Consider the following 144,179-nt stretch of genomic DNA (forward strand, 5'->3'; position numbering starts at 1 on the left):
TTCAAGTTTTTGTAATTTAAAAAATTATGTATTAAAAATAAGTTTATTGGTTTGATGGGAAATATTTTCACCATCTCAAAATTTGTCTAACATACTTGCATCGTCAAGCCCTCTCAGGACATTCAGAAGCAATTGGCTCATTAGGTAGCAAAGACTTGTCAGGTCCCCCATGTGTTAGACGACCTCTAAGGTGACCTAACCAATGCCTACCTTCATATGCCATGATGGACAAGTGCCCTGTGACTGACGATGGATTGCACTTGGCCTCAAAAACCATCTTGTGTATTCTCTATTCAAGTACCTCCATATAGAAAGACTTGCCCACCATGCCCAAAGATCATTATGCATAGTTGTATCCTCCAAATATGGGAAGTTAAGCCTAAATATCTCGGAGCATTAACTCCATAATTCCCCTGTAAGGAAAGAGCCTACACTCACAAGATCTTGGTCAACTCTACATCACTATATAAGCCAAGCCCTCTCTACTCCAAAGTACGTAATCTTTAGCTCTCAGACACTTGGAGTTATTGAGAATTATTCTACTACTGATTTAACCTTCGAAGGGTTTTTAGCCAGCACCACACCAGTGCTCTCTATAGATTCTTCACTTTTCATTCTTTAGGTACCCCTATCATTGCACGTCTAAACAATTGATTCACCGATGATTTTGTGTATCATCCAGATTGAATAGTAAATAGTATCCAATTAACACGAAATTTGACGTGAGTATTAAGGAAGTAAAAACATGTAATTAAATGGTTAGATTTTCAAAATATATAATTATATGAATTATTTTCAAAATATGTAGCCATATAAATTTTTTTTAATTTTTTTTTGAGAATCTAGTGAAAGTTATAGGTACTTGCTATAACCAAATCAAATTAAATCGCTTGATTAGGGACTGTTTGGATCATCAATTTCCATAACTCATAACTCTGTTTCCATAACTCATAACTCAAAAATGGTAGGACCCATAGCGAGAAGTCCATTTGGGAGCACCATAACTCTGTTTCCATAACTCTGTTTTCATCACTCAATTCTCTAATTTTTGAGTTATGAGTTATGGAAACTAAAAACACATTTTGACTGTTTTCAGTTTCCATAACTCATAACTCAATAGCATTTTTGTAATTAAACACACATGGGACCCACTAGTCATAACTCAGCCGCACTTTTTGACCAATTGAGTTTTTTTTTTTTTCCTTCTTCTTTCATTAGGTTCGGTCTTCACTTTAGTTCTTCTTTCTTTTTTTCTTTTTTTTCGTTCTTCTTTCACTGGGTTCGGTCTTCACTTCAGTTCTTCCTTTTTCTTTTTCTTTTTTACTTCTTCTTTCCCTGGGTTCGGTCTTCACTTCAGTTCTTCTTCTTTTGGGTTCGGGTTTCTGGGTTTTTTTTTTTTTTTCACTAGGTTCGATCTTCACTTCAGTTCTTCCTTTTTCTTTTTCTTTTTCTTTTTCCTTCTTCTTTCACTAGGTTCGGTCTTCACTTCAGTTCTTCCTTCTTTTTTCTTTCCCTTCTTCTTTCACTGGGTTTGGGTTTCAGGGTTTCTTTTTTTTCTTTTTTTTTTTCTTCTTTCACTGGGTTCGAGTGATCTAGGTATTGGGGAAAAAAAAGTTGCACCGAGTGACAGGTCTGGGCCTACAAATAGTGTGAAAAATATTGAGTAATGGCAAGTGAGTGATGGTGCCAAACAAGTAATGTATATTAAAGTGACGAGGGGTGAGTGACGAAAATTGAGTGATGAAAAAAAAAGCATCCAAACGTGGCCTTAGTCTCTATTAAAAGCTCAGTTAACTCACACCCATTATTCTTTCCAAACGCTTTCATAAAAATAAAAAATAAAAAAGCAAAAAGAAAAAAAAAGAAGAGTTTATTCTTTCCAAACTCTAGGTAATAAAAAGCAAGAGAAAACGAGCTACGATCGAGACAGTGAGTGCTGGGGTTGAGAAAGAAAGAGGAAAATAGAATGGCGAGCGAGGAAGAAAGCGCAGTGAAGGAGCCTTTGGATCTCATCAGACTCAGCCTGGATGAGCGCATCTACGTCAAGCTCCGTTCCGACCGTGAACTCCGCGGCAAACTCCATGTACTTCTCTCTCTCTCTCACTGCTTTTCTTCTTCTTCTTCTTCTTCTTTTTTCGGTCTTGGTCTTATGCTTGTGCTGTGTCTGTATTATACGCCTCCTAGCCTAGGGGTTTTTTTCGCTTGCTTTACGGACTTGGGTTTATTTAAATTTCCACAACAACAGTATTTGTCTAGCACTACCAGGCTCTTCTTCATGAATTTATTGTATAATAAAGAACCAATTTGAGCTTTTTATTTTCCACTTTGTGAGGGCAATGTTGAGCTCCTGGACATGAGCATAAACCCCTTTTCCCGCTGTGGTTGAATGCCCCCTACCTTACCCGGAAACTGGTTCTGGCGACTCCAAAGGGCTCTTCTTTAGAAAGATTATTATTATTTTTGATGCGGAACCTCACCAAGTAAGGCCCTTTGGAACCACCCATGGGGAGTAAACCACGGATACACAACCCCACCCACCAGAACCCTGTATCATGTAGCCAAGGGAACTCCTAGTGGGGATCAAACTCAAGATGTCTGGGTCTATAGCTCATCCCAAGCTTTCAATCACTAGGCTACACGATGACGGGTTAGAAATATTCTGTATGTTATCAAAAACAACAACAACAACAAAAAGGACAGATAGCACCTTGTGTACTGTCATTAATTTTAGCCATGTGATTTGGTTGGTTTTGTGGTTGTAAATTCTGTCTTTGCATTGCAGGCTTATGATCAGCACTTGAATATGATTCTTGGTGATGTTGAAGAAATTGTTACCACTGTAGAAATTGATGATGAAACTTATGAAGAGATAGTTCGGGTATGTTCTCATCTCATATTGTTTCTTTTGTGTTCTTCTTTTTTGTATTTTTGAAATCTAATCTTATCTCTATTGTTAAACCTTCGATCTTGAGAGTTGCAGTTTCATATTTTTCATGTCTACAAAGTTTTTAATCTAAACCTAATAAAATTTATTCAAGGAAGAATTGAAGTCAATAAGATTCTTCATCAATTTATATTCTGAAATCTACTCTCATTAAAGAAAATATAAAAAAATGGCAAGTCATGTAGAAATCTCATATAATTAGAACTTGATTGTAGGAACCTCCACAGCAAAGAGTTCTAGAGATTTTAGCACAGATGAAATTTACCCCCTAATAGGAGCTGAGGGATGTAATTTACTCCTAATTAGGGATTAAACTTTAATAGGGGCATGTTTATCAGCTCTTTTTATACTTGTCAAAAAGCCTGTCAGCTCTTTTTATGAAATGTTATTGTTTACATTCAATATATAAGAATAGCCATTTGGAATGATTTATTAGCTTTTAAACTTTTGTAAGCTGATGGATAGGGAATAGTGTTATTGTGCGGTGGTGATAAAAGAATGCAATGTTTTTTTTGCCACAGTAAGGTGAGGGATGTTTCCCTGGGCAGCCTTTGAACCTAAGCTCACTCCCAAGTGCCCCAAAAATAAAATGGCACTGAGCCAAGAGGCTCTTGGCTATAAGAATTAAAGAATGCATATTGATATACTAAAAGGGAAATTGAATAGAAGTAGGAACAAAAATATTAGTTCCAATAATGATTTAAGTTTTCCTAATCTTTTTTTTTTTTTTTTTTAAAGTCATAACAGTGAGAGATAACTAAATTAACAATTATCCAATCATCTTTTTTTAATTCATTAGTAAGTTAAACACACACCCAATGGGTCGTGAACCCATGACCTCATCCTCCATCCCATTGTTATGGGAAGAGAAAGTGCTAGTTGAGTTATAGCACATTGGTCCCATTATCCATTCATCTAGTACACTGAATTGGCCTGCTGTAGCAAATGATGGATTTTTTTTATATATACATTTAAGTAGAGAATGAAGGATTTTTAATCCTTTGAAGTCGTCTATTATGAAATTGTTTATATGGGAAATAACTAATAAGAAAAATAGAATGACAGAAGATTAAGGAGTGAGAGTGGAGAGGAAATGTGAGAGGTGATGACAAGATTGAGAAGGGGGTGGCATAGGCGATTTGAGAGTAGTCAAAAAAGGTGGGGAAGGAATCAGTGGTGGACCCAAGCAGAGAGGAGCAGAGGTTGCAATGGAGGGATTGGATCATATTGAGGGAGAGAGAGGTGGTGGGTGGCATTGACAATGGAGATTGGCTCTAGCCATTAAGGTGGGACGTGCTCAGTGAGAAAGAGAGTGAGGAAGAACAAGAAAAGAATATTAGGACACTACTGGTGGGTGGCATTGACAATGGAGATTGGCTCTAGCCATTGGGGCGAGACATTATCAGTGAGAAAGAGAGAGGGTGGAAGAAAAAGAAAAGAATTAGGACACCACCAACTAATGCTTTGGAGCTGTTAGGGTTGGTTCTATACCATCATTCGGCCATGACATACTTTGAGGCTAGGATTGTAAATAAACCAAGCTGATCATGAAGAACTCGGGCTCAACTCGATAAAAAGCTTGTTCATGTTTGTTTATTTATAAATAAGTCAAGCTTATGATAAGCCTTAGTTTTAGGCTCATTTAATAAACAAGCCTAGCCCAAGCAAAAAAAATTGTTCACAAACAAGCTCATGAGCTATTAGGCTTGATACACAACAATTCAAGTATAGAGTCTATAGACTCATTTATAAGTTTATATGTGTTAGCTAAATATACTCATTACACATATCTTAATAATGACATGGCCAACATGAGACTACTACCTATATTACCTTAATTTTTCCCTTCCCTTTAGACTGATCAAGAACCACTTTAGACTATAGTTACATTTAAAAATAAATAAATAATTAAGTAGGCCACATATAATTATTCCCTATCAATTGTCTAAAGTAAAGTTATAAAAAATGTTAGTATTTTCTCATTCATAATAGTTACAAACAAGTACTTTTCTAATCTTTCACCGTTTAATGTGAATGTAAAATTTGTATTTCTAACAGTTGTTGAAGCTTTAGATAAAGAATGATGAATGAATGAATGAATTTAATTATGTAAATTATTAATTTGAATAATAGCTAATCATAAGCAAGACTAGATGCATGATATAAAATGAGTGTACTATTTTCTTTTTCTTTTTTCTTAATTTTATAGATTTAAGCATTTAATAATGTAATTTTTTTGAATCTCAAACTCAAAAACTTGACCTAAGCTCGAGTTTGAGCTTGATATTAAGCTTGAATTTGGCTTGACTAATTAATCAAGCTAAGCCAAGCCAAGATAAAGCGTTTTGGCTTTCTCACGGGCTCAAGCTCAAACATTATTTTTAGGCTTGTCACAAGCTCAAGTCAAGCTCAAGTTTTTTATTTTTCCTGACGAGCCAAGCTTGAACATGCATTACTTGACAAAGCTCGGCTCGTTTACAACCCTATCTGAGGTCATGGAATTATGCTTCTCCCACTGCCTTTAAAACCAAAAAAAAAAAAATCAAGTCATTACCTAGCTCACAATATGGCTATTCCCTTCCTTTTGAGGAGGAATACGTGTTCCTTAGATATGAGGAAAAGATATTCCTTGTAATCAAAACCACAACCAAGCCACCCTTTTCAAGGGGAATAGTTTTTCTGCAGATATGAGGAAAAGCTATTCCTTGGAATCAAAACCACCGCCAAATGTCAGAGTGAATAAATCTATATATTACCTTTTCCGTTATAGGACCTATTTAGCATCTTAAAATTTTCCTCAATGTATGTAGACTTACTAAGTTTGGTTGAAAATAATATAATCTGTTTGTCCTACAATCGATGAAAGTTTGCAAAATACTAAGTATTTAATGAAACAAAATAAACATAACAATATTCTGGAAATGTTGTTGGGTGAATCATGTGTGTTTGGAATTAACTCCAAACCCCTCCCCCCTCTCAAAAAAAAAAAACTCATGTCCATTACTTAATCTTGGACATTTTACGCGATTATTATTATTATTTTGTTTCATTTAAGTTCATGTCATTTTATTAACGTGTATGTTTGTTTTTAACTTTTTTCTTTCATTACAGACTACAAGGCGCACAATGCCATTCCTTTTTGTTAGAGGAGATGGTGTGATATTGGTTTCCCCGCCACTAAGGACAGCTTGATTTTCGAGTAGAAGAGTAGGATACCTACTATGACATATTTAATGTTACTGTATTCTTAACCTTATCAAAGCTTATTTTGCATTGCAGTGTTGAATATGTTTGAATTATATATTATTCAGGGTTTATCTTACTGATTTAGAAAACACTTGATTACTTTCTGTATTACACTCTTTGTTGTTGGTCCCCTTTTCATTTTTGCATAAGAGTAAAGCACATTTTTTTGGTAATCTTTCAAAATCCCTGGATTTGCAAGGTTGAATCATTGTGCACAACACCAGGATCATGATAATACTTTGGGATGATTGAAAGAGATATTTCAACACCTTCCCTCATGGGAGATAGCATCTTGTGTAACGCTTGTGTGCAACCAAGCTCTAAAAAATGTGGGGTCCATCGGTTTGTGGTCTCCATCAACTATGAGACATTGATTGCATGCAACCGATGCAATTGTATGGTGACTATGGTCCACAAATTTGTGAGAAGAGGATGCATATGTCGAATGAGTAAAGAAGATAATTAGTGCCTTGCCCTGCAAGGGCTTTGAAGTCTAGAGCGAACTATTTTACTATCCTAGCAAGCAAGTCATAATGGGTACCCCACCTCCAATAATGCTGCACCGCTCTTAATAGACACTCTGTACTACTCTCACTGGAGGGTGCAGAAGCCGAAACTGAAGTGACTTAAAAAAGATGCAACGTTTATTTTGATTTTAACTCAACTTGAAAATTTATAGCCACCCAATTCATTGTGGTTCTCAATTCTGACGCTAAACCTTGTGATTTGTGAGGAGAGTTGGATTACATAAATTGAATTGGGGACCTGATTGATAATGATGTCAGAGAATGGAATAGAGGCAAAGTTTCTTCAATCTTCACCTCAGAATCGGCAAACAAGATTTTCTCCGTCCATATATATATATATATATATAAAATAGTGGATTTGTCAAAATTTGCATTCAATTAAAAAATATTGAGGGGTGTAACGTTGCTTAAAGTTACACCTAGTGTAACGTTGCTTAAAGTTACACCTAGTGTAACTCTAAGCAATGTTACATCATCTAATAACTTATTATTAAATTCATGCAATGAAAATCTAACCGTTAAATTACATATTCTATATGTTCTTAATATGCATGCCAATTTTCATGACGATCAGATGTAATTTACCATTCAATCTATAAACTCTACTTTTATGCATGATTTCAAACTACAAAAACTTAAATTTAAACAATTGATTGATGACATGTTTATTGATATTCGATCACCTTGAAATTTTGCAAGCATAGAGAATAAATGAAAATAATGTAATTTAACAGTGGATTTGTCAAAATTTGCATTCACTTAAAAAATATTGAGTGGTGTAACTCTAAGTAATGTTACACCACCCAATAACTTATTATTGAATTCATGTAATGAAAATCTAACCGTTGAATTACATATTCTATATGTTCTTAATATGCATGCCAATTTTCATGACAATCAGATGTAATTTACCATTTAATCTATAAACTCAACTTTTATGCATTATTTCAAACTACAAAAACTTAAATTTCAAACTACAAAAACTTAAATTTCAAACAATTGATTGATGACATGTTTATTGATCTTCGATCACCTTAAAATTTTGTAAGCATAGAGAATATACAAAGATAATGTAATCTAACGGTAGATTTGTCAAAATTTGCATTCAATTAAAAAATATTGAGTGGTGTAACATTGTTTAAAGTTATACCAAATATAACTTAAACTCAACTCTATATATATAATCCAAACTCCCTGTCAAAGGCGATTTGGGCTCCCCAACTTGGGGCTGGTTTAATGTCAAATCCACCTATGTCAGCAATCAAGCTAAACGTTTCTCCGACTCTGGGCCCTTGGGACTCATGAATGTGAAACTATTAGGAAGTCAAAGATGCACAATAGATTGTAATTGATGCCATGGACAGAAGTATTGGTTTTCCCTGCGATATGTAGTAGTTCTCAACCTATGAAGCACGGGTGCGTTTCGGGATTCGGGTGCGGGTGCGGGTGCGGGTGCGGGACTCGGCAATTTCTGAAAAAGTAGGGTGCGGGTGCAGCGATTAAAAAATTATTAAAAATATTTTTATTTTTATTTTTAATATATTGCTAAACATACTTTTTTCACATTATATAAACATATACCAAATTTAAGAACAATAGTAAATAATAATTAGAATACAACTCCATTATATAAACATTCCATGATGTTCGAAAATTAAAATACAACTCACAAGTTTGAAACTAAAACAAAATAAAAGATACATCAACAAGACAATCAAACACCAACTTCATCATCATCAAGATCAATAGCTTCACTTTGAACTTCACTTTCACTAATAGTAACACTAGTGCTAACATTCCCAATAACCATGGCCTCCAACTCTGGCTCATCAAGTGTAAGAGCTGCATTCTCAAGATTTCCAGCTCCTCCATGTATGTCGCTCTCATTCCAAGAGTCTCCTGCAATATCCCACATCTTTGTATCTCTATTTATGTACTCCGCATTGCGCTTTGACAAGAGTCGAAGATTAGAATGCACATATACCAAATCCTCAGCGCGTGCAGGAGCCATTTTGTTTCTTTTTAAGGAATGAATAAATTTGTATGTGCTCCAATTCCTCTCAGCACATGAGGATGAACAAGGTTGTCCAAGAAGTTTAAGGGTAAGGGTTTGAAGAGTTGGAAATGCGGAGCCATGGTATTGCCACCAAACCAAAGGTTGTAAGACCCACCTATCTGTCAAGACAGCTGGTGCAGGAAACCTCCCTCCTGAAAATGCAACAAACTCAGACTTCACCACATTCAATTCATTCACATCTTCAAAGAATCGATCCAAACACTTGCTCAATTCCATAGAAATTTCATGATCTCGATGTGGAGGGATGCGTTTTGAATTCTCCAAAAGCCACTCAGTGGAGTAATACCTAGAGTTAAAGATTAAAAAACAAATATAAATGAAACGTGTGTTTTACTAGAACAGGGAACTAAAGAAAATAGAAAATAAATGTACTTACCTAGGATTTAAGGAATGAGCCAAGCAGTGTAGTGGAGTACAATTTTTAGTCCAACGATCAATAAGTATATCATACACCACACTCCAAAATGAGCTATACTCATCATCTTCCAAGCCTTCATGCCGATATATTGCTACCTTCACCTTCTCTGTCATTGAATCCCACATCTCATACACAAGATGAAGACAAGGCTTATCTGTGTCAGCTACTTGTATCATATCATAAATAGGTGCTGTGAATGCAAGGATATAATCAACCTTATCCCACCAAAGATCACTTAGAATCATCTCCTTCACCTTTTGAGCTTTTCCAACATCATCCTCCCTATAAGAAGCCCATTGCTCACTAATAGCCATGGCTTGAAGGCATCTTTTTATCAACTTCAACCTTTTTAGCATTATAACAACCGAAGCAAATCTAGTATCAGCAACTTGGAGCAATTTTAATGGACAAAATTCATTAAACATTGCCAACCTCATTGAATGGTTCATGATAAAAACACGTATGAAGGATGCATCATCAGCAATACATGTAATCCAACTACATTCCTCATATGTAACTTCATTTTTTTCAATGTTTTTTACTGCACAAATATTCTTCAAAGCTAGATTGAGAGTGTGGACAACATAGGGTGTCCAAAATATTTTAGGATACTCACCCTCAATAAGAGCTCCAGCAGACTTCATCACATTAGCATTATCAGTGATGACTTGGACAACTTTCTCATGTCCAATCTCTTTTATAGCATCCCTCAACACCCCAACAATATAATGTTTGTCTTTGAACTCACCTGACCCATCCATTGCCTTAATAAACACTGGACCCCCATCTGATATAGCCATAATATTAATAAGAGGCATCCTTTGTGGATCTGACCATCCATCAGAAACTATACTTACACCATTTTCAACCCAAAAGTCCTTAATTGGTTTCAAAAGTCTATCAACATGAGTTCTTTCTCTTTGCAAAAGTGTTGTTCTCAAGGCATTGTATCCAGGAGGAACATAACCTGGACTGCTATGAGTAGCAGCATATGAATAGGAACTACGATAATATGGGTTCCTTGCAAAGTTAAACGAAATCTCACCGGTGTAAAACATCCTAGCAATTTGACTATCCAATTCATGTCTAGCATTATTCTGGAATAATTTCTCCACCGTAGGATTCACAACCTTCCTCCTCTTATTACCATCAAAGGGATTTGTACTATCACTCTCTTCTTGTGTCCGAAATGAGGAATTACTCCCAATAGGCCCACGGCTTGGGGGAGGTGGGGGTAAGGGAATTTGTCTTCTCCGTTCTCTTTCTAACTTATCATTCTCAACCTAATCATGCATTCGCTGCATTTCCAACCTATGGCTCGGTGTCACACTAGGGCATACTTTAATACCTTCATTAACAATTCTTAATAAATGAGCCTTAACCCTAGAATAGGATCCCAAATAAATATTACCACAATAGTTGCACTTAAAGTGTGTGTTTCCACCTGATTTAATAGTAAAACCAGATGGCTTTTCTATTTTAGTCACATACTGCCAAAGAGGAGCTTCATCATTTGGCACTCCTTCATTAGATGAAGGTGAACTTTTTGTGCTAGTAGCTTCATCCATTGCAAATTCAACAGATTCAATTTAACCTACAAATAATTTCCAAATATATAATAACTATTAACTAAATAAAAAATCAAACCCCAATGTCACAAGACTCACAAAAAAATAAAATAAAAAAATTAGATCATCACAGAATTCACAACACAATCACAAATCTGAGTAATAATAACTATTAACTAAATAAAAAATTAAACCATTGTGTCACAAGACTCACAAAAAATAAAATAAAAAAATCAGCTCATCACAGATTTACAACACAATCACAAATCATAATAACTATTAACTAAATAAAAAATCATCTATTAACAATTAACTAAGAGTGTGAGTGTGAGTGTGAGAGCTATGATACCTGACGGTGAGGGGAGACGGAGAGCAAGGGAGACGAAGTGGAGCGCTGAAAAATGAGATGTGCTAAAGAGTGAAGGCAGAGAATGGGAGAGAGAGTGAAGGCAGAGAGTGGGAGAGAGGCGTGAAGATTGAAGAGGCAGGGCTGGGTCGACTGAGACTTGAGAGCAGAACTGAACTTGAAAAAAAATTGAAGAGAGTTTTGGCTGAGAGTGATCTGTGAGAGCTATAACTATAAAGGTTTCTGATTTTTTTTTCCAAAACGCACCGTTTGCGTTTTTTTTTTTTTTTTCGGCCAAGTAAAACGGTGTGTTGTGCACCTGTTTTTTTTTTTTTTTTTGAATTTCGGCCGTATCGGCCGATTTCGCTGGTATCGATGTTGCGACCGATTCTGGCCGAATCGGCGCGCGTCGGTGCCGTATCGGCACCGAATCGTGCCGAAAATATTATTATTTTAATGCCCGACGCGGCACGGACGCACAGGCAGTGGCGTCGCCTGCGCGTCCCCGCGTCGGACGCGGGTGCGGCGGCCCAAACGCCGCACCTGTGCTTCCCAATTCTCAACAGCATATTTCCCATTGATAACACCCTTCGCCCACTCTGCAAGTGAGAGAAGGGAGCCCATTAAAGATTTATTTATTCTCTCTCAGGTGTTTTGGTCTCTTGGTGGATGGATATATGTCAATCCCAAAATTTGTTGGGTTTGTGACCAAAGTGTTGGGACATTTATACTACCTCCAATGTCTACTTTTAGTAACTTAAGCTGCTTGAGTTTTGCCCGCAATTCCATCACTCAATTTCCAGGAGGAAAACCAAAATCTCCCTTGAGAACAAAAGCCAGACACTTTTTTTTTTTTTTTTTTTATCTGAGATAAAATCCTATTCGGGACTAAAATAGCTTGTTAGACACTTGAAGCCCTTATTAGTGGTATTAATTTAATCTTGATAGTATATACTATATACTAGTAGTTGAAGTGAAAAATAACCCTCCTTTTGGGCATTGAGCTTACTTTTGCAAGCGAGAATATCATGACTTTTTCATCTTTCAGACCCCATACACCAGCAATGGATGCTCTTTGTAGTTTAGTAGTTTACAGCGGCGAAAAAGGGCAATTAACATGAATTTTCAAACAATATAATTAGTAGGCACTGTTACAAAACTATATTTTTTACTAACATCTCGAGTTACTTAGACTCGATTTTGGGCCTAAAAATCGAGTCTTTGAGGGTCGATTTTCATGATCTGATCCGTCTGATGTGACATTTTTTCCACGTGGCATCTACTTGGAAATCGAGTCTTAGAGACTCGATTTATATCTAGACAATAAAAAACTCAATTTATCCTACAAGCCACATACACACTTATACAACGAAAAAAAAAACAAAAACAAAAAAAACCAGAAGCCACACAAACAGAGGATACGAAGAAAAAAAAAAAAGGAAACCCAATTGAGTTCTTGTACTGTCACACGCACAAACTCAAAACACCTCTCTCTCTCTCTCTCTCTCTCTCTCTCTAAATGGGCGAATCTAGCTTTCGAAGATGAAGATCACCGGCAAGCCATAACTGCCGGCGACATTCGCGACAAGTTTTTCTCTAAACCCTTCTCCGAACTCAGATCTTCAGTTCCACAAGCCTAGTACCAGCACTTGCAGGTCCACTCCGCGTCAAGCAACCTAGAACCCGATCCAGCCAAACCACGCCACTACCGCACCACCGCGCCAGACCCACATAGCGCATTGGGTTTGAAAATGCGCCAAACAGTTGTCTAGGAATTTTCGAGCTTTTCCTCACCATCGCTGGTGCTAGTTCCTCACTAAAGGCTCCGATCGGGTGCTACGAACGCTAGCTTTGGTGCTCCACAGCCATGGAAGAGAGAGTTTTCTTAGTAATGAGGGAACGAGACCCACGACCTCTGCAACTACCACAAGTAACTAATCACACCGGAAACACCACCAATCGTTCTCCCCCTCCTTCAGGTCTTGGTTGGTTTAGGGATTGGTTTTTTTTGGGTGACAAAGATTTGGTGATTTTTTATTTTTGATTTGGGTTTGAAAGCTGGGGTTTGGGTCATCTGTGGGTATTTTTTTTATTTGGATTTTGTCCTCTGTTTGTGGCTTCTGGGTTTTTTTTTCTTCGTATAAGTGTGTATGTGGCTTGTAGGATAAATCAAGTTTCTTGCTGTCTAGATATAAATTGAGTCTCTAAGACTCGATTTTCAGGTGGACGCCACGTGGAAAAAGTGTCAACTCAGACCTGATCAAAACATGAAAATTGACCCTCAAATACTCGATTTTTAGGCCCAAAATCGACTCTTTTAGACTCGAGATGTTAGTAAAAAATATAGTTTCCTAACAGTGACTACTAACTATATAGTTGGGCAATTATGATTAATTTTCTATTTTCGCCGTTTATAGCTCCCCTTAAAGAGTTCGTAGAAATAATATAAGGGTTTTATACCGCAGGATCCATATTAAAATTGTCTACACTTTAACATAAAATAAAGGATACTTTTAAAAATATTATTTTATTTTAATTTCTTTATTAATAATCATGCTCTTTTCTTCTAAAAACTAATCTATATATCTTTATAAAACCAAAGCCTCTAAAACTCTCACAATTTTTCACGTCAGCACAATATTTAAATAAAAATTATCATTTTATTTAAATAAAATTATTTTTATTTAGTCCAAATTCAACAAAGAATAAAACTATCTCTTTAACAAATTCAACTTAAACTCAAATTCATCATTATCATTATTTTTGTTTAATCCAAACTTAACAAATGAGTGAAACTATATCTCTCTAATAAGTCCGACTTAAACTCAAACTCAAACATTGATAATATATATATATATAACCGAAGCAAAAAACAGAGACTAACGTAAAAAAAATGCAAGCAATTTAATTCAACTTTCTTCTTTAATTAATGAATTTTATGTCGAATTTTTTTATATTGTTATTGTTAGTAAAATTTCAATTCAACGTATGTGGATATTTGTTTATATCTAAGATTTTCTTTCTGTCTTATTCTTTTGTTATGTTTAGAATTGATTTTCTTTTGAGTATTTGGTTTAATCTCCATATTTATATTGACATTGTTTTTGTAGGTTTGGTTTTTAGGTCGAAATTTTTACTAATTATTTTTTTATATTGTACATGGCAGATAAATTATCTCTATTTTTTTGGAGAAAAATCAAAGCTACAATCTATGTCTTTCAGCCTAGGGAACGATAAATTTTTATTTTGTATGTTATATATAAATTTGTTGAATTTGGTTTGGTTTTGAAGTAGAATTTAGGAATTCTATAAATTTTGAAGTTTTAAGTCTTGGGGTTGATCTTAATTCTTCACCTTAAATACTTTTTATTTAGGTTCCTGTGATTTTTTGTTTTTCTATTAAAAGCTATGATTTTTGATTGACTAATTATTTATTTGGATTAATTTCAATTAATTGTTTGTTTGGATTCAACATAAAAGATAATGGAATTAGGTATTATAATTTTGATATTGTTCCATATTCTGAATTGTCTATATTGTTATTACTACGAAGAAGTCATATTGTTACTCAAATTTGAAACTTGGTGTGTTTTCCTCGTATCATGGTCTTTGTTTATATCTTTGTAGTTTATATTAGCTTTGAGTGTGTGTGTGTGTATATATATAACTATTGAGAGTTTTGCTTTATTAATTTAAGAATTGTAAATTACTTTGTAAGTTTCGGTAACCATGCACTTGCAACTCAATAATGTTTAATGTTAGACAACACTTCTAAACTATAAAAAAGTATAAAAGTTAAATTGTTTCTTCATTTAAAAAAAAAAAAAAAAACTATTGCAAAATGCCTATTTACTCATTTTTGGATTTTCTATGCATCGCACGGATTAGTGACTAGTAATAATAATAATCATGCTCTTTAAACTCAGAGAAAGAGACATAAATTAGGATGTAGAGTGTTAGATTTTAGGTATTCAAATCAATTATTGGATTTTTTTTGTCAATTTTAAATAAGTTGGACAAAACATCCTTTATTTCAGTGCACATAAATAATGCTTCTCGCAAATATTAGAACAGCCTCCATATCGATTTTGCCTTCTCGAAGAGCCTAGGGATCCATTCTATATTCGGACTAACAAGCATTATGTAATTGGGTAGATTCAAACTCCAGATTTAAGCCTCACAGAAGGGGGCAAATGCTACTATGCCACATGGTCATTGTTATCATCGAACTTTGTGCATTTGGAGGTGCTAAGTATATTAACTTGACCTTATTTATCCATCAATAGAATGTATCATCTCATTACAAAGAAACCTCAAAAAGAGTATCTTATGGATGGAAGATTAAATTGGCCTAGACCCTGATTTTGCATTGAAGACCCCAAAGATTTTGGAGTAACTGCATAAATTGCTAAGGCTATGTGGGTGGTAATAATAAAATAAAACTTATGAATTTATTTCTTATCTTCAGCAGCATAAAGAGCTTTGACTTCCTCAACATCCTCATAGCTGCCAAGAAATATTGGAGATCGCTCATGTATGTCCTTTGGAACCAAGTCAAGCGCCTGCAAAGATAACAAGTCTCAATCAGCTTCTAGTAAAAGAGGTATATGCACGTCATTGGATTTTAGCCCCAACGGTTCCTTGAAAGTTAAGAGAAGGATTTTCTAAAAGGTGGATTATTTTAAGGGGTGTAATATAAGGACTTAGTCAGTCTGGTACAACGGATCAACCCAACTTCTCACTAATTAGGATATACATGCAGTCTGTCTAGACTAGATACTGATTGGTTTGAGCACAAATAAAAAATATTTTTCTTAAAAAACTTGGTTTGAAAATTAAGTACTAGTTTTATAAGGACTTGGCTCAAATTTTGGATTCAAAGACATCAAATTACGTACTAGTTTTCTGTGTTGAAAATGAAATAAAAAATTAAATATATACTTTGCAATTCATGATTGGTCCAACTTTCTGCCTTTTCAAACTCAAAATTACTGGTCTTCCAAACTTAGTTGACTTACTTACCGCCCAAGCATAACATAGGCAGTGTACGTTCTTTGAACATTTTTCAGAGTTAGGTAATCCATAATAATTAGTAATTTGCTGACAAGTCAATACCCGTTGCTTGCCGGTAATCTATAATAAGTATTAATTTGTTGACGAGTCAGGTCAGGTTCAATAAAGAAAGTTTATCAAGTCAATACCCGTTGCTTGCCGGTGAAAGCCTGGCCTCCTGCTTGTTCCATTAAGAATGACATTGGAAAGACTTCATAGAGAACACTGTTCACATAAATCAAATTAATCCTTACCACAGATTCATGAGTTGAAGCTATAGGATCTAACAGAAAGGTCCAATGACTTTATAATGAAAACCACTACTCTAACCATATCTCACATACCGCAGTTTCCCATTTGGGCTCTTCTTGTCAGCTGGATACAAAAAGATACCCCCATAGAGTAATGTGCGATGGACATCAGCTACCATGCTGTCATCATCATAATATATTATCAGAAACTACAAAATACTTTATGAAAGAGATGAAAGTGACCAGGATGTAAACCAAACAAATTCTTTTTTGGTCCATCTATATCTATATTGCATCAGTTGCAGACAAAATTCAGATACAAGTATATGCAGATGATCATTATTTCAGACTGAATTCAGAGTCATAAGAGTGGTCATAAATGTGTAATTAATAAAGCCTAAAAGCCTCCAAGAAACCCTGTATAAAGTTGCTTGGATTTTTAGGGGCCGTTTAAAAACGTTGTTCTAGTAACGTTGTTTGTATTTTTTGGAAATACATGTGGATGAAAAAGTGTGTGGAAATGCGTGTAATGTTGTTTAAAAACTGAAAACGTGTGTTTAAACTCTAATACCAAACGGCCCCTTAATTTGAGAAAATGCTTTAGCTTTAATAACTATTGTGGTGTTCTCTAATCAACCAATTGCCACAAAAAAAAAAAAAAAAGGCATGTCCCACATTATTCTTTGAAATTTTTGAAAATTTGTCTTGTTTTCAAGGGTGGAAGAAAAAGATATTGGGGTTGGTGTGAGCATTGTATGTACCCAACCTGAACCTGCTGTGATGGTATTCAATTCAAGACCAAGTTACACTACCTTTTATTGCAAGGTGATTTACTAAAGAAACTTCAGACTGTGCACCAGAAGAGGGTGGATTAGTTGTTTGTTACACATTAAATGGCCAAAAATTGATAGCCCTATCTTCGCTGAAGAGGCTATACATTTTGATATTTATGACAAGAGAATGTGATCAAATAAAATATAACTGTGAGGAGTAAAAAAGAGGGAAAATTATCTTAAATGGATGTTTCCAACTTTAAAAGTTAATGATGAACTCTAAGAAGTACATGTATCTGTAATAGCTAAGCATGGCAAGAAATCTTTAACGAAGCCACCTATGAATTTTATTTCTTTTCTTTTCTTTTCTTTTTTTGGTCAGCAGAAACACTAGTTCAGTGTCTGTACGCAAAAATATTACTAATTATCCTATATAACCACTGCCTACATAGAATATACTCCATTATCCATAAATGATTAGAAACTGCTAGATGGCAATACCTACCATTAAATTAATTGCTGCAAGCCAAGAACCTAATATCAGAAAACATTCAACACCTGGAAATATTTAGTTGCTAGCTTTATAACCATGATACCTTCCAATGTATCTTAGACACTTTGGTGAAGAACCATCTTTTGGAAACTTGCACCTTTCCACATACCTAAGTCCCCCAAAAAAAACAAAAATCAAAGAAAAATAAGAGAAAAAGAGGAGAGGTCACAAAATCACTAACGAACCAAATAAAGAAACAAGGCATATTATTGAATTCAACATACTTAGCTGTTGGACCATCCCAGTTCTTAGCATTTCCTTCGTTTACTGAATAAATCTTTCCTTTCTTTGGAATCTGTGGAGAAGGGCATATGACATACAAGTTCTAGATACTCCAAAATAAACCAGAGATGCTATATACAAAGCCAATACGTTTCCCTTGTAACATATAAGTGAATTAAAATATTGAGCCCTCTTCCATTTAAGAAAGAACACATGCATGATCATCCTGAAGCCAATTCTGTCAGAATACTAAGTACAGACATTTAGGATCAGCATATTGTAAACAATAAAGAGACAAAAGAAAGCAAATTTACTCTTGATATGGGAACATCCAGATTCCAAGGTAGCATTTATACAGAACAGAATGCTTTATGTGATATATCTGATAATTCCAATAACATATATATACCTTGATGTCTGGGTGGGTTAGAATGAACTCCCCAAGAGATGGATCAAGGGTGAAGCCATTAACGCCAGCTCCAGTGCTTAACACAAACTGAGAAATAAATTATGTTCCCAAGTTAATAGAATGACATAACAAACTTAAAGTCTAGATGCAAATAAAGAAAGTTACATTATTTGATACATCCATCATTAAAAAAGATTCAATGAAAAGTTTTTAGTTCATTCTAATATACATCAATACAGTAATGAAAGAGCCAATTGTTCCAATTGGAATGGTGATGCAGCACAAGTTCAAAAGAAAACTGGGAGAGGAAAATAGAATAGAAATAAATAAATAAAGGAAAAAAGAAAAAAGAAAAAAAAGGCTTACAGGAAAATCAATAAGGAATTAAACCATAAGCATAATCCCACATGATCCTCAATCATCATAAAATTACATCAATGGCAATTCAAATTTAAGCTAGCATTTATTTTGGTGTCCAAGCCAAATGGTCTTCCATTGTGTCACCAAAAGTAAAATTTGAGGGTAAAAGTTAGAAAAGTAAAGGTTCAACAGATTTGTACCGTGCAAGAGCTCCCATACATGCAATAGCCTGCTGCCACCATATTCTTCCCAGGTTGCAAAACCTCATCTAGAGTTGGTTCAATACTATCTTTCACCATATAAATCCCAAAGATCTAGATGAAAGAGAAGGCATTCAATAAGTTACTGCAATTTCAAGTTATTGATTGTGGATCAATAATCACTTCAAGTAAAAATCAGCTGATGAATTCATCATAATAAGCATTAAACATATCTCGGGATGAGGAGTCATACAGTTCCAATTGAAACTCCGCAATCAATGTTGGAGGATCCATCCAGTGGATCAAAAACGACAGCATACCTGTATTATTAAAAAGTATTTTAAGATAAATTTACATAAAGTCTTAAATCTGAATCCCAAACAATTTAAAGAAATATAAACTCCTGAACAGGTGTATAACAGAGAGCAACAGCAAACACCTTCCGCGCTTAGATGGCTCCACAAATGTTGCTTGTTCATCCTCTTCTGATACAAGGATGCACTGGAAGAAGAACCAAACTCTCAGAAATCATTATCAGTTCAGTTAAAAAGCATCAACGATCTTCCAGTGACTTACTGTTCGGCCACTGCTTATCAGAGCCTTGACGAAAACGTCATTTGAAAGTACATCTAGTTTCTTTTGCTCTTCGCCCTAGTGTTATTAAGGAACAAAAACCTCATATAAATATGATAATAAGGAACATATAACAATGACAAAACCAGGCATATGAAAATCAAAAATTGAAAATGAAAACGGTCATAGAAAAATGACAAGATGATTTCTAAATAGATATTTCTGTTTGTTTCGATGGAAAACATTATTTAAAGACAGTTTTCCTTGTGTTCCAGTGTTTGGTAGTATCCGAAAAAATGAGTCAAAAGGAAAAATATCTTTAGTCAATTCAAAAAGTATGGTTTATTTTTAGAGATTGATTTTCACTAAATTTTTTTGGAAAATAACTCTATTTGGGATCCGCTTATTTTGCTTAAATTGAAAACTTTTTACTGAAAGTACTATAGATAAAAGTAAAAATTAGCTGAAATAGTACAGTAGAACCCATAAATAGTACCAAAAAATGCAGTAGACCTCAACAAAAATAAGCTGGATAGTAAAATAAGTTGGCAAAAACAATTTTTGCCAAACGAACACTAAATGAAGGAAGTTAAGAAATTGTTTTTCAACAACAAACATGGGAAAATAAGATACTTTTATAAAAAAATACTTTTTGGAAAACAACTCATTTTCTGAAAAACATTATCGCCCCAAACAGAGCATATATATTACTTGCCTGAACATTGGTCTCTCCAGCAAGTCCAATGAGTTTGGCAAGACCTGCCTGCACAAAACAACGTTTACTGTCAATAATCACAAGTAGAACCAATGTAAACTTCAACACCCCACCTCCCGCTCTCTTATCGTCGCAAATTTTGGTCCGAGATAGAAGATGAATAGGTTGAGAATTTTATAAAAATAAATGTAAAAATGAACAAATATAAAAGGAAGTCATTATCTAGTAACACCAAGGGCTGGTATAGTGGAGGTGGTATTATGTATAATCATTATATGCAACAACCCTCTTATACAAGGGGGGGAGTGAGTTAGGTTTGCAACATGTTTCACAAAATAATAAATCATTTTTTTAGTGTTTCCTAAGGCCCTGTGAAATCCACCATTTTCTAGATTCAAAACTGCCACATGAATTAAGAATAAGTTTAACCACGTGTTTATAAGCTTTTGGCCACCCTCTCCTTCCAAGCTAATTGAACCATGAGCTTGTATCATCTGGTATTGAGTAATTGGAAGTAGCTCTTCGTGGTCAAATCTTGGAGGAGCTACCTAGAGGCTAGATTAAAATAATTTATGGGTATTGAAGGGTGAGTTCTACCCTGGGTTTTATCAAAAACTTCTAATCATCTTAGACAGAGTCATAAGAAAATACATAGTCAAGCGGTCGAAGAGCTTTGGACAACATAGGAAAAACAAAATTATGTCCGTAATGGCATTATTGGCAATGGATAGGTTGAGAAATCCATGCAGGTATGAAGACTCCGCGTCTTATATGTCATCTAGCAAAAGAATTAAAAAGAGAAAGATGAATAAGGAGAGAGAGAGACCTTGTTGACAGCAGTGCAGACGAACTTGCAGCCGAGAACAATGTTACTAAGCAAGATGGTGAAATCGCCGCGTGACTCTGGGTGCCTCGACTGCTCATTCAGCACGAACCTTGTTATTGTCATCAAGTCCGTCCTGTTTGCCTCCGCCGCGTGATCCATTTTCCCCCAACCTTTTCCTTTCTCTTCTCTCTTCTCTAAACACCTTGGTGCTCGGTTCGAGGTCAAACTCAGCGTCTATATATATATATATATATATATATATATATATATATTTTAAGTGTGGGCAGAGAAAGAGGTACGCAAGAAAAGGAATCTGAGTGTAGATGAGATGATGGGGCTATCTCACATCTGCTGTCAACGGAAGTTTCGGAAGACACGTGGCGGGCCTGGAGTGAAGGGAGTGAGCGAGTGGTCGTCACTGCTGTGTGCAGATAACGTCTTTCGTCGTTTTCTTTTCCTGATCCTCTCTCTCTTTTTGTCCTTCCTTTTCCATCATGTATATCTTGGATACGCACCTTGTGACCCGTCCCTCACTTGGAAGAGGACAACTTTGTGCACTTCGGGGAAATTTATATCACACCAGATCACACGCGTACTTTTCGTACCAAATAAAGTTTCTTTTTAGACTAGTTCAAATAGAAATTTTATATTTTTTTTGTTAAATATTATATTTTTTATATTCTTAATATGTATATCAAATTTAATATATGTATCAAATTTTGTTCAAATTAGATATTATTTACTATTTGATCAATTAACTTATTTTTTATATATAACTTTAGATCACAAAAACTTAAAATTATAATATGTATTTGATAACATAGCAATTGATCTTTGATCTTCTTGAAATTTTGTAAGCATTGAGGATGTAATAAAAACATGTAATCTAATGGTTAGATTTTCAAAATTCACAATCAATATAAAGATATATGATGAGTTTGTAAGATTTCTCTCCAAACTAGTTTGGAGAGAAACTTTGTTTTTTCATACGAGGTCGCTCTAAATTTTTAGGATTTTCTTATCTAAACACATCTAATTTCACAACATGTTACTTATTAATCCAAACAATAATAAATGAAAAATGGTAATGTAGGGATAAATGACCCAAAAAAGGATATTGGGCCATGTCCGAGGACATTAAGTCGTCCAAGGACAGGTCCATTAGCGAGGATGTACAAATTAGCAAGCTATGAAGGAAGTCTGGTAGTAAAAGAGTGAGAATGAAGTCTAAGGAGAAATATCTCCTCGGCTAAGCAGAGTAGAGGTCAATGATCCAACCTTTCATTAAGGACAAGACACCAGATGATTATGTTGGCAATGATAAGAATCAGAAGGGAATAAGACAAAGGAACGATGAGAAATATCTAAGAGAAAAGCTGCTACTAATGCATTGAATGTCTTGCAACTAACTCTCCGGTCGTATTAATGTGAAGGTGATACCTGAACAGTAATCTCTAGCCTTATAGCTATCCATGAAGACTTCAAGAAGGTGCTGATGGGACAAGTATCAAAGCCAGCAATCTAGTCTATACGTGGAAGGTTGAGATGAAGTGAAGAGTGAATATAAAGAAGGAAATCCTCATTATAAGGGGATCATCAAATAATCTAAAAAGAGAGAAATCACTGTACACTCAATAATTGTAATTGTATTTAAGTTTGAGAGAAATATATAAGAACAACCATCCTCGGACTTTGCTGAGGAGGATTTTCTTTGCATTGAACTGCTTATTCTTGCTTTCAAGTATCATTTATCCTACTATCACTACAAGCAACTTGGCTATTTTCAACGGTTGAAACCTTCGAAAAAAGTATTAAAAACCGTCGAAAAAAATATTTTCATCGGTTGGAATGACCGTAGAGAACTGTTACTAAAAACCATGTTAAAAACATTTTTCTACGACCTATGCAACCGTTGAAAAAAGTATTACACATTTATCAACGGTCAATAACCGTTGAAATATATAAACATAAATGTAGATTAAAGTTTGCTTATTACTTTTATCCACAGGCACCCAACCGTTGAAATAAGTATTTTCTTGTTAAAAAAAAAAATTTAGATGCACTCTTTCACATTAATCAAAATTTAATAACCTGAAACAAACTATAAAATGCAATACAACTCAACTACTCTGCCTACTGCCCTTTACACTCTTAAATTTACATTGTTCATCTACCTTTCAAAATAAAAGATTCTTATAACCTTTACACTTCAAGACCAATTCATTGGAAATTTTAAAAACTTAGTGACTCACATCTACAATCCAGACATCTATAGCCGGGTCCTCTTCAACGCGCATGAGATCCCATTAATCACTAAGTTCTTTTGAGGCTTGCAAAAAGTGCGAAGTTTACTGCATATGTTAACTCCAACTAGCTTAGAACTCACTTCCTTCTCCAATTTTTTTACATCATCCTTCGGGGCATGTGAATATAATTTCTTTGCCGTATCCATTGCCTGTAAAACCAACAAACAATCTGCTTAGGCACAATAAACATTAAAAACACTGGACCATTTCACAACAATGCATAGAATCAATCATTATCCCTGTCTATAATGGCACTCCTAGTCTTGTTGCCGCACAATGCTACTAACAGTGTTTTTCACTTTAATACTTACCACAGTACATTTTATTATGAGCTCACCATGCTAGACACCTAAGAAGCTAGACATTGTCTACTAAAATTTTTTAGATCATCCACTAAAACTAAGGTGCCAGATAAATAAATGTGAATCATCTAGACCTCAATTGTAATAATTTTTCACAAACCAGTGGAACAGCAAAATCACACTTGAGACCAATTGAGCTGTCAAGTATGATATAGTTCTTATATCAGAAAATAAAGAGTTAAGGTCAACCAATTCTTCACTTCCTCCACCAAACCAACTTTTGGCTAGCTAGTGCTTGATGATTCTAGGATGAAAGACAGTAAGGGAGTGAAGAATTGATATTTTTGAAATGAGATAGGCTATTTAACAAGATATAAACCTGCCACCGAAGCACACAGTGATATAGACATGATGCTCAAATGACCATAACAACCTCATTCCTCATTCTTTTTTATGTTTGAACAGCAGGGGGAGCAAGTATAAACATTGTTTAATAATACTCTTGAAATCTAAACATAAAGAAGAATAAAATTACTGCCATACCTTCTGGCGGGCCATTCTTATACTTTGTCTGGCATCTTCACAAGAATTGGTTACACACAGCTTGGTAGATACAATATAGTGATCATAATAGTGCAAAGATGAAAAAGCAAAAGAAAAAGAAACAACTAAAAAAATCGAATTTTGATATTCATTTTTTTAAAAAGAAGGATAAGAAGAAACAGAATTTGAGTGCAAAAAATCAATTATATTGGTAAGAAGAAACAACAAGTGGAAGTTATCGGATAGAGTTGTAGCAGTAAGAATAAAAGACTCTACTTTTGAAACTTTGATATCCCTATATTATATATGTTATTCAGTCAGAAACAAGCAAAGAGGATATACGAAATTGAAAGGGAAAATGAAAAAGAGACGGACCTCAGCTTGGTACTCAAATTTCTCACCGGAAGTGTCGGCTGCCTCTTTCTCGGCCATAGCGGCAACCTCGCACTGCAACGCAAACCGGTGGTTTCTTCTCTCATACTTCCACTTCAACCCAGAAGAAGAAAAGCGCTTTTTGAGACCATTTTGTGGCACAAAGGCAGTTGTGAGATTTAAAACCCTGTTCCTGTTGTTGTTTCTCAATAAAAATGAGGAGGATGAAGGAAGTGAAGCAAGAGAAGCAGTAGTTAGGCCTCTACTTAGCACTAGAGCCATTGAAAACCCCTTTCTTCTAAATTCTAATTCTAAGTGATCAACAAATTTAACCTAGTGATCAACCAATGATTTTATTTTTCTTGTCATTTCTACATACATAGAAAGTAATAAAGTGCTAAATGGCAAACTGACAGAGAACTGTTAAGGCTTTTCTCCTTGTTCTTCTTTTCTTATCCAAATTCTTTGGTTTTGGTATTGGTAAGACCATTTATAGAACTACCTATGCTAGAGTTGTTGATTGTGTTTAAATATATTGACAGCTACAACGCACATTCAAGAAATGAAAACTAAAACAAGCTAATACCCACTTAGATGCAATCACAACATCAAAACCCACTTCATGTGAATATGGCAAAGAGACATAACACAAATTAAAAGGCAAATGAACTTACTAAGCACTTGTAATTTGAACTCACACACGTTCTAGCTTTCAATCTCACAAATAGTGAAAAAACTGCTGGAACAATTACATTAATAAATTCAATCTCACCTGCTAAAAACAATCAAAGTAGCATCATTACCTCCATCATTCATGGCATTAGTTCTTGAGTCAGATCTATCCTTTGAACGGGGTTTCTGTAAATTTATCAAACATAACTAATCAAGACAAAATCTGAATTGTTTAGAAGAACTAAAAGCTTGATAAGATGAATTAGAGTTTATAGGAAAATTACTATGGGCTTAGGGAATGAATAACAGGGTCCCTATAATAATAATAAAAAAGAACAAGTCAACCATCCATTGATTGTACAATAACAACTCAAAATAGATAGTCAGTCATCAATAACCTGCTATTCATAATGCGTTTTCGGATTCTTGCATAGGCAATGAAGCTTCCAAGGATTAATAAAGTGTCTAAAAAGGATTTAGCTTTCAAGGGAAGTATCACACCTGTGTTTTCTAAACAAAAACCTATCATAAATCTCTCACAGTTTGAACCATCATCTAACTCAAGATACAAAGTTTACATTCTACAACCATCATTACCATTGGAAACATGAATTCGTTATTCAGCCAACAAAAAACAGAGTATCTAATATAAAAAATGCAAGTTAGTATAAAAAAAAATGCATGTTAGTTTCATTCTCAATGCTTAGTACCATATATTGCACTTATGCTGATAATTAAATGGTAAGAATATCCTTCTACATATTCAATCTCAAGAATTATTTCATAAAAATTAACAAAATTCATTATTAAAGCACATTTGATGGGAACAAAAACAAGCCATAAAGCACACTGCAATATCAACCAATCACTATAAATTAACAACAACAAAAAAACTATTATGATCACTAATTTGGCAGAAAATAAGTGAACACTATAGAATTCCAATTAATAATAATAATAAGAATAATTGAAACTTAGGATTAATTATAGATCAAAGAACAAAAATTAGAAGAAACTTACTTTATTAGCTTGACCATCCTTTGTAGTAGACTCTGAAACAAAACACAAAGCCATCTAAGAAAGATACAAAAACCTATATATAGGCATATACATAGGAAGAGGGAGAGAGAGAGGGAACCTTGGGGGTTTGGGGAAAGAGAGGAAGTGAGGGAGAATTTAAATATTCACCCTAAAATTTTCCCAGGAACCAAACATTACAATTTATAAACAAAACATGAAAACGCACCGAATTTTCCTCCATTGAAGAATCAAGACAAATCAGGCAAAATGATCTTCGTGTCACAGTGGCGATTGAGCTTGAAACCCTAGAAAATTGGGGGAGATTAGATGAGGTAGGCGAAGAGTAGAGGAGTTGACAGAAGACTTCGACTTCGATTTTGTGAGTGACGATGAGACAGAGCCACCGCATTAAGAGACCAATAGCTATGCAATTGCCATGACCTAGAGCTTTGAAATTTCCATGATTGAGAGCTATGAAATTGGCTTTGAAATTTCTAAGTTTTGTGTGAGAGAGATTTGAGCTACTAGAGAGAAATGAGAAACTGTGAGAGCTATCTATAAAACTTTGATTTGTTCTGTAGCTTTATATAAGTTCTGTGTTTCTAATTTTCAACACTGACAACCGTAGATAAAAGATGTAGTTTATCTTCCTACATTCATCAAGCCTGTGGATAAAACTTTTATTTAATTTTTTTTTGACACTTGTTTCAACAGTTGTGCCAATTGCGGAAATAAGTATGGTTAATTTCCTTATTTTTATCAACAGTTGAGTACAACTGTAGAAATTTAGGGGTTTTATTAACATTTTTTAGTAACAGTAGATAAAAAAATGTTGAAAAAACTCAAGTTTGTTGTAGTGTATGATTGCTATCCAATACCTTGAAGTTCAGTTTTTAGCCCACTCTCTATAAATTCATTATTTTGTGTTCTTTGGGCCTAAGTCCTTTTCACCTTTTGGGCTTTCCAAGTAAAATGTGTCCTAACAATTGGCATCATCTGTGGGAAATTGAACATTCTTGTGTTCATCATGTAACCATGGTGGGTTTAGGGCCAAATCGTGAAGAGTCTGTGGGGGTCTCAACGTCAAGATCATTTCCTTAGTCTTGAGTGGAGGAGAGACCGTGAAGTTAGTGTACACACCACTCAGACAAGTATGAGTCATTCTAGAAGTGGGAGTCATGTGTCCCAGGGGGAAAGCATCAGGAACATGCAGTTGGAGATTGACCACTTATGGAGAAAATTATGTCGTAAGCGACAAAGAAGTACTCCTTCAAGCTCAGAACCTTCCTTCGATGATGATAATGATGTTAGCTATATGCCCAGATCAAGGACTCCCTTTAGTGAATTTTTCATGTGTGATGATAAGCATCGTTATAGGCAGAGAAGCAGAAGTCCATCTCACGGAGGCCTGGGTAATAATGCTATGAGCCGCGTCTTGCACCAGTTTTCTAAGTCACCATTTACGTGAAGGATTGAGGGAGGGAAACTTCCTCGGCGATTTACTCAGCCCACGTTTACCAATAATGGTAGGACAGACCTTATGGAACATGTCAGTCATTTCAATCAAAGAATGGTTGTTTACTCAAGGAATGAAGCATTAATGTGTAGGGTGTTCCCATCTAGCCTAGGACCAATGGCGATGAGATGGTTTTATAATCTGAAGGAAAGTTCAATCAACTCCTTTCAGGAGCTTACCAGGGTTTTTGGGGCCCGTTTTATTACTTATTGCAAGGCTCCTCGTCCCTTAGATTTTCTGTTGTCCATGGCCATGCAAAAGGGATAGACCTTGAGAACGTACTCATATAGGTACTAGGAGATGTTCAATAAGATAGACGGAAATTATGATGATGTGGCAATAAAGACTTTCAAGGTAGATTTGACTGTTGAGCATGATTTGAGGAAGTCTTTAACTAGAAAGCCTACTAGGAGTGTATGCCAGCTTATGGATTGTATTGATAAGTATAAGCAGGTCGAGGAGGACCAACATCAAGGAAAGGGTAAGGCCAAAGTAGTTCTCCAAGGCTGAGGGGATTTCAGGTTGGAAAGGTACAATAACAGTCGGCCCAAAAGAGATTTCACTGGGCATACGGGATCTGCAACTACCCAAGTGGTTAGCACTGTGTTCAGGGAGCCTTTGCATCAAATTCTGAAGAAAAAAAATAAAGAATGAGTCATACTTCAAATGGCCAAATAAGATGGGTGAAAACCCCACGAAGCACAACCAAAGTCTTCATTGGCAGTACCATTAGGACCAATGACATACTACAGAGGAATGTAGGACCTTGCGGGACCATCTGGATGAGTTGGTTAAAATTGGGAAGTTAAAACAGTTCATGTATCAGCCCAATGGGCAGGGGAGCCAGGTAGGATTGGGATATTAAAGAAATGCTTTTTTAAGACCGCCTTTGGGGACAATTAGTGTTATTTTCACTGCTCCAAGAAGGAATGGTTCCCATCCATCTAGGGTAATGTCCATAGCCCGACCATTTACGGAAGACCTAGCGCATGACCCCAAAAGGAGTAAAATCGAGTGCCGACTAGCTTTGTGCTTTTCTGATGAAGATAAGGTTGGGACCTTGCAGCCATATGATGATGCTCTGGTGGTTACACTCAGGATTGGAGGGTATGATGTGAAGAGAGTGTTGGTAGACCAAGGCAACGGGACAGAAATCATGTACCCTAATCTGTATAAGGGGCTCAAGTTAAGACCTGAGGACTTGGCTTGTTATGATTCTCCTTTGGTAGGATTTGATGGAAAAACAGTCATCCTGAAAGCTCAAATTAGATTTCCTGTTCAGGCAGGGTCAGAAGTCGTGGAAGTGGATTTCATTGTAGTGGATGTGTATTCCCCCTACACTACTATTATGGCAAGACTTTGGTTTCATGCCATGGGGATTGTTTCTTCCACCTTGTATTTGAAGGTGAAGTATCCATCAAGAGATCAAGTTAAGGAGCTGATCGGGAGTCAATCTATGGCCAGGCAGTGTTTAGTGGCCGCAATTAGGCATCAGACTGGAAGTGAGTCATCAACCCCTACTGAGGAGAGTTTGTAGCCATCAAAGGGAACAGTGTTGTCCACAGATGTGGTGGCAAAAGGGGGCATAGTGTGAAGGTTTGGAAAAAAATTGTTATTGGTGATGATGAGGAGAAGTTCTTCCAGGTAGGGGTATAGCTACCTTCTCGGTAGAAGAAAGAGTTGATTGTTTTTCCTCAGAAAAAAATGTTGATGTGTTTGCATGGAGTGCTTATAAAGCTCCTAGGGTGGATCTAGATTTTATTTGCCATCATCTGAATGTTAATCCATCTGTTACTCCTAAGAAGCAACCACCTCGGCGCTCTTCTAAAAAACATTCTGATGCTGTCAATGAGGAGGTGATCAAACTTAAGCAGGCAAGGGCAATAAAAAAAAGTGTTTTATCCTGAATGATTGGCCAATACTGTGGTGGTAAAGAAGAAGAATGGGAAGTGGCGAGTATGTGTGGACTTCACGGACCTAAACAAAGCTTGCCCAAAAGACCCCTTCCTAATATCTCGGATAGACCAATTGGTGGATGCAACAGTCGAACATCCTCGGATGAGCTTCTTGGATGCCTTTCAGGGATACCTTCAAATACCTTTGGCTTTGGATGATCAAGAAAAGACAGCTTTTGTTACACCTATTGAAAATTACAACTACAAAGTGATGCCCTTTGGATTAAAGAATGCGGGATCAACTTATTAGAGGATGATGACTAGGATGTTTGAGCCTCAACTTGGCAAAAATATTAAGGTCTACAAAGATGATATGGTGGTGAAGAATAAGGTAGAGTCCGAGCATGTAAATGACCTCGGAAATATTTTTGAAATACTGAGAAAGTATAAACTATGTCTTAATGCTTCTAAGTATTCTTTTGGCATGGGTTTGGGCAAATTTCTTGGTTATATAGTCACTCATCATGGAATTGAAGTCAACCCTAATCAGATTAAGGCAATTATTGTTAGGAATATGAAATAATTGTTGTAATCCCTTTAGATAGGTAGTTAGCTAGTTGGTTGAGATTAGAATTAGGATGAGTAAGTTAAGATTTGAGCACATGCATCTCATTTAACACATGACTTAATTCATAGAGCACATGTTGAATTAACTAGCCAATTATCTTAAGCCATGTAGGCCAATAACATTAGAGCTAGTCCTCTATAAATACACGATTGTAATTCAACATTAGATATGAATTGAAGAATAAATCAATTTCTTAGTGCATTAGTGCATTTCTCTCTCTCTCTCTCTCTCTCTCTTTAATCTCTTTATTTGTCTATGGAGGGTGACTACCTCAAATTAAGTCAATTTCCCTACAATTCCTATCAATCCCCTTACAATTCATACCCAACCCCATTAGGAATCTTTAGGTTCTTAACAATTAACAATCTACAGCCTCCTCAAAATCCCAAAGAGGTCCAGAAGTTGACAGGAATGACTACTGATTTGAACTGATTCATTTCTCGGTCAGTAGACAAAAGCCTTTCTTCTAGTTGTTACACAAGTGGAAGGGATTTGAGTGGACTAAAGAAGGGATTTGAGTGAACTGAAGAATGTGTCTTGGTCTTTCAGCAGTTAAAGGAATATCTTTCTTGGCCACCCATTATGTCTAGGCCCGAAGAGGAAGAGGTTCTTTTTGCCTATATTGTTGTGGCCTCTCATACAGTGAGCTTAGTATTGATAAGGGTGGACAATGGCGTATAACGGCCAATTTATTACGTGTGCAACTTATTACATGAGATAGAGGTTTGTTACCTGCCATTGGAGAGGCTATCTTGGCAGTGGTACATGTTACAGGAAAACTTTCTCATTACTTCCAAGCTCATACAGCTGTGGTTTAACCCAATTTCCTATTCAATCGTTACTTCGAAAAGCTAATTACATAGGAAAGATTGCCAAGTGGGGAACTATTTTAGGAGCTTTTTATATCAAGTATATGCCTCAAACCTCTATTAAGGGTCAGGTTCTTGCAGATTTGGTGGCAGAATTTACTAAGTCTTCAACAAAAGGAAGGCAAGAAGCAAAACTTGGGAAGAAAACCAGTCGAGTCAATCTTTCTACAAGGACCTTTACCTTGGAAATTGTACATGGATAGTGCAGCTAACTTGAGAGAATCTAGGGTGGGACTAATTGTGGTGTCCCTAGAAAAGATTACTATTGAGAATCTTTAAGGTTAGGTTTCGTGGCCACAAACAATGAGGCCTAGTATGAAGTTTTGTTGGTAAGGATGGCTATGGTCCAAAAAATGGGAGAAAAGGCAGTAGATATATTTTCAGATTTGAGGTTGGTGGTCGGCCAAGTAAAAGGAGAGTTGGAAGCTAGAGATTTGAGAATGCAAGAATATTTAAGCCAAGCTAGGCACTTGCAATCAGGTTTTGAATCTTTCACTTTACAGCAAATCCCAAGGAGTAGAAATACACATGCTGACTCTCTTGCCACTTTGGCAACTTCCTTAGAACAAGGTTTACCCTAGGTTATCTTGGTTGAAGATTTATATAAACCTGTTGAAGCGAAGAAGGAGAAGATCCAAACTCATCAGATTAGAGTAGGGCCTAGTTGGATGGATTCCATAGTTCTGTTCCTCAAGGAAGGTACCTTGCCTGAAGAGAAAAGAGAGGCAGACAGGATGCGAAGGAAAGCTTCTCGTTTTTTGTTGTCCAAGGATCAAAAGTTGTACAAACGTGGGTCATACTTGCTATATGTCCATCCTGAAGCAGTAAAGTCATTCTTGGAGGAGTTACATGAAGGAATTTGTGGAAGTCCTACAGAGGGCAAGAAACTGTCTCATAGGGCCTTTACCTAGGGGTATTGGTGGTGAATAAATGTGATCAATGTCAGAGATTTGCTCTAAATATTCACCAGTTAGGGGGTGTCCTTAATCCTCTGTCTAACCCATGGCCTTTTGCTCTATGGAGCTTGGATGTTGTAGAGCCATTCCCTAAGGCAGCAGGGAACATAAGATGTCTTCTGGTTGGCACTGATTACTTTATCAAGTGAGTTGAAACTGAACCATTAGCTAACATTAGAGATGTGGATGCAAAGAGGTTTGTTTGGAAAAACATTGTTACTCGATTTGGGATTCCTCACACCTTCATCTCGAAAAAGGGCTTCAGTTTAATAGTAAAGTTTTCAGAAGGTACTGTTGTGATTTGGGTATTAGGAATAGGTATTCAACTCCGGCCTATCCACAGGGGAATGGGCAAGCCAAGGCTGTTAATAAGGTTATAGTGAATGGGCTTAAGAAGAGGTTGGATGATGCAAAGGGTAAATGGGTGGAAAAATTACCACATGTCCTTTGGACATATTGGACTACCCCTCGTCGGTTAACAGGGGAAACACCCTTTTTGATGGATTATGGGTCTGAGGTTGTGATCCCCCTAGAGACTGGATTTCCAATGCTGAGGACAAGCTTGTTCACTCCAGACAACAATGATAACCTATTAGAAGAAAGCTTGGATTTGATTGAGGAGGGAAGAGAAACTGACATGGTTCAACTGGTATATTATCAACAGAAGCTCAAACAGGAGTATGACACAAATGTGAGGCTAAGGCCATTAGCACTTGGAGACTTGGTACTTAGAAAAGTTGTGGGCACTACGAAGAATCCTTTTTGAGGAAAGTTAGGACCCAATTGGGAAGGACCATATCGCATCACTACAGTAGCTGGTATAGGGGCTTATTTTCTAGAAGATCTAGATGAAAATGTTGTACCACGCCCATGGAATATAAATAATCTATGAAGGTATTACTATTAATGAAAGGCAATTCTCTCACATTTGTGTTTAAAATATTATGTTTTGTGCTCAACATTTGTTTAAGTATTAAATAGAACATTGGTCATGCTTGGCTCCTCGGACCACATACCTTGGATAAATTAATACTCTTCATTATTTATTTAAGTGTTAAACAGAATCTTGGTTATGCCTGGTTCCTCGGACCACATGTCTTGGGTAAATTAGCACTGCTCAGCATTTGTTTAAGTATTAAACAGAACCTTGGTCATGCTCGGCTCCTCGGACTACATATCTTGGGTAAATTAATACTCTTCATTATTTGTTTGAGTGTTAAACAAAACCTTAGTTATGCCTGATTCCTCGGACCCATGCCTTGGGTAAATTAGCATTGCTCAATATTTGTTTAAGTATTAAACATAACCTTGGTCATGCTTGGCTCCTCGGACCACATACATTGGGTAAATTAATACTCCTTAATATGTACCTAAATATTAAACAGAACCTTGGTCATGCTTGGCTCTTTAGATCACATACCTTGGGTAAATTAATACTCTTCATTATTTGTTTAAGTGTTAAACATAACCATGGTTATGTCTGGTTCCTCGGACCACCTGCCTTGGGTAAATTAACATTTCTTTGGTTATATGAATACTAAACAGAACATCGGCCATGGTTGGTTCCTTGAATCATATGCCTTGGGTAAATTAGTAGCCAACCTAGCTATGGTGGATAGCCAAGACTCTCATGATAATAACTTAATTGAAAGGACACCCCTGAGCATCACTTAAAATATATGCAAGTATATCCATGATCCATTTGTGATTAGATTGACACCTACAACCACTTAGATCTACTGTTAAGTGGAAGGTTATGTGGAGCCCTGAATAGATAGATGCTTCACCATTATTTGAAGTTAAAAGGAGAATCTAGCAGCATACATGGTCCTTTGAGTTACTTATTTCAGATACTTAAGGTATGTCTTGAAGTTAAATTACAATTTGTTGAACATTACGGCTAAGAAAGATTAGCCCGATGTATTGCCATTTGCAAGAAATGTAACAGCTAGGTAACCATTTGCATAAGTGATTGTTAGAGTTAAGAGGGTAAATATATTTCGAAGTAGATTATGCTTATGTCGGTTAAGCATTGAAGGGAAGAGACATCATATTTAACTTTACACAAACACATTGAAATATAAAAGAGTTTAATATTTTTCATTAAATTGAGCCTTGAAAAAGGCAAGGCGAATACATTTTAAGAAAGATAAATAACACACTGAATAGAAAGAATAGTACACTTGTAAAAAAAAAAGCCTATTTTAAGAGCTACTTAATCTTGAGAATGAGGTTGTCTTTTGTTGTGGCCTTGGTGGATTTGGCAGGTGCTGATGCTGAAGATGCTAAACCTTTACCCTTGGAATCCTTTTTGGCAAGAATGGGGAATGTTGCCAGAACAAGTTATTGGCTTTGGGAGACCACCATTTCCTCAGAGGAATCCTTGGGGGCAGCTGGAGGCTTTGTGGTTTTAGGGGCTGCCTTTTTGGCTACTTCCTTCTCCTTTTCAGCTGCATCTGCTTGTTCTGCCCTTTTAGGGAGACTATTGGGAGAAGGAAGATCCTCGACGGGTATTTCCAGGCTAAGGCTTGGAACTTTGGGGGCAGTATTGACCTCGGAGCTTGAAGAGCCTGAAGCTTGGATGGCTGGAGGGTAGTAGACATTCTCTGCTCTCCTTAGGAAAAATGAGACTTCCACTCCAGCTTGATTAAGGGCCTTATTCCATACTTAAAGGCAGTAAGTCCTACAAACCCCAGCAACCTCAGCCCTAAGGGCCTCCTCGGTCTCCATCACCCCGATATCATACCCTTCCTACTTGGCTTTTTCTGCAGCCTTCTTTGCCTCCTCTAGCTTCTTCTTCAAAATCCTCATTTGCTCCCTAGCTGTAGTTAACTGATCTTCAATTTGACAAAGCTGCTTACGCTGACTCTTCGCCTGCCTTTTGGCCCCTTGTAGAGTAGCTTCAGCGCTCTTCTTTTCCTTGTCAACCTCGGTCAATTTTGTGTTCAGATCCTAGATCCTTTTCTTGGCTAGGGTAAAGGCATCCACAGCTGCAATGCGCCTTGCCTCTTCATCTTTCATCTGCTTGTGGGAATTGGTCACCAATTCCTTGGCCATGTACGCAGCTTGAATAGCCTTTAAAAAAAAAACAACAATGAAATGATGAGAGAAAGCAGTAGGAATACTAAAACAAACAAAAAAAAAAGAAAGGGGGAGGGGAACACTTACCATCGCAAGGTCTCTCTTTAAGGTAAGAAACACCTTGTGTTTCTTCATGGTCCTTAGGTCGGCCATGTCATCAGGCAGTAGCAAGAGCTGCTCCAAAGCGTCTGTTACGTACCCAGGTTTTCCTTGTTGGAAAACCCTGATGGAAGAATCCATAGGGAGAGGAGATCCGTTAAACACTAGAGGGGGTTCTAGGCTGGAACCTTAGTGCAACGATCACACCCCCTCTCCGTAATGGGCCCTTCGTTCGAGGACCTCTTCTGAGCAGTCCTATCCAGTTTGGCCCCTTTCTAGAGCTTAGCTTCTTTGGAAGAAACGCCCCTTCCTTCCTCCACCACATCTTTGCCTTTTGGATCCCATTTTCTCTTTTTGTCTTCAGAATCAGGTTGGGAAGTGTGGGTAGAAAGAAGGGTAAGAGGTTTAGTTTGGGCGGCCACCTCGGGCCTAGTGCCCTCTGTAGTGGACTCTATGAGTTGAAAAAGGCTTGTCTTAAGTTTGCGTTGGAGTACCATTGCATCAGGTACACTTGGAGCTTCTTGGGTGCAGCTTACTTGGGCTAGAGGAAGGTGGCTAATGTCACCAATTGGGGCTAGAGGAAGGTGGCTAATGTCACCAGTGAGGCTGGTTAAAAACCTCAAAGGAGTTACTCAGAGTCTAACACTTCAACTATTCTTACTGCTTCCTCGGGGGCTAGTTGAGAAGAAGTTACTCCTTCTTCAGTGGTACATTTGGGAAGGCAATTCCACTTGTAGAACACTTCCTAGAGCAGGGTCAACAATGAAGCCGGGTACTGCGATGTTAATTTGATGTAGGGTCTTTCGCCTTTATCACGCACTTGGGCGCCTAGAAGCTGGACGAGATGGGGTCGTAGCCTAGGATGAGGTGGGCCTCTCTTAGTTGTCCGTCAGTATGGACGAAAATCTTGGATTGAAATATTTTTGTTAGGTTGGGCTCATTGACAAGGTTCAAGTTCGGGATGGCAGAGTACTTATATGCAAATTGGCCAAAATTAAAAACACAGTTAGAAAAAAATGTTAGTAAGATAGGAGTAAATTTATAAGCAAAAATAGAGGAGGTGAATGCAGAAAATGTTAGTAAGAGAAGAGGGCATTATTAAGTTAATAACCCTAGATCTAAGCACCCCACCTGGTGTCTCATCTCGTGTTGGGCAACGAAGTCCATCATGCCACTTTCTTGAGATGATTAAGAACTCTTTGTCCATACCTTTAATGGACTTAGGTAGACATGATATGAGTCTGACCGCGGGGACTCTAGTCTTTAGGTAGTACCCTTGACCTATTAGCTTGTGACGATTGTAAACCCAGTTAACATCGTGGTGGGTAAGGTTTACACTCATCCTTTCATTGAGGGCATCTACACTACCTAGAATCCTAAACATGTAAGGGGCGCACTAGGTAGGAGAAAGCCTATGGGCAATGAGGTAGTCCCTAGTCACTCTACTCATGGGGATTCTCATCCTTCCCTCTATGAAGGCAGTCATAGGGATTACCACTTCTCCCTCTTGCCTCAACGTGTGCCAATCCCCCTAGCGGCAATACTTAATGGAAACCCTAGGAGGAATACGATAGCGAGCCTTAAAGCTCTTTATACCCTCAGAGGTGTCTACTAGATGAGTAAATCTACCCATTTGAAAGAAGGTTCAAGGTATTAGGAAGATGAGATGAAATTAGAAAGGCCAAGGAGAAAAATGTTCTAAATTTAAAGAAAGAAAGGCTAAAGGTAACTTACGGAAAAGAAGAAGAGGTCCTCGGACTAGTTCTGGAGAGTTGAAGATGCAAAAAGTAAAACGACTATAGGATTCCCATCACACCGTAGAACGTGGGGAACATGGTGCCGTAAGAAATAAATGCGTACGCGCCCTGGATGCTGAAGCATCAAGAGTGTGCTTTTAGGGAGTTGAAAAGACACCTGCACAGAACGAGATGACGTAAGGGTAGAGTAGAATAATTGCTGAAATATCGAAATCCCCCTTTTTTCTCGAATAGCAAAAGAGTGAAATTTCGAGGGGCTATTGTAGCGATAAAGGGCCTAGAATAGGGGTGTCCAAGGATATTAAGTCGTCCGAGGATAGGTGGACATTAGCGAGGACGTACAAATTAGTAAGTTATAGAGGAAGTCTAGTCGTAAAGGAGTGAGAATGAAGTCTGAGGAGAAATATATCCTCAGCTAAGCAGGTTAGGGGTCAATGATCTGACCTTTCATCAAGGACAAGACACCAGATGATTAGGTTGGCAAGGATAAGCATCAGAGGGGAATAAGACAAAGGAACGATGAGAAATATCTAAGAGGAAAGCTACTACCACTGCATTGAATGCCCTACAGCTAACTCTTTGGCCGCATTAATGTGGAGGTGATACCTGAACAGTAATCTCCAGCCTTACAGCTATTCATGAAGATTTCAGGAATGTGCTAATGGGATAAGTATCAAAGCCAGCAATCAGGTCTACACGTGGAAGGTTAAGATGAAGTGGAGGGTGAATATAAAGAAGAAAATCCTCATTGCAAGGGGATCATTAGATAATCTAGAAAGAGAGAAATCAACGTACACTCAATAACTGTAATTGTACCTAAGTCTGAGAGAAATATATATAAGAACAACCATCCTTGGACTTTGCCGATGAAGATTTTCTTTGCATTAAACTACTTATTATTGTTTTCAAGTATCATTTAGCCTACTGTGATTGCTGTCCAACACCTTGAAGTTCAGTTTCTAACCCATTCTCTATAAATTCATTGTTTTGGGCTTTCCAAGTAAAACATGCCCTTACAGGTAACAACATAAAATGACACAATTTGTATTATAACTGTCTACATGGTAGACTGTGAATGATAGAGAAAAAGTAATAGGTCTATGTGAAAGTGACAAATCGTTAGCCAAAGTTTGACAAGTAAGATAGTTGTGGCAAAAATTATGACAATTTATATGGTACTAGTACTACATAATACTAGTTCAACATGTCGTTAGATTTATAAGTTCGGTTAATGTTTAATATGTGTCCTTAAAGCATTTGTTAATAGACCAATTTAGAAAAAAATTTATACCACTTTTATAAAAAATTCATTACTTTTTTTTCCATAAAAATATTTCATAAATCAATGTGGATATATTCAACTATTTTTTATTCAACATTAATGTTTTTTGAAAAATGGTTCATCTTCCAGAGAGCATTTTATGGAAAAATATCTCATTTTCCAATATTTCGTAACAATCTTCAAAATGAGCTAGAAAATGTTTTTTGTTGTTTTGTATGCACAAATTTTTATAATATTTCTTTTATAATTTAAAACATGTATAACATGTATATTGTGTAAACCCACCTAATGTAATATATATATATCAACTATACATCTCATAATTTGAAATAACCATAAGCTCCATTTTAAATAGTTCAAAATGCCCACATAGGCTAAATAGTTTAACTAGAAAAATAATATAGTACAAATAGTTTGATTAATCCAAAAACACCAAATTGTTATATAACTATGGTCTGTGAGGGGAAAAATATAAAAACCTTATCAGAGAATGGTGTTACAGAGGAGAAGAGAAAAGGGAGAAAAAAAGAGAAGAGAGACGAATAAAGAGAGAAATCTATAGGAAGAGAAGAGACTAGAGGGGGTGACATAAAGGGTGTGAGAAGGGAGAAAAATAAAAGGAAAGAGAAGAAGTACAAGTGCTTACTATGAGAAAGACTAAAGGCGCGAAAGAAAATATTATTTCCCAAGCCAAAATAATGTCAATAAGAGTTATGCGTTGCGTGAGAGAGAGTGTTTTCCTTTTTTTTTTTTTTTTGGAAAACAACCTATAGAAATTAAAAGTGATTTTTATTAGGATTTTTCGTTAACTAAAGATAGTTTTTCTGTTAACCAATTTTTTTTAATGCTACTTGATGATGTTTGAAAAACCAGTAGGCCGAATGCTTCGGGCTTCAATGGCGATTAAAAGACCTGAAAAGAAAGAAGTGAATTGTCAAAGGTGACTGGGGTGAACCGACCAAGGACCCTCCGGCGATTAAGTCAGTTCTCTCTCTTGAACTCAAGTATTCTAAGTGTATGAATAGTGAAAATGTACCTTGGGCTGATGGGATTAGGTCCCTTTTTATATTGAGTTCTTGAGTGGGTCTACTTGTTGGGCTTCATTACCATCGTGGGAGATGTATGGGCTTAGTGGGGGGAGTTAGAGTGGATTTCGGGAAACTAACCCCCATGTCTTGGAATAGTAGAACATGATTCGATTACTTTGTATTTGTAGGAAATTCTCTAAAATTTTGCTAAGTGTTGAGCGGTCGTCCATATATTCTTATAATATGGACGACCAAATTACCTTGGACGACCACTAAGCCTTTGGATGTAGCCTATTCATTTCTTGTGACATTTTCCACTTGATTTCCTTTCTCATGAATTGACTTGGACGTGGTCTAGTCATGGACGACCACATGGACGAAATAAGCTTGATACAACTCATCATCACTACCAAACACTGGAAAATGTGGAAAACTTCATTACAAAAGGTTTTCCAGCAAAACAAACTGGTTTATTTTATCTAAATATTTTAATTGATTGGAAAGTTAAATGTTTTAGTAAGATTATGTATCATGAAAAAGAAAGTTTAATGATATAATTTGGGAGACCATAAATTCCAAATACTAAAGTATCTTCACACATACACATAAAGCTTCGCCACTGGATATGCCAATGCCACATGTCAACCCTAGTAATTGCCGCACCAACCCTAGGTGCCACATCCCCCATGCTATGTCAACATCAAATCTAACCGGACCTTGACTTAATTCCGACCTTGACTTGGCCCAACCTAATCTAACATGTTTTAACTTGACTCGAAAACACGATCCAAATTGCAGCCCAAACTGAGATTCTGGAAAGCACTCTAACTTGATTGATTCATTGACTGGGATTTGACTTTGACCGAAGTGTTAAGTTTCACTGTCCGTGTTAGGGCTGTCTAGTGACTCGTGATATCTGACCCGCCCGACCATACCTGCCTAACCCAATCCACGGGTGAATCCGAGTGCATCTATGGGTCGGTCACGAATGCTGCTTTAAAAGGAACCGATTATTCGGTTCGGGTTTTGGGTTACACACTAAAAAATCCGAATAACCCGACCCGACTGAATATTTGGTAAAATAAACTCAAACCACCAGTCTCCACTCAGCCTTAAGTACTCACATCATGTAAGTAAAGTCACATCATGAGCTTTAGTTAATGGGTAACGTGTAGTGGAGAGGAAACCTGATCAACTTTTTGGGCACAAGTTCCCAATTTTAAATTCGGCCGTTTAAATCAATTTAGGTTTCAAATCAACGGTTATGATTAAACTCTACAGCCCTAGCACAACACAGACAGAAACATCATATCACCTTAACTTTACAGCCTTAACAATTACAAATCAACGGTTAAAATTAAACTAATATTACAATCTAACGGTCACAATTAAAAGTAAAATATTTGATTAGATATCTCAATGACTCTCAATCTTAATCTTATATCCCAACGGCTTCAAGTCTCACATGGAATCTCTCTTTCACTCTTCATCGAATCAGGTTGATCAACGACCTAAAATCTCTCTTCAGTCTTCACCTAATTAGGATCACCAAATCCACGACCTCAGCTCAAACCTCACTCTCTCTATCTCAATCTCATTCCCATATCTCTTAGACTCTCACTCTAAGATAGACTCAAACGTTCTCTCTCTCTCTCTCTCTCTCTCTCTCAAATCCTCAAATCTCTTACCAAATCCTCAAGTCTCACATAGACGCTCTCTATCTCTCTAATCTCTGCAGTCTTCACCAATTTCATACGAAATCTCAAATCTTCATCCCTCTTCAATCTTCAATTCTTCACTCTTTAAAAGCTTTGATCTTCACCAATGGACAGACCACACTCTCAAACTCTCAGTTCTCACTTTGCCACCTAGCTGCCGCTGCCGCTGCCGCCAGCCACTTCTCTCTCTAATCTCTCTCAAACTCGTAGTTCTCACTTTGCCTCTCTCTTTGAAGTCACTAGTTGCAAGGTACCCAAAAAGCAATCTGCTTTTTCAATTTTCATTTGATTTTATCATCTAGCTTTTCTTTGGTTTTTGTTGTTGCTAAGTTTTTTGTTCAATCTGGGTCTCGTTTAATTTTCATTTTTTTGGGGTTTAATTATTATTTATTTATGTCTAGCATACTTAAGAATTTTCCAGAAACTAAATTTTTACCAAGCCGTGTATTATTTTTATTTTTTGTGGGTAAAAGTCATGTATTATTTATCAGTATATCTATGTGTGAAACCTTCAGGCACAAATTATAACAACTCTATTGAAGAGAATCTTAACTGATTCATAAGTGCTTTGCTTTGTTAATGATGGGTAATGCTAAATATGAATGAAAGATCTCTAAATTAATAAACAGATAGTGATTTTTGTTTCTCTTTGTTTTTTGTGTTCAAAGTTGGGATTTTGTTCTTTTTTTGTTAGAGACTTAGATTTGATGCATGTAACTTAAGCTATTGTGGATATGTTCAATGTTTCTGCTTTCATTATTTTGTAAAATTTATACTGTTAAAAATCAAATAAACTCCCAAGTTTTATAATTTGAAACACTAACTAAAAAAAAATTGAAACCCTAACCATTTTACTTTTTTTGTTATTTGTTTGATTAATTTTGTTCATATTTTAATTTTACTCAGGAATTGAAAGTTGTCCAAGTGGGGTTTTCAGTCTTCAAATTCAAAACTCCAGCACCCCTGGTTTCTTTAAGGTATGATTTTTGTTTCCCTTTGTGTTTTGTGTTAAAAGTTGGAATTTTGTTCTTTTTTTGTTAGAGTTGATAAATAACTTATGCTATTGTGGTGGTGGTAGTTGTTGTTTTGCTGTCTTTGTTTAATAAATTTGAGCACCAATGTTTCTGCTTTTATTATTTATTGAAATTTCAAGCATCATTTTGAGCACCGATCTGGGTTCTGTTTAGTTTTATGTAGGATACTGTTTTATGTTTAATGTTAGAGTTTTATGTTTTATGTAGAATATTGTTATTTGGATTCAAGCATCATAGATTTTCCTTTTTGGTTTGTTTGCTTATTATTATTAATTGTTGTTGTTCTAGTTTGCTAATTTCTATATTTGATTTTTTTAGGTCATGGATTCCTCCACTACACAAGCTGGTGATTCTACCGCTACACAAGTTGATGGTTCTACCACTACACAAGTTAATGGTTCTACTGTCACCCAAGCTAATGGTGCTATTGCCACTCAAGAGGTTGCTGTTGCAACCCAAGCTGAAGTTACTGATGGTGAGTTGCCCCCAGTTCCACCTAGCGTAGTGAGTAAGACTGGTACTGGTAATGGTAGGAAAAAGTCTTTAACTTGGAATCATTTTGAAAAGTAATGGTAGATGAGAGTGTCACTATGGTTGTATGTAATTATTATAAAAAATCATATCATGCTGATAGTAAGAGTTGTGGTACTAGTAATTTGTTAGTTCATGTCACAATCTGTCCCAAGAACCTTAATAGAGAAGATAAAGGGCAGAAAACCTTAGCTTTTGAACCCAAAAATGATAGAGATGAAGGGTTCAAACTTGTGTCAATAACTTTTTTTGTTGAGGCTTCTAGAAAGGCACTAGCTGAAATGATTGTAATTGATGAGTTGCCTTTTAGGTGTGTTGCGGGGTATGGGTTCAAGAAATATGTAACTACCTTACAACCTAAGCTCCGTCTAAAGGATATTCTATCTCATCAAACTGTGGCTAAAGCTGTGATTGGAATTTATAATAGTGAGAGAGAGAAGCTAAGGAAATCCTTAAAGGGCTGTAGGGTGTGTCTTACTACGGACACATGGACTTTTATACAAAATTTGAATTATATATGTCTCACATGTCCCTTTATTGATGATGCTTGGAAGTTGCATAAGAGAATTTTAAATTTTTGTCAAGTTGAAGATCATAAGGGGGAGACTATAGGTAGAAAGATTGAGATGTCTTTATGTAAGTGGGGTATTGATGGCATATTCACTTTAACAGTGGATAATGCTAACTCCAATTTAACCACAATTAAATTTTTGCAAAGGGTAACAAAAGATTGGAATGAGACAATTTTAAAAAATGAGTTCATGCACATGAGATGTGCCCATATCCTAAATCTCATTGTTGGGGAAGGTTTGAAAGAAATTGATGCATCTGTTGCTAGGGTGCGTGAAGCTGTGAGGTATGTGAAGTCCTCGCTTAATAGAAATCAAACGTTTAGGAATTTTATAGAGAGGTTAGGTATGGAGTCCAAGAGTCTTATTTGTCTAGATGTACCTACTAGGTGGAACTCAATTTACCTTATATTAGAAACTGCTAAAAAATTCGAGAAAGTATTCCTTAGGATGGACTTTGAAGATGATGGTTATTCATCATACTTTAGGAAAAATGAAGATAGTGGTGGTTTGGGATCTCTTTGTATGAGTGATTTCCAAAATTGTAGGGCATTTATGACTTTCTTGAGGCTTTTTTACAATGCAACAAAAAAGTTCTCCGGCTCTTTGTATGCTACCACAAATACCTTTTTTGATAAGATCTTTGTTATTCAGGAAAATATTTCTCATTTTGTTAAATCCCAAAACACCCTCTTGAAAAACACAGCCACAAACATGCAAACTAAATTTGAGAAGTATTGGGGCGAAGGTGATAAAAGTAATCCTCTTTTGTATGTGGTTGTGGTTCTTGATCCACGAAAAAAATTGAGATTTTTGAAGTTTTCTTTTTCTGAAATTTATGGGAATGACGTGGGGAAAGAGAAGGTTGATAAGGTGAAAGATCTTTTGATGAAGTTGTATACTTTTTACTGTTCTGTTAATTCCTCAAATGTGCAAGAACCAAGTGAGAATGAGAGGACACAAATGGTAGGTGATGCTAGTTATCCATTTGTGATGGTTCACTCTCGATATGAGCTTTTCTTAGAAGCTGAGCAATCTGTAGGTTGTAGTAATGAGGTTGGAAAGTATTTGGTTGAAAATTGTGATAGTAGAAGAGATGTGAATTTTGAGGTATTGTGGTGGTGGAAGGATAATTCTAGTAGGTACCCAATGTTGTCTAAAGTGGCTAAGGATGAGCTAGCTGTACTAGTTTCGACTGTTGCATCTGAGTCAGCATTTAGCACCAGAGGCCGCATTGTTGATCCATTTCGAAATTCTCTCTCTCCTTTCATGGTTCAAAACCTTGTATGTGTACAAAATTGGCTTCAAGCCACAGTACCAAATTCTAGCTCAGGCAAACGACCCTTAATTAGTGTTGAAAATTGATAACTGACTTGATATGTTACTGCCTTTGGCCTCTTACTGTTATAAACTTGCTGCCCTTTATATTGGTCTTGTATTTGGTAGTAATGTATTATTTGTTAAATATTTTTTTGTCTTTTGTAGGCGGAATCATTTATTTTGTAAAGGAGGCAGCCTTTTGGGAACATTTTGAAAACTTTTTTGTAAATTGCTTTTCTAACAATACTAGTCTTAATGCTTATAGAAAAGAAATCCTATGAATCATATAGGTTTTCTTTTCTATTAGTTATAAGCTTGAGTATTTGTCATTTAATTCTTGGGAAAAGCTTTTTTTTTTTTGGAAATACTTGTGGTATTTTATAATTGTAATTAATTATATTGTTGGAAACATTGTATAGCCAGCAAGGTTACTGCCTTCTTGTGATTTACTGCCTTATAAACTTCCAATAATCTAATTTCCTTCTCAACCTATATGACTTACCTATTATATATCCATTTATATATATATAGATGGAAGTATTGCAATATAAATTTATAGCTTATGCTTGCTGTGGTTGGCTTATTTGTTGTTGGAAATACTACTTCTTGTGTGGTTATTGGAAATACACATGTTTTGTGTATTGTTTTGCTATTTTGTCTAGGTTATTTGTTGTGTTAATTTTTGAGTAGTCAATGTGGTTGTTTAACAAGTCACAGGGGATGAAAATAGGAAGTTTTCTAGATAGTCAATGTGGCTTTTTGAGGTATTTTTTCAAGGAAGTTTTTGTTCTGAAGGGCCAATATATTTATAAGTGAAGTAGCTTAATTTAAGTTTACTTGAAGGCCCATTTAAAAAAAAAAAAAAAAGAGGAAAACGGAGGCCCAATCTGTTTTATATGGAAAGTTCAAAAAATATGACACCCAAATAATTTTTAAAACTGCCAAACTCCTTAATTTGGGCTAAAAGGGCTAAAAGAATTGAACCAAAAAAAAAATTCATAGAAGTCCAAAAACTAGGCCCATTAATGGCCCAAACTTGCCTAACCAACAACTCTGACCCACCCATCTGGTGGCCCGAAGCACTGGATCCGACCAGACTAGTCGGTCGAATACGGGTCTAAGATCCAACCACTCGACACAAACGAGTCGAGTTCGGTTCAGGCCCAAACTCGAACCGGCCCGACTCGTGGACAGACCTAGTCCGTGTGCATTTTAACTGTTTTCTCCCATGCTAAGTTCATATTTTCAATTTATTTTTGCATTTGAGATTCAATTATGGTTCAAATCCCATCTATGTGACCCTTTATGGGAACAATTATTTTCATTGAGCTCAAGCTATGTGCAGTTTCCTCAAAGGTTCCAAATTGTGGCTTTTATATCACTAGATCAAAGGTTGCAAACTGTGGCTTTTATATCACTAGAGAACGCAGGCCTAGCTAGAAAGAAGAAAAGTCCAATGATGCCTATGATCTTCCCAAGGGCGGCTTGATGCATTTGGGGGTCTAAAGCGAAAACTGAAATTGAGACATTTTATATATATTTAAATATGACTTAAACAAATTAAATATCACTTAAACTCTATTATCTTATTTTAAATGCAAAATTATGACTAATTAACATAAACTATGTAGAATTTTTTTTTTTAGAAAGTCTATAGACACAAAAAATTTTACAAGACTTTTCACACATGTTGATGTGGTAAATTGATAGTGGTAAGTAAAAAAGTGATGTTAATGGTGGACCAAGGTGAGAACTGGTAAAAGTTTGCCAACTCAACTATTGTGAAAAATGTTGTGAATTTTTTTTTGTGTATTGCACTTTTCTTTTCTTTTTTTTTTCTTTTGAGAAATGCTACATTCATAATATTTTCTCAATAAATCCTAGATGTTAAGTTGTAATTAGTTCTAATTTGAACCCACCATTAAAATTATTTTTTGCCATCAACAACAGTCTGTAACAACCTACTATTTAGGATTTGTTGTAAAAATATTGTGGACGTAGCATTTCTTTATCTTTTTTTTTTTCTTGTTTTTCATTTGATAAAAAAATTATTTTATTTATTGGCTAATGTGGGGAGATGAATGAAAGCTCGGCCGAGGACCAAAGCCCAAGAAACTAACTTGAGGGATGGGCTCGGCCCAAAGTATGGTGATAAGTAAAATAGCTTGCTAAGCAGAGATAAGCCATCTGGGCCTACCACTGTGGAGATCCATAGTGACTTCCTTTCCTAAGGCCCATAACCGAGGTAATAGATAGAGCCTTCTCCTCGAGATAGTGAAGGGATCTTGGATAACACCTCCCTTCTCCGATTGAGATCCTCCACCTTCCAAGCTTACCTCGAGAGACACGACATATAAAATGCAGAACCCAATGAAGCAATCTCCTCCACATTAAGTAATGAGAGCCCTCACCTAATGTCAGCCACATTAAATGCTGCATGACTAGCCTAAACAGTGGAAGCACCCTCAATAGTCCTCCCTCATGATCAAAAGATGGCATTACAGAGGATTGATGGGACAAGTATCCCCCAAATCTAGCTGGGGGCAAGCCAGCTGGAGGAGGAGGGGATGCGGGAAAAGGGCTATAAAAGGAGGAGAGGGACAACAGAGAAGGTGGTTCAGAAAATCAGAGAGAGAAAATTTAGACAAGAACAAGAGAGAGAAAATAAACTAGTGAGATTGTTATCTTATGTTTTTAACCTTTAAATCCCTTCCATGTACCTTGGGAACCTTGTTCCAACATATATGAAAGCTTGATTTAGTTCTTTTTTTGTTTTAACTTATCGCTTAAACCTTCCATTGTGGATTTTTTTTTTCAATCTTTTAGAAATTAATTGTGTAGATCAATTATCATCATCATTGTTCTTATGTTAGTTGCTTTTGACATCCACAACTAATATTTGGGTTTATTTAATACTATTAATCTATTACAATGAAATAAATAACACTATTGATTAAAATTTTAGGGTCTTTTTTATACTTGGGGACTTAGGCGACTGTATTTGCTTACAGTGTAAAGCCGACACTAGATCTTCCTCTAGAAGATTAGGATAGAGGCAACCATCAAGTCATCACTTAGCTTTGCAACACCTCCACTCATTTGGCGTTCGTTTGAGAGTTCATAAAGGAATAGAATAAAATGAAATGTATTTAAGTAAGAGAAATGAATGGAATAGAAAATAATCTTGTTTGTTTGTTTTAAAATAAATAAATGGAAAAGTAAGGAACCATGGAAAGTAATTTTGTTTAAGATTAATATAGAGAGAAATGAATGAAATCATATTATAACAATATAAGGGTATTTTGAGAGTTTTAGTAAAAACTAATTAAAAATTAAACTTAGATAAAAGAAAAAAAATGTATGCTAACTAATTAAAACATATTTTACTAATATCATAGACAATATCTTCATATTTAGTGAGCATCTTATAAAGATAGTTTTCCACATTTTCCAGTGTTTGGTAGCATAAAAAAAAAAAAAACTGGTCAACAGAAAACAATTTTTTTTGATATAAGATATAATTTCTACTCTAGCCTAATCTAAGTGTATATATGTGTAAAACTCCTTCCTGGAGACTTGAACTCCGGCCCTTGCCCCTCACAGTCCACAAGCATTATACCTGTGGAATGACCATCGCACCAAGGGTGTGCGGTGGTACAGAAAACAATTTTTAGTCAACGGAAAACCTTAATAAAAATAAGACTTATTTTCTATAGGTTATTTTCCAAAAATTTTGTTTGGAAAACAATCTCTCTTTCACTCGTTACATTTCCTATAAATATTATATTTTTCTGTAGTCACGGGAAACATAATATGTTGGCGCATTCTCTCTCTCACAATAAGCTCTCTCACTTTCTCTCTCTTCTCTTTGCTTTTTCTCTAATCATATATTCTTTACATTGAATTTCAAGCTTGATTTTTTTTTCTCTAAGAAATTTTCGGTTTGATGGATTCTAGGCAAAAGTTACTTCTTTTCGCACATAAAAGTGCAAATATATATATATATAAAATAAGGATGAAACCCATTGCTTTTTATACGCTATGTATGCAAGGGCGGCTTAATGTATGCAGGGGCCTAAGACGAAAACTGAAATTGAGGCCTCTTATATATTTAAATATGATTTAAAAAAAGAATTAAATATTACTTAAACTTTATTGTCTTGTTTTGGATGCAAAGTTACTACTAAGTAATATGAACTACATATATATTTTTTTACAAAGTCTATACACAAAAAATTTAACAAAACTTTTCACACTTGTTGATGTGGCAGATTGATAGAGGTAAATAAAAAAGTGATGTTAGTGATGGACTTAGATAAGAACTAGTAAAAGTTTTCTAATTCAACTTATGAAAAATGTTGTGAATTTTTTTGGGTATTGGTTTTTTTTTTTTTTTTTTTGAGAAGTGCTACATTCACAATATTTTCACAACAAATTTTAAGTGTTAAGTTATTACTAGTGCTAATATGAATTCATTATTGAAGTTAATTTTTTGTCATTAATAATAGCCTTCAACAACCTATCACTTAGGATTTATTGTGAAAGTGTTGTAAATATAGCATTTATCTCTTCTTTTTTTTTTCATTTGATAAAAAATATTATTTTATTTATTTGCTAATATTTGGGCTTAATTAATACTATTATAATAGTAATAATAAAATAACACTATTGGTTAAAATTTGGGAGCTTTTTTTCTCGGGGCTTTAGGGAATCCAAACATTTGGTTCTAGTATAGAGCCGACTCTATATGTATGTACGGTTCATATGTGTGTGTGTGTGTGTGTGCGCATGCGCGTGTATACATTACTATCCATATATATATATGAGCAAGGTGAGTGGTAGAGATTATGAAAATTTGACAACTAATTTTTTTGATACGTTTGACAACTAATTTTGATTGTTTCTATTGTCAAAGTTTTAGTATGAAAACCAAATTAATTCTTGGTTTTTTATTTATATTAATGACATTAGTTAGTTTACATAATACACATGTTTTAAATTATACAAGATATATTTTTTTAAAAAATTCGCATACCAAACACTAGAAAACATTTTCAAGCTCATTTTCAAGGTCATTACCAAATAACAAAAAATAAAATAGTTTTCCAGAAAATCCTCTTTGGAAAATAAACAATTTTTTAGAAAACATTAATTCTAAAACAAACAGAGCACTAGAATAAAATAACTATTTAAATAATTAATGAGCTACATGCCAAAAACACATTAAATTTACAAGGTATGGTATATAGATATATACATACATATATATATATATATATATATATATATATATATAGAGAGAGAGAGAGAGAGAGAGAGAGAGAGAGATCATCAAGGGTAACTTAATTATTGTAATTAATAATGAATATTTCACGTGACAAAACACATTAATTTTATGCATAATACATACATACATATACAAATCAATTGGCGTGAGCACAATATGTAAGTTTTATGCTATATATATATAAAATAAAAATATATATAGGTATAGAATTTTTAGTTCAAGTAGAGTTTAATTTTTTTGAAACATAGATAATAGAGTAAAAATTAAACTAAACTATCATTACATTTTTTTTTTTGTTTTGTTATTTATTTATTTTTTGTTTCTGATAGTTACAATGGAGAGAGAAAATTTAAATCATAGATATTTCCATTGAAAGCTACTAGGAGGTGATAACTAGTTAAATTATAAGGCTCTTGATACCGTAACAATTAATTAATACACTCAAAGGACATGAATTAACTAAAATGGAGTGAACTAGTTTAGACTTCCACCATATACGACTGAGTTCAACTTCGAATGAATGTGGTTTTGTTCGCACTTTTAATACTTCCTCGACATCGGTTCTTGTTATCATATACCTAGATTACAATCATTACATATCCTAGTCATTTCCAAGCAAAAGTTCATCCCTCAATAAAACAATGGACCATGCTAAAAAGTTGCTCTTCCCTTCTTATTCCTTCTTGTGTGCTTTTGGTTTACTCTGTGTTAGATCAATGGGAATAAAGAGATCCGCATATATTCTTCATATGGGTGAAGCCCACATGCCCAAAGTTTTTACTAGTCGTCATAATTGGCAATTATCCACCATTGATTCCCTCAAATTTGCAAACCCTGCCTTATTAGATAACCATCAATCCCCACCATCTTGTACGCCTACGATAATGTTCTTCATGGCTTTAGTGTTGTTTTAGCTCCAAATGAATTAGAGGCTATAAAAAAATTCCCAGGGTTAATCTTAGCTTATAATGACAAGATTGTCACATTTGAAACCACCGATACATCGAAATTCCTCTCCCTTCATGCCTTTGTTGGCCTATGGAAAACCTCAAATTTTGGCCAACATATTATCATTGGTGTCATAGATAGAGGAGTGTGGCTGTCAATGTTACTAAACTTGTTTTTAAGTGAGTTGAGAAGTAGGACTAGGGGTATACAGCCAATCCGCCAACTTGCCAAAATCGACCTAACCCAATCTAGCTCACCAGTTTGGGTCGGTTTTTAGGGCTTGGTGGGTTGGGTTGGGTTACAAATTTTTTTTTTTTATAGCGGGTTAGATTAGGTTCGGGTCATAAAATTTTAAACCTGCCTAACCCGACCCGACCCACCCATATATTTAATATATATTTAAAATAGATTATATAATTGATAAATTTTTTAAAATAACTAGCCCTTCCTATCCTATGTAAAAGCCAATTAGTTCACACAAACTCTAGTAAATTATTCTTATTGTTTAGTCATTAGTGTTGTTTGCCTTTAATGAGTTACATTGATACTTATCTTTGAGTTTTTTTAATATATTTATATTTTTTTTTGCTTAATTTAATAATAATTGTAATAAAAAAATTGTCTAACCCATGGGTTCAACCCAATCCATTGGGTTGGACTTATGTGATAGGTTAGGTTGGGTTGGGTTGGGTTGAATTTTTTTTTTAAAATCACCATGGTGGGTTGGGTCAAAGAATTTCCTTAATCTGACTCAACCCGACCCATGCGCACTCTAGTGTAGGACATTGAGTAATTTAAGACTTATTAGGTGCAATTGAGACATGAATATGAATTTCATGATGTCTTTCACGGGCGAAAATGGGCTTTTGCCCATTTCGTGCAAAAAAATTAGCGTGCTGCCCCATTTCATAAACTAATTAGGGAAATGCTCTCTTTTGAAACTCGATTTTTTCAAAATCAAGTTAAGCCCTATAGTGGCGTTATAAGGAGTCTATAGTGACGTTTTAAAGAGCCTATAGTAGCGTTTTGGAACTTGAGCTCCATGAACTCGAGTTATAGGTAAAAAAATAAAGAAAAAATTGCATGGAACTTGAGTTCCAAAATGCCACTATAGGTCCTGAAAACGTCACTATAGGCTCCTTAAAACGTCACTATAGGGCTTCATAATTTTTTTTGAAACTCGATTTTGAGAAAATCGAGTTTCAAAAGAGGGGTATTTCCCTAATTAGTATGGGAAAGAGGGCAAATTGCTAATTTTTTTGTATGAAATGGGCAAAAGCCCATTTTTGCCGCTTTTCACGTACCTTGAACAAGGAAGTCAATACCGTACTGGAGGCTGTACCGGTTTGGCCACCGGTACGATATATTTTGGATACCGGTCAATACCGGTGTACCGTTTCGGGTTTACCGCTATTTTATATATATATTATAGACACACACCAAAATCTCTAGAACCATGTTTATAAGCATATAATATTTCACTTATATTATAGTAAATATAAAAGTTTATCATAAAACATTACCTCAATTTAGAACAAATTATTCGTAGTTTTAGTCTTTAGTATCAATTAAAAGGAAAAAAAAAAACACAATATAAAAAATAGAAAGCTTAGTTGTTCATTGCATACTAAGAAAACAAATAATACTAATAAGTTAATGTAAATAAGTTACCATTATGCCCTTACAAAAATTCAAAAATTACAAAATTCAAAAAAAAAAAAAAAGCTTTTTTCTATACCGGCCGGTAATGCTCGAAATTGGCCGGTATGGCCGGTACGCGGCCGGTATTTTTTTGGTACAAAATAGAAGTGTACCGGTATTGGTGCACTGGTCGGTACGGTATGTACTGGCCGATACGGCCGGTACTGGTACGGTATCGATCACCTTGAACTTGAACATTCGTAGCATATTGACATTATTGTTTACGTCCATGGTGTCCATTGAACTTGGTAGATTGCACTTGATGCTAATATTTGTGCTTATGTTTGCATGCAATTGCAGTCTCTGACACATCTTGATATGTGTTCATAAGCAAATATCGATCCCTATTATCATTGTGAATGATTGATGATATTTAACCTTGATGAATAACAAAATCAAACAAAGTTGATGTCGCTATCATTGATATCTATAAAGCAAAAATTGAAAAAAAAAACCCATAACTTAGATACAAAGTGGCTTTAGACACAATTTGACACAAAAAAAAACCTCCACCAGACTTCCTATTTAAATTGGGTTTATTGGCTTCAATATAACAAAAAAAGGGAAAAAAATGTAAAAATAATGAAATTTTCTTAAATTTTTTTTAAGAATCATGAAATCTTCTTAAAATTATATCTTAGAAACAGGAAAAATTTCAAGATTACATACCAAAAGGGTTAAAATAACCAAATAAAAGAGTTCGTTAGTGAAATGGAAACTTACAAAAAAAAAAAAACCATAAAATAATAGAATCACTAAAGAAGATTCGAAATCGAAACTCCTTTTCAAGCAATACTTTTTCAATTGCTGAAATATATTGTGATACCAATTCTCATTTGTACCTTCCTTCAAATCAAGACTTCCACAAAAACCTCTTAATTTAATTTATAATTTTTTTTAAGAAACCAAGCTCTCCTTTTCTTTGCATGCGAATTTATAAACAAAATATATATTTTGGAAACAAATTACTTGCTTTCTGTATATTTAAGACCACAAAATGGTTCTTGGGGAAGAGTGTACGAATGGTGTTGTCCGTTCTTCATACTAGGGAACAAATGAGTTATTATTATTCTTAATTTCTTTTATATAAATATGCTAGAAATACCTGTTTTATAATAATTACTCTTGAAATTCAATAAAAATATTATATAAATTGATTTTGATAGAGACAAATTTGACCCATAAATCGCTTATTCCAAGCCGCGAAATTTTATGCAAAATGTTTTGTATTAAATTTTTTTTTTGGGTACTTTATTAAAAAAAAAAAAAACATTGCTCCAAGAATTATGATTTATGACTATAACAATGTTTGGCAAATGATATTATCAAAACTCAAAAAAAGCAAAGCCCAAACAGTAAACACAATTCCAATCGTACGGCAACCAAAGACACCCACCATATCTAAGCCCACTTTCCAACAACGTCAGACTTTCACTAGCATAGATTCTCTCTCTCTCTTTCTCTGACTATCAAGCGGAAACTCTTCTTTACTCTCCGTAAAAGGAAAGTATCGCCGCTCATTCAAGTACACGCTGTTAATTCCCCAAAATACCCTTACCTTTTTCCCTATTCATCTATTTTACTTTTTAACTCAGAGGGGTCACAACAGTCATTCCAGCACCAATCATCTTGTTTCTTTTTAATTACCAATCAGATAATCCACTAATCCCTCCACAAAAAGCATTGGGGGTGTCCCCAATACGACCCCGTTTTAGAATAAAACCCCCAAATCTCATTTAATTTTCTTTCATTTTTCTTCTTCTTCTTCTTCTTCAAATTAAATACAATTTCTACTATATATATATATATATATATATATATATATAATTCTCACAATTCGCTCGGGTCTGTATTGATCTGCGATTCAATTATGGACTTATAAGTATGCAATAATATTGAATTTATCGGATATCGGAGCCCTAATTTGTACGACTCGTTGATTTCGCATTGAAGATTCTTTGAATTCGGATCTTAGGGTTTCAATGGCGGATCAGGAAGAAGAGGACCTGAGGATCGCTCTGAGGATGAGTATGCAGCACTCTCCACCTGAGCCCAAGCGGAGCAAGCCAAGGGATACACCTGCCGGAGTTCCGGCTGTCTCGCCGGACGAGTCTCCCCGGCGTTTACAGCGGGAGCTCATGGCGGCTGCTGCCGAGAAGCGAATGCTGGCGGCGAGGACGGGCTCTGCTTCGGGCTTGGCCGGCTCGGGTTTGGGTTTGGGTTCGGTGTCGAAGGTTGAGAAGAAAGAGAAGAATTTGGGAGTGGAGAGTGTGAATTTGGGGAAGGAGCTGTCGCAGGAGGAAGCGAAGCAGTTGTTTTCGATGGTGTTTGGTACTGAGGTCTCCAAAGACATTCTTGCACAGTGGACTAATCAGGGAATAAGGTAGTGTTTTGATTTTAATTCTGTTGCTTAGTTGTGTTAGGCAATTGTGGGTTTTATTGAATGAGTTATTGAGTTTGAGAAATTCGCGATTTTTGTAGGTATTTGGCAAGATGGAATGTAATCTAAGTATACTATATGGATATTGGATAGGTAATAGATTGTGGGTTATTATGCACTAGTCTCAAAATATGGTTGTTTTAGGGGATATTGTAGTAATGCATAGCTCATTATGTTTACACGGCTAAATTTGGGTTAGTGTTAATATTTGGTTTATGCAGTCACATTACTTTTGAGTGCAGTTGATATTGGCGATAACCTATCTCATAAAGTGCAACTATGTTATTTGACATACTTGACAGTCTTTAGAATGGGACAAAATTCACTTATTTGTGTTACTACTCTGAACGCATGTTGCTCTTAACACGTAATACTTTGTACCTTTTACCAACTTGGTTAAGTTTTGGATTATGATCATTAGGAAAGTTTTCTTCCTCTTTTTGGTATTGTGAAAAATCCATACTTCCAATATTTCCTTTTGTTCAAATGATAGCCTAGTGGTAATGACATCTTTTGTAGTGTTTCATGTTTGTGGATTGAATCCCACCTTCTTCTCCACTATATCTACCTATCAAGAAAAAAAGAGAGGAAGTTTTGGTGCTTTGGGCATGAAGTTACACGCTTGCGGCATCTGGTTATAGCTTCTAACTATAGGAAGGAAGGGGGTGGATGGAGTACAAAAGCAAGTAGAGGGCTGCATAGGTGTAGACTTGGCGGAGTATCAGAGTAGGTTGGGATAGTTTCTTCCAGTATGTGTCCTTTGAGGTAGGTGACTGTAGTAAGGTGTTGGCATGACCAATGGAGTGGACATCTTCATTTGAAGGATTTGTATCCTAACCTGTTTGCGTGCTTTGCTGATAGAGATGCCTCAGCCTTTGCTTGTTTGCATTGCCAAATGGATGGGTGGTTAGGACTTGGAACATGTGTTTTCAAAAGGATTTTATGATTGGGAGTTAGAGTTGGTGAATTCCTTTCTAGAGTTATTTACTCACAGGTGCGCAAGGGGATGGGGTGTGATAGGATGGGATGGCGTTTGACTCCTATTATAAGGATTATTCATGGAACCAGTGCTAATTTATTCCCTTGGAAGAGTATATGGTGTGTCAAGGCCCCAAAGAGGGTGCCCTTTTTTGTTCGGACAAGAACTTGGAGTAAGATTCTTACCCATGACAATCTTATCAAGAAGGGTTTTTCTTTAGTTGGCTAGTGCTGTATGTGTCAGTGCAGTGGGAAACAGTGAATTAGTGAATAAATGCTCCACTATGATTTTGCTCATGTTATTTGGAGTGTAGTTTTTAAGATGTTTGGGGGGCTCAGTGGGTGGTGGTGTCAACAGTAGCAGACCTATCATTTGGATGGTAGAAATTGGTTTGGAAAGCACTTTTCAGATGTATGGAATCTTACTCCATTATGTTTGATGTGGATGGTGTGGAAGGAACATAATAACCGTATATTGGAGGATGATGAGAGACCTCTTGATCAATTGAAATCCTTGTTGATTTGTACCTTGTTTGATTGGTTTTGTGCATGTCGTCTTACACATTGTAATTCTGTTTTTGGGTTTCAAGATTCACTTTGATTCTCTGTATAATTCTTTGTAATTCTTTAAGATACTTTATGTTCATCGTTGTGAACACGAAGTAATCTCCTCTTTTAATAAATATTGTTACTTATAAAAAAAAAAAGTTCAAACTATGCATATGTTATATTCAGAACACCAAGGCACTACTTCCCACTCATATGGTGATACTGTGATGGAAGATTGTGTTGTTGTGCATGGAGCAGAAGGATGTTTGAAAAAATTAAATTAAATCTTTTGAAGAATTAATTTTAAATAATAAATATGTTATAGAGAGTCTGAATTGTCATTAGAAATATCCATAGAAGTTCAATCTAAAAGAATATTGTTAGACCTTTGCTTTGGTAGTCTAGTGTGTGGCCTTTCAGTGCATTTGGTCAGATATGGAGTTACATTGACAAGTTTACAAGTACTCACATGTTAAATATTTAATGTATTATAGTAAATTATCTTTTAGTGACAAAAAAATACAATTAAAAAACCAAGCCTCTTAGCTTGAGTGGTATCTCTGGCCCTCTTCTTAGGGGAGTGTTTGAGTTCAAATCCCCAGGGATGCATATCCCGCTACTTACCATAGCGAAAAATAAAATACCATTAAAAATGAATGTTTGAAACATATTATCATTACATTTAAAAAGCTGGGAATGCTTTACTTGCTTGCTTAGAAACTTGGTTTGTTGAAACTATGGCTGTACCAATATGTGATTGGCATCATACCTGATACATTGTAAAGGAAAAAAGAAAAAAGAGAGCAGAAAGATTACATGACCTTTGTTGTAAGGTTATTATGTTTCACAAGCTAGAGAGCAACAACTTATGTTTTAGCCTTTTTTTGTGATGCCAGATACAAAACTCAAGCCCCCCAATACCTTTCCTTTTCAAGTCCACCATTCATTTTTAATATCTTTGTACTGTTTTGAAATTAACATTTTAATTATATATATGTTTAATTGCTTAATCTTATTATATTGTTATAGTTTTTATTTTAGCTTAGGCTCAGTATTTATGTAAGCTAATGATGAAATGATATATCTGTCTGTGTGTGCTTAAATCTGCTGCTTATGTATGTATCTGTCCAAATTATTTTAATAGACCTATTTTTTTTTCTTACCTTAAATGCACATTCCTTTATCTTTAATATCTCTGAACATCTTATTTTTTTTGGTATGTTTTCTATTCCTTTTATTAATTAAACAATAAATCTTTATGGTAGTGTCATTTCTTGCTCTTATTAGCTAATATTGCAAAAAACTGTCATATAGGTTTAGTTCTGATCCAGAAACATCTATGGGCTTAGTGCAGCATGAAGGTGGGCCCTGTGGCGTCTTAGCAGCCATACAAGTAATGCCCTGATTACTTAACATTAATATGTATTTTTTGTCTCATGCTGTGCGTGACCTAGAATTTTGTGATGTGTTGCGTGTTATTTCACATATGCTCGTAATTAGTATTTTTTTATTGTTTCCAACAGGCTAAATTTATGATATAATACCGACTACTTTGGCTAACATTGAGTCGCCAAGTTAGATGAACTGTTGTAAATTATTATTATTATTTTTTTCAAGTCAACTTAAAATTGTTGATGTACAGTTTTTTAAGGTTTATTTAACTACTAGATTGGTAGAACTTTATGGGAGATTTGAGAGCATGAGGTGCAATTGCAGAAGACTTGGAATCCATTTAGGTTGGAAGCTGGAATATTTTAAATTTTAATGGCAGTATTTTTCCTCTTGATGATTTAAATGATAGTTCACCTCATTGAAAATACACATATCAAATTTATAGAGATCCTTTCTAACAAGTGTAAGAGATTACAGGTTTTCCTAATTCTTTACTTGTTTTGAGCTTAGTAAATGACATGACCTTCCTTTGAATACTTTCAGCTTTAAAATCCATCCTTTTGTTTTGTTGTTTTCCAAGATCTTTGTAGCTCAACTAGCACCTCCAGGTGTTTGTCCACCGGAGACATTCAGGGTTCAAATTCTCCCACCTCCAACTATCGAATTATTAAAAAAAAAAAACCATATTTTTGTTGTTTAAACTAAATACTTTTGGTTCTCCTTTCCTCCATCTTGTTTTTAGATGAGGGAAGGTTGTACCTCCAAAGGTAGAGTCTGGTTGGAAAATTTCAATTAGCGCTCTAGTTGGAATTATTAAAAATAAATAATGTATGGATTTATATAAGGGTATAATTATTCATTTCCATTTTGTTTTTGGCCTCAAGGGTGAACATACATATCAACCAATCATGAAAATTGAAAGTTGATTGAGAAGTCTAGAAATAAAAAGCTGAAGGCTTGTTATTTTTGTATTCTATGTCCAAGAATGAGAAACTAATATCAGCTTTATTTATTTTACTTTGGTTCTCATTATTAATTCACTCTATTATGAGTGACATTAAGGAAAAGAAAAGAAAGAGGAAAAAAAACAATAGAAGGAATTCTTTTGGTCCCAAATAGAGCGTGGGACTTTCCGTTTATGACTTTAACAAATTGAGTGTTAAGTTGTAAAAGTTGAAGCAAAGCATGTAAATTTCATCCTCTCGTATTACCCTTTAAAATAAACTAAATGCATAAACCAAAGCAATTCAAACTTATTCGGCACCAACTTCAAGAGAGTTTTGTCATTCATAATTACAGGTAGTTTCGTAAACTGATATAAAATATTTAATAGTTTCAATTAATTAGCCAGGCCTTATTAAACTTAATTCTTTGTTAAACAAGACACAATTTGGAATCAAAGGAGTGTAACTTTAGTCTTGTGATCTCAATTATGTGATTTCTTTGTCTTATTAGGGTCAATTAATTTATTAGCTTGTGGTGGATTAGGGGGCAATGATTGCCATCTGTTCATATCTTTCACAATGGTAATTCTCTCTGGATGCAACTCTGACCTGATGTAGATATCGGCTATTGATTTATGAATCCTGACCCAGCAGAATGAAGTTGTCTCTAGGATTTTTCCCTATCCCGCATATGTAACCATTTTGACATTCTTTGTTTTGATTAGAATGTTTAAAAATAAAAAGAGGGGTTCAAGCTAATAGCCCAATGGTATTGGCGCCCTTTGTGATGCCTGGATTTTGGGGTTTGGACCCCCCACCTTCTGCCCTTTTTAACTAGCAAAAAAAAAAAAAAAATGGAGACGAAAAAATGAACCTGTCCTTTGGAGGAAACAAGTAATTATGATCTGTTTGTACATTACAAAATAAGCAGTAATATTTACCATTAAATTTGCAGTTTCTTAATAGAATCTGCCGTGTTCATTGGTACATTCATACATGATCTCAACAATAATAATTTATAATTGAAACACACACACACACATGGGTGATTATTAAGTGTAAGGCTGGTTGTAGATTCTAAATGAGTAATATGCTTGGTCTTGACCTGTATGAGGCCTGGCGGCATGTTGAACATGCTGGCATGATGCTGGTTTAGCTTGTTCTCATGACTAGAGTTTAATAGTGTCAGCCTGGACTATAAAAGAGTTTTTGATATGTGACAGGCCATTGAAATGTGAAGATATAAACATGATAAATTCATCAAAAATCATGTTTAGCCTATCATACATTAGTTAAAAAACAATCACTAACTTTTACAGTATTAAAATGGATATAATTTTCAAATATATTACATTTATGAAATGTCTACCAGTTATGCAGCTTGATCTTAAATTTTTAGGGCCTAGATATCAGTCCTAGAAATCCTGCCAACATTTTGTTCCATCCTTCCCAAAGAATTTGTTAGGTGAACTCTAGTGATTAGAAGTTCGTTATACGGGACATGTTTTAATAACAACCCGTTGGTTCATTCTGAATTAGGTAATGGAGTGATTTGAAGGCAGTCTGAAATTTTCATTTAGCTAATTGGCCTTATATCATTTAATTTTGATTAATGAGTTATATGAATATCAAAGTTCTTTTGCTGGGAAGTTCTCTAGGTTTTCCCCCCATTGAAACTAATAAATTATATTTTGGTCTTACCCTTTCATGGTAGTTTTCGTCTGTATTTTATTTTCTTGTGTGGGTATGTCAGAGTGTTCACCATCGTGAGCATGATGTCCATTTTCATGCAATAAATCTTTGATTACCTATTAAAAAATAAAAATGCATGAAGTCCTTTACACTGGAAAACCTTTTTGGTCTTGGCTTTTCTTTCTGTTTTTTGTACATGTTGCCTGTGAAGGGTGAATCTTGTGATGTTATGTAATTTGACAGGTAATTATATATCATGGATCTTCCTCCAATGCAATAAATCTGGTGATACAATGAGTATAATCAACTATGTCACTAACAGAGTTTGTTCCCTTATGTTTTTGTGTTAGTGATTTAAATTTCTTCAAGTAGAGTTGTCTTCTTGTTTATGTTTATTTTTAATTAAGTTTCTTGGTTCCATTACTTCTAGAAACATGTTTTTGTACTTATATGGGTTGCAATACTTTCTGTTGGGTTTTGCAGGCATTTGTTCTCAAATATATTCTTTTCTCTCCGGATGAATTGTCTAAAAGTCAATTTGTTGCAGCGAATAATGTTGCTTCTCTAACTGAAGATGCAAAAGCAAGGTGATTAATTATTGCATTGGGAAGTGTATACATCATATCTTAATCAAAGTACAGATTGCTTTAAACTATAACTGTGACTCTTGGAAAGGTAGCGTTTGGCCCTTGCTGAACTGGCACTCTGCACACACTATGTCCAACAAAAAATCCAGCTTTTGGAAGTCTGCTAACAATGTAAATTTTGGACATCTCAAACAGCTTCTTGTAACTAGCACATGTCCTATTTCAGTGTGCCATAGTTCAGGTGTTAAGCTACAGATTTGAAGTTTAATTGCTTCATCTTCATGCAGGGAAAAACCTTAGACTCTTAAAAAAATGTTATAATCCATAAATTCATTGTCTTTGGTGTCTCTGGCACTGTGTTTGATTGCATGCTCATTGTCATTGTGCATGCTTTTTGAGCTCTCTTATAACCATAATTAAATCACATTGCCCATTTTCTCTTGGCAATGCATCAACTTTCCTGTAGTCTCGGACCTTGGTTCATTTTTCTTTTCAAATGACTTGAATCTCTTACCTATGGCTTCCTCTCTTTTTCGTGCTACTTTGTGATTTATGAAATTTTAAGAGAGCATCATTTATATTCTATGATACTTTTGATATAGGAAAAATGCAGAGCTTTTTTTCCTTCAATTTTCAGTCGAGAAACTTATACGTTCTAAATACTTTTGCATTGCTGTACTATTTATTGTTCTTACTTTAGCAGAGAAAATGCTCAAAATAGAGATACATATGTTCTATTTTTAAGCTATCAAAGCAGTAATATAGTTGTGTTCTCATGTGTAGACTTTTGTTAGTTGTCTTGTTTCAAACTAATCACTCATTTCCCGGTCCAGAAGTACAGGACATTCCAAATGTCCTGTATATTTTGTGCTTTGGTTTTCATCTCTCTACTTGAAGTTGCTTGATAGTATAAATTCAAAATTTTAATTTTTTTTTTCAAGTTGTTTACTCTTCAACCTTTTAAATTTTTTTTTGGTTGTATGATTGTGGGCTGTCTGATCTAAATATGCACTAAATTGTATCGGTGGCACTTGTTAGTTATAGAATATGTATTTGATATATGTTAGAGAGATCATATACTATGAGTAGTACGACAGCATTGTACCCTTTTGGAAGAATTGATGTACTCTTCCTGAAGGGTCTACAATATCCTAAGTGGTGAGGTGTCCCCACCAGCCGTGTCAAGAATATTCTCTATTCCCTGTAACAAACTCTCCTATATATGTGGAATAGAGTGACTTAGGACGGCATTAGAAAATACAGCTCCTCATTTTTGTATCTTCTATCCCTTTCTGTATATTCTCTTTTATTTCTCTATTACCTAACATGGTATCAGAGTAGGAAATTGTAATTCTTTCCTTGCCTCTATTTCATTCCATTTCAGCCTTCTTCTTTCTTTTTTTCCTTCATTTCCTTCCCTGATTCAACTACTTTGTTGATTGCTTTTTGGTGTATTGGGTTGAACAATCTGTTGTCTTGATGATGTTGGAAGGTGATTGACGACATCAGGAAAATGTTGACTTCATCACCGTTGTTGCTGTTGATGTCTTTGGGTGTATGACTGATTTGTTGATCTGTTGGACTCATTGGTTTGGTTGGCCTTGGTTGGTGCTTTTTTCTGGTGGATTACCAAAGCTTTTTGGTCGTTCCAATCATTTTTACTTATCAAAAAAAAAAAAGGTCGTTCCAATCATTTTTGACAATTCTGACATTGTTACAGTGGTTTATGGTAATTCCCAAGGAAAAGGGTTGCATTTTTTATTATATCTCAGCCGTCGTTGAGCTATGTTGGTGCTGATGTTGTAGTCGTCAAAAGATTCTGAGCATTGTCGGTGAAGCAGTAGGACAGAGTTGACAGTGAAGACCCCTGTTTGGTTCACGTTGCTGGCTATTCCGTGTCCTGGACTAGTAGATAATCTAGTGTTTGGATGTTTGGCTCTCGGTGGTTAGCTGTCCCTTATCATGGATAAGGATAGCTGAATCTGGGTTGGTGTTTGGCTGAGTTGACAATCTAGTGTTTGGTAGTGTAGGATTGTTTTGACCTGTTCTATCATTTTTCGGCTGGTACAGACCATGTTTCAACAGAATCAGTAGTGTTTTGGTCAGTTCAGATCATTTTTCAGTTGGCTCGCCTCACTTTTCAGCCAGTTTAGAGGTATTTTGGCTGGTTCAGCAAGATTTCGGTTGGTATAGTTTGAACATCAGCTGGTAAAAGTCATATTTAGGTTGATTTTTTGTATTTCTTCATCGTTGTCACATTATTCAGCCCATTCTGAGGTATTTAGAGATCATTTCTTCATGAGATCATTTCTTCATCTTTTATCCACTTTTGTTGCTTGAATTTCTTCATTTCCTACTTGGTTGATTAGCATAATGAATACTAGACTTGAACTTTGTTCCTTATAACTACATTAAACACTCCGATGATATTTATTAAGTTCAATGTTAAGAACTTTAATTAATTGGTCTCGATTAGTAGAACTATTTTTTGGGAGGGAAGGACTTTTATTATTATTATCACCTCTTGTATGTCAAGCAATCACTCTTTGCATTTGCGAGTATACAACCAGCTCAGGGGGCTCATCTATCTGCACTTCCTCTGTTTCCTCTGCAAGTCTTTGGTACTAGGGGGATAACCTGATCATGTCTAATGCTTTATGGTATAGAACTAGGATAGAATCAAACATTGGGGTTACAACATATTTATTCTGCGTCTAAGAATGTTGCTTGTATGACACTTGAAAGCAATATTTTAAACCTCGACCAGGGTTAATCAGAGTTTAGACTGTTCTCAAGTCATGGGTGTCCTCAAGGAGAGGAACATGTATCAACCCTCATGATTGACTTCTGACATATGAAGAAATAATGTCAGGATATGGAAGTGGTTCATTTTCTTAGTGGTTTGAAGGTTAGAGTATGAGCCTGTTCATGCACAGATTTTATGTAGTTTTGATCTTCCATCTATTCTTGAGATTTATTCTTGAATCATTGATTCTAGCAAGCACTTTGCACCAATTGCCACTTGTGGTGGTTATGGTGGACCACAAGGTCATACTGGTTGAGGTGGTTGGAGTACACGTGGCTGTAACTCCAGGGGAGGTAGACGTTTGGCAATTAAGAATTGAAGTACACATTGTGGGGCATAATGACGACAGTAATTAGCAACTGGGAACTGAAGTACGTATTGTGGGCGTAATAATGACATAGGTAATTACTGTTGGGACCTCCACGGAAAACTCTTTGGGTCTGCCAATCTGGCTTTCTCACAGGATGAGTCCACTCTAGCATCAAGACCATCCACTATCGTCCAAGACACAAAATTGATCTCCATATTAACATAAGAGCATGCCCGGTGTTTCTTGTTTATCAACAGCGAGTAACCTCTTCCTCCATAATCACTTTACCTGGTCAGGTATTGCGTCCACTTGTCTTTCTGATTATCACATTGTTACATCATCTTAGAGTGTTACCTTTGCCAAAGTTAAAGGCTCTAGAACCACTCACTTAGTCTTGACCTTGTGTTGTTATCTGATTTACACATCTATGGTTTTCCCTTTAATTTGTAGTCCATTATAGACTAACCAAAGACCTTTAGTGCTGCGTTGGTTTACCCTTCTATTGTATCTTTCAGGATTCCAGACAACTTAAATGATTGTTATGGGGCATGAAGTCTGTGGTTTCTACTTTTTAGGCTTTGTACCCACTTCTCCTCCACGAGCCCTTCAGCCTTCCCTATCTTCTTTGCATTGGTATTATCATCTTGGTCATCCGTCCCTGTCTACATTGAAGCGTCAGGTTATGAGTCTTAGCCACATTTCATCTCTATCTAGTGAAGATGTCAATTTAGTAAACACCATTGTGATTTATCTCATCTAATTTAGTTGGTCAGGTTTCTAACTCATTTGAGTTAGTACATTCAAATATATGGGGTCCTTTCCGTATTGCATCAAATTGGTTTCACTATTTTGTTACTTGGTTGAAGACTACTCCTGAACAACATGGCTTTTTAAATTTTTTTTTTTTTAATGAAAAATCGTTGATTTAATGTCAAATTTTCAACTCTTTTCCAAAGAAATCAAAATCCAATTTGCCCAGAAAATCTGAATATTGTGGTCTGACAATGAATATGTCTTAAAGACATCCTTTGCTATTTGCCAAAGGCATTATACAATAGACCTTTCTCCAAGCCTTTAACCCCATAGGCTCTAGCACCAAAGACTCCAGTTCTTTTACAAGTCTATGTCAATGGTTCATGGTTTCCAGCTCAATCTGCTGATCTTCTGTGTACTCCTACCTCAAACTCACTTTCTATTGCTATCCAGAAAGGTACAAGCTCGTGTTACTAAGCCTCCCATTAGTAATGTTGTTTTGTACCCGTCGTTGTCTTCTTTTTCCTGTTTTATTTTCGTACTTTCAGGTGTTTTAGTTTTGAAAACCATTCTTGATGCATTATTTGACCTAGGTTGGCAACATGACATGGAATTGAAAATGGCTACTATACATTAGATGGGACTTGGTACCTACTCAGCCAAAAAAAAAAGGACTTGGTATTTTGTTCCTCTCACTGGAAATGTACTGTTGGATGTAAATGGGTGCACAGTTTCATCCAAATGGGTCTGTTGAATGTCTCAAAAACTCTTACTTTCCAAGAATTATACCTAGACGTATGTGTGGTCTTGATTATGATGAGACATTCTCTGTTGTGGCCAAGATCTATCTGTAAGCGTATTGATGCCCCTTGCCACCAACCTTCATTGGCCTGTGCATTTATTGATGTAATATGCTTTGAGTAGTACCATTGTATTGTACCCTTCTAGAAGAATGTATCACACTCTTCCCAAGGAGTTTAGAATTTCCTAAATGATGAGGTGTCCCTTCCGTCTCTCATTTTCAAAAACATTCTTTATTCCTTATAACAAACTCATATATGTGGATTATAGTGACCGAGGATTCCATCAGAAGATATAGCACTTCATTTTGCTATCTTCTCTCCCTTTCCATATTTTCTCTATTACGTGACAAATTTCTTTTTTTTTTTTGGATGAATTTGTAACAGTTTTTCGCAATGGCATGCAGGGTTTTTTTTTTTTTTTTTTTTTTTTTTGTGGGAAGTAATACTACATACGTTAATGGAACAGTCATATAACGGGTGCTTCCATCATCAATTTCTTTACTTTTTAAAAAGCCTTGCTTCCTGCCACCTTTTAAGAAAATTGTCCTTTTTTTCATGCAGTTTATTCCTGGAGTTTTAATTGTGCTGAACTGTCTGATAAACCTATAGAAAGTTGCCAAGCCATATGGAAAATGTTAAATTACTGATTGTTCTAAAAGCTTTAACATTTTAAATGGTCGGTATAGTATTGTTAGTGATTGAACTTAAGATTTCTTGCTTTGATAACATAGGAAATGGTGAATTTTATCATTTAACCGTAATTCTAATAGAAACTTCAAGCTTCTTGTAATTTAGTAGGCTTAGGTCAAAAACAGCCAAATGAAGTTTCACACACCTTATATGAGTCTATAAAATCAATACCACTGCACAAGAAGTCACGAAAGAGTGCCTTTTCATGTTAATATAGAACTTCTCTTGTAGCAGAACCCTCATTGCTTGTTGTAATGTGAGATATACTCCTCTGTGGTCTTGCTCTGTATAACTGTATGTGGTGTGATGGGGTGGTGTGAAGTGGATGAAGTCCTTCACCTGTAGCTTTTGGCATAATTGCACCAGTCCTGCTGTTGTAAAAGTTGATTGTGGAAATGGTCATATGACTTTGCCTAATGGCTAATGGCTACATACGTTTGTTGAGGCTAATGGTCGCATGACTTTGTCAATGTCTATAGACTAATGGCAAATGGCTATATGCCTTTGTCAATGGCTAAAGGTTAATGGTGAAATGACTTTGTCAATGTCTCTAAGGTAATGGCCACATAACTTTATCAATGTCTAGAGGCAAGGGCTATATATTCCTTTGTTGATGGCTAAAGGCTAATGGCCATGTTGCCGTGGAGTATGATGGCAACTATGCAAAAGACCAAGTATGTGTAGTAAGACCAAATAAACCATGTAGGCCATGCAAGTCATGAAGGGTCCCACCAAATGTGCACTCCCCATTAACCCCTTGAATTATGTATGAGTTAACTCGGTGAGTTGAAGCAAGTTTTGGCTTTCTCTACTTTCTTTCTCCTGTTTTATTATTCTTTTATATTATTTTGGGCATGTGGCTTTGATGGTTTGGTCCATTTCTTGCTAGCAGACATCACCATGTACAATAGTTACATCATCAAAATAAAAAACTAGGAACTTGCCAATGAAGGGTTGAACATCATGTCATCACTCTCATAAAGGTTTCATAAAGTTTCTAGGTGCATTTGAAGGCCTAAATGATATAACCAACCATTTATAGAGACCATTCTTTGTCTTAAAGGCTGTCTTCCACTCATGACCAGACCTTATTTGAATTTGGTGGTAGTCCCTCTGCAAATCTATTCTTGAAAGATCATTGGGCTTTAACTCTTGTGTGTGTGTGTATATATATATATATATTTCATTTGCTATGTGCTCATAGGTTTTAACATAATTTTTTCTTTATTGAACATAAATTGATATGTATTATTCTTTCCACTATGATACACCCCATTAAGATATGTCATAGTCATAGGAATAACAATGTACAATATAGAAAATTATATTGCCCACAAGAAATAAAAACTAAGCATCATTTTGTTACCAGAATAGAGGTGCTATTATTCATTCTACCTTGTATGGTTGAGGATGTGGTTCCTTTGGTAGCTTCAACCCCTCAACAATAGCCTTATTGTGATAGCAAGTGCCTTCCACCAAAAAAAGTAGGTCGTGGTTTTGAATCCGTGAATCAGCATCTCCAAAAAACAAAGGGATAAGGTTGCCTAACAAACCTCTCGAGGCCATGCAAAAGTGGGAGTTTTGTGCACTAGATACAACCTACTATCCTATCAATTTCGTTCCATAACGTACTATAATCTGAAAAAATTGAAGTATGTTTCCAATTGGTATTTCCAAGGCTGTATGGTATTGCCATTGATAAGGAGGTTTCTGTTGAAGCTTCTTTGCCTAAGCAGGAGGCGGAGGATAGAAGATTTTGGAATATTCGTTTTAGTAGATTTTTTAATGATTGGGAGATGGATGAAGGTCTGCAGTTTTTTCGTATTCTAGGTGCCATCACCCCTCCTATGGATGTTGGAGACCGGATAAGATGGAAATTGAAGCCTAATGGGGCTTTTGACATCCGGTCGTATTATAACAAATTAAGGAATTCTCCTTCAACTGTCTTTCCTTGGAAAGCTATTTGGAGAGTAAAGGCCCCTAGGCGAGTTTCTTTTTTTGTTTGGTGTGTAACTTGGAATAAGATCTTAACGGGAGATAATTTGAGATTGAGGAGATTGGATTTTGTGGATTGGTGCATTATGTGCCGTCATTGTGGTGAGACGGTAGACCACTTACTTCTTCATTGTGAGATGACTTATCGGTTATGGAGCTTTGTTTTTATAACTTTTGGCTTGTCTTGGGTTATTCCTAGATCGATCCCAGACTTGCTTTTTGGATGGTGGAATTGGCTGGGGAAGCATTCGTCTCAAATCTAGAATTTAGTCCCGTTGTGCATCCTATGGTGTATCTGGAAGGAATGGAATCGGAGGACTTTTGAGGATTTGGATAGCTCTAGTGATCAGTTGTTTGCTTCCTTTAGTGGAACTCTTTTTGATTGGTCTCGGGTGTGGGGACTCACGTCTAGTGATTCCCTCCCTTTTCTTTTTTGTTCCCTTTTTCTCTTGTAATTTCTTTGTTGTTTGGTTCTCTCTTTTGTTTTTCTCCGTTTTCTTCTTCTTGTATTTTCTGGTTGCTCTATGTTTTTCATGCATAGAGTAGCCTTTCGTCTATATATCATTCTTACTTATCAAAAAAAAAAAATCCTCTCTTTGCTTTGGTGCAGTAGGAATGTGCCCAATAACTGATAGGATGGAAGTAGCTTCCTCTACTCCTTGAAGATGATCAACATTCAAGGGCTTAATCTCGCTCCTAGAATCATCACTCATTTTCTACCCACATTTGTGTTTCCTTAGCGTTAACATTGGCATATAATTTCCTCTTTGGGCATTGTCATGCTATATGCCCTTTTTTATCTGCACTTAAAAAAATGATCGTTTCTGTCTTTTCTTTGTTCATTAGCCTGGAGCTTTAATTTTTTAACTCAGCAGTAGAATTGGTCATATAACTTGGCTGCACGGTCAAAACTTTCTTGAGGTATCTCTCAATCCTGAGCAGGAAACCTTCTAGTTGGGAGGGGGGTTGGGTTGGGTTGGGTTGGGTTGGGTTGGGTTGGGGGGGGGGGGAGGGATTGCCTCAATCTTTAAAGCTAATTGAAATGGCTCATCAATAGTAATTATTCAGTGTCTCATCAATACTAATTGGGGGGGGGGGGGGGGGAGGGATTGCCTCAATCTTTAAAGCTAATTGAAATGGCTCATCAATAGTAATTATTCAGTGTCTCATCAATACTAATTGACGATCATACTCCACACGTCCACCTAATTTGAGTTTGTCCAACAAGTTTCATAAGACGTAATCTCATACTCCTTTCATCCAAAATGTGATTCCACTTAGAATACTTATCCAAAGAAGCAAGTCAATTTGAAACACCTGGGAATCACATCATAATATTCATGTCACTCTATAGAACCAACAAAAGTCGCATTCTTTCTTTGGGCAACTTCCTTGGGGAAAATTCTAACAGTAGAAAAACTTGAGAAAGTGTAATATTATTCTTGTGAGTTGGTGTTGTATAGGGGTCAATTCATGTCGTGTTCGTATCATGTTGAGGCATTTGAATACATAGCTCAACCCTAAAGCAACCCATTTCTTAAGTAGGTTGACTCGACAAAATCCATTTCAACCCATTTAGTAGACAATCTAAGGGGAAAAAAAGAAGCAAAAAGAGAGTTAGGGACTTTAGAGTTTCAATGAAAAATTTATCAATGTAGCCATTAAAATTCTTTAACTTTTTTTTGATAGGTAATCAAAAAGCTTTTATAAATGATAGAAAGAAAGACATACAAGAAGTTCATGATGATGAACAACAAGAAAAAAGCTACTAGGAAACTAAGCTAAGGGAGGACAAAAACTCAGAGAGAGAAGAGCAATTAGTAAAGCCCCAACAACGAGACCACTCTAAGAGACTACGCTAACATAAAAGATTTAACTCAACCAAAGTCTTCTCTTTGTCCTCAAAGGAACGACGATTTTGTTCCAACCACACAATCCACATTAAGCACCCTGGAACCAAGTTCCATATATCCGACTTATACTTTCCATGCCACTGATGCCAGCAAGATATCATTAAAATTCTTTAACTAGTCTTATTATATTTAGAATTGAAATTTGTGTTAGATAAAAATGAAATTTATTTATATAAATCAGGTTATTTTGAGTTGATTGCGGGTTAAGTAGGTCAACATGAAATTGACTGATTTATTAATCGTGTTAAAGCGTGTCAACCTGCTTTTGACACAAACTCATTTATACTAAACACTAATTCGCAAAAATGTGTTGTGTTTGTGGGTCGTGTCAAATATTGCCATCCCTAGTGTTGTACGTGTAAGGGTGATGGAGAAACAGTGGACCATTTGTTATTGCATTGCCTTATTGCCAAGGGGGTATGGGATATGGCCTTTGCTCTTTTTGGGGTTCAGTGGGTGATGCATAGGAGGGTTGTTGATTTACTAGTGAGTTGTCAAGGCTGTTTTGGGTGGCATTGCAATAGGGAGATTTGGAAGGCCATTCCTCATTGTTTGATGTGATGTATTTGGAGGGAGAGAAGTGCAAAAAATTTGGATCGGTGTGAGAGGTCAACTTTAGATCGGAAGACACATTTTCTGAGGACTTTGTTCCAGTGGTTATCGGCCCCAGGGAAGTTTTCTTTCTCAAATTTGATGGAGTTTAATGATTATTGTTCTTATAAATCATAGTTGTATAACTTGTATTTGCATCTAGTATTCACCTGTGCACTTGAGCAAATCCTTGGAAGAGCATTTGGTGTGTTAAGGTGCCTAAACAGGTGTGCTTTTTATGGACAGTAGCTAGGGGTGGGATACTTACTGTTGATAATCTTGTTTTGAGAGGCTAGGCCTTGGTTAATAGGTGTTGCTTGTGTCGTTGTGATGAGGAATATGTGGACTGTCTTTTACTCCACCGTAAGTTTGCTCATGCTTTTTATGGAGTGAAATTGATGAAGTGTTTGGGATACAGTGGGTAATGCCAAAGACGGTTAATTTTCTTCTTTTTGTATGGAGGAATTGGTTTGGGAAGCACATGTCCACTACATGGAATATGGTTCCGGCCTGTTTAATGTGGTTAGTTTGGCAGGAACAAAACACCCATACCTTTGAAGATACTGAGAGGCCTTTAGATCTCATAAAATCTCTTTTTTTTGGTACTCTGTTTTAGTGGCCTTGTATTTGGGAATTTACGCACTGTATTTCTATTGTTGATTTCCTACAATCTATTAGCTTTAGTTCTTGAACTATGTGCTTTGTTTCATATTTAGAGTGTTCATTATCGTGAACACGATGTTCATTTTTATCAATAAAAGTTTTATTACCTATGAAAAAAAAAAAAAAAAAATGCTCCACCAGCTTTGCTGCCATGTCTAGAAGAGTAGGTTGTGCTCTTTCAAAAGTGTGTACCTCGAAAATTTACCCCAAGAGGCAGGGTAGGATCTTTTTTTCTGTTATTTAGCATTCCCCTCTAAACATCTCACATTATCCTTGGAGCTACTGCCGGAAGAATTAGGATTGTTGGCTGAAGTTTTGTTCTTGTGAAGAATTCCGGCCCTTCGTTCTACAAATTTGGCTTCCAAAGCTTCAACTTTGTCAGCAATGATATAAATATAATCTTGCCTTTGCTGATCCATCACTCTTCTTTAAGAGGCTGACCACTCCTAGTTGTCGCACTACTGATTAGATTTTAATGTAGGATCTTTAGAAATCAGCACTAAATTAGATTTTTTGTTAAGATCTTGAAGGATTCTTGAATAGCGTTTCATATTTTGAAGGATAGGACGCCTCGTGAAGTGGAGGTCACTAGTTTAGATCTCCCCTTACCCTTCCCTTTTGGGCCAAAAAAAGGGAAGGTTTTTTTTCCCCCTGATATTTAAGAGTCCAGGTAGGGATGGGCAATAAAAAGATTGGATATTCAATGACTTTTGTGCGAATTTGATGGTTGTTTGCTCTTGAAACATTAAATTAAACATGAAAAAAAAACCTAATCCACCTAGGGACACAACTTGCTAAGGTAATAAGTTGTGATTTGTGGGCAATAACTCTAACAACAGTTTTACATGGACTCACCATTATCACCACTTTTATTAGAAGAGAATTTTTAACATTGGTGGGGGGTGCGCTGTATTGCACCTGGCAATCACCACTCGTCACCTCAGCAAATTAATGCTTGAGCACTAGAACCAACTTTCCCTTGCATTTTTTAAGTCTTCAAAGGAGGTTACCAGTTTCTCTCTCTCTCTCTCTCTCTCTCTCTCTCTCTCTCTCTAAGCACGTGCACTTGAGGATGAAACTTGGGATTGGGAACAAAGGAGGGTGTATTTAGGTTTAGCTTGGGTAGAGTGGTAGTGGTGGTGGGTCTACAGTTAGTGCCCTTCTTAGGGAAGATGATCTTCACTTCTACTTTTTTTTCTTCCTCCCTTAATTTTTTAGTAGTTAAGCCATTTTATAGTGGTAATGAACCCGAGTGAACTAGCCAACACTATAAATGTAACCTTTAGTGAAGTAGTTACAAGATTGCAAGAAAAGCACTAGGTTAGTTGCAAGATTGCACAAAGAGGAGCCTATTTAGTTTAGATTTGAAAAGTGGAGCCTATTATTTACAATTAGTTAGTTGGTTGGGTTGCCCTTGCTAATGACTCGTGTAAATTCTTGTAAAAGTGGAGCCTTATTTTCTCATTTCCTCTCTCAAATCCTTTCTTCTTCCTTTTATCTTCTTCTTAGAGGGTGATGACTTTGAATCAGTCAATTTTCCCATTCATTTTCCACCCCTTTCATTCATCCACCATTGTACCTAGCAATAATTGTTAAGACTAACAAATAGAAAATAAAAGATAATTATTAACAATGAGAGGGCAATTGGGGCAGGGAACATATGATCGTCAAATGAGTCCATCAGAGTTTGGAGATTAGTAGTTTTAATATCTACTGCATTATGAAAAAAATGACATGTGAAAGAACTTTTTCACTAGTTAACATTATAGAGGGGAATTATTAAAAATGAAGATTTTTGGAAAACACAAGGCTAATTTGACATTCAATGCTTCTTTATGGACGTTAGAAGTATGTACTCTAACTGTTGTTTTATGTTGGAGACTTTCACGTTTGGCTGCAAAGTAATTTTTTTTAATAAGTACTTATCAAAAACAATTTTTTTTATTAAGTATTTTCTGTAAAGCAATGTTTCATCTTGGAGATTTTGATTTTGATTAATGATTGATTAGTTGATTTATGTTATAATCATACGGTTGTTGAAATTTATTTTTATTTATTTATTTTTTTAACAGAGCCCTGGTTAGAAGTATGGGTGAGATATTGTTTTTGTGTGGAGATAATAAAAGGGCTGCAGTTGCAACTTTGAGTGTCATTAGGCAAAAGGTTGAGGGCCCTGAAGATGGTTTGAAGGAAGAGGTAACCCAAATTTGTCAGACCTTGTCGTTGATTTCTCTTTGCACTCTTTTTTGCATTTCTTATCTTCTGAGTGGTAAATTGTTTTGTCACAGATCATTGGAAAAGCACTTGAAGGTTTGTCAATTGAATCAGGTTATGATTTGCAGAAAATTCTGAGAGTGGACACATATACTTCGCAAGCTAGTGCATTACAGCGGCTTGAAGAAATGATTCCTATTTTCCAAAGTCGTATGGGGGCAATGCTGTTTCTTATTTCTGCTTTACTTTCTCGAGGACTGGTATGCTTGTTTGCCTGGGGTTCTCTTTTTAAAATATAAATCTATTGGTTGTTTCAGTCAGAGTCTAACCTCATTTTGTGATAGTGTGATGTGTGTACCTAGAACCGGAGCAGAACCTAAAATAATTTTCAATGAAATTCAAACAATATATGTCTGTTCATGTGCTCCCTTGCATGCGTGCTTGAAAAGTGAGGAAAAATTTCATGCTATGTGAGATAGGACTAAACTAACAGCATGGAAGGCTCTTATTACAATTTCTCATTTCAGCTTTTTAAAATTATAATTTTTTATGGGAAAAGTTAACAAATGCCCTAATGGCATTGGTTTAGGAAATATTTTTAGAAAATTTTTATGGGAAAAGAAAAATAAGTAACTGATATTTTGAGAGCTTTTTATATTTCCCATAAAAGTTGTATCAAAACTTTCCTAAAATGGTCCACTAACAAATGTCCTATGGAAACTCATTAACCAGACTCATATTTTTATTTATTTATTGAATATCGTCCTTTCATATAAGCTTGTATAAATAACAAAAAATTCCCATAAAATGTGAGTAATATAAAGCCATACAATTAAAAGCTATTTAAATTTTATATAAAAATACTGAATGTGAGTTGGGCGTTTGAATGGTATATATAATGTATCTAGATTTATGTGCATTTTATTATTTTTCAATTTATTTTTATATGTTACCCATGCCATGCACAAGGGATTTTTAATCTGGCCTCACCTTCCACCCTTTGGGGTGGGGGAATATATTATATATTAATTATCAGAGTTTTTACACTTAGCCTCTTGAATTAAGCTTGAATTGTATTTTCTTTTGGGATTAATAGATTTTTCAACCCCACTTTTAGATCTAGTTTTGCTCCTGAGTGTACTGCCAGAAAACTGATTGATCTGGGCATGACTATGCTTAAAATATTCTTTGCTTTAATGATAATTAAGACTTCAGTTGCTGATAATTTGTGTAGCTGATGTATTGGTTCAGAAGGAAGAGGCAGGTGAAGTGTCCTCCATTTACATAAGCACGAAGTTGAAGTCATAAAAATTCTGTATCAAACTTGGGTTCAAGTGATAGACCTATGGTACTGGCACCCTCTAGGGTGCTTGATGTCCCTGGTTCAAACTGCACCTCCTCCTCCCCCACTATTTTACCAATCAAATGAGAAAAAAAAATTTGTCTCAAACTTGTTCATTGTGAATTGGATTCCTGATCCATTATTAACCAACCTGATCCATTATTTACAAACCCAACCCGATCCATTATAAGAATCAAGTGCACCTACCTCTCAAAGAGCCTTGTAGCTCAATAACATAGCATGCTCACCTTTATTACAACAGAGAACCAGAGTTTGAATTTCCCCTTTCCCATTGCTGTAATTATTGATTTTTTTATTAAGAAGGAGGTGCACTTACCTGTTTACAGTTTGAATTAATTTTCTCTCACGCACATTCATATTATTTATATGTGGGTAGCTACACTGATATTACAGTATTACAATTTTATCCCTATCACATACATGTACATAACACTCCCTCTCAAAGCTGGTACACACGCACGCACACATATATAATCCTAGTTCTTTACATGACCAAATGAGTCTGTAGTTCTAAAAAAGAATTAATTCATTTTCAGGGAATAACCAAATGAACCCTATACAGTGTGTAAATCTAGGAGCTGAGGTCACAAGTGACAACGCAATGGAATAGCAAATGATCAACATTTAATTGTTACATTTACAAAAGACACTTAAATGCTTTGGCACCATTTTAAACAAATAAAACTTCATGAAGTTTCCACATGTATTGATATATGCATAGGTATATATATTAGGGTAAAACTTAGGTGCAGTACATTAAGTTTCCCAATTTAATTCAAACATATAGTTACAATTATGTGATTAAATGATTAATTTTACCATTTTCCAATAGCTTAAGCTTTTGGTACAATTAGTAATTTGATATTAGAGCAAGAGGTCTTGAATTCGATCTCTGTTTCCTCCACTTTACCTCCCATTTTAAAATTTCATGTGTTGGGTCTCATATTAAAAGGGAGTTTGAGCCCAAATGTGAGGGGTGTGTTAGAATTATGTGGTTAAATGATTAAAATTACCATTTCCCAATAGCTTAAGCTTTTGAGACATTTGGTAATTTAATAGTTGTATTGAATTTAATTATCCTTAGAAAAAAGATAACATTGTGTCTCATTAATCAATGCAACCATGTGTTTGAATTTACTTGGAGAACCTAATGTACTACACCTAAGGAGTATTACCTAAGTTTTGCCATATATATTTATATTGATGAGAGAGAGAGAGATGTTTTGGGAGCAATGGGGTTTATACAATCCAAAACCAATAGTAATACTTAAGAAACAGAGATCAACATTTATTTGACAATTATGGGTGGATATCTGTATTCACTTTTAAGGCTGAGATGTTTTCTTAATAAAAATTTATGCATTCTGTTGTCTGTCTTCTGGAATGGATCTTAGACAATTTTAAACATTTTGTATTAGAACACTTATTTTAGTGTTTTTGCTACTGTAATTTTGTATTCACTTTCTGTAGCTTCATGTTTATCACTTTCTAAGTTTCATTAATCTGAAGGTATTTTATGGTCAATTGTTTGGGATGGTCATGTTACCAATATACCAAAATTCTTTTTTCTTGTAGGACTCTATTCAAGATGACAGGGATGATCCCAGCCTACCTCTAGTCACTGCTCCATTTGGGCATGCCTCTCAGGTACAAACCTGTGTTTATGCTTCAGCAAGTGATCTACTGGATGCTTTCCCTTATTATTAATTACTTATAAAATAAAATTTGCACTATGATTGGACCATATTATTAAGCCCTTATCCTTGTGTTATGGAACAGGAAATTGTAAACCTACTGCTCTGCGGGCAGGCTGTCCCTAATGTGTTTGATGAGAGAATCGATTTGGGTGGTGGCATGTTTCTAAAAGGCATATCCAGAAATGTGGAAGTTGGATTCCTCACTCTGCTAGAATCCCTCAATTTCTGTAAGGTTGGCCAGTATCTGAAATGTCCACGATGGCCAATATGGGTTGTTGGGAGTGAGTCCCATTATACAGTTCTATTTGCTCTTGATATCACTGTTCAAGATGAGAATGAGCTGGAAGAAAGGGAATCACAAATCCGTAAAGCTTTTGATGCCCAGGATCAGAGTGGAGGTGGTGGCTTCATTAGTGTGGAAGGGTTCCATCAAGTTCTCAAGGAAACGAGTATCAAACTTCCTCCAGAGAAGCTTGATCACCTTTGCAGCACTGGTTTTATTGTATGGAGTGAGTTCTGGCAGGTTATTTTGGATTTGGACAAGAGCATGGGAGGTCTGAAGGATTCATCTGGATTGATGGGTAAGAAGGTTTTTGATCTTTACCATTTTAATGGGATTGCAAAATCAGATTTGAATGGCGGTCAAGTAACATCTGGAGGTGAGACTCCTGTGCAAAGACCAAGGCTTACTAAATTGAGGGTTTCAGTACCCCCAAGGTGGACGCCAGAGGAATTCATGGCTGATGTAGCCCTGTCCTCTGGTTCAGGTGGAAATGATTCTAGTGGGAAAGATGCTGAAGTGGCTAAACTGGAGCCTTCTCAGCATGCACCTTTGGTGGACTGCATAAAAACACGCTGGCCCCGTGCCATTTGCAATTGGGTGGGAGATCCCCCTAGTATTGTCTGAATGGTTTACTAATTCTGTCCAGGGTCCCTGGTTGTGGTAATTTAGAGAGCGCAAATTTAAAGCAAGCACAGATAAAGTGGAGAGCAGATTTTCATGTTTGGTTTGGTTGCATTTCAGAGTACATGAACGGAATCCGTTGACTGTTTTTGTAGTCTGAAATATGTGCATAGCATTGTACTCTATGTCTCTGTATCTTTACCATTCGATTTTGATATGTCAGCTACTGAACGGAAGCGAGGACAAATGTGATATTTGTTGTCAATCAAGGAGTAAAAATCATTCATAATTTATCTTTATTGTTGATTAGATCATTAGAGGAGCGTTTTAGTTCTCGAGAGGTCATTGCTAAAATAAACCAGAAATTTCTTTCTGTTGAAATGAATTGGTTATTGGCCTTCTCTTTTTGAGGCTTCCTATTCCCACAATCATACCTAATCTGATGTTTTGAGTAGGAAAGATTTTTAGGTTTTCACCCTTATCTTTCTTCTGCTGAATATCTTCTGTTTGTTTTGGTATGGTTGATTTTGCTTTTGTTTTGTTTCTAAAACATGCTGCAAGTAAATTGCAGTTCAGAGCTATTTGTTTTTCTTACTCCATCACCTTTGTAGCTGGCCGTCATCAACATTCATTAAGCTGAGGCTATAAAAGTGTGTTATGATTTGAAATATTTGTGGTTATTTGGAAGCAACTTATCTTTTTTTTTTTTGCTAAGATACGGTAGATAAAAAGTAAAAGTCAAATAAACAAGTGACTTTACTTGAGACTCACAAGTAGTAAGAAAAATAAACAATAAATTAACTTATAAGTAAATTTCAAACGGCACAAAGTCAACCACCTAATCAGTTCAGATTCACATCAATATACATTAATATTAATCTGTAGGAATAATTATTATTTTAGTACTATTATGATTTTAATTGGTTTCTAATTTTTTAAATATTTAATTTTAGTTCTTAACATATTGTTTGTGTTAAAAATACAAAGGAAAATTATAGAACATTTTGAGTGTACCATAAATGCTTATTACATTCTCTCACATGAATTGTGAGTCTAATCATGAACTTAATTAGTAAGATTTACTATTATGTGAAAAGAGAAATTATACATTTTTTGTACTTATGGGGTACTGTTGAAAAAGGACTTGTAATTGATAGTGTGTTTTTGGTTGGCGGTGAAAGAAAATCATAGGAAGGAAAAGTGAGGAAAAAAAAAAGTTATTTCCTTTTGGTTCACTAGAGAAAATTGGTGGTCACGTTTATTTTCCACCAAATTAGTATTAATTTTAATAAAGTCATTTAATTAGATTATTATTTTTTACATATAAACAAAATGGACGAGTAAAAAAAAAGTATAGCAGGTGTGATGTCTTTAACTTTTATAAGATGTCATATTTATTAATTTAATTGATAATAAATAATATTTTTCTTATGAAATAGCTGCAAAAAATAGTTGAAATCATACTCTGTACATAATTTTCCACACAAATATTGTTTTGAACGGTCCATGTTGCCCCTACATTAACAAACTAGAGTATCCACCATAACTGGACCTTTGCAATTCCTCCTTGGTTGTCATCTAGCTTTAGTGGTTCCTCTATCCAGGTCCTTGTTGCCACCACTTGCAACTGCCGCCCTCAACGACGGTTTCCCTCTAACTAAACTCCGACGTATTAATGACTAGTGGATAATGAACTATCATAGACTTGACAACAAAATATTTGTTTGGAAATAGCTTATCTAACTTTTTGCTGAAAGTGTGCAAAAGTATACTTGTACTTTGAAAAAATTTTAAAATATAAGAAAATGTGAGAAAAAGTGAGGTTTTAAAAAACTGTATAAAAACTAAAAATTAAAAGTTGAACTTATAAATAGACATAGAAAGCTTCTTTCATCATAATACCATACCCTTATCATCCAACAACAAAAGCCGAATAGCATTGACATACGGAAGTAGTAGGGACTGAATCGACAGATCAGTAACAGCCACTCCCACCAAAATGAACACCCATCTCTGCTTTGCAACTTATGAAATTGAAATGAGTCCTTCAGTCTTCAATCTCCTCTTGTCCAATGCTGCTTAAAGTTCCTAGAGCATTAAAATTCAGCCACAAAGCACATAACCAAACCAACCACCCTTCCCTCCAAAAAAGAATTACTGGAATGTTAGATGATCAGAGATATTACAAAGAGCAAATTGGGAATGTCGAAAACTTAAAACCAAAAATATTCAATGATAGATCAGCAAAATACTAATTTTTTTTATAGTTATTTTACTAGGTAATATAACTTTATTTTCTATCATTAAACAGTATCGTATGAATTTAACAAAGTCTCTGTTTTAATGTTAGATGATTATATATATTTTTTTCTTTTTTCTTTTTTTCAATAAAGTCTCTGTTTTAAATTCTTGCATGTGATTTTTCACCTCGTTTAACACTTCTATTAATTTTTGTTGTGTTAAACCTGCTTGAATTTGATGATTCCTTGCTGACACTAATAGGTGTTGTGGAAATTTGGTGGATTGCAGGCTGAGGAAGAACGTTTTTCCATTGAGTTAGACGAGAACAACCTTGCCAATCTTGCCAAAAGGGGGAATCTTCCTGGTGCTGAGCAGCTGTTAAGTGATTCTCTTTCTATCTATATATAGTAATGATTTTGTTAAATAGGATGGTTCTGTCATATAAAAGTAAGTATCAAAGTCAAAACTTGGTAATGTATTTGATGTAGTGTTGCAGTTATGCTATAGTTTTTTTTTTTATTTTGCTTGGTAATGTAGTGATGCAGGTTCCAGGTCTGGGCAACGTTGATTTTGCCGATGTGCGGGCTATCATGAAAGATGCTGGTTCTTCTTTAATGGGGACAGGTACGGCAGTTGGTAAGTTTAAAATTTTAGTTTTCACTTGGTCTAGCATGACTGCTAGAAAAAGAGAAGTTAATATCTTATAACGAAAAAAAAAAAGAAAAAAAGAAAGAGGAAAACAAAACACTATTTAAGTTGGTTAGGTTATTTGAGAGAAGAATAAGGCTATTACGTTGAGCTGGGTCAATAAGAATAAATTTTTACTACATATAATGATGTGGACTTGATGAATGTTATTAATTCTGTTTCGAACCCCGTTTCGGTTTGTCTAATAGAACGAAATATTTCGGTACCGGCCTATTCCGGTGTACCATTTGAGGGTGTTTCGGAGTTCCTAATATATATATATATATATATATATGTATGTATGTATATATGTATGTATGTATGTAACTAGATATTATTACTATTATATAAATTAATGAATTTTATTTTATTTATAAAAAAATCTTAAATAAAGTGGGATTAAAAAAATATTTATTTATAATTTTTCTACAAATAATATAATAAATATAGTGTATAAACTTTCACCTTAAAAAAAAAAAATTCAGTGAAGTGGATAAAAATAATTATGGAAATATTTTTTAACTTTTCACTTGTGGCATTGTTGTAAATAACTAAGTATTTAAGAATAATTTTTTAAGTTGGAAATTTCCTAGAAGCTTCCTACCATTTCCATTAGCCCACACGTATTATTCCACTTATCAATTTCATTTCCTCTTCATCTGATCTCCTTTCTTCTACTTCACAAGCTTCTCCGCTTTTTATCTTCTTCTTCTTCTTCTTCTTTTTTTTATTATTTTAATTTAATGCATCCTTAACTCTTAACTCTTCCTCACACAAACAAAGGCTAGCTCAACACGCCCAACATGCAAGTGTTCTCCAGCAAAGTAAATGTCAATAACAGAGAAGTATGGTGGCTCAAAGCAACAAGGATGAAGAAGTGAGTTTTAATGGCAGCACTTGAGCTTTGTCCATGACTTGAATTTTTTTTCTTCTTCTTCTTCGATCTGATGTGAATCTTATCTTTCCTCTTCTTTTCTTTTTTCTTCTTTTTCTTTGATCTTTGTGAATTGTGAAGTGTGAAGCAAACCCAAAACACATATCGGCCGAATCTTTAGTTTCGGCTGGTATTTGCCGAAACACACTGGAATGACCGAAATGCCCCGGAATTGGCCGGATTTTGACCCGAGGTGGAACAAAGGGTATTCTTGTTCCGGATTATATACCGGTACGAGAAATTCCGTCCGTTCCGGCCGAAACAGAACGAAATTCATAACAATGGACTTGATATTATGTCACAAAATTTGACCTTGGGCTGCTTGTCAATTGTAGGTGAATGCTAAAGCGGAGGTTATATATGACCTAGTGGATCCCAGTGCAAACTTGATATTTGGAGCAATTTGGAAGGGTTGGACATATCAGGAGTGAAATTTTATTTAGTTATTTATTTATAATTATCCTTGTAGTTCAGACTCAAAAATTTCTTGCAACTATATTGTGGGATACAGAAACTAGTAAGATAATAATGCTACGTGTCAAACTTGAGGCTGAGGAGGACAGTGCAGTTCCAAGAAGACTATACCCTCGGACCATAAGGCCAGAGAGGCGAGCCATGGCCATGTCAATGACATATCACAAGAGAAGGCCACACTGTAGAGGAAGAACTTCAGAGAGGGGGTTAGCCCTGACGTGACTGGAGGGATAGTTGCTGCCACCACAGTTAATACACCCCACCAAGCCTCCTGACCGCATTTATGTGGAGAAGACCCCTGAACAGTGCTGTCTTGGTTGCCGCAACTCACAAAAGATTTGGGAGGGTGTCTAATGGGACAAGCGCTCGAGTAGTGTCCAGCACGATCAACAAGTGGAAGGCCAAGATTAGCTGAAATAGGCTATATAATGAAAAAGATCCTCTTGAAAGGAGGGGGCATGGACGATCCAGAGAAAGAAATATTGTAAAAATCATTCTTGAGATCAAACTAACATAAATATTTGTCCTCGGATATTTGCCGAGGACTAAGACTCTTCGTTATTCCTTGTCGTTTTCTTCTTCTTCAATTGTGCTAGGCCATTTGATTCAAGTTCCCACCTCTAAATTCATTGTATTACGTTAACTCATTTTTGGCACTTACAATTGACGTCGTTTGTGGGAAACTTCACTTAACCTACACACCTTCAAGGAGAACACCAAAGGATGTCTAGCAGGGAAGGATCCGTGAATTCTCATCCTGAGTGGCAGGACCAGTTCGTAAACTTGGAAAATCGTCGGGATTGTGAGATAGCTAGGTTCGAGTCTAGGAGCTCAAGACCAGCTCGTCCCAGTCAGCGCAGCTATCTCTCAAATGAGACTGTTGGCCTAAGACGGGAGGTGAACCATTTATGCAGGCGAATAAGGCAAAACCAGAGAAATCAACGGAGTAGGAGTCTCACTGCGAGCTTGGGCTCTAGTTTAGAGCTAGAGTGGAGGCGCTAGGAGAAGTAGGACGCCTCCCAGCGAAATGGAAACTGATTCCTCCAAAGATTCACACAGAGAAAGGCAGCATCGTAGGCAGCACAGACCCATCCCATGGGGAAATAGGGATAGGGACGCCATGCGCAAGACCCTTTTTTAGATATCCAAGTTGCCTTTCATGAGGCGAATCGAGAGGGCCAAGCTGCCCAAATGCTTCGCGTAACCTACCTTCGCCTTTTACAACGGGAGGACCGACCCCATAGAACACGTTAGCCACTTCAATCCGAAGATGACCATGTACACCAGAAATGAAGCTTTGATGTGCAAGGTGTTTCCCTCTAGCCTTAGCCCAGTGGCAATGAGATGGTTTGATGGACTACGTGAAAGGTCCATTGATTCCTATGAGGAGCTCACCAGAGCTTTTGGTGCAAGGTTTGTTACGTGCAGTAGGGTGCTGAGGACATTAGACTCCCTGCTAGCGCTGTTGATGAGAGAGGGAGAGACCTTGAAGACTTACTCGGATAGGTATTGGGAACTATACAACAAGTTGGATGGGAACTTTGAGGACGTGGTGGTACGCACCTTCAAGAGCGGGCTACCCACCGAGTCCGACCTATGGGAGTCCCTCACCATGAAACCTGCTCGAAACATGAGACAGTTGATGGACCGAATAGACGAGCACAAGAGGGTGGAAGATGACCAAGCACAAATTAAGGGAAAGGTAAAGGGCTTCCACGACCGGAAGGATAACCGCTTCAATAAGACAGGGGGAAACTAGCCCAAGGTAAACTTCCGCAATCAGGGACACTTGAGCGAGGTCCAACCAGTCAACTCAATGTTCAGGGTCCCACTCCACCAAATACTGCAGAAGATCTGGAATGAGCCTTACTTCACTTGGCCGCACAAGATGGGTGGAGACCTGACTCGAAGAAATCAGTCAATATACTGCCAATATCATTAGGATAAAGGGCACATCACCGAGGAGTGCAAAACCTTACGGTTGTACTTAAACCGTCTGCTTAAGGAAGGAAAGTTGGGAGAGTTCACAAACGAGACTTCGACACAAAGAGGAGCCCCACATTAGGGATATCAGGGAGGGCCAGCACCGCGGTCCCCTTTGGGAACTATTCATGTTATCCTCGCTGAACCTAAACAGGCGTTGGCCCAGTCAACAGGGTAATGTTCGTGTCTCCCCCTAATACCAACTTTAGCCGAGAAAACCTCTACAAGAGGGCCAGGACAGAACCCAGTCTGGTCATGGGTTTTTCAGACGAAGACCTGGTCGGCACTGCCCAACCCCATGTTGAAGCTTTGGTTGTCACAGTGTGTATTGGGGCTTCAATGTGCATAGGGTAATGGTTGACAGGGGAAGTAGGGCTGAAAACATGTACCCTGATCTATTTAGAGGACTAGGGCTAAAGGAGAAAGACCTGGAGAGTTACGGAGCCCCACTTATAGGATTCGACGGGAAAATGGTTATCCCAAAGGGAAGAATCAAGCTACCAGTCCAAGTAGAGAAGGAGGAGGTGTTGGACTTATTGTGGCGGACACGTATTCACCATACACAACCATTCTAGCTTGGCGGTGACTATACACTCTCGAAGCCGTATCATCCACTATGCACCAAAAGGTGAAATTCCCAACTGAAGGTCAGATTAGGGAGATACGACGATGCCAAGCCTCGGCGAGACAATGCCTCATCGCAGCAATCAACCAACGAACCCTCCGGAAGGAATGAAAGAGGCGCCCCTAAAGTTATAGTAGTTAACGCTTGTTGCAGCCGAGGCCGAGGACAATAGGGTTGGAGTGGCGAAGGCCTGCGAGAGCCTTACCAAGGTGGCTATTGGGAGTAGTCCTAACAAATACGTCCAGATAGGAGCACATCTATCACCAGTTGAAAGGAACAAGTTGGTGGCTTTCCTTGAATAGCATATCGATATATTTGCCTAGGGCCCATACGAAGCGCCGGGGATTGATTCAAACTTCATATGCCATCAGCTGAACGAGAATCCCGAAGCTCGGCCAAAGAAACAACCACCTCGAAGATCCTCCGATGAGCATTCTAATGCAGTAAAAGAAGAAGTCAACAAGTTGAAACAAGCTGGGGTAATAAAGGAAATTTTTTATCCGGAGTTGCTAGCTAACATTTTGGTAGTGAAAAAGAAGAATGGGAAGTAGAGAGTTTGCATGGATTTCATTGATCTCAATAAGGCTTGTCTCGAAGACCCCTTCCCTGTTCCGAGGATAGACTAGGTGGTAGACGCCACCTTTGAACACCCTTGGATGAGTTTTCTTGATGCTTTCCAAGGATACCACCAGATCCCTCTAGCGCTTGTCAACCAGGAAAAAAACAACCTTCAGGACTCCCCTTGGAAACTACCATTATTGAGTGATGCTGTTTGGGTTGAAAAACGCAGGATCCACCTACCAGAGAATGGTGACCAGGATGTTCGAGGCCCAGTTGGGTAGGAATATGGAAGCCTATATAGACGACATGGTGATAAAAAGTAAAGTTGCATCCGAGAACATACAAGACTTGGAGGAAGCTTTTTCTGTGCTTAGGAAAAACCAACTGCAGTTGAACGCTTCAAAGTGTTCGTTCGGAGTGAGCTCGAGGAGATTCTGGGTTTTATGATAACAGACCGTGGCATTGAGGTTAACCCAGATCAGATCAAGGCCATAAACAACCTACGTCCACCTCAGAACCCCAAAGAGGTGCAGCGGTTGACGGGCATGATAGCTGCCCTGAACAGGTTCATATCACGGTCGGCTGTCCGGTGCAGACCGTTCTCCCAACTTCTGCACAAGTGGAAGGATTTCTCCTAGACCAAGGAGTGTGATCAGGCCTTTCGAGAACTGAAGGAGTATCTGTCAAATCTGTCGGTGTTATCTTGTCTCGGGTAAAAGGAGGTCCTTTATGGCTACCTAGTTGTCACAAACCACGTGGCCAACCTCATCCTAATTTAGGTCGATTCCGAGGTTTAAAGACCAGTATACTACGTCAGTAAATCTCTATAAGATGCTGAGATGAGGTACTCTCACATGAAAAAAGCCATCTTAGCCCTCGTCCATGCAACGAGAAAGTTGCCACACTACTTCCAGGCACATATGGTGGTGGTCTTGACCCAGTTTCCCTTGCAAGCGGTATTACGGAAATCAGACTATTCTAGAAGGGTGGTGCAGTGGGGAACTATGCTAGGGGCTTTTGACATCAAGTACCAACCGAGGACATCGATTAAAGGCCAAGTTCTGGCTGACCTCGTCGCCGAGTTCTCAGAGGATCAAACCAAGGAGGGGACACAAACCCAGGAAGCTGTAGGATTTTTTACCACAGAAATTTCCCCTCCGTGGACTGTGTACACAGATAGGGCTGCCAAATAAAGGGGCTTGGGAGTTGGAGTTGTCATCATCTCCCCGGACAGGATAGTTCTGGAAAAATCCCTAAGGCTGTCATTCTCGGCCACTAACAACGAGGCCAAGTACGAGGCATTATAGTAAGGGTTGGAGGCAGTAAAATGCTTGGGAGGAAATAGCGTAGAGGTCTTCAGTGACTCCCATCTGATAATGGGGCAAGTACAGGGAGAATACGAGGCCAAGGATGCGAGGATGCAAGCCTATTTGGGCAAGATAAAGCAACTCCAAGCATACTTTCAAGAGTTCACCTTGAAGCAAGTACCACAGTGCAGGAATTCCTATGCTGATTCACTAGCTACACTGGCAACAATGTCCAATGGCGCTCTACCACGGTTAATCATAGTGAAAGATTTAGACAAGCCGAGGTGGAAGGACCAGAGCCTGACCATGGTGTAGTCTGTCCAAGCTAGACCTAGCTGGATAGACCCCATAGTCGCATTTCTAAGGAGTGGAGACCTGCCAGAGGATAAGGCAGAGGCCATGAAGCCCAAAGGCACGCCCCGTAATATTAGCTATCTCAAGAGTAAAAATTTTATTAACGGTCTTTTTCTAGGCCAGACTTGTAATGTGTACACTCAAAAGCAGTGGAGCTGTTGTTGGAAGAGCTACACGAAGGGATTTGTGGGAGCAACATAGGGGGGAAGATCCTTGGCTCATAGAGTCCTTACCCAGGGGTATTGGTGGCTTAGTATGTAGAAGTCCGCCCGGGATTACGCGAGGAAATGTGATCAATGCCAGAGATACGCCCCAAATATCCACCAACCTGAAGGGGTTTTGAGCCTACTCTCTAGCTCATGGCCTTTCGCTTAGTGGGGTCTAGACATCGCGGGCCCATTCCTTTGGGCTACTGCAAACTAAAGATGGTTGCTCTTTGGGACAGATTATTTCACAAAATGGGTAGAAGCCGAGCCGTTAGCTAATATCCGAGACCAGGACGTGAAGAAATTCATGTGGAGGAGCATTGTCATGCGATTCGGCATACCTTACGCCCTCGTATTTGACAACGGAATACAGTTCGACAATAAGGCTTTCAAGAGATATTGCAGTGAACTTGGAATCAGAAACAATTACTCTACCCTTGCATACCCACAAGGAAACGGGCAGGCCGAGGCCACCAATAAGGTGATCCTTGATGGGCTGAAGAGAAGACTGGATGAGGCAAAAGAGAAATGGGTAGACGAGTTGCCGCATGTGCTATGGTCATATCGAACTAACTCAAGAAGATCAATCAAGGAAACCCCCTTCTCCATGACATATGGAGTGGAGGCAGTTATGCCCGTGAAACTGATAGGCTAATAAACGTATTGACCCTTTGTGATAGATTAAGTTGATTAATTAACCAAGTTATTAATTAATCAAATTAACATACAAACGCGTGGTAGCACAAAAAAATCACCAATAAACTAAAGTATGCAGCGGAAATTAAATGACACGGTGATTTGTTTACGAATGGGAAAAACCTACATGGCAAAAACCCCACCGGGTGAATTTAAGGTCACCACTCTCGAAATTTCACTATTATCACAACAAGCGGTTACAAGTAAAGGAATCCCAAGTACCTTACTAACCTACAGTTGAACCCTTACCCCAATACCCAATTTGACTTGTTCTGTAGTGACAATTTCTCCTTTCAATGCACGGCTCCCAAGTACGTGACTAACCAATTGCGCGAATCCTAGTACGCGACTTCAATCACCAACTAGAGAAGATTGTTAGATGCAAAGTTCTTCAATTCATCCACATGATGAAGATCAAGAAAATGCTTGGTTACAAAACCTTACGGTGCAAAGACACAACAATTTCTTCACAAGAGATATGAACTAAGGCTAGAACTTCATCTCAAGTTACAATTTGCATGAACAAGGATTTTTCAATGCTTGTGCAACTTGCCACACTTTGAGGGCCCTTAAAATAATCCTTTTATATGTCTAGGGTTAGGAGAAAAGAAGGCCCAAAGACACATCCACGGATTGGAATCAAAACAGAACTTAGAATCTGTTTTTCTTAAACCTCGACAGATAGAGGTATCGAGATGCTGTCGAGCAGCTGTCGAGCCACGGGGCTGGAACAGCTCTTTAAACCTCGACACATGCTAGCTGTCGAGCTTTAATAATCTTGCACTATTCAGCTTGTTTCTTGAAGTATAAAACTCATCCTCATTCTACCCAATTACAAGTAAAGTGCGTTTTATCAAAGGATTAGCCAATTACATAAATAATGAATGACATGTGTTCTTAACAAGTGAAACACATATGTCCTAACAGAAACGGAATTCCCGATGATGAGAACTGATCAGTTTGAGGAGCATAATAATGATGGTCATCTAAGGGTTAAATAGAACCTTGGCCATGCTTGGTCCCTCAGACCCATGCCTTAGGTAAATTAACGCCTTAATATATTCCCTAAGGGTTAAACAGAACATCGGCCATGCTTAGTCCCTCGAACCCATGCCTTGGGTAAATTAATGCTTCAATAGATTCTCTGAGGGTTAAACAGAACCTTGGTTGTGTTTGGTCTTTCGGACCCATGCCTCAGGTAAATTAATACCCCAATAGATTCTCTAAGGGTTAAACAGAACCTCGGCCATTCTTGGTCCCTCGGACCCATGCCTTAGGTAAATTAACGCCTCAATAAATTCCTTAAAGGTTAAACAGAACCTCGACCATGCCTGATCCCTCAGAACCATGCCTTGGGTAAATTAACACCCCAACATATCTCTATAGGTTAAACAAAGCCTCGACCATGCCTGGTCCCTTGGACCACATGCCTTGAGTAAAATAACGCCTCGCAACTTCACCAAGGAGGATAAGACCTCGGCATATGCATCATCATGAGAAAACAAGGACTCACCCTAGGTTTTGATTAAAGGATTTTAAAGGTACATTCATAAGGTACTCTTAAAATGAGAGACCTCAAACACCCCTTTTTCTACTAGTGTTTCGTTTGTCTCTAAGGACTTAAACATTTCTATTGATTAAACAATTTTTAGTATCAACACATAGTTATTTTTCTCACTATTTACATGGGCTTAATTTACTTGAATTAACAACAATTCATTACTGTTAGCTTTTTGTTAACGTATGGGTTTTCACCTTTAGAAGCATCATCAATCTAACCTCTCAGCAAAAGACAGAACAGTTACTATATCCAATCAAAGATAAATATTGCAGAAAGTTCACTTGTCATAAAGCAAAAGTTAATGTCTTTTCATTAATCAAAAGGAAAGATACATCATAAACCATGGCAAACTGCCATAACAAAAAATAAAGGTACAAAGGAAGAAAAGAAAAAAAAAAATTCCTAAGCTAAGTCTGGGCTAGAGGAGGAGGATCTTTTTAGCTGGCTGACTAGGAGATAGGAGGATTAGCAGCCTTGCCCGAGGTGGCCTTCTTCTCCTGGGCTACGACTTAAGGCTTGACCGGCTTGGACTCCTTTGTTTTGGGAGCAGCTTCCTTGCCTTGGTCAGCCTCTGGGCCTTTAGTCTTTGGCAGAGTTTTAGCTTCCTTGCCTTTGCCCTAATTCTTTGGCCAAGTTCTACACTAGGCAGTGGCCACCTCTGCCCCTTGGCCTAGGTCATCAGCCTTGCCAAGCCCTTTGGAGGTCTTAGGGGGGTAAGAGAGGCCTGGGTGCTAGGAGGCTACGCCAGTGCTGTTGTACCAGGGGCAGTATCCGTCTCAAGGCCCGAGGCTGATTTAGGAGCTTCTCGGAGGTCTTGTGGATAGTACATATTATCAACCCTACTCCACTCCGGGGTAGCAGGAACTCCAGCTAGGTTCAATGCCTCGGTCCACACCTCAAGGCAGTAGTCCCTGCAGACCCCAGCCAACTCATTAGTCAGGCGGGCTTCAGTCTCCTACATTCCAAGATCATAGAACTTCTACTGTGAAGCATCCACAATTTCCTGAGCAGCCTCCTTAGCCTTCTCCAGCTCTGCCTTCAAATCCACGACCTGTTGGTTGGCCGTGGCCAATTCTATCTCAGCGTGATGGAGCTTCTTGCGCTGCTTTTCAGCCTACACCTAAGCGTTCTTAAAGCCAGCCTCAACGCTCTTCCTCTCCCTGTCCTCAGCGGCCAACTTCATGGTAAGCTCCTTATTCTTCTGCTTGGTAGTGGCCAAACCCTTGCTAGTCTCTAGATGAAGATTGTCTGCGAGCCTAGCCTCGGACCGGGCATCTTTCACCCACTCTTCAGCCATGAAAACCTCCTAGATTGCCTACACAAAAAACGACAAAGGAATACCCTATCAGATAAGAAAAAGACACCTTATCATGAAGTTAGAAAGGCATGTTGAAAACTTACCTAGGCTAAGTCCCTCTTTAGGGACAGAAATAGATCTTGCTGCTTCACGTTTTTTAGAGCAGCCATATTCTTCGGCAACAAAAGGGGCTGCTCTAGAGCGTTGGCAAGGTAATGGGTGTTCCTTCTTTGGAACTCCCTGATGGTGGAGTTCCATGGTATTGTTGCCCCGTCCAGCTCCAATCGAGGGTTCCTCAGGCGTCGACCCCTTGGACCTTCCCGCAAGGAGTTCACGGAGGCCTGGCCCCTTCTTCCTCTCCAATGGAATTTCTTCTTCTTCTTCTTCTTCTTCTTCCAAACTGCTGGTTATGGGCACGACGACGAATCCGAAGGAATGAACGCTTAAAGATCTGTCAAGTTCATCTTCCGAGTTCGAGACCTGGATCACAGGCTCTCCCTACTTCTCCCTCTATTCCTCAAGTCGAAACTGGTCTATCTCTTCCTTAGGTGATAGGCGCGAGAAAACTGTTTCTTCTCTCAGAAATGCTTCTTCATGGGGAGAATGATGGGAAGACAGTTCAACCTGCACAAGACGTCAATTCGAGCCAGCCGAGGATCACCCGCTCTAATCGCATTGCCCACGCCTTGAAACTTATTGGGCAAGGACTTGAGGTCAAGGATAAGATGGATAGCTCTCAATTGTTTGTCCTAGCTCACGAACACCTCGGATCTCAACACCTTGTTGAGATCTGGAACGTTGACAAAGTTGAGATTGGGAGCCACGTATCTTTTATCTGCACAAAAAAAAGAGAGAAGTAAAATCACAATTAGAAAGGCGAGTCATCAGTCAGAGGGAAACAAACTACTAAAGGAATGAAGAAAGAAGAAAACTACAGAACTAATTCCCGTGTTAAAGGACCAAAACCTAGGGTACCCCACCTGGTGCTCCCTCCTAGGTTGGGCAATGAAGACCGTCATGCCATTCACCCGAGAGGATCAGAAATTCATCATTCATGCCCTTGTTAGATTTGGGAAGACACGAGATGAGTCTAACATTAGAAGACTTAGACTTAAGATAATAGTTCGAGTCTACAAGCAAATGGCACTCGTACATCCAAACAACATCGTGCCAAGTGAGACCCAACACCATTTGCTCGTTAAGAGCGTCTACACTACCTAAGACTTTAATTAGGTTGGGTGCGCATTGATGAGGGCATATCCTATGGGTGATTAGGTAGTCCCTGGTCACTTTACCCATGGGAAGCCTCATTCCCCTTTCTATGAAGGCGATCATGGGAATAACGACCTCTCCCTCCTTTCTGAGGGTGTGCCACCCTCCCAGAGGGCAATACCTTAAGGAGACACCCTGGGGAATATGATACAGGGCCCTAAACCCCTCCATACCAGCAGGGGAATCTACTAATTGAGCAAACCTACCCATCTAAGAAAGCTAAGGCGAGGTGAAGAAACTTTTTTTGAAGAAAGAAATAGAAGACAAAAGGCCGAGGAGACTAGCCGAGGAGAAAAGAACCTAAGAATAAGATTGGGATAAACAGGGAACTTACGAAAATAATGACTGGAGTCACTTCAGGAGCTTCTTGAAAGTTTGAAGGTTTGGAAAATGGGAGAAATGAATCCCCCAGGCGCCTATATAGGAGGTAGAATCCCCGCCCAAATTTTGATGAAAAATATCAGTCGTAGGATCTCCATCTCAACATAAGACGTGGTATACAAGGCACCGTATAGAGTATTAAATGAGACGTTACGAACTTCGAAGTGCCAAGAGTGATTATAGGGCATGCGAAGTGACGTTCTCATGTTGGAAATTCAAAGAAGCGTGTGGAACCAATTACTCAAGATCAAAACCCCATTTTTCTCCTTGGACAAGGGGGGAAAACTGGAGTTTTAAAGGGCTATTGTGGGATACAGAAATTTAATAAGGTAATATGCCACATGTCATACCCGAGGCCAAGGAGGCCAGTGCAGTTCCGAGGAGACCATACCTTAGGACGGTAAGGCCAGAGAGGCAAGCCATTGCCACGTCAATGGCACATCACTAGAGGAAGCCACACTATCGAGGAAGAACTTCAGAGAGGGGGTTAGCCTTGACGTGACTGGAGGGATAGTAGCTACCACCACATTTAATGCACCCCACCAAACCCCCTGGCTACATTTATGTGGAGAAGACTCCTGAACAATGCTGTCTTGGTTGCCGCAACTCACAAAAGATTTGGGAGGGTGTCTAATAGGACAAGCGCTGGAGTAGTGTCCTGTACGATCAACAAGTGGAAGGCCAAGATCAGCTGAAAGATGCTATATAATGAAAAAGATCCTCCTAAAAGGACGGGGCATGGACAATCCAGAGAAATAAATATTTTAAAAAATTGTTCTTAAGATCAAACTAACATAAATATCTATCCTCGGATATTTGCCGAGGACTACGACTTTTCGTTATTCCTTGTCTTTTTCTTCTTCTTCAACTATGCTAGGTCATTTGATTCAAGTTCCCACCTCTACAAATTCATTATATTACTCAACTCATTTTTGGCACTTACATATATATTCTGAAATTTGACACTGAAAAATTAGACTTGCTTGGATGAGAACATTAGCTAGATGAGTACAAGATATTTTGCTATAATATAAAACGATATGATAATGCATTAGTATATATACTAGTGCATTATCATATCTTGTTTGAATGTATAATTGTTCGATCGTATAATTGATATTAGTATATATTGTTTGAATGTATAATGTATTATTTTGATAGGTTGGTTTGTAATGTATAAATAGGTGCAGGAGTTTGTGATTTATCCAAAAAAAAAAAAAAACCCTATAGTTGTGTTTATGAAATGCAACTATAGCCAAATTTTAAAGAAAAAAAAAACCTATAGCTTAATACGTGGTTGTAGGTTGAGGATCTATACCCGCATTTTAAATACGCGGCTATAGGTCTATTAACCTATACTGGCATTTAGAAAAAATGTGGCTATAGACCTATCGGACATATAGTCATGGTGTATAGGCTATGCCTTAAAACGTGGCTATAGAAAACACAACTATAGACCAAATGGACCTATAGCCACGTTTTTAGGAGCTACAACTCCGTTTTAAAAATGCGGCTATAGGATTGAGTTTCTTATAAATACCAATGTGGGCACCGCCGGCCTTAGGCCTAGGCCACTTAGGCCACCGCCTAGGGCCCCCTACTAGAGGAAGGCCCCAAATTTTGGGGGGAAAATTGATATATTTAAAAAAAATTGGAGATAGAAAAAAAATTAGTTTTATATTTTTCCTCTACTTTTAAGAATTCCCAAAGAATTGAGTAATGCTAGAGGTAATACAACTTTAAATACATGAGTCTTACAAATAGAGTAATGCTACCCTTACAAACTATTTTACAACATTTTTACAAATTGTTGTTATAGCCAACTTCTTACTGGTTCTTATCTAGACCCACTGATAACATCACTTTTTTATTTATCTATAATCATTTACCACATCATCAGTTTGTAAAAGTTTTTGTAAAAGAATTTTTATCTCTAGCATTTTCCCTTACAAATATATGTTTCACTAAATACAAGAAATAATTCAAATAGAAAAATGTTAGAAATATTATTAATTTTACTTGAAAACTTTACAAATTGATGTGAAAATTAATATGATATGTGGATATCAATAACCCATTAAATGCATTTTTGAATTATTTTTTGTGATTCGTGATACATCTTTGTAAGCCTCATATTATAAAATTTATAATATCCCTGACATCATTAATTCAAATGCTTGTTTATTATCTCATTGAGGTGTCATTAATTGCTTTCATTTCTACATTGTTTGAAAGTTTTTTTTTTATTAAAATATGTTATAGCTTTAGCATTTTTCCCCCAAAAAAAAGCATATTACAAAATGAAATGAATAGATTTTTTTTATAAAAAAATTTTATGATATTAAATACTAATTAAATATTATTTAAGTGATAACAAAAATGCCCCATTTAATTATATCGCCTTAGGCCTCCAAATTTGTTGGGCCGCCCCTGAATGTTGGGTTATTGTAATACTAGAATTGTACTTTACTCATATATTAAAGATGTAGTTTTTAAGTTTTCTTTCATGAGTGCAGGTTGTTAGATTCATTCACATAACCCTCTTATGTTCTTATTCTATTTTAAGCTTTTGCATCTACAATATTTTCTATATCTTCAATTTATTAAACATAAATTTTTTTGTTTGTTCTGTACCATCATCTTCTTTTTGGCTTTTAAGTATAAAGTTATACATTTTTAAAATTAGCGCACTACAAAAGCCAGCTTGCTTTAACTTTTTGAAGCCTTAAAGGAGAATACCAATTCATTTAGGCTTTGTTTGGGAGGAGAGAATAGAATGGAATGGAAAGGAACGAAAAGAATAATTTTAGAATAGTCTTCCCTTCCCTTGTTTGAGAGTTTTAATGGAGGAAATGGAAGGTCTATTCCTTTATTTGGGAGTTTAAGTGGGAGGGAATGGAATAGGTGAGAGGGAACACTCATTCCTCTCTATTTCCTTAAAACCTCAAATTTCCATTCCCCCCGAAATTGGGAGGAATGGGAGGGAATGAAATTAGATTTAATGATTTTTTTTACTAAAACTCCCAAAATATCCTTATATATTCAACTCTTTATTTTAAAATAGGGGTCTAATAGTAATATTATCATAAAATGATTCCATTCTATTCCCTCCATGTTACTCCCAAACAAAATTACCTATATTCTATTCATTTTCATTCCTTTCTATTCCTTTATTTTAAAATATCCAATCAAGGTTACTTAATTTCATTCCATTTCATTCCTTTCCCTTACTTAAATACATTCCATTCCATTCCATTTCTTTCTATTCCTTTATGATCATTCCATTCCATTCCCTTGTGAAATCCCAAACAAAGCCTTAGATAGTAAGTTGATCTAGGTATCGTAACTAAGAACTGTCTACTAATAGATCCAAGTTTGGTTCCCTTAACCTTCGATGTGTATCATATAGCGTAAATACCATTAAGGCAACAGATCATTGTTCTGGAGACAGCCAAAATAATCTCCAGTTAATTCAGACGTTATCAATACCCTGCGTTATAACAACTCTGGAAAATTATACAATATCAAAAAAATATAACGAGGGGTTGGCATTTTTTCTTTGTTGATAATTTGATAATTAGGATAAGAGATTTTGAATTTTGGATATCTCCATTAAAAATATTGAGAAGTGTCATTTAAGTTATGAGCTTCTGGACACTTAGTTATTTTTTTTAGGTTCTTGACACTTAGTTATTTTTTTTAAAGATAACTTTTTTGAGCCTCATTTTTTAGGTACAACTTATTTATATTTATTTTATTTGTTAAGCCAAATAGAATCCCAAAAAACATCAAGATCTTTCTTTCTTTCTTTCTTTCTTTTTTTATTTATTATTTTATGTCAAATAAGGGGAGTTTATTTCAAGTGAAGATTTTTTTTTCCTATAAAAAGTTAGGGAGGAAGGATTTGGATTCGGGTTTTTTCACTGGAAGAACCAGATAATTAATGCCATTAATGAGCTCTTGAAGATTTAGCTTATTCAAATGTTTACATTATGCTATGTCATTCTCATTCTACATACCAATAAGAAATGATATTTGGCTTTAAACGATGTTATATCATATTATTTTTAGATTGGCAAAATATTAAATTTCGCTTTGAAATGCTCTCTCACTCCGTTTGAAAGCAAATGAAGAGGATCCCCTCCAAATAGCAACTATAGACCACCACAAGTGCTGGGGCACAACTAACAAATATGCCTTTTCCACTACTGGCCACAACACTCATATACTATTTAGTATTTAGGAAAAATTAAAATTTATCTCTTTATGATTATTCCCTACTAAAATTTATTTAAAAAAAAAATACAATTGTTACATTTCACCTCCTAAAGTTTAAAGTACAAAAAATAAAAAAATAAAAAATCAGCGGGCTCAAATTTAATAGATTTTGTATTTTGTGGACAAATTATTTACTCTCTTGTAATTTTGTTATGTCACAGTTTACTCCTTCAAGTTTTTCAATTTTCTCATATTTTTATCCCTTAGAGTTTGGATTAAAATCACAAACCCTATTTTAAATGGATTTTGGTGATTTTATTTTATTACGTGCCTTAAAGATTTAATATAACCAAAAAAAATTATGAACTATTAATTGCTAGCCTATTATTTAGCTAGGCTTATTGATTTTTTTTAAACAAACACATAGCACAAAAGGGAAAGAGAATGATGTTCTAAGACAAAGATCTATAACTTGTCTCATCTATCTCTAAAAGTTATCATGACTTTTGAGTAAAATTTGTATTGTGATATCATTTTTAGTTCATTTGAAATGTCAGGATGAGTAATCCTTTAGGCCAAGCCCAGTTACTAAAATTAATCATAAATAAATGTCTCTCTTCCTCTATTTATTTTTTTTTAGACCTCTTTCTTTTTCTCTCAAATTAAGGAAGGAGTAGTCGTTTCTTACAAGGTAATTCTTTTAGTATTTCTTATTATTGTTTTATTGCTCAAATGATTTTGATAGTTGTATATGATTTTTAGTTACTTCTTTTTCTTTTATATTTTTGGAAAATTTTGATACTAAACCTAAAAAAAAGTTTCCTTATATGCACGACGTATAACTCAGTGTATACTATATTGACATCACAATATTAATAACTTGCCACTTAATCTTTATGTGAGTGCACATCCACGTAGGAATTTTATTTTGTTTTGTTTTGTTTTATTTTTGCGCATATATGCCAGTACGTGTTTGTGGTGTACCTGAGAGCTAGAAAGAGAGAAAGTTCAGCTGGTACAAAGCATGGTAGTCATAAACCATGATAAACTACTTTTATAGCTTTTGGCAAGAGTGGGGAAAGGGGACAAAGTTACAAAAGAAAGGGAAAAGAACGCATTACATATCCCATCAGAAGAACACAAACTAAGATTGGAAGAAGTTGGGGTCTGATATTACAGCCCACTTGATCCAATCAGTTTGGTTAACCCAAAAGTTATAGCCATAGCAAGCAAACCTCCAATCAGAACCCTCAGTACAGACCTAAGCAATGGTGCCTTACCTAACAAAGCACCCAACCACCCAAACACCACCAAAGCCAAGCTCACTGCACCCACCACCGCTCCTACTCTTACCTTATACTCTTTTATGAACGAAGCTGCAAGTAATGGAACCATTGCACCCACAGAAAAGGCAAGAGCTGATGCTGCTGCAGCTTGCAAAGGGTTTGGCAAACTCTCTTTTTCAGCATCATCTTCCTCTTCTGATCTTTCTCCACCTAGCTCACCCTTTTGCTTCTCTCTTTTCATCTGGGCCACCTCTATATCCAACTGTGAGTACACAGACACGAACTCTCCTATGGCCATGCTACAAGCCCCAGCAACAAGGCCTGCAAACCCAGTAAGTATCATGGCCTTAATGTCTTGTTTAACTGCTCCAACACCCATCATCAATGAAGCTGTTGAGACCAGCCCATCGTTGGCTCCTAACACAGCCGCACGTAACCATTGGGATCTTTTCGAGTAATCAAATTCCTTGGTTTCTATCTCCAGCGTTGATTGCTCCAGGTCATGAGTGGTGGGAATGGTGAATTTAGCACCATTCAGGGATGTTTGGACGTTGGATGCCATGGCAAAAAAAAAGAAAAAAAAAGGATGGGAAGTAGCTAAATTAGTTGTTGAAGAAGGAGGTACTGAGGAGGAGGAAATGGAGAGATGTGGAGAACACACGCCCTCAAGAAGCGTATTTATGGATGGAGACCCCCGGCTACGAGGCAAAAGTGGGGCATGGCCACTAATGAAAACCAAAAAGATAAAAAGAAAACCACTAAACTAGCACCATTTGCGAAGAGAATTACAATGCTACCTACTAACACTGACAATGGCTGCCTCATTAACTAAAGAATGTTGAAACTATGAATTGAGGTTGGTCTAGTCTTTTCCAAGATCAAGTGAAGTCAATAATGCCTTATGTTGGGGGACTCTAATTATTTGCTGTGTGTGAAATGGAGCACTACAACTAATGAAATAGATTGCTCGAAGAGTTTTGGACATCTACGTAATAAACAAAAAACAAAAAAAAAAAGTTGAAACTTTGAGGGACGTATGGAACTGAATGCCATAGGGCTCAAACAGTTGCCTATGCGACCCAGATTAGGTGAACCAATCTGGAAATTAAGCCAAATTTCCCTAAAGGATAACTTTCACTTTGATGTTCTTGTGACTTCTGTCAAAAAATGTTTTACCCACACACATGAACTGACCTATTGGAATTATTCTCTGATCACATCCCTCAAGAAAGTGGAAAAATACTCATCAAACATTTATCCAAAAAAGTAAGTAAAGAAGAAATCATCTCGGATATACCTTGTTTTGTTGCATCGTGCAAAAGTATATAAACTTTCAAAAGAATGAAAAATTAAGATGATTTGTATCTGTAAAACCCAATAAAAACTGACCCACAGGGAAAAAAAAGTTTTCTTGCAAACAAGCAAGATGAATAACTATCTAGATGGATAATGATGAATGACGAGTTAAAAAGTAGAAAGAGAAATTAATAGTAAAAAAAAAAATAGATATAAAACAAATGACCCACCATTCAGAACATTAGAGAAATCTGATCATGGTGGATATTGAACAAACTTTAATCCTGCATATCAAGTTTCAAAATGAAGTCTACAGGGAAGACACATAATTTTATCCAAAAATAAAAAGAGGAAGAAATAATTATGAGAGGGGAAAAAAATGGAAGCATGGAATTAGAATTCTTGGAGTTCTAATCTAGGCTTTTAGCTATTACGTACCTTTCTCTTGTGAATTATAGATAGAACACCGACAATTTCGCCTAAAACAGGGAATTAGAAGCTGGTACACTTTATGACCGTTATACCGGTCGTGTTGTTTCATGACTAAAGCATGATGATCAACGTGACTAAAAAAAAAAAAAAAGGAAAAAAAAAGTGAAAGAGTATTAATCTTCACGTTACAATATTTTTACAAAATGTTAATGTAACTAATTTTTTATTGGCTTTCATCTAGACCCGTCATTAATATCACTTTTTCATTTACCAATAATTATTTACCATATCAACAGTTTGTAAAAAAATTTGTAAAATAGTTTATATATTTAGTATTATACTTCTATTTTTGCTTACATGAAAAAAACGAACTATTCTCGCCCTAAAAAACTAGCCTTTGGATGAGAAAAGCCCGCAGGTGAGAAAGACTAATTTGTTGGGTGTATATTTGATATTTTTGGAGTCCCAAATGGCAATGCGGCTGTGATGAAATAACTACTGAAGAATCAAATCTCTTTTCTTCAAAGAAAAAAACAAAATCCAATCAAATCTCTTTAGTACAAGATTAAATGCGTCTAGGGATGATGATGGACCGGCTAGATTTTTCAACTCAACACTTGCAGTTTATAGAGGAATAGAATAGAAACGAATTATTACATATTTATTGCTCTCATTTGGATGTTCAATCTAATAAAATTAAAGGCAATTTTTTTTTTAGAAAAAAAAATTAATAATCACATATACAGAGAACAGGGAAATTATTGAGTACTTCTGAAGTACCATAAATGCATATTCTCTTATCTCACATAAATGATAGGTCCCACTAATTAAATTCATAGTGGGACCTACTATTTATGTGAGAGGGAGGAATACGCATTTATGGTACTCTGGAAGTACCTAATAATTTTCCCAGAGAATATAGGAATAAACCCATAGACGCAAAGAAACTTTCACCATATGGTTAGGAGGATTAAAACAATAGTATAAGAATTTCCTCAAAAAACCCAAAATTCAAATACATCTTAATTCTCTCACACAAAAACCACACACAACAAAGTGGTTGATTTGGAACTTTGACAAGGATTTATCCCTCAAAAAAGTCCATTTTTTTATCTTATGATATTGTACATCAATATGCTTTTTCCTTTGCACAATATACTTGATTCCTTGCCAAATTAATTGCATTCTAACTATCACAACGTAGCACCATGCTATCTTATTTGAAATCAAACTCATTAACCAGCCCATTGAACCAAACAGTATCTTTTAATGTCGTTGTTACTACCATGTATTCTTCCTATGCGGTGGAAAAATCAACCATATCCTGTAGAGTTTACTTCTACTTGATTGGACCAGTAACAAACATAAATAGATTCCCCCAACCTAATTAACAACTACATAATCTATAGCTCATATACAAGCTTGCCTAGTCTTGGGGGCATGTATCCCATGATATCAATGGTTTTGCTTTAAAGGAAAAAAGGAAAATGGTTATAGTTTGAAAAACGTTTTGAAAAGAAAAAAAAAAAACAATGACTGGTAACGGCTAATGTCGAGATAAACTAGAAATCTCAATGTTGCCTATTGTAGTCATGTTTTGGGGAAAGTCATGGCCATTATTAGGATCCAGTTATTCTGTGGTTAATAATGTTATCCATCTATTGATGAGGTTTAAACTAAGAGATCACACAAAGGGAGACATCATTCGTGATCTTATTTGCCGAAAAAGAAAATCTTTAAACCGAAAATTTTACTGAACATATATGGATAAACTAGAACCAAAGTTAATCTTCAAAAAAGATAGATTTCTAAAATGGAAAGCCCTTAAACTAAAATTTTTGTTGAAACGGATTGGTTTTCAAAATGAATAAACCATAACCAGAGTTTAATTTTTTTTTTTAAAGATAGATTTTTGAAATGGAAAACAAGAACCATATTTTAATTTTGAACATGTGGGTCGTGAAAGAGTTTAAGATTTTTCAGTGGAAAATTAGAAAATCAGATATTTTACGGACTGGAAAAATCAAGAAACCAAGTAATCTTGATAAATATGAATTTTTAGTGGAAAATTAGGAAAGCATGTGTTTCTAGAAAATATAATTTTTTAGTGAAAAATCTAGAAAATAAGTTGAAAAGAAAATTTTTCTCAGAGCTAGCTTCTACATTTAAAAAAGGTTTTGAAAACTGAAAAGTATGGTTTTTAAGTGGAAAATCAAGAAAATAATTGAAGATTTTAGGCAGAATTTCTGCATTTGAAGGATAATTTGGGAAATATGACTTTTTAATGGAAAATTAAAAAAAAAAAAGATTGAAAAAAGAATATTTTATAGAATTACTGCGTTATTAAAATGTTTTGGAAAAAAAAATATATATATATATATATATTTTTTTTTTTTGGGTGGAAAAACAGGAAACCTGTTGAAACATGAAAGTATTATTTTTGATAGGATTACTTCCCTAGAAAAAGGTTTTGGAAAATATGACTTTTTGGGTGAAAAACTGGGAAACAAAATTTAAAAAAAAAATATTGGCAAAGTTTCTGCAGGATTTCAGCATTGACTAATGTTATGTGTCCAACTGTCCATGAGGGGCATATGCATGCATGCATGCATCTTGATGTTAATGTGAAAACGTGTTAGAGACTTAGAGAACGTAACTATATAGGATCTGCTTAAGAACACCATCATTTTAATATTGCCATGAAAAACAAATGCACTTGTTCCACTAGCTAGGAGTACCACGCACGAGCGGAGCAAAAACAAAGCCACTAAAACAAAGTTTGTTTTGGGGGCCCTATGGACTCAAAATTAGACAAAAATCAAGTTCCTTTGGAAAGCTTGTAAAATTTAGGCACCAAATTTAGGCAAATCAGAGCTTGGTGTAAAAAGTTATAACTTCTAGAAATGAATTATCATAATCTCATGACACTTATTTTACATTGTTTTGTTGTTGGAGCATTTTGAGCATTAGTTTTGGAAGTTATGGGTTATGGCCCCAAAGAATTTTGTAGGCTTTTCTTGAGTGCACTATTTTATGTGAGTTTTTCGAGAGTTTGGTTGTCCGAGTTTCCTTGCGAGTCATGTTAGTATGTTTTATAAGTGGTATAGTCTAGGATTATGGGCATCATTTATATGTAAACTTCAAATCTATACTAGTGAATTTTCTTTTAGGGTTTGGGTAATCCTTGTAGTTGTTTTTCCTTTGGATGTGTCTATATGTTTTCCACGTTGTCACCGACATTTTGTATTATTTACTTTATTTCTTATTGCTTTATAATTGGTGATATACTAATCTATGGTGATTAGCTTGTGATTATACATTGAATAAGTAATTGGTTAATTGACCAAAAATAATTATTTCACCGTGTAGAAAGTAAAATTAAACTCTAATTGAAATTCAATTTTTACAATAAATTAACTCAATTGGCATAAAAATTTTAAAACTTAAATTAGATGAGACATATGGCACAAAATAAGATTCTAATTGAATTTCAATTTAAAATCTAATTAAATTTTCTCTCAATTTTAGCTATTTATATATATATATATATATAGATTATTATTCTACTTTGGAAATTTTCCAACAACTTACACTTGAAACAATTGGTTTCAATATAAAAGCAATAAAATAAAACGCAAAGGGATAGCATAATGCCTACATTATGTCTGAATACTGGTTCCTATGTCCCCCTTCATTTAGAGCAAAACCCATTCATCCAAACACACAAATAGATCAATTTAAGAAAAATTATGGTGTCACACCCAATTACACAACTTTGCTCACAACTCGTCCATGTGGCGAGTTGTGGTTGGTAGAAAGGTGTCCTCACATGGACTCATCATCACCCCTCCACCAACCACAACTCGCCACATGGGCGAGTTGTGAGCAAAGTTGTGTAATTGGGTGTGACACCATAATTTCTCTCAATTTAATTGTGTCTACTCTCTGATGTAATTTCTTTTTGCTTTGTTTAATAAATTCTAGTCTTTCTACAATAAAAATAATAATAAAATTGTGTGTTCTCTATGGAGGCAATTGTAAGTTTGTAAAAGTTCCTACTAAAGTCCAAAATTGACAAACGTCCTTCACTTTTTGTTTTTTTTTTTTAAAATGAAAAACAAAAAATATATTTTTCGCCTTAAAATCCAAACACTTCCCTGAATGATATGTCTATTATATTTTTTAAAGGAAAAGTTTCTCTTTTTCTTTAAAAAGAAAAAAGTTTTGGATCCAGAAACAAAAGCTCGCTAAAACTGGATTCATCAATCATTCACTATGAGAAAATTGAATTTAAAATTCAAACTAAATGAAATTTATGAGAAAAAAAAAGCAAAAAGTTTTGTGTTTCACTCAAATATATTACTACTAAATACAAATCAAGAAGAAATGATAAATAGTGGGCTCTAGTTAGTTCAATTGGTAAAGTCTCTAATGGTTGTATAAGAGATTTGAGGTTTAATCCCCGCTTACATAAAAAACTAATTGATGTCTTGGTCTAATGATAAAGAACTATTATCAAAAGCGGATGCCATAAAAAAAAAAAAAATGTTCCCACCTCCCACTTAGAAGAAAGGACAAAAAAGGCTTCCTGAATCCTGACACTATTGACAGAAAAAAGCTTCCTCGAACCAAAGAATTTTTTTGGTAAACACCGAACCAAAGAATTGTATTTCTAGCTTTAGACACCATTCACATAATCACCGCATTTTGGTGTTTGGGGTCAGTTTAGGGGGAGTTTCATATATATATATATATATATATATAAAAGGTTAGAGGAGGATTTTTATTTTGTATAAAAAATGTTTGTTCCTTTATTTATTTTTTATTTTTTTACGGCATTTCAATATAGGTCCTTTATTTTACACAAAATAACTTTTTGTAAGGGGAAAATGGGTTTTTGCCTTTTCGTGAAAAAAAATCAGCGTGTTGCTCCATTTCTCAAACTAATTAGGGAAATGTCAATTTTTTGAAACTCTATTTTCTTAAAATCGAGTTTCAAAAAAAAAAAAAAAAATCGAGAGCCTTATAGTAGCATTTTAAGGAGCCTATAGTGAAGTTTTAAGAACCTATAGTGGCGTTTTGGAACTTGAGCTCCATGAACTCGAGTTCCATGCAAGTTTTTTTTTTTTTTTTTTTTTTTACCTATAACTCGATTTCATAGAGATCGAGTTCGAAAACGCTACTATAGGATCCTTAAAACGTCACTATAGGCTCTTTAAAATGCCGCTATAGGGCTTTAACTTAATTTTGAGAAAATGGAGTTTCAAAATAGTGGCATTTTCCTAATTAGTTTGAGAAATGAGGCAACATGCTTTTTTTTTTTTTTCGCGAAAAGGACAAAAGCCCATTTATACCCTTTTTTTTAAGAAAAAAAAAAACCACCTAATGAACTTGCACGATACTAAAGTCCCCACTATATATATATTCTTTCCTCCTTCTCTTGATTTTTTAGTTTCAAATTTTGAGTATTTGTTATGAACAAAAATTTTATATATATCGTTGAATAGAAAAAATAATTGTTGAATTCTACCTTCTTTTTAAAAGCAATCAAAGGTAGTGTGATGTGTCTACAATTGTATAATTCTATAAAAATAAAATGAATTAAAAAATTTGCATGTATATTTTTATACTCTTAATACTTTTAGATTTATTTATTTTATGAATTTATTTTTAAGAAATTAAATTAAATGTTTAAACTATATATATTTAAATTAATTTCTTACTTTGATTGTTAGTAATTATAAAATGTTTATGTTTGTTTCTTTATTTTAATGTTATGAAATATATAATTATAATGGATTGAACCTGGTGGGGTCAAAAACAACCCAAGGAAAAAGATCTAAAAGATATACGCAATGGCAGATACTAGGGTGATTGACAGACACAATTTATTTAGTAAAAATATAAGGCGAAGACTCCACAATAGGAAGCTCAAACAATTGATTTATAAAACCAGATTGCAATAACATCAAGATAAACACATTATAGAGGAAAAACAACCTTTACACGTGGTCTTGGGTTACAAAAGATAAGATTCACTCCCTCCTTACTTTTGTTCTTCTCTTTTCCCCTTTTTTTCTCAATATTTTTCAATCACCTTGCATTTGCCAGTCTCCCCCCCCCCCCCTTTTTATAGACATGTTATCTTTCCTTATCCTCCCAGCTATCCTCTTCACAGCCGGATTTTCTAGGATATTTCTCACCTTCTTTATTGGTTTCCCCCATTTCTTATTCTGAAATAGGATTTTTGAGGGTGTTTATATAGTTTAGATTGTCTCATACGTATTTAATGCGGCAGAGGTTAGATAGAGAAACTCTCATTAATGTAAAGGTAAAGATCTCTGTTATCCTTATCTGTTTAGAAGATTTTCCAAGGTTATATTTGGGAATTTAGCAGATTGTCCGCACTCATGACCTCGGATAAGGCTTCTAGAGATTGAGCATATTGTGAATTTCACAAGGACGATCCATAGAGATTCCCTTTGCTTCTCAAGTAGATGGGCCCGACCTATTCCACTCCACAGGATCCTCCAAGCATTTGGGCCTTAAACCTGGGTGTAAATTCCTCCATCCCCCCCCCCCCCCAAACCTATAGAAAATCCCGAGCGTGATAATGGTATGCAATATATACTAGTAATTTATAATTATATTAGATTTTGTATGACAGTTAGAGTTGTTTAGCATTATTTATTTATTTGATTATTAGTATTGAGTAATTAATTTTGGTTATTGATTTAAATATTATCTTTTAATCTTTTCCTTTAAACTAAAATCCTAGCTTCATTACTACTTCCAACCAAAAAAAAAAAGACCATTATTGAGTTCTCTCTATGATGGTTTTATGAGATTTTATTTATTTATTTTTGGCTTGACCATTACGAGGATAGTTTTTTTTTTGAGTTCCATTATGAGGATAGTTGGTAATGATAGTATGAGTAGGAAGTTGAAGGAAGGCATAGAATAAAGAAGCATAATTTCTGTTATTGGATTGAATAAAATAAGATAATGGGAGTTGGTGACAGTCGTGTGGATTGCACACTCCCATTCCATTTTTTTTTTATATTATCTTAGTCCCACTTTCCACTCGCATCAACACCTTTTGAGTTTTGAGGATGAATGCTCTCTCACTACTTAGTGCTTTCCTCTTCAGCAATCCATTTTTTAGGTTCCTTAATTATATATTGGCATGACCGAAAAGTGGACCCAAAATGTCAAGTGTCTGCCTATAAGGAAGGATATTTTGTGAAAATGTTGGATAAACGGAAATAGGTGGACGATACAACGTACCAATCTTAGGATCAACAGAATTGTTATCAGTCCACCAAGCTCATATTTCTATGCAGGGCGGCTAAAGGAAGTTTGAATCTTTGACGCATCTGCTGGCGAAATTGAGACATATTATATATTCAAATTTAATTGAATAATATTTTTTTTCTAATTTCTTTAGATGCAAAATCTTTTTAGTTTTTTTAATGAATTTTTTGTTCACGTGTGAGTTGTTCATCTTTTTTTTTTTTTTTTTTTTTGAGATTTTCACATTTATTATTATTATTATTATTATAGTAACAAATTATTTAGATTACCCTTTTCAGACTTGATTAATTTTATTCAAAACTTTTTTTTTTTTTGTTAACAACTAGTATATATATATATATATATATATAAAATGAGTGGACAGTGGTTTACCTACACTTTGCTTTTTTTTTTTTTTTTTTTGATAAACAATTAAGTAGTGTTATATTTACAACATTTTCACAACAAATCTTAGGTAGTTATCTGTTATTGGTTTTAATTTGAGCTCACTACTAACATCATTTTTTTTTATTCAATAACATATTGTACCTCAATTTCATCCAATTCATTAGATATCAATCTTTTTTTATACATGTAAGTAATATATCAGCTAACAATCATACACAGCAAAAATGTAATTATGCAGCAATACAACTAAGCTTATCAAGATTAATCTGTTCAACAATACAGGGGAGGAGTATCCTCTATCCATACTTGTTCATCTTCCTCATCCTGAGCTTGTCTAGCAAAGACATGTGCTGCTTGATTCACATCCCTCCGGGTTAGATGAAAGACTATATTCATAAAAGTTTTTGCACTTCTCTTGATTCCCTTAATGATATGACCAAAAGTTGAACCAGCACCTTCCTCTCCCATGATTGTGTTATAAACCACGTTAGGGTCTCCTTTGACAATTAAAAGTCCAAACCCCACCATCTCATGGGCAAAGATAATGTCATATTCCTAGCCATGGCACCTTCGACTGCAGGTACTGATTGAATTCCCATAACTCTTTTAACTCATAGCTGCTATTACTTACCCTTTTGAGTCCCAAATAACTTACCCTTTTGGATGATTTCATAATATTATGCAAATAAGCTTTTGACGCCTCGCTATTATACTTATCATTATTGTGCCATATAAGCTTTTGAGGTCTCACAATTTTACATATCATTAGTTTAATATTTCATTTTATATTTAAACCCTCTATTAAAATATTGGTGCTAATACACCAGTTTTTTTTTTTCTTTCAATAATGACTAATGCTATAATATTAATATATATACACACACTAGTCTCTTCGCATGTATAATGCGTATGCGAGGAGGATCTTCTATTTTTTTTAAAGGACAAATTTTTTGTTCATCATAATTTGGAGTTGATGCATTTTCCAATTACAAAATTTTTTAGGAGTGTCCTTAGAGGTCTCACAATTATACACTTCATTATTTTAATATATGTTTTTAAATTGAATTTAAATTATATTCTATATATAAACCTTTCATGAGAATATGGCACATTAATTCTCTTTAAATGGTAAAGTATATAGTTTTATAGACAAATACCATCAAAATAATTACTTATTAATACTTACCATAACTATCAAATTTCACTTCTTCTTTTTTTTGGAAAATCAAATTTCACTTTTGAACAAAAAAATATCATATTATATTAAACATTTTTTTTTGAATTATGTGGATTTATATATATATATACACACACTCTCTTTTATTAGAGAGAAAGATATTTGTTTAGCAAGGGGCCTCCACCTTACATGATATGTTCAAGGTCATGCCCCTACAGTCCCCATCAAAAATCCTCACATGATATTCCTAGACACCACGAAAAGCTTTGTTGCCACCAAAAGATATAAACTTCACGATATCAAATAACTATTGGTTTCTAACACGTTGCAAGCATGCTTGGTTCACTTGGTCTTGGCCAAATTAGGCTATGCTTATTGAATAGAAACATAGAATGTTACAATATGATAGGGGTTTCCAGTTAGCTTAACTGGTAATTTATTGTCAAATAAGAAATTTAGGATTTAAACTTTGCCTACACTATAAATCAGTTAATCTCTTAGCCTGATCATGAGACATAATTATCATGACATGAGCATCATAGATTACAATTTTATGCTATATATTTCTAATATTTTTTTTGGACAAAGTTTAGCTATAAAATTGATTGTAGTTTTAAGCTACAACCTTACTCAATATATATTTATTGGAGTTGAATTTTGACAAATCCACCATTGAATTACATCTTTTTCTTATATCCTCTATGCTTGCAAAATTTCTAAAAAAATTAAAAATTAATAGCTATGTCATCAATAAATTATTTAAATTGTAAATTTTTGTAGTATAAAATTATACATAAAATACAAGCTTAGAACATTCACATCAGTCTCACTAGAATTTTAGCAAAACTAACCCCAAGAACTCCACTTTTACTACTTTACAAATGGACAAAAGCATCAGCCTTAATATTTATTTCTCTACTCTATTTAAATATTATTTTCTCTCTAGAAAATAAATAAATTTTTTCTCTTCTCCATCCCACAACACAATAAAACCTTCACATCTAGCACCAAGAACCACCACCACCAAGCACTAACAATCATAGAAAAAATCACAAACCCAGGCCACCAACACAACCAATCACCAACAACCACCAAAGATCAAACCCACCAAGCACAACCAATCACAAATCAAACAATGCTAAAGCAAAACCCACCATTGGCCAAAGCCACCTTCAAGCTCACACCTCCAAGCACCACCCACCCAATCACCAGTGAAGCGGTGAAACCCACAAGCACTAAACCCATTCACACCACCAAACCCGCCAATCACTGGCCACTGTTGAAACCCATCCACCACCATCAATGAACAAATCATATCAAACCCAAGCCACCACAAGCCACCATGATACCTCATCTTCATCTATCTATGCATAAGAGAGAGATCAATAGGAGAGAAGGAAATAGAACAAAACCCACCAAACCAGCAACCACTTCCCAGAAACCACCCACAAAACCCAAAACCCCCTATAGCCACCCATCCATGCTGATCTGATGAACTTAGCAAACTACCACATCTACCATCGGCAACCACAACTTAGGTGATGAGAGAGAGAGAGAGAGAGAGAGGGAGAGAGAGGGAGGGAGAGGGAGAGTGAGTCACGAGGAGAGGAGAGAAAACACGATTAAAAAAAGAATTTATTAATAGTAGCGAGAATAGTGGCTTGATAGGTGTAGCAAGGAATATTTTAAAATTAAATTTTTTTTGATAGTTTGTTGTGAGCCTTGAGCTTAATGCATGAGCTTTTTGTGGGCTTTTAGATATATTTTTAACCATAGGTTAGTTTGTTGAGACTGATGTGAATGCTCTTATAGATCATACAGTAAATAAAATCTAATTGAGACAAATTTTAATATATATATTATGAGTGTAAAGAACATCTAATTCAACAGTTAAATTTAAAAAATATGTAGTAATGTCATGCATTATGTAATATTAGTTCAATGTGTTTCTTGACGAATGATGTGTTCTCAGTCTCGGGTTAGGGTTCCCGCCGCCTCCCAAACCTAGGCTGTAGTATTGCCATTACCTTTCTTCAAGAAAGACGTGGTGTTTCCCTATAGTACTCTACTACTAGTAGGGCTTGGTGTTTCCCTATAGTACTCTGCTACTAGTAGGGCTTGGTTTTGCTTCTCTTGACGTTGGGTGGAGGTACTGAGTGGTGACTGAGGATGGAAGACCTTACAAGTAAGTGTGACAACTTGTCACTCTCGGAGTGGGAAGGCAAGAAAGTAGTGTTGTCGAAGAAAAACCAAATGCCAGAGTGTGTGTTAGCAGCAAAATTCTTTACGAAGAGGGCACTAAACATTGAGGCAGTAGCACATACGTTTCGCCCTCTTTGGCACGCAAGGGCGAGCTTCCATATTACTAATGTGGGAGACAATATACTGCTATTTACGTTTGATCAGGAGGTGGATGCTGTAAAAGTTTCACTTAGGGAACCATCGTCTTATGATTGACATTTAGTAGTGATACAACGGTTCAAAGGAAATAAACCGATAAAGGAGGTCGTGTTTAACAGAGTGAAATTTTGGATCCAGATTCATGATTTACCATACAAGTTTATGAACCTGGAGACTGCCATTGAAATCGGTGAATCAATTGGAGAAGTGGTTATGCTGCGAGACGATTCCGAGATGAGGGGAGGAACTTTTATGTGGGTTAGAGTCTGGGTTGATATCTCTCGCCCCTTATGCAGAGGAAGGAAGGTAAACTTTAAGGATGACTTAGAGGGTTGGGTCGCCTTTCAGTATGAGAGATTACCCAATATTTGTTTTTGGTGTGGGATGTTGTCGCATGATGATAAGGAATGCAAATTATTGTTGAAAAGCAATGGAACTCTGCCGTTGGCTCGTCAACAATATGGACACTGGATTAAAGCTTCTTTATTTAGTCCAGCCAGGAGACAAGTTATTGAAGTGAAGGGGTATGACTCAGAACCGGTCAGAGGCATGGTTGATCAGTCTGTTAGGGATGGAGTAGGGGTTTCACGTGGGTTTGATAATCAACTTGCAACTCCACTGATTTAGGGAGCACATATGGACGGTTTGGGCCTTGGTAAGTCGAATATGTTGGCCGATCAGCCTAGGAATGATAGTGTGATAGGGAAGTTGGCTGGTGTACCATCCGAGTTACCTGGTACTTCAAAAATTCCATAGAATGCAGTAGATTTTGAAACGGTGATTGCGGAATTGGACAAGGAGCTTGCTGATAATGTCCCAACTTTGAATGCACTAGTAGCTGAGGTGATCTGTGACATTAAGAGAAAGGAGGTGGAGGAGGTGGGTCCGAAGGTGATGCATGGTTCTGTCGAGCTGTTAAGGGAGTCCGAGATAGTGGGGCATGAAATTGTCTCTGCTAGCATGCAGCCTAGTTTGGGCAATGTGGAGTTTTCGATGGGATGGACTGAAGTTTCAGAGAAGAGGACAAAAGTGAAATCAGGACACAGTAAACAAGCTTCTAAAGGGTAAACTGTAGCAGCCAAGAATGATGGAGCTGACCTTACTAAAGGAAATAAAAAAGGTACGTGGACTAGGCTTCCTTGTAAGCCCCATAATGAGCAGATGCAGATAGAGAAGGTGGAGAATTTAGGCCCAAAAAGAAAAGCTGAGGAGGGAGGTAGTGTAGAGGGGGATGTGATTGAAATTGAAAAGAAGCAGAAAGTTGATGAGACAAAAAGGCTTAGTGTTTTATTTGCTACACATTTGGGATCGGCGGAGGTTGTTGGGCAACCCTGCCGGGTCCAATGAGTTTTTTAAGTTGGAACTGTCGATGGCTTGGGAACCCTCAGATAGTTAACGCCTTGAAAAAGGTTATTAGGTTAGAAGATCCCAATTTGGTATTCTTGATGGAAACGAAGTCGAGAGTGGGTAAAAATTGTACATAATCAGTGTGGTATTACGAATAGTTTTATTGTTCCTAGTGATGGTTTAAAGGGGGGGCTTAGCTTTATTTTGGAAATCTGATATCAAAGTGGATGTGTTGGATTCTTCGCTCTCTTTTATTGATGCTTTGATTAAGGGGGGTGAAAGGATTGGGTGTTGGCACTTCTCAGGTTTCTATGGTCATCTTGAGATTGCACTAAGGACAGAATCGTGGAGATTGCTTAATTCTTTAAGGGATAGCTCACAGTTGTTATGGCTAGTGATTGGGGACTTCAATGAAATTAGATGTCAAGCAGAGAAGGAGGGAGGGGCATCTAGGCCGTTTCAGCAAATGACCCGGTTTAATGCTTCTATTAATTTTTGTGGGTTGGAGGAGGTTGGCTTTGTAGGTCCGAAATTCACGTGGTTGTATCAGAGATGGGATGGCACTCAAATCAAGGAGGGGTTGGATAGGGCCTAGCTTCTACAGATTGGCATTCTCTATTCCCTATTGCTAAGCTTCATCATAAGTTCTCTTTTGCTTCTGATCATAATCCTCTCTTGCTGCATCTTTTCTCAAAGAAAAAACACCAGAAATACAAGAAAATATTTAGATTTGAGTCTATGTGGTTGAAGGATGGGAGATGTGGGAAAGTGGTGACTAAGGCATGGGAGGAAGGGTTGTGCATGGCTTTGGATTTTCCTATTTTATCTTATATAGAGTCTTGCAGAAACAAATTGGAGGTATGGAATGTGAATGAGTTTGGGCATGTGGGAAAGAAGATTGCTTGCTTACAAAAACATTTAGAAGGGCTAGAGATGCAAGCTTCATCACATACAGTTATAAAAGACTTAAGAGATACTAGAGTGGAATTGAATTGTTGGCTTGATAAAGAAGATGCCATGTGGAAATAAAGGGCACGGCTGAACTGGTTTCAGGAGGGAGATCGAAATACCCGTTTCTTTCATGCTAAGGCTTCAGTAAGGTTTCAAAAGAACTTAATTGAGGGCGTTTTTGATACTGAAGATGTGTGGCAGGTTGATCAAGGGGAGATTGAGAAGGTGTTTATTGAATACTACTCTGATTTGTTCACTTCCTCAGCACCATCAGATTTCACTGAAATTGTGGAGGTCGTTCAACCTAGAGTGACACAATCAATGAATTCCATGCTGGTGAAGGAATTTCAGGCAGGTGAAGTGCATAAAGCCCTGAAACAGATGTATCCTTTAAAAGGACCCAGGTCCGGACGGTATGCCCCCTCTTTTTTCCAAAAAATTTGGTCTACTGCAGGTGGTGTAGTGACTAAGACAATATTGGATTTCCTAAATTTAGGATTACCAATTTAATGAAACTCATATTGTTTTGGTTCCTAAAACTAACTCTCCTAAAAGAGTAACTGAGTATAGACTAATAAGTCTCTGTAATGTTATTTTCAAACTGACATCTAAAACTCTAGCCAATAGACTTAAAAAAATCCTCCCATCTATTATCAGTGATACTCAGAGTGCTTTTGTGAATGGTAGATTGATTACTAATAATGCCTTAGTAGCTTTTGAGGCAATGCACTAGAATAATTTGAAGAAATCAAGGGCTAAAGGAGAGATGGCTCTCAAGCTTGGCATGAGCAAGGCTTATGACAAGGTGGAATGGACATGCTTAAAGAAGATAATGGAGAAATTGGGGTTTCATTCAAGATGGAGAAGCTTAATGATGCAATGCATCTCTTCAGTCACTTATGCTATCCGTGTCAATGGTAAACCGAGTGGCCATATTATCCCTTCCATAGGACTCCGCCAAGGTGATCCACTTTCCCCATATTTATTTTTGATTTGTGCAGAAGGTCTTTCTATATTAATTAAAAAAGCTGCAGCTGATGGTTTGTTGGAAGGTGTATCTGTGTGTAAGGGAGGCCCCTGTCTTTCTCATTTATTTTTTGCAGATGATAGCTTAATTTTCTGTAAAGCCATTATTGAAGAATGTGAAGCCCTTTAGAAAGTACTGTGTACATATAAGCAAGCTTCTAGCCAACAGCTGAACTGTGCCAAAACTTCTCTGTTTTTCAGCCGTAACACAGCAAAGGAGATCCAAGAAGAGATAAAAGTGAGGTTCGGTGCTTAAGTGATTCGGTAGCATGAGAAGTATCTGGGTCTTCCATCATTGGAGGGAAGAAATAAGAAGAATACTTTTAAGGAAGTCAAGACAAAACTGGCTAAGAAATTGGCTGGTTGGAAGGAAAAGCTATTGTCTAAAGCTAGGAAGGAAGTTCTAATAAAAGCGGTGGCCCAAGCTATCTCGATGTATACAAGGAGTTGCTTTAAAATTCTTGATTCCCTTTGTGATAAGATGACAAATATTATTAGGAATTTTTGGTGGGGGCAATGTAAGGAGGAACGGAAAATGGCATGGATCAGCTAGGAGAAACTTTGTGCTCCAAAGGTTTGTGGGGGTATAGGGTTCAAGCAACTGAAGCAATTTAATTTGGCCATGTTGGAAAAACAAGGATGGTGGCTCCAGTTTAGGTATGATTCCTTATTGTATAAGGTTTTTAAGGCCAAATATTTTCTAAGGTGTGAGTTTGTGGATGCAAGTCTTGGAAAAAAATCCTTCATTTGCTTGGAGGAGTATCTTGGCGGCTGAGGCAATAGTTCGGAACGGCAGAAGGTGGCAAGTGGGTAATGGTCATAGCATCATGATTTGGAAGGATAAATGGGTGCCATCTCCCTCAACTTATAAGGTTGTATCTCCTGTCTCAAGCCTACCTGAGGACTCTCGGGTTGCAACCCTTATAGATGAAGTAAACAGGGCATGGAAAAATAAGCTTTAAGGGACTTATCTCCTCCTCCTTTATCTGTAGTTGCTCTGCTCTATAGTTCCATAAGTGTTGCTTATAGCTTCCGCTGTGTAGACTTCGCCCATGTTGGTTGAAATGGCAATAGGCCAGCACATTTACTTGCTAGACATGCTTTAGGCATTGCAGATTTGTCTGTTTGGGTTGAAGAGACTCCTTGTTTCCTTGAACAATCTCTCAACCAGGATGTATTTGTCAATTCTTCTGATTAATAAAGCTTAGCTGTATTTCACATAAAAAAAATATTTAATAATGTTTATTTTATTGAGTAATATTGTAACCTTAGACTACAACCAATTTTAAAGCTAAATTTTGTTATATATTTTTATTACAAATATGAAATGAGAAAATATATTTCTAATCCTAACAAGTAGCAACGGCATTTAATTTCTGCCTTCGTGATTCAATGTTCACTTCTAGACTACTGCTATATAAAGGGTAAAGTATAATAGTGGAGGTAATAACATGAAGGCAATATTTTTTCCTTACCTTCAAATTTTATTATATTTTATTTTATTTTTGTTGATAATTTAATAATTAGAAGAATGAGAATTTAAATTCTAGATGTTTTATTTGAAAACATCAAAAGGTGCTAACTAGAGCTACAAGGCTCTTGTTACGTCAGACCTCAAAGGCAATGCTTTATTTAGTTAAATTAAAGTTTATTTTATTTTATTTGTAGTTGCTTCAAAGTTTATACATACATATTATTTAATGTGTGTTTGTTGCTTCAAAGGCAATGCTTTATTATTTAATGTGTGTTTGTTTATCAAAAAAACGAATGAACGGAACATTTCTAGCAATAGTCACTCCCACCATGAAAATAAGAAAACTCACTATATGTGAGTGCGACCATCTTATGTGTAGGCTCCGGGTGCACTTGCAGGGTAATATGGAGCAAATCATGATGGCGAAATCGATAAAGGCAGATTATGTGAATCTCAGGCAAATCAAAACCAAGCACTTCTTGTTTTTTATCTTTTTGGCCACAATAGTGTTTTTTTTTTTCCTTTCTTTCTTGGGCTGAACTGCCTCAGAGCCTACGATAAGCCTGAATTTATCTCTTTCCTAGTTGCATTGGACTTTAGTGGTGAATACACCATTGATGAAAGGAGATTAAATGGAAGAAAAAAAAATTGATGAAAGGAGATTAAATGGTAATTAGAATTTGATATAAAAGTATAAAACCTTCTTTTGTGTGGTAGCCACCATTTGGTTCTCCAGAAAATTTTAGAATATATGATATTATAAAGTGAAAGTTCAATGAAAAATTCAAATTATATTTTAATATCATTTCAATTTTGTGCCACATATCCTTCTAATTTCTTTATTATTTAATGCAAGTGTCTTTAAATTTTAAGTGCACTCTTCTTCTTCTTCTTCTTCTTCTTCTTCTTCTTTTTTTTTTAAATTTTTTTATAGGAATGCACTCAAATGTCATACAAAGTGTCATTCAAATTATACTCTAAGGTGTGTCAATTTTATTTACATATAAATTGATATATCTAAACTTAGAAAATATAAAAAGATTCAATTCAGACTTATTATTTTTCCATGTAAAACTATTGTTGTGTACAATCTATGAGTAATTCTTAGGTAGTCCTGGAGCACGGAGAATGGTGCTCCCTCCTCTCACATTCATGGTGGGGTCTGCTCATTAAATTTATGGTGGGGTCCACCATGAATATGAGAGGAGGGAGTACCATTTCACTATACTCCGGAACTACCTAAGAATTTTCCACAATCTATTACTTATTTAGTAGACGCATGTGTGTATTGCACTTATTAGGTAGACGCATGTGTGTATTGCACCCTGCATATGCAAGGCTTATAAACAAGTTCTTCCAATTATATCAGTTAGGACAAAGTTTAGTTATAAAATTGGCATATATCAGTTAGGCTACAACCTTATTCAATAAAGTAAACATTACTATATATTCAAAAAAATATAATCGTTGAATTGTACGTTCTTTACACTCTAAATATACATGTCAAATTTTGTATCAATCGGATATTATTTATAATCTGATCTATAAGTTTATATTTTATGCATAATATTAAACTACAAAAACTTGCAATTTAAACAATCTATTGATGACATAGTTATAGATCTTTAATTTTCTAGAAATTTTGCATGCATGGAGGATATAAGAAGAAGATGTAATTAATCCAATGATGGATTTATCAAAATTCACCCCCAATAAAAAGATATTGAGTAAAGTTGTAACCTTAATCGTTGAATTGTACGTTCTTTACACTCTTAATATACATGTCAAATTTTGCATCAATCGGATATTATTTATAATATGATCTATAAGTTTATATTTTATGCATAATATTAAACTACAAAAACTTACAATTTAAACAATCTATTGATGACATAGTTATAGATCTTTAATTTTCTAAAAATTTTGTATGCATGGAGGATATAAGAAGAAGATGTAATTAATCCAATGACGGATTTATCAAAATTCACCCCAATAAAAAGATATTGAGTAAAGTTGTAACCTTAATCATTGAATTGTACGTTCTTACGCTCTTAATATACATGTCAAATTTTGTATCAATCGGATATTATTTATTATATGATCTATAAGTTTATATTTTATGCATAATATTAAACTACAAAAACTTGCAATTTAAACAATCTATTAATGACATAGTTATAGATCTTTAATTTTCTAGAAATTTTGCATGCATGGAGGATATAAGAAGAAGATGTAATTAATCCAATAACGAATGTATCAAAATTCACCCCCAATAAAAAAATATTGAGTTGTAGGCTACTAGAAGGACAGATCATCCAAAATGGCCTATATAAGGTACAAGGCCCCTTGGAGGGAAGGGATCGGAAAAACAGCAGAGAAATATACTGTAGCACGAAGAAAGGAAATTGTAGACAAGTCTGATAGTGATATATTCAAGAACGGAACCTCCTCGGATAAGTCCGAGGAGAATTATCCCTCTCAATTTGGTGATAGCCCTTTATTTTTTCTCGTCTCATTGTTATTCCTGGCCCATGGTAAACACTATCTCATCCATGAAAGCCTAGTTTAGGAGTCCACTCTCTAACAAATTCGTTGTGTTGGGCTATTGGGGCCTGGGTCCTCCACTCGTTTGGGCTCAAGCGCTAAATCTAGTCCTTGCAATTGGCGCCATCTGTGAGAATATACTTGAGCTTTTAGGATGTTCAGTGTTTAGCCATGGTGGGGTCAGGGCCGAGGCCAAACCAAGAGGAGTCTGTCGGCTCCCAGCGCGAGGATCACTTCGTTAACTGTGAACGAGGAAAGGATAGAGAGGTCAGCGTGCATACCACACATACGAGCAGGAGCCAATCTCGAGGGAGGAGCTACATCTCCCACGAGGAAAATACCAGAAGTATGCAACGGGAAATTGACCACCTCCGTAGGAGGCTGTGAAATGAGAGGCGAAAAAGGACTCCTTCGCACTCTAATAACTCTTTCGAGGACGACCAAAATGGCAGCTACAGGCCCAGATCAAGGACCCCCCTCAGTGAATCTTTTTCAAAGGAAGAGGAGCGCCATCATAGGCGCAGAAATAGGGGCTCATCCCGAGAAGGCTGGGGGAATGACGCCATGAGCAGAGCATTGAACCAAATCTCCAAGTCGCCCTTCACGTGTAGAATCGAGGTAGGAAAACTTCCCTGCCGATTTACTCAACCTACGTTTACCATGTACAATGGTAGGACAAACCCCGTGGAGCATGTGAGCCACTTCAACTGGAGAATGATTGTACATTCCAAAAATGAGGCCCTAATGTGCAGGGTGTTCCCCTCCAATTTGGGGCCCATGGCGATGAGATAGTTTAGCAACCTGAGGGAATGCTCCATCGGCTCTTTTAGGGAGCTCACTCAGGCATTTGGGGCCCGTTTTATCACTTACAGCAGGGTTCCCCAGTCTCTGGATTCACTGTTATCCATGGCGATGCGTGAGGGGGAGACCTTAAAAATGTATTCCGGCAAGTACTGGAAGATGTTAAATGAGATTGAGGGAAACTTTGATGACGTGGCCATAAGCACCTTTAAGGTTGGCCTGCCCACCGAGCACGACTTGAGGAAGTCCCTGACGAGAAAACCTGTGGGGATTGTGCGCTAGCTCATGGATCGCATCGATGAGTACAAACGGGTCGAGGAAGACCAGCAGCAAGGAAAGGGAAAGGTTAACGTTATCCCCTAAGAGAGGAGGAATTTTAGGTCGAACCGATACAATAGCAACAGGACTCAGAGGGATTTCGTGGGGCCTTCAGGTCCGACTGTTGTTCAGGGCGTTAGCACCGTGTTCCGAGAGCCCGTGCACCGGGTCTGGAAAAAAATAAGGAACAAGCCTTACTTTAAGTGGCCAAATAAGATGGTGGGAGACCCCACGAAGCGCAACCAGAGTCTCCATTGCCAATACCACCAAGAGCGTGGGCACACCACCGAGGACTGTAGGACATTGTGGAACCATTTGGAGTAGCTGGTACGGGCAGGAAAATTGAAGCAGTTCTTGTATCAGCCTAATAAGAAAGGCAGCCAACCCGGGTCAAGAGTGCAGGGAGATGCCTCTTCAAAACCCCTCATTGGGCACAATTAGTGTAATCTTGGAAAAAATAAGGAACAAGCCCTACTTTAAGTGCCTAAATAAGATGGTGGGAAACCCCACAAAGTGCAACCAGAGTCTCCATTGCCAATACCACCAGGAGCGTGGGCACACCACTGAGGACTGTAGGACTTTGTGGAACCAACTGGAGTAGCTGGTGCGGGCAGAAAAATTGAAGCAGTTCCTGTATCAGCCTAATAAGCAAGGCAGCCAGCCCGGGTCAACAATACAGGGAGATGCCTCTTTAAAACTCCCTATTGGGCACAATTGGTGTAATCTTGGAAAAAATAAGGAATAAGCCCTACTTTAAGTGGCTAAATAAGATGGCGGGAGACCCCACGAAGCGCAAACAGAGTCTCCATTGCCAATACCACCAAGAGTGTGGGCACACCACCGAGGACTATAGGACTTTGTGGAACCATCTAAAGCAGCTGGTGCGGGCAGAAAAATTGAAGCAGTTCCTGTATCAGCCTAATAAGCAAGGCGGCCAGCCCGGGTCAAGAGTGCAGGGAGATGCCTCTTCAAAACCCCCATTAGGCACAATTAGTGTAATCTTCGCTGCTCCGGGCAGAACCGGTTCCCTTCCCTCCAGGGTAATGTCCATAGATCAGACAACTACCGAAGACCTAACCCCTGGTCCAAAGAGAAGCAGAGAGGGAGTCCGACCAGCCTTGAGCTTTTCCGACGAGGATAAAGTGGGAACCTCACAGCCGCATGATGACGCCTTAGTGGTCACCCTAAGAATCGAGGGATATGACGTAAAGAGAGCGCTGGTAGATCAGGGCAGGGGCACAGAAATCATGTACCCCGATCTGTACAAGGGGCTGAGACTAAGGCCAGAAGACCTAACTAGCTACAACTCCCCTCTAATGGGTTTCGATGGAAATGTTGTTATCCCAAAGGGGCAAATCAGACTGCCCATGCAAACGGGATCAGAAATAATGGAGGTGGATTTCATCGTTGTGGATGCCTACTCCCCTTATATCGCCATTGTGGTGAGGCCCTGGCTCCATGCCATGGGAGCTGTCCCCTCCACCTTACAACTGAAAGTAAAGTATCCCTCAGGGGATTGGATCGAAGAGCTGGTGGGAAGCTAGTCTATGGCCAGACAATGCTTGGTGGCTGCGATTAGACATCAAGATGAAATAGAGCCCTCGGCCCCTGACGGGCAGGGTTTATAGCAATTAAAGGTGCCAGTGCTATCCACGGATGTGGTGGGAAGTGAGGTAGAGGGCGAGTAACTGGAAAAGATTACCGTTAGGGATGACGAGGAGAAGTTCTTTCAAGTCGATGCTCAACTCCCTCCTCAGGAGAAAGAGGAGCTAGTGGATTTTCTCAGAAGAAATGTTGATGTATTTTCATGGATCCAAACTTCATCTGCCACCATTTAAACGTTAATCCATTTGTCGCCCCAAAAAAGCAACCACCTCGGTGCTCATCTAGGGAACACTTCGATGCCGTCAAAGAAGAGGTACTTAAACTTAAACAGACTGGAGCTATAAAAGAAGTGTTCTACTCCGAATGGCTGGCCAACACGGTGGTGGTTGTTATTAGGAACTAATGTATTAGAACTCTAATGTGTATTGTTGGCAAACCATGATCAAAACAAGTGTTTATTCTTGTTTTAGACTTGCTCAAAGTATGTCATTCATGTAAAGTTGGAATCGAGTTAACTGCAAAAGTTACTGTGCATTTCTGCTTGCCTTGATCGATCGAGAATTAGACTCGACCGATCGAAAGTCGTGCAAATTGTTTTTTCTTCAGAATTTCCAACTCAACCCTAAGCCCATATGACGTGTAGGGTTTTATGTTTTGCCCTAGGTATAAAAGGCAAACCCTAGTCACGTTTTTTAGGTTGCTCATATTGCTGTTTCTGTGAATCTCTTGTGAGATCTGAGAGGTGCTTGCCTTCACACAAGCTTAGGATTATCAAGAAGGAGATTTCTTCGAGAGCTTGATGATCATTCAGTTGCTGCATTGAGAGCTTAAAGATATACAAGCGGGAGTGCTTGTGCTTGCTGGAGAATCCAAGAAAGGAGTCCGTGGTCTCGAAGCTTGCACGTGGTCGTGTTAGTAAGTTTTCTACTGGTGGGTTGCAATAGGATGTTAGTTGTCTAAGTTGCTATTGTACAAACTTCGATTCTTTCATAGTAGATTCAAGTTTACCTTGAGAATAACTAGGTTAAATCTTCCCCAGGTTTTTTACCGGTTTGATTTTCCTGGGTCATCATATCTTTTGTTATTATATTCCGTACTTTACATTGATATGATTATAGGATTGTGTTAACCTAAATCTGGAATTTGGACTAAGTAATAACTTGGTTTGTTAACTAGGTTAATCAAATTGTGTGTTTAAGGGGTCTAAATAACTTTACAAGTAGTGTCAGAGCGGGTAGCTCTTGTGTGTAGATCTTTTGATCTCTGAGCTGATCCTTGACCCTTGTTGTCATGGAACATAGACACTCTCTTGTTATTCCTCCTCACTTTGATGGGAATAATTATGCTTACTAGAAAGTCAGGATGAAAGCTTCCCTGAAATCCATTGATGAGAGAGTTTGGAACTCCATTGAATACGGATGGGAGAAGCCTACTACTGTCCTGTGAGGGAGTGGCAAACTTCTCAGAAAGAAGCAGTCGCCTTCAATAGTAAAGCTATGAATGCTATCTTTAATGCTGTTTTTATGAAGGAATTTAAGAGAATCTTAAATGTTGAGGTTGCTCACACTGCGTGGAATATCCTCCAGACTGTGCATGAAAGCACAAAGGCAGTTAAGATCAATAAGTTGCAACCATTAACAACTAGATTTGAAAGCATTAGGATGTCTGACGATAAATCTTTTAATGAATTCTATGCTAAACTAAATGACATTGTTAATTCTGCATACAACTTGGGTCAAATCTATGATCAACCTAAAATTGTTAGGAAAATTCTTAGATCTTTAACTGAAGATTTTAGACCCAAAATGACTGTCATCACTGAGGGCAAGGATGTGGACTCCATCCCTGTTGATGAACTTGTAGGATCTCTTCAGTCCTATGAGTTGGACCTACCCAAAATTAGCAAATCCAAATCAATGGCTCTTAAGTCTGTTGATGATGTTGATGTTGGTGGATTTGATGATGAGCTCTCTGATACAGAGATTGCTTACCTTGCCAAGAACTTTAGGAGTTTCCTTAGAAATAGCAACAGAAGGGCAAGAGGTAAAAACATTGATGAACCTAGAAACTTTAGGAAGAATGATCCCACTAAGGTTAACAAAATTGAAAAATCTAAAGAAAAAGTAGGTCAATCTTCTAATAATTTTATGGGTCCTCAATGTTTTGGATGTCAAGGGTATGGTCACATGAAATCTGAATGTCCAACATTCTATAGGTTTAAGGGTAAGGCTATGGTTGTAATCCTTAGTGATGATGAAGTTTCTGATGATGAGTCTGGTTGTGACGAGGATGGAAAATTCATTGCTTTCACTGCTACTGCTGTAGTCAATGAAAGTGTGACTGTTGAAGAGAACCCTTTTAAAGGGGAACTCTCTAAGGATGCAGATCTTCAAGAAGCCTACAATAAACTTTGCAAAGTTGCTGCAAAGGATGCTATGAGTGTTGAATTAGGCTTAAAGAAAATTGCATCTCTTGAGCTTGATAAGAAAAATTTGCTTGTGAATTTGTTTGATGCTACTGAACTTTTGAATAATGTAAAGACTGAGAATATGCTTTTGCTTGATAAAGTTAAATCTTTGGAACATGATCTATCTGTTGCTAGAGAACAAACAAATAGGTCTACTAGTTCCAAACTTGATTAGATGTTGAGTGTTCAAAAGTCTCCTTCCGAAAAAACTGGTTTAGGTTTTGTAGAAAGCATCAATGTGTCTGCACCTAATTCCACAATCTTTGTTCCTTCTTCTTCTTCTGAACTCCCTGTGAGTGAGGTTGTCAAACCCATAGAAGTTTCACCTCCCAAGAAGATTAGGGTTGATCTGAAAGAGTCTAAATCTAAGAAGTCTACCCTTTCTAAGAACAAGACACATGATAAGCCTGCATGGGTTTGTCATTTTTGTGGAAAGTCTAGGCACATTCGTCCAAACTGTTACAAGTTTCAAGCTGCTAAGAGAGCAAACAAACCAAAAGTACATGTGCCTCAAGCACAAGCTCTTATGGTACTTATTGGTGAGTTGGTGAAGGCTTTAAACCTTTATTCCAATTCTGGAGTTGGAAATCATTCTAATATGAATAAGAACTCCAATGCTCAAGGTGCATCTAAAAGACTTTGGATGCAAAAGGCTCAATCTAAGTGAGTCTTTCTGACATGGCCCTTGTGCTTCATTGCTCTACTCTTTGCGACCATTTTTTTTTCTGTTCTTGTTTTTTGTTTTTTCTAGGATTTGCATTGCATAACATTCATGCATTTCATTCTAGGATGTTTTTGTTATTTTCATAAAAAACAAAAATAAAAATAAAAATAAAAATAAAAGAGGGAAAAAGAAAGGGAAGCAAAATGTGTTTTGCATTTATTTTCTTAGTTTTGAAAACAAGGTTGGTCAATTTATTTTCACATAACATGTCTATGTACCTTGTTTAGCTTGGATGAGCTTATTTCATGCACTCTACTAGTTAAAGCTTTGTAGTGCATGTTGTGTGGGAAGATGTTTGTAGTTTTTGATTACTTTGTCTTGATCTTGAAGTCACATGTCTTTGACTGTCGGACTTGAATTTTTTGAGAAAGGCATAAATAACCATCTCACCACTGTTCACTAGCCAATCATGAACACCTTAGTTCATATCATAAGATTTTGTGCTCGAGAAAGTGTAGCACATGCACAAAAAGAATATAAGGTGTAGCCTCAGTTTAATTGCTTAAAATTGGTATGTACATTATTGGACTTAATGCTAAATCAAATAAATAAAATTAGTATGTACATTATCCCGACTATTTTTTAATAAGTTTCTGAACAAATTAAAATTTGTGTGTACATTATGTGGCAAAATCAAGAAACTTACATGATTGCAAGCTTATGATCTAGGAGATGTGGGAGTTATATGATGTAACTCTTTAGGTGATAGTCTCTTTCAAATTCTTTGTGATGAATTTTGTAGACTTTGTGGTTGACTTCCACTTACATATCACCTCACATGTATCTCAAGTTTTTGCTAGTTGTACACACTACACAAGTTACTCTTTGCTAAACTTTGTACATGTTATTGTGTGTATTTTTGGTCTGACCAACCAAGTTTGAAAATGCCTTGAGTTTTATGCAAAATAGATTTGATGCTTGAGAATTCAAGGAAAATGTTTGAAAATCTTAATTTTGGGAAAACTGGGTTCAAAACATGTGTTTTTGAAAGGCATTTCATCTCATACTCATGCATTTTATTCATAAATATCAATGCTTTGAGGAGTTTTTGCATCAAATTGCTTTATTTTTTCAAAAACTGTTTTTTCCAAACTTTTGACCGATCGAACCTGTTTTTCGATCGATTGAAATTGCGATTAAAATTTTGGTCAAGCTCCGTCTGTTTCGATCGGTGCTCGATTGGTTTTCGATCAATTGAAGCATTTTTGACTAAACGAATCTGTTTTTCAATAGATCGAAAATCGTGTAGAGACTTTTTTAAAAATGATTCTTTTTCACGTATTCATTTAACTTTTCAAAAGTTTTTCAACTTTTTCTCTCTCTATACGATTCGGTCAAGGCTCCAATCCAAATTTTTGTCATTTTCCTCCGTTCTTTTTGCAAGGTTTTTTCTCTCCCAAGGCCGGTAAGACCTTTATACCCTTTCTTTTGCATTTTATTTCATGTCTCATGCATATTTTCATGCATTTAAGGGTGATTTTGGGGTTTTTAATGATTCAAGCCTTATTTTCTCAAATTGATCAATGGGTTTTTGTGTTACAATGTTATCATCATGATATATGGTGTTTAATTTGATCAAATTGGTGTTTTGTGAAGAATTGAAAATTCTAGGGCTTGTATTTATCCGAATTGGGGTTTTTGTTCAAATTGAGTTTGATTGAAGAAATTGGCTTGTTGGTTGGATGCATTTGATCATTATAAACTGTTATCTAACTTGTATGATGATCAATTGGTCAATTGAGTAAAAAATTTACAAGTGTTTTTTCAAAATTTTGGAGTTTATGTTTTAAACTCTATGCTCAAGCCAATTTTGTGACTCTAAACTTAAAAATTGAACTTGTTATCACTACATTAGAGCATGCATCATGACATTTATATGTTCATGTATCATATAGTTTTTATTTGTGCTAACTTGCAGTCTGCCCTTGTGTTTTGTTTTGTTCTTTCTCTTGTGTCTCTGTCCCTATCCTAGCACCATGCCTAGGAAGACTAGAACCAATAGGTCATCCTCCTCTTCTTCTGCCCCTTCCTTCGAGAGTGACAGATTCTTGAGTGCTAAGCACCAAGAGACCTTTGAGAAACTTAACCTCAACTGAAAGATTTGGGCTAAGCGTAGGGTTCTGTTAGATGAGCTTGATCCTGCTATTAGGGCAAACTTTGAGCGTCGAGGCTAGTTGCCACTTCTAGATTTTGATTCCCCCCCTCCAACCATCTTGATTAGAAAGTTCTATTCGAACCTCTCTATTCACTCCTATGATTCCGGCACTCTTGTGAGGAGCTGGATTCGTGGTGATGAGTACACCATTACCCCTTCGGTAGTGGCTAAATAACTTGGGGTGCCTATTGTTTAGCATCCTGTTTACCCGTATACTATGTCTCCTCCCCTAGACGACATCATGTCATACATCACTGGTACTTCTATCAGGTGGGGTTCTAATCCTCGGATCACTTCTACTGAGCTCACTGAGTCTATCTATCTTATCTTTAGGATAGCGTGTCATTCCTTGTGGCCTATTTCTCATCTACACACCATTCCTTTGGAGTGATGTGCATTTTTGTATGCTCTTGTTACGAATGCTCCTATTAGTTTTCCTCATCTGTTTCTTCGTTCTTTGAACGAAGTTTATAGGAGTTCCTCTACTGCTCATGCTCTTTTTCATCCTATTTTCATTCATCGGATTTTGTTGTTTTTAGGTTTGTCTGACTTCCTTGCTTCTGAGCCCATACACGTTATTGCTCCCATAAGTGCCACTTTTCTTAGGCAGAGAGCTGCTCAGATGAGAGAGCACTCTAAACGTCCTCCTGTTGAGACTTCTGGTACCGCACCCCCTTCTTCTTCTACAGGTTGTTCTTCTAGTGAAGAGTCTGCTGATCCTGTAGGTGCTGCTGCTGCTGATGTTCCTCCACCATCTACTTCGGATGACTTTGACATTCGTCGTACTTTGGAGTCTGTCGTGACCGTTCAGGCGGCTCACGGTCAGATTTTGGTGGACATCCTTGATGAGATCCATGCTTTGCAAGCAGATTTGGCGCTTCTTAGATGTTAGTCTTCGCCACCTCCTTTTGATGATGGATTCTGATTTGCTCTTTGGCATTCCGTCACAAAAAAGGGGAGTAGTTTGTATCTAGTTAAGGGGAGATTTGGAGAGTTTGAGACTTTGTTTTTGTGAGCCTGTGGAGATTAGATTGTATCTAGGTGCTTCATTTTGTATTTACATTTTTGGCTCTTGATGTATTTTTGTTAGGGGGAGATACATTCATTTTTTTATATATGTTTCTTGTTTCACTGCTTATTGACTTATGTCTATGAGTTATTTATTGATATTTGTCTATATTTTGTGTTTTGTGAAATCAAGATTTTTATTTTGTGTACTTTTTTTTTCCACACATACATTTATGCGTTTTATTTAGTGTTTCAGGAAATATACAGGTTGATTCAATTGAGCTGCTGTCTACACTTGCAACTGATGGATAGTAGTTAGGATTGAATTTGTTATAATGGGCATTTTTGTGTAAAGGGATTTTTTTTGTAAAGGGATTTTCTTTGTAAACTTTGAGCTTTTAGTTGTGTTTGTCACGAATTGCCAAATGGGGAGTTTGTTAGGTTTTAAGTACTTAGGAACTAATGTATTAGAACTCTTATGTGTATTGTTGGTAAACCATGATCAAAACAAGTGTTTAGTCTTGTTTTAGACTTGCTCAAAGTATGTCATTCATGTAAAGCTGGAATCGAGTTAACTGTAGAAGTTACTGTGCATTTCTGCTTGGCTCGATCGATTGAGAATTAGACTCGACCGATCGAAAGTCGTGCAGATTGTTTTTTCTGCAGAATTTCCAACTTAGCCCTAAGCCCATATGATGTGTAGGGTTTTATGTTTTGCCCTAGGTATAAAAGGCAAACCCTAGTCACGTTTTTGAGGTTGCTCATATTGCTATTTGTGTGAATCTCTTGTAAGATCTGAGAGGTGCTTGCCTTCACACAAGCTTAGGATTATCAAGAAGGAGATTTCTTCGAGAGCTTGATGATCATTCAGTTGCTGCATTGAGAGCTTAAAGATATAAAAGCGGGAGTGCTTGTGCTTGCTGGAGAATCCAAGAAAGAAGGAGTCCGTGGTCTCGAAGCTTGAACGTGGTCGTGTCAGTAAGTTTTCTACTGGTGGGTAGCAATAGGATGTTAGTGGTTTAAGTTGCTATTGTACAAACTTCGATTTTTTCACAGTGGATTAGGTTTAACTTGAGGATAGCTAGGTTAAATCCTCCCCAGGTTTTTTATCGGTTTGGTTTTCCTAGGTCATCATATCTTTGTGTTTTTATATTCCACACTTTACATTGATATGATTATATGATTGTGTTAACCTAGATCTGGAATTTGGACTAAGTATTAACTTGGCTTGTTAACTAGGTTAATCCAATTGTGTGTTTAAGGGGTCTAAATAACTTTACAGTGGTAAAGAAGAAAAGTGGGAAATGGATGGCATGAGTGGACTTCACGAATTTGAACAAGGCTTTCCCGAAAGACCCCTTTCCTCTGCCTCGGATAGACCAACTAGTAGATGCAACCGCGGGCCATTCTCGAATGAGCTTCTTAGATGCCTTCTAGGGATATCACCAGATACTGTTGGCCCTGAAGGATTATAAGAAGACTTCTTTTGTCACGCCTATAGGGAATTATCATTACAAGGTAATGCCATTTGGGCTGAAGAACACAGGGTCCACTTATCAAAAGATGATAACCAGGATATTCGAACCACAGCTGGGCAAATGTATCGAAATCTACATAGACGAAATGGTAGTAAAGAGTAAAGTGGAATTCGAGCAAGTAAATGACCTCAGAAGTATCTTTAGTGTATTAAGAAAACACAAGTTGCGCCTCAATGCCTCAAAGTGTTCTTTCGATGTCAGCTCCAGAAAGTTTCTAGGCTACCTAGTCACCCATCGGGGGATTAAGGTCAACCTTAATCAGATTAAGGCAATTTGTAGCCTTCAGCCTCCTCGGAACCCTAAAGAGGTCCAGAAATTGACAGGAATGACCGCCGCCTTGAACCAATTCATCTCTCAATGAACGGATAGGTGCCGACTTTTCTTCCAGCTGCTGCACAAGTGGAAGGGATTTGAATGGACAAAGGAATGCTCCTCGGCTTCTAGTAGTTGAAGGAATATCCCTCTCGGCAACCTATTATGTCCAAACCTGAGAAGGAGGAAGTTTTATTCGCCTACATCCCAGTAGCGTCGCACACAGTGAGCGTGGTATTGGTGCGAGCCGACAATGGGGTGCAGAAGCCAATCTACTATGTAAGCAAATCACTACAAGAGGCAGAAGTCTGTTACCTACCCTTGGAGAAGGCCATCTTGGCAGTAGTGCACGCTACGCAAAAGCTCCCACATTACTTTTAGGCACACGCAATTGTGGTTCTAACCCAACTCCCCCTTCAATCACTGCTTCGGGCAGTGGATTACACGGGGAGGATTGCAAAGTGGGGGACAATCCTAGGAGCTTTCGACATCAAGTATATGCCACGCACTTCCATGAAGGGCTAGATCCTAGTGGACTTGGTGGCCAAATTCGTTGAACCTTCACCAGTAGAAAACAAGGAGAGGCTAGACATGGATGGAAAATCAGTTGGGATGGTCGCCGTACAGGTGCTTTCGCCATGGCTGGTGTACGTAGATGGTGCAACTAATCAGAGGGGATCAAGAGTGGGGGCTAGTTATTGTATCTCCCGAGCAGATCACCATTGAAAAGTCTTTAAGGTTAGACTTCTCGGCCACAAACAATGAGGCAGAGTATGAAGCTCTGTTGACCAGAATGGAAATGGTATGGAAGATGGGAGGGCGAGCAGTGGAGATGTTTTCAGACTCGAGACTGGTCGTTGGGCAAGTCAAGGGGGAGCTAGAAGCCTAAGACGAAAGAATGCTGGATTACGTGAACCATGTTAAACTCTTGCAGGTAAAGTTTGAGTCTTTCTCCCTGCAGCAAGTTTCGAGGAGCAGAAACACACATGTTGACTCCCTTGCTACCCTTGCGACCTCCTCGGCGCAAGATTTGCCTTTGGTTATCCTAGTTGAAGATCTATACAGGTCGGATGAGGGTAAAAGAGAGAGGGTCCTCTTTCACCAAATTAGGGTAGGGCCCAGCCGGATGGATCCTATTGTGTCATTTCTTAAGGACGACATCTTACCTGAAGAAAGGGGGGAGGCTTATAAGGTGCGGAGGAAAACTCCCCATTTTTGGCTATTCGAGGACCAAAAATTGTATAAACGCTCTTTTTCTAGGCCTTACTTGTTATGCGTACATCCTGAAACAGTAGAACCTCTCCTATAAGGACTACACGAAGGAATTTGTGGGAGTCACACAGGCGAGAGATCTCTGTCTCACAGGGCTCTCACACAGGGGTACTGGTGGTCGGGTATGCAGAGGGAAGCATAGGAATATGTAAGGAAGTGTGACCAGTGCCAGAGGTTTGCCCCAAACATCCACCAACCTAGGGGTGTTCTCAACCCCCTCTCTATTCCCTGGCCCTTTGCACGATGGGGCTTCGATATTGTGGGGCCTTTTCCTAAGGCAGCAAGGAACAGGAGATGGCTTCTGGTCGACACTGATTATTTCACCAAGTGGGTTGAAGCCGAGCCCCTATCAAATATCAGGGATGTGGACGCCAAGAGATTTGTGTGGAAAAACATTGTTACTTGATTTGGGATTCATCATACCCTCATCTCGAACAACAGCCTTCAATTTGATAACAAGGTCTTCAAGAGGTACTGCTGTGACCTGGGCATTATAAATAGATACTCCACCCCGACTTATCCACAGGGAAATAGATAGGCCAAGACTGTCAATAAGGTCATAATCAATGGACTCAAGAAAAAAAGGTTGGATGATGCAAAGGGAAAGTGGGTGGAGGAGTTGCTGCATGTCCTTTGGAAGTATCGGACTACGCCTCGCAGATCCACAGGGGAAACACCTTTTTCAATGACTTAAAGAGCTGAGGCCATAATTCCTCCGGGTTCCCAACACTGAGAACAAGCTCTTTCACTTCAAGCAACAACGATTAGCTGGTAAAGAAGAGCTTGGATTTGATTGAAGAACGAAGGGAAAACACCAAGGTCCAACTGGCCTACTATCAACATAAGCTCAAGCAGGGGTATGACTTAAACGTCAAGCTAAGGCCACTAGCACCTGGGGATTTGGTGCTGAGAAAGGTTCTGGGTACTGCAAAGAACCCAGCATGGGGAAAGTTATGGTCCAACTGGGAAAGGCCATACAGCATCATCTCGGTAGCTGGGATAGGGGCTTATTATCTTGAAGATTTAGATGAAAATTTTGTACCACGTCCTTGGAATGTAAATAACCTACGAAGGTATTATTATTAATGAAAGTCTTTGTTGTCCTATATCGTCTATTACATTATACGTTACCCTTCTTACATTATGCAATTACCTTTGTCAAGCCTTATCCCTCAAACCACCTATTTTGGATTAAATTTTCTAAGTGTTAAACAGAACCTCAGTCATACCTTGGGTAAATTAACATCTTAGCTACATTTTCTAAATGTTGTCCTATATCGTCAGTTACATTTTCTAAGTGTTAAACAAAACCTCGGCCATGACTTGGGTAATTTAACATCGAACCTCAACCATGCCTTGGGTAAATTAATATCTTAGCTACATTTTCCGAGTGTTAAACAGAACCTCGGCCATGCCTTGGGTAAATTAACTCCTTAGTTAAATTCTCTAAGTGCTAAACAGAACCTCGGCCAGGCCACAGGTAAATTAATATTTTATCTAGATTTTCTAAGTGTTAAACAAGAGCTTTGGTTATGCCTGACCCCCATACCCTGTGCCTTAGTCAAATTAACACTCTCCACTACTTACTTGAACCCTCGAACTGCCTGCCCTAAAGGAATTAACACTTAGTAAATCTACCCAAGGTGGAGCTCCAGCGTGGGCATCATCACATGAGAATAAGGGCTCACCCCGGACCTAAGCCAAGATGCTCTGAGGGTACACTAAGGTGCTTTTAAGGTAAGACATTCATTTCCTACTAGGTATTCTACTTGCTCTTAAGGACTCAGGCCTTTCCTATTAATTACACAACTTCCAGTACTAACACTTAGTCATTTTCTCTCATCACTTTCATTGTCCTATCTTGTCTTAGTAAACAGCAAGGTCCTCAGCGTTTATTATTGTTAAAATAAGGTTGTTCGCCCATCGAGGAATTATTCACCTAAAAACCTCAACAAAAGGTAAAGTAAAGGGTACAGCTAACCAACTATAAATACGCCAAATAAAAAGGAACATGCATAGAACAGAAATTTAAAGTCTTTCCATTGATTAAAGTAATAATTACATCATGGATAAAGGCAAATTGCCGAGAAGAAAGGTAAAACCAAACAATCATAATTACAATAGCAAAATAAAAGGGATCCTAAAGCTATGCCTTGGCCTTGGGAGGGGGATCTTCCTTGAACTTGGCCTCAGCATCCTTGGCCTTGGGAGGGGGATCTTCCTTGGACTTGGCCACAGTATCCTTGGCCTTGGGAGGGGGAGGGGGATCTTTCTTAGACTTAGCATCGGTCTCCTTGAGCTTAAGAGGAGCTTTTGGTCCCTTGACCTTTGTCAAAGACTCAACCTCCTTGCCCTTACCCTTCTTTCCTATACAAGCACCACACTGGCCAGCCCCTTTGCTCTAGGCCGCCTCAGCCCCTTGGCCATGATCACCAGCTTGTTCAGGCCCTGTGGAGACCTTGGGGGGAAGGAGAGAGCTTTGGGCAGCAGAGAGCTGCTCGAGGGGAGAAGGCTCGAGGGCAGTTAGAGGTGGAAGAGCAGCTGGAGCAGCGAGGATATCTGGAGGATACCACACATTCTCAAGCTTCCTCCACTTTGAGGTACCTGGGACTCCTGCCACATTCAGGGCTTCCATCCATACCATCTGGCAGTAGTCCCTGCAGACCTCGGCAAGCTCCTATGCCAATCGGATCTCGGTCTCCTCTACCCCTTGGTTGTAGGAGGCTTACGCCGAGGCCTCTGCCATCTCTTTGATGGTCTGAGCTACATCCTTAGCCTTGGCTAGCTCCACCTTCAGATCCAGGACCTCCTGCTAGGCCGTGGCTCGCTCTATTTCAGTGTAATGCAGTTTCTTGCGTTGCTCCTCAGCCTGTCTTTCATCAGTTTTGAGCTTGGCCTCAGCGCTTTGTCTCCCCCTTTCCTCCTCTATCAACTTGGTGTTAAGGTCCTGAATTTTCTGCTTAGCCGCTCCCAAGGCCTTGTTAGGATCGGCCCGAAGGCTAGCCTCAGCCTTAGCCTCGTTTTGGAGCATCATTCATCCACTCCTCAGTAGTAAACACCTCCTAGATAGCCTGCACCAAGGCGAAAAACGAGCACGTCATTCAAAGGAAAGGAAAAATGGAAAAAGATAACCAAAAGAAAAGAAAAAAAAAAACCAAGGAACTTACCAAGGCAAGATCCCTTTTCAAGGATAGGAAAAGCTTATGCTACCTTATTTTCTTTAAGGCATTCATGTCCTTAGGCAGAAGGATGGGCTGCTCTAAGGCTTCGGCCAGGTAATGGGTGTGCCCTTTCTAGAACTCCCTAATCAAAGAGTTTCGCGAAATGGCAGCCCCATCTAACTCCAGTCGAGGAGCCTAGGATGGGTTTTGGTGGCACACCTTCGCCACTTCACGCTCCTCCCTGCTATCGACAAAGGAAGCCCGTGTTTGGCCTTTGGCCATTTTCTGATGCTTAGGCTCCTTTTGCCAAGCCACCTCCCCCTCTCGTCCTTCTTCTTTCTCTTCTTCTTCAAGTTGGGTATGGGGAGCAGGCAGTCTGGAGAAAGGGGAGGAGGGGGGAGAATGGGAAAGGGCGGGGGCGCCATAGGGTCCTTGGAGGTCTGCCCCTTGGCCCTATCTGTAAAGATGTCCTTTAAGGTCTTCCTTTTGCTCAAGGACATCTCTTCTTATTCATCTGAACTGCTGTCAATGCAAGCGATTACAAGGCTGGGAGCACGAACACCCGAATTTCTATCTAACTTGTCCTCTTCGTCCGAGAGTTGGATGACATGGTCTTCCCCCTCGAGATTGAACTAGTCGATTTCCTCCTCAAGCAACAACTGAGAGGAGGCAGTCTCTTCTCTTGGAATCGCTATTCCTTGGGGAGCACGTGGACGAGATCTAACAACTTACACCACGTCTTCTCGGGCAAGAAAACTTGGCACGGTGACGTTTATGCGATTGAGCCGAGGATTGCCTGCTCGGATCACATTGCCGACCTCCTGAAGGGAATCGGACAGGGGTTGAAGTCAAGAATGAGATGTATGGCCCTTAATTGCTCGTCTTCGCTCACAAACACCTCAGACTTGAGCACCCGGTTTAGATCGTCGACGTTCACGAACCGGATGTTGGAGGCCACGTATCTCTTATCTGCAAACACAACTGAGAAGAAAAACTGCAGTTAGAAGGATGAACACCCAGTCAAAAAAGAAAAAAGGGGGGAAACACAAAACTAAGTCTCACAACGAGGGACCTAAACCTAAGACACCCCACCTGGCTCCCTCTCCTAGGTCGGGCAGTGAGGACCATCATGTCATTCCTAAGAAGTGATCAAGTAGTCGTCCTTCATGCCCTTGTTAGACTTGGGAAGACACGATACAAGCCTAACTGCTGAGGATCGGGATTTAAGATAATACCTGGAGTCACCAAGTGAATGGCACTCATACATGAAAATGACATCGTGCTAGGTGAGGCTCAAACCTATATGAGCATTGAGGGCATCTACACTACCTAGAACCCTAAATAGGTTGGGCGCGTATTGTTGTGGGCACAGCTTATGGTAAATTAGGTAATCCCTAGTAACGCTACCCATGGGAAGAGTCATTCTCCCTTCTATAAAGACGATCATAGGAATGACCACCTCCCCCTCATGCCTATCGGTGTGCCATTGCCCCGGAGCACAATACCGCAGGGAAACTCTTAGAGGGATGTGATATTTGGCCCTAAATCCCTCCATACCAGCGGGAGGAATCTACAAGGTGTTTGAATCTACCCATCTAAACAAACTAGAGAGAAAAGCGAAGGAAGTGTCTAAGAGAAGGAGGAAGAAAATAGAAGGCCGAGGAGACTAGCCAAGGAGAGAATAAGCCTAAAGATGAACAACTTACAAAAACGAAAGGGAGGTACACCTCAGGAACTTCTTGGGAACAAGAAGAGTTGAGAAATCTTGGAAGTTTAGGATTGTGGGAAGCCTGAAGAGTTCGAAGATTCACAAAGTGAGTGAAATGAATTCTCCAAGCGCCTTATATAAGAGGTGGGCTTTGGGTGGGAGTTATCCTGCCCAAAATTTGAGGAAAGATATCAACCGTAGGATCTCCATCTCACCGTTGGATACAGGGGACAAGACTCCGCCTGGAGCATTTAATGAAGCGTTACAGACTACGAAGCGCCAGGTACAGTTACGAAACACGCGAAGCGACATTTGCACACATGGGAGTCAGAGACATGTGTCATTTTAACCGCCTAAAGTCGAAACCCCATTTCTCTCCTCGAACGAGAGGAAACCAATGGGAATTTTGAGGGGCTATTGTAGGGTACTAGAATTCCGAGTAAGGCAGTCACGCCACGTGCAATGGCATGGCCAAGAAGGGTAGCTACTGCGCCGAGGAGTCCACGTCTCAGACTCTATGATCGCATCATCAACATGTCATCAAAGAAGGCCTTACTCTGTGAAAAGATCCTTGGGAAGGGAGTTAGCACTAACGTGACTGAAGAGCTAGAGGCTGCCACCACATTCAATGCATTCTACAAAACCTCTTGGCCACATTTATGTGGAAAAGACCCTTGAACAGTGATGCCTTGGTTGCTGCATCTCACAGGGGTACAGAGAAGGTGGCTGATGGGACTGGCACTTGAGTGGTGGCCTGCGTGATCAACAAATGGAAGGACGGGATCATCCAAAAGGGCCTATATAAGGTAGAAGGCCTGGCAGAGGGAAGGGACCGGAAAAACAGCAGAGAAATATACTGTAGCACGAAGAAAGGAAATTGTAGACAAGTCTAATAGTGATATATTCAAGAACAGAACCTCTAAGTTCGAGGAGAATTATCCCTCTCAATTTGGTGATGGTCCTCTATTTTTCCTCGTCTCATTGTTATTCCTGGCCCATGGTAAACGCTATATCATCCATGAAAACCTAGTTTAGGAGCCCACTCTCTAACAAATTCATTGTGTTGGGCTATTTGGGCTTGGGTCCTCCACTCAGTTGGGCTCAAGCGCTAAATCCAGTCCTTACATGAGTAAATTTGTAGCCTAAGGTTACAACTAATTTTGTAACTGAACTTTGTCCTGTTGGTATTCAATTAATATTTTTTTTTACTCGCTTTTTTTTTTTGTTTTGGTTGGCTTATAATGTCCTTCCTATTTTGTTTAAATAAAATTTTGATAATAAAATATTCAATTAAATTTTAGTTTAATTAAACAGATTTTTTTACTGAAATATATTATAAAATTAGTTTTTTATATAAAAATGAGATGTAGAGAATGAAAATTTAGACAAAATTACCAATTTTGAATATTTTTCAAAGTTCAAGGGCTTTTAATAATATTAGGTAATCATTTTCTTTGTTGATTCAAAATTCATGGGGTGTTTTTACATTTTATCTTTTTTAAAAATACGTCAATTTGGAAATAAAGCATACTTAAATGTTATAATGGAATATGTAAAAAAATTAAATTAAATTAAATTAAATCAGTTAACTATTGAGTATTGACTCTATTAAAAATTTAAAAGAGAGGATATTAATGATAAATTTGACTTTATTTTTTAAAAATTGGAATATTAAATTATCAAATTGAACTTTGTCTCGGAGGATTGGATTAATAATTTATTTTCCTTCTATTCTTCTTTTGTTTTTTTAAGATTCATTGATACGTGTTCTGCAATCAGGCCAAATTTGCTAAATAGTACAAATCCTGGAAAAATTTTGGGGCATGGCATGCGCGTCAAAGTAATTAGTTAGTTGGACTGATTTTGGAACTCGAGTTTACTAAACTCGAGTTCCACGTTAGTTTTTTTTTTTTAATTTTAATTCCACATCAGACTGCTGTTGGTCGGACCTCAAGTATAACAAAATTGATTTTGAGGTGGAACTCGAGTTTAGCAAACTCGAGTTCTAAAATCAGTCCAACTAACTAATTACTTTTACGCGCATGCCACTCATTGAAATTTTTCCAGAATTTATACTATTTAGCAAATTTGGCCTCTGCAATCATATCTTGGCATTGGGCTTACTATCTTAGACTCCTGGTTGGTTTTTTTGGGTTGGCCCAACTAGTATGACTCTAATGATATTACCATTTTTTTTTTTTTGAATGCCTATCTACATGCTTTTTAAAAACGAATGGTCTAAATGTATAATGGGATGCCCACCAAAACGTGCTTGAACTTTAACTAAAAGATTGGATATGGGACAAATTTAAGGGTAATTCCTTAATTTCTTTATTTTTTTCTTAAATATTGTACCATAGGTTTTTTTTGTTTGTTTAATTTCTCTTCCCTTATATTCTTCTATTTTTCTTCTAAAAAAAAAATATTCTTCTATTTTTAACATTCATTGATACATGCTTTTCTTCAAGAATAAAGTAGGTAGACATTGGGCTTATTATCCTAGACTTCTAGTGGATTTTTGGGCTTGGCCCAAGTGCTTTGACACAAGGATATTAGCTGAAATGTTGCTATATGAAGCGTTTATGTTTTGATATCCTAAACTTTTCCTATACCCTGTTAAGTTCTAGATATTTAATTCAAATTTTCACGGTTTTATATTTGAAAATCCAAACAGGTTGAATTAAAATGAATTTTATCATATCAAATTAGCTTAAAATTGAACATCTAAAATATTGTTAAACAAAATTTAAGCACTAATAAGCATTTTTGTTCACTCAAAGAGAGAGAGAGAGAGAGAGAGAGAGAGAGACTTTTCTATTCAAAAAACTCAAATCTTCTAAGAAAATGCGCATAAGTTTCTTTTAAATGAAATTATAAAAAGATTATTTTTATAATTTAAATCCAAATGCGAATCAAATTTGCATCATCTGATAGTCATGGTATAAAACTTAAATTCTTTTTAAACCATCTCAGGTTTAAGATTTGAAAAGTGCTACATCTACAATATTTTTATAAAAAATCTTATATGGTAAGTTGTTATTAGTTCTAATTTGAACCCACCTGTAAATTTACTTTTTGTCCACCAGTAACAATGTATCATGATGATGACAAAAAATCATCAGTCAGTCACACGGTCCTCACAAGCTTGGAACAACACCTGCACAACAAAAAGAGAAAACCTAACAGAGAGCACCGGTGTGATGCTAGCCAATAACCCTCCGAAGGTCAAGTTAGAACTTTTCACAACTCTAAAGTGTCAGAGCTGGAATTAATTATGCATACCTTGTATTTTGAGAGTTCATAGGTTTTTATAGTAGAGTCGGACTCTGTTTCTTGCACATCAAGGAGTTTACTTCTAGGGAAGATCCTCAAGAATTCTTTGCCAATTAGAATTCTTCTCGTATTGGGATTCTTTGTAGTTAATGTGAGACGCAAGTTAATTCCATTTAGGAATCCTTGGAGCTAAAGCATGACAGATAAATGCCACGTGTCACTTACATCCGTCCATTGTGTGTCCATCCATCTTGGATCCATCGACTACTAACCCGCCAGCTTGACACCATCACGTTTACTTAAATTAATCTGTCACCTACATCTTTCGATCCTCTTCAGTTGCCCCCTCATTCCATGGATCCGTCACCTATTTTATATGGACCCATGGAATGACGCTTTGTTTCTACCTTTGATAAGCGTGTTTTGATTGACAGGCTACCTCAGAGTAATAAATGCATCAGGGACACGTGGTGGACTTTGATTGATCGTTTGCTTGGATCAAGGCATCCCTTCGTCTTCCGCATCGTTCCCTCTATATATACTGTCCATCCCTTTCATTTTTAAGTTTTGGAAAAAATTTTGGCTGATCAAAGCGCCACCGTCCACTCTATTCGATCCGTTGCCTCAATAAGTCGACATTACCGTCCTTTTCGTTCCTCATTTGCTTTTATCGCGCCGTCAAGCTGTAATTATTTTCTTGGCTCCTAATTTTTATTCTTTATTTTGTATGTTAGTCTGTCATCAGTGTAGATCTAGAGTCTTAAGTTTCCTTTATCCGTCATTTATAGGTGTCAAATGTCTAGTGAGGCGCCTAGTGGTTAGTCGTTTGTTCGCGATGGAGCGAGTTACAAGGTGTTTCCATCAGGTCAATCAGACCCGGGCACCTCCAACAAGGAGAGGGAACCATCATCCAGCTCTCCTTCCAATGTGGAGGATGAGGTGCTAGATGAGGACGGGTCAGCATATGACTCAAATGATGATTTAGACGGTATAAACCCTCCCATCCAATCGGTCATAGGTCCTGATGGGTTTAGGGAATTCATCATGCTCCCTCTGTGGACGGTGAATGACTTCATCTCCTCCATAAAGCAACCACACTTCAACACACTTAGGCGGAAGTACCAGATACCTGATAACATACCCATCTGTCTACCCTTTAAGTCCGAGAAATGCTATTACAAGGGCCTTAAAGACGTTGGTGTATATGAGCAGATGCTAAAAGTGGGCATGGGATTCCCTCTAAGTGCCTTACACCGTCGTCTTCTCCAGTACCTCGGTTTGGCCGTCACCCAAATATCACCAAACGCGTGCAAGGTTTTTCTAGGTGTTGAGGTCTTATATGGAGTTATGTCTGACGGTGCGAGACGGTTAACAGTGGAGAAGTCCTTTCATTGTTACCGTTTGTCCGAGATTACCCAATCAAAGGGTATGTATAGCTTCGTGCCAAGGAGTCCAGTACTTAAGCTAGTGTGCGAAACCCCGGACTCCAATTGGAACTAGAAGGGTCGATATTATTTCCTTCAAGGGGACGATGGGATGTGTTGCTCTGACGACCATGAATATATGCCTGTAGATAAGACCTAGGGCATAATGCCACCGTCCGGTATGTGTCTGTCCTACTTGACATGTTTGTATTGAATATTGAAGTTATTCTAACCGTTCACTTTTGTAGCTCGGAACCGTCCGCAAGTTACCACCAAACAGTTTGACTTCTTGGAGAAGATCTTCTAGACCACCAAGTTGTCGAAGTGGACTTGGATAAAACTTGTCACTTTGGATACCCTACATTGGTATTATGATGGTCCACAACCCACCATTTCTGCTCGTCGATACGACACAGAAATACGCAAACGTAAGTTCTTTACTTGTGCTTTTATATTTTTCAATCATTTTTACCCATCTACTTCTTGCAAAAATGGAGGATACCAGGAGAAGGGCAATCATTAAGCAGCAAGCTGCTGTTAAGAAAAAGCAAGGTGGTGATCCTCCCCCCAGGATGGGTTAATCCCATCCATTCGTAAAAAGGAAACCATCCGAGAAGATTGACTGTCACTCCAAAAGGCAAAAGGTGGTGATAGGGTTGGCTGCCGTTCAAGGATCCGGCGGATTGAAGTTGCCCCCCAAGCTTAGGTTAGGCAAGCGTAAGGGTTTGATGGTTAACCTAGACCCCGTCAAGGAGAAACCGTCCGTCCTACTTCGAGAAGATTCTCAGTATGCCTTTCATCAAATCACGTCTATTATCAAGGACAAAGATTATGAGGATCTGGGCAATTATGCTACTGAGGCTATGGGGGAGACGGCTCTATTCACCCTTACACAGGTTCGTACCCATCACAGATCTTTCCGTTGTGCTTCAATTTGTTTCAAACTTATCACATTGTTTTTGGTGTAGGGGGTCGTGATGGCGAAAAGGCTGATGGACTATTGCCTTTCTCATGAGAAAACGTTGGAGCGCGTTCATGCAAAGGCAGAGGCGACGGAGGAGGAGTTGGCGAAGCTTGAGGCATGGAAGCTCCGTCATGAAGAGAAGCTTAAACTATCTGAGAAGGTTCGAGGGGAATTAGAGAAGGAGATCGACACAATAAAAGAAGCCTTGGCTAAGAAAAATGAAAGCCCCTGTCATGCAAAAACTGATGCAATCTAAGAGCACCGGGACTCCAAGGTCCTTTTAAGTGAGCTGAGTACCTCTTTTGCTGATGGTTTTGAAGACTACCTCCGTCAAGTTAAAGCTTCCTTTCCTCACCTGAACCTGTCTCACATCACCATAGATCCTAAAGGTCAGACTATAGCTCCTCCTATTGACACTAAGGGGACAGACGAGCTTTTTGGGGAAGAACAAAGCGACGGCGAAGCCCAAAAAGTTGGTGAGAAGGGATCCGTCGAAGATGATGCCCATCAACCCTCAACGAAGGGCCCTGCTGATAAGAAGGATACCGTTGTAGTTCAGGAGTAGTACATACCCTATTTTCATTTTTTGTTCAAGTTCAAAAATGTATGGGAGAACAATTTATTTAACCAATTTCAACCGTTGTTTTTTGTAGGCTTTTTGTTAATGTTGTATTTTGACTATACTTTTTGAAGCACTTCTGTGTTGGATAAACCGTCTTTGTCAAGGATGACCCATCCTTAACCCGTATACTTAGGCACTTGTCTTTAATTAATCAATCTGTCTATATGTGTGGTCATCCTTTTGAGGACTTTTCTTTATGAACTTGTTAAATTTTCATCCTTCATACAGTGAACCGTCCTTTTGATGGACTTAGTAGTTTTTATCCTACCTGGGATGATCCGTCCACTATGCAGACTTAGTAGTTTTTATCCTACTTGGGATGATTCGTCCACTATATGGAATTGTTACGTTCTTCCTTTATGGGACGATCCGTCCACTTTGTGGACTCAATTTCATCCTTCTTGGGATGATCCGTCCACTATGTGGAATTGTTACATTCGTCCTTTATGGGACAATCCGTCCACTTTGTGGACTTAATTTTATCCTTCTTGGGATGATCTGTCCACTATGTGGAATTTAGTAGGACCTGAGCAAAAACATTTCATATGCTCTAAATAAACTCCTCTTATTATAATGGGTGGGTAGAATATTGTTCATAAAAAAGTAAGAAAATTTCCCTTTGGGCTTTTAAAAGTATTGTAGAAAATAAAAACTACAACTATCTGCTGAAAAAGATAAACTGGCAATGAGGAGGGTGATGTTATTATCGTCTTCGTTCATCGTCTACTAGTAGTACTTCTTCAGGTGCTCTGTGTTTCACGGGTGACTCAATTTCTGCCCTTCTAGTGTCTCTAGGTAGTATGTTCCCTTCCTATGCCATGAGGTGATCATGTACGGTCCTTCCCAGTTAGGTCTTAGCTTCCCTTGGGAAGCATCTTTTGTAGCGCCGATTACTCTCCTTAAGACAAGATCTCCAACCTGGAAGTCCCTATGCCTAACCTTAGAGTTGTAATGCTTTGCCATGAGGTTTTGGTACCGTGCTAATCTTTGCTCGGCCATCGCCCTGACTTCGTCCACCAGATCGAGCTGTAGGCGCATGGCTTCATTGTTCTTGCTCTCTTTGTGGTTTCCAACCCGGTAGCTTGTGAACCCTACTTCTGCTGGGATGACTGCCTCGCTACCATATGTCAACCGGAACAGCGTTTCCCCTGTTGGTGTACTTGCCGTTGTCCTATACGCCCATAAAACACTTGGTAACTCATCCAGCCATATGCCCTTTACCCCCTCGAGCCGAGTCTTGATGATTTTGAGCAAGGATCAGTTCGTGACTTCAACATGTCCGTTGGCCTATGGGTGGGCGGGTGACGAGTAGTGGTTCTTAATCCCTAGCTGGGAACAAAAATCTCGGAATGCGTCGTTGTCGAATTGCCTTCCGTTGTCAGAAACAAGCACCCTTGGTATACCATACTTGCAAATAATATTCCTCCACACAAAGCTCCGGATGTTCTTCTTTGTCATAGTGGCCAAAGCCTCTGCTTCCACCCATTTAGTGAAGTAGTCAATGCCTACCACTAGGAACTTCAACTGCCTTACCGCTGTTGGAAACGGGCCTATGATGTTTAACCCCCATTGTGCGAACGGTCATGGGGCCGTCATAGGGGTGAGCTCTTCCGTTGGTTGCCTTATGAAATTGCCAAACCGTTGGCACTTGTCGCAGGCTCTAACGTATGCGTCGGCATCCTTTTGCATCGTTGGCCAATAGTATCCTGCCCGGAGTAACTTGTGCACCAAAGACCTTGATCCAGAGTGGTTTCCACAAATTCCTTCATGGACCTCCCTCATAACATAGTTTGATTCTTCAGAGGTGAGGCATCTCAGGTAAGGTCGAGAGAAGCCCCTCTTGTATAGAATGTTCTTAATTAGGACAAATTGGGCCGCCTTAACCTTCAACTTTCTTGCGGCCTCCTTGTCGTTTGGCAGCTTGCCGTCCTTTCGGTATGCGACTATTGGATTCATCCAAAAATGTTCACTGCTTACCTCCTGCACGCCGGTACTATCTATCAGTGATGAGAGTTGAACAAAGGATAATACCTGGTCGGGGACGATCATAAGTTCTGCGGAAGCTGCTATTGCGAGTTGGTCGGCATCTTGGTTCTCTTCCCTTGGGATTTGAACCAACTTGATCTAGAGGTTACTTGTTCGGCCCTTCTCTTCCTCGAGATACCTCTTCATTCTTTCATTCTTACACTCGTAACTCCCATTAACCTGACTGGTCACGATTTGAGAATCGGAGAATACGACCATACTCTTAGCTCCTGCAGCTATTGCGAGGTCTAATCCTGCTATCAGAGCTTCGTATTCCGCTTCGTTATTAGTTGTGGAAAAGTCCAGACGGATCATGCACTCGATCTTATCTCCCTCTGGGGTGTGGAGTACTACGCCGGCTCCACCTGCATGTTTATTGGAGGATCTATCCATGTGGATGCTCCACACAGGAGCTTCCTCTGCCCCCTGGTCTTCTGTGAATGTGAATTCAACGATGAAGTCATCTACTATTTGTCCCTTCACAGCAGTTCGTATTTGGTACTGAATGTCAAACTCACTTAACTCGATCACCCATAAGGCCATCCATCCTCCTGCTTCGGGGCTACTCATGGCTTTTTGTAAAGGCTTATCTG

At 37.2% G+C, this 144,179-nt stretch overlaps 10 protein-coding genes and 1 long non-coding RNA gene across 11 annotated transcripts in view; 6 read left to right on the top strand and 5 right to left on the bottom strand.

Annotated features, from left to right (window-relative positions):
* Nucleotides 1–1,868: 1,868 nt before the first annotated feature.
* Nucleotides 1,869–6,279, top strand: LOC142621649 (sm-like protein LSM3B). Its single transcript, XM_075794961.1, has 3 exons — nt 1,869–2,083; nt 2,783–2,878; nt 6,056–6,279. Exons 1-3 carry the CDS (start codon nt 1,967–1,969, stop codon nt 6,134–6,136), a joined length of 294 nt encoding a protein of 97 aa, XP_075651076.1. The 5' UTR covers nt 1,869–1,966; the 3' UTR covers nt 6,137–6,279.
* Nucleotides 6,280–15,379: 9,100 nt separating this feature from the next.
* On the bottom strand, nt 15,380–21,361 carry LOC142621604 (fructose-1,6-bisphosphatase, cytosolic). Its single transcript, XM_075794901.1, has 12 exons — nt 21,061–21,361; nt 20,235–20,282; nt 19,523–19,597; nt 19,386–19,447; nt 19,200–19,266; nt 18,947–19,060; nt 18,387–18,473; nt 17,980–18,050; nt 17,799–17,864; nt 16,523–16,609; nt 16,328–16,403; nt 15,380–15,688 (listed from the first exon to the last, which is right to left on the bottom strand). The coding sequence occupies exons 1-12, from the start codon at nt 21,217–21,219 to the stop codon at nt 15,578–15,580; spliced, it is 1,023 nt and encodes a 340-aa protein (XP_075651016.1). The 5' UTR covers nt 21,220–21,361; the 3' UTR covers nt 15,380–15,577.
* A 1,730-nt stretch (nt 21,362–23,091) lies between these two features.
* Nucleotides 23,092–26,866, bottom strand: LOC142610746 (uncharacterized). The gene is made up of 4 exons (XR_012839885.1): nt 26,502–26,866; nt 26,276–26,307; nt 24,587–25,441; nt 23,092–23,515 (listed from the first exon to the last, which is right to left on the bottom strand). It is a non-coding gene; the product is annotated as an uncharacterized LOC142610746 (long non-coding RNA).
* A 1,877-nt stretch (nt 26,867–28,743) lies between these two features.
* On the top strand, nt 28,744–29,328 carry LOC142623227 (uncharacterized). Its single transcript, XM_075796628.1, has one exon. The coding sequence runs from the start codon at nt 28,744–28,746 to the stop codon at nt 29,326–29,328; it is 585 nt and encodes a 194-aa protein (XP_075652743.1).
* A 13,379-nt stretch (nt 29,329–42,707) lies between these two features.
* On the top strand, nt 42,708–44,603 carry LOC142623239 (zinc finger BED domain-containing protein RICESLEEPER 1-like). The gene has a single exon (XM_075796636.1). The coding sequence runs from the start codon at nt 42,708–42,710 to the stop codon at nt 44,601–44,603; it is 1,896 nt and encodes a 631-aa protein (XP_075652751.1).
* Nucleotides 44,604–54,234: 9,631 nt separating this feature from the next.
* Nucleotides 54,235–78,071, top strand: LOC142605621 (uncharacterized). The gene is made up of 7 exons (XM_075777050.1): nt 54,235–54,877; nt 57,776–57,854; nt 60,973–61,076; nt 73,673–73,796; nt 73,889–74,074; nt 76,753–76,824; nt 76,957–78,071. The coding sequence occupies exons 1-7, from the start codon at nt 54,477–54,479 to the stop codon at nt 77,779–77,781; spliced, it is 1,791 nt and encodes a 596-aa protein (XP_075633165.1). The 5' UTR covers nt 54,235–54,476; the 3' UTR covers nt 77,782–78,071.
* Nucleotides 78,072–83,384: 5,313 nt separating this feature from the next.
* On the top strand, nt 83,385–83,873 carry LOC142623249 (uncharacterized). Its single transcript, XM_075796645.1, has one exon. The coding sequence runs from the start codon at nt 83,385–83,387 to the stop codon at nt 83,871–83,873; it is 489 nt and encodes a 162-aa protein (XP_075652760.1).
* A 13,715-nt stretch (nt 83,874–97,588) lies between these two features.
* On the bottom strand, nt 97,589–98,552 carry LOC142622070 (vacuolar iron transporter homolog 3-like). Its single transcript, XM_075795493.1, has one exon. The coding sequence runs from the start codon at nt 98,421–98,423 to the stop codon at nt 97,749–97,751; it is 675 nt and encodes a 224-aa protein (XP_075651608.1). The 5' UTR covers nt 98,424–98,552; the 3' UTR covers nt 97,589–97,748.
* A 21,546-nt stretch (nt 98,553–120,098) lies between these two features.
* LOC142623259 (uncharacterized) lies at nt 120,099–120,872 on the top strand. Its single transcript, XM_075796653.1, has one exon. The coding sequence runs from the start codon at nt 120,099–120,101 to the stop codon at nt 120,870–120,872; it is 774 nt and encodes a 257-aa protein (XP_075652768.1).
* A 21,445-nt stretch (nt 120,873–142,317) lies between these two features.
* LOC142623270 (uncharacterized) lies at nt 142,318–143,047 on the bottom strand. Its single transcript, XM_075796664.1, has 2 exons — nt 142,965–143,047; nt 142,318–142,732 (listed from the first exon to the last, which is right to left on the bottom strand). Exons 1-2 carry the CDS (start codon nt 143,045–143,047, stop codon nt 142,318–142,320), a joined length of 498 nt encoding a protein of 165 aa, XP_075652779.1.
* Nucleotides 143,048–143,142: 95 nt separating this feature from the next.
* Nucleotides 143,143–144,179, bottom strand: part of LOC142623281 (uncharacterized) — a 1,416-nt gene continuing 379 nt past the window's right edge. Inside the window, exons 1-2 of the mRNA XM_075796674.1 lie at nt 143,726–144,179; nt 143,143–143,662 (exon numbers count right to left, since the gene is read on the bottom strand). The exon at nt 143,726–144,179 is cut by the window's right edge and continues 379 nt beyond it. Coding sequence (XP_075652789.1) covers nt 143,143–143,662; nt 143,726–144,179 — 974 coding nt within the window. The remainder of the gene's footprint in view (nt 143,663–143,725) is intronic.

This window comes from Castanea sativa, chromosome 1, assembly GCF_040712315.1.
Source record: "Castanea sativa cultivar Marrone di Chiusa Pesio chromosome 1, ASM4071231v1".
Lineage (NCBI taxonomy): Eukaryota > Viridiplantae > Streptophyta > Magnoliopsida > Fagales > Fagaceae > Castanea > Castanea sativa.

Bases quoted from the DNA above. Each gene is read 5' to 3' on its own strand.
- LOC142621649 (XM_075794961.1), top strand. From the start codon at position 1,967: ATGGCGAGCGAGGAAGAAAGCGCAGTGAAGGAGCCTTTGGATCTCATC. The intron at 2,084-2,782 runs GTACTTCTCTCT...TTTGCATTGCAG, and splicing joins AACTCCGCGGCAAACTCCAT to GCTTATGATCAGCACTTGAA. The intron at 2,879-6,055 runs GTATGTTCTCAT...CTTTCATTACAG, and splicing joins CTTATGAAGAGATAGTTCGG to ACTACAAGGCGCACAATGCC.
- LOC142621604 (XM_075794901.1), bottom strand. From the start codon at position 21,219: ATGGATCACGCGGCGGAGGCAAACAGGACGGACTTGATGACAATAACA. The intron at 20,283-21,060 runs GTCTCTCTCTCT...TGTTTTGTGCAG, and splicing joins TCTGCACTGCTGTCAACAAG to GCAGGTCTTGCCAAACTCAT. The intron at 16,610-17,798 runs GTATCATGGTTA...TGATGATGACAG, and splicing joins TGTCTAAGATACATTGGAAG to CATGGTAGCTGATGTCCATC.
- LOC142623227 (XM_075796628.1), top strand. From the start codon at position 28,744: ATGTCCATAGCCCGACCATTTACGGAAGACCTAGCGCATGACCCCAAA.
- LOC142623239 (XM_075796636.1), top strand. From the start codon at position 42,708: ATGGTAGATGAGAGTGTCACTATGGTTGTATGTAATTATTATAAAAAA.
- LOC142605621 (XM_075777050.1), top strand. From the start codon at position 54,477: ATGGCGGATCAGGAAGAAGAGGACCTGAGGATCGCTCTGAGGATGAGT. The intron at 54,878-57,775 runs GTAGTGTTTTGA...ACTGTCATATAG, and splicing joins TGGACTAATCAGGGAATAAG to GTTTAGTTCTGATCCAGAAA. The intron at 74,075-76,752 runs GTATGCTTGTTT...TTTTTCTTGTAG, and splicing joins CTTTACTTTCTCGAGGACTG to GACTCTATTCAAGATGACAG.
- LOC142623249 (XM_075796645.1), top strand. From the start codon at position 83,385: ATGACCATGTACACCAGAAATGAAGCTTTGATGTGCAAGGTGTTTCCC.
- LOC142622070 (XM_075795493.1), bottom strand. From the start codon at position 98,423: ATGGCATCCAACGTCCAAACATCCCTGAATGGTGCTAAATTCACCATT.
- LOC142623259 (XM_075796653.1), top strand. From the start codon at position 120,099: ATGGCGGGAGACCCCACGAAGCGCAAACAGAGTCTCCATTGCCAATAC.
- LOC142623270 (XM_075796664.1), bottom strand. From the start codon at position 143,047: ATGGGTGGAAGCAGAGGCTTTGGCCACTATGACAAAGAAGAACATCCG. The intron at 142,733-142,964 runs GTATACCAAGGG...ATGGGCGTATAG, and splicing joins GAATATTATTTGCAAGTATG to GACAACGGCAAGTACACCAA.